Raw genomic sequence first — 144,179 nt, forward strand, 5'->3', positions numbered from 1 at the left:
GTAACATGAATTGACTGGCGGAGACCTATTAAGCTGTTTATTTGAAAATTAATACTTTCCATGAACTTTATTTCACCTTTGTTAACACAAACAGTGTCATACAGCTGGCAACTGAAGAGATAATTCACAGCGAACTGAGTAGTTACAAAGGGCCAAGAACTTTGAAGCAAGTCTGAATGTAAATAATTCATTTAGTTAAAACTGAAAGTGATATGTTTTGTGCATACAATTTCACATTAGATTCAGAAGGCATTAAATGTGATACTCTTGGACAGATAAAAGGCTATTTATTAAAACAGCATTTTACATTGAAATAGAAACACTAAATAAAATTAGTCAGACAAAAGGGAATTTTTTCATCATATGTTATTCATCCCAGTTGTACTATTCCAGGAACTGATGCTCGTTGTAATAAATCAGATTGTAACTTTACTCCATCTCCACCCTCACTGAAGTTGAGGTAGTATTAATATAAGACTTTTAACAATGACATTTGAAGCATGTTCCATTAGCAAATTTGTAGCCTACTTGATAAAGATGTGCAGTATCTAGTGTATAACCAAGTTATTGTGTGGAGTCGCAATTAAACTATTTTCGGGATGAGTATGACATATATTGAATCTCACATATTTTACATCAAGCTTGGCTTTTCCTGTTGAGAAATCTATGCCCAATCATAAATGGACTGAAAGAGTTGATATTAAGTAGTCACTATGTAAGTGAGCTGTAGCTCACGAAAGCTTATGCTCAAATAAATTGGTTAGTCTCTAAGGTGCCACAAGTACTCCTGTTCTTTTTGCGAATACAGACTAACACGGCTGCTACTCTGAAACCTATGTTGAATCAGAAAATCAAACAAGATTCCCCATCTGTTTGGATGAGAAGTTATCTTAAATAAAAAGTACAACATTAAATTTGCCATAGCGTGTTTTTAAATAAGCCACCATCACAACATGAATTAAACATACTTTATGTCTGCAAACCCTTTTTCAGAGGCAAGTGATTGAATAGTGACAGCTCACTTCAATAAAAACAAATAGGCTTGGCTTTTACATTGTGCGGCTCACCTAAGGGTGTTGCAGCTATGACAAACAGACTTCTCAAAACTTCTGCAGCCCATCATGATACAGAGGAATCTTCATCCAATGGTCCATTTTTCCTTACAGTTGCAGAATTGCTAGCATTTCCATAGACTGTATGGGAAACCCCAACATGTTTAGTTTTACATAATCATTCATAAAGTGACAGCTGAAGAAGTGTATTGCGTGGGCAACTGAAGCAATGAAGTTGACCAAACCTCTGTGGTCTCTCAAGTGCGTTTCTGAGGGGCAGAGGGCATAATGTCACCTTTGCCCTTTCGCCTCAGACTCTACGCTGAGCACAGTGTGGCTGAACACAAGGATTAACTTTTATCACAGAAGGGAAGTTCGATTAACTGAAAAGAGGAATTTCCAGTGAGAATTTAGAATGCCTTCTGAACTTTAGCTGCATACATTGGGCCAAATTCTGTTCTCGGTTATGGGTACAACTGCCCTTTAAGTCAAAGGTAGTTGTAACCACGTAACCTACCACAGAATTAGTCCCACTAACTCCTGCTGCAAACCCCCACATGCACATCCATTTGCTGGGAATGCTGCACTGGATTGTATTTTCTTTTCAGATGTATTCTGAGGGCTAGACTGAGGCTATGTCTACACTTCAAATGCTACAGTGGGACAGCTACAGTGCTGCAGCACTTCAGTGTAGGTAATCACTATAGCAACAGGAGGGGTTCTCCAGCTGCTGTAGTTAATCCACCTCCCCGAGAGGCAGTATCTAAGTCGATGGATGAATTCTTTCGAAGACCTAGCACTGTCTACACTGGGGGTTAGATCAACATAGCTATGTCTCCCGGGAGTTTGGATTTTTTGCACCCGGAGAGACATAGCTATGCCGGTGTAAGTTTCCAGTGTAGACAGCCCTGACTGGTAAAGTCCATGACTCTTTATGAGCCACTAACGGTCCACTTCACCATTGTTCTACTCCTTACACAGTTATTTACAATAGTACAAAAAGTGGCAGGAGTAGAACACTTCCATTACACTTTGGTAGCATTTTACACCCCTTTGTACTATTGTAAATAACTACACAAGGGGCAGGACAATGGCAAATCATGCTGTAGGAGTGTATTTTCTTGTTAGTTTGCAAACTGAACTTGTAGCTCCCGGGCCTCTACTAACAGCTGAAGTCTACAAGCGATGTGGCTGGTGGCAGCTACCAGCAGCCTCTTCAATCAGGTTTGAGGAGAAAGAAAGATCAGGTAGGTGACAGTTTTTATAAAGTAGGTATTTAAAATCAGCTGCCCCTCCCCCAATTACACTCCATTTCCACAGAAATAGAAGTGGAAGTCTGCCACTAGCCTCTGTGAATCAATTTCAGCTACTATAGGTTGTTTCCACAACTGAAAAAGGACCTTGGATCAGTGAAAATAGAAATATCTTTCCAAGTATTTTTACTGACCCAAGCTCAGTCTCCTGGAACCAGAGTCAGGGAGGCCAGCAGGGAGCCAGCAGCTGAGAATGAGAACTTTCACTTATAGATTTCAATGGAAAGATGTAAGTGCTGGTTTATGAAAAGCAGCTAAAGCTTTGGGCTCCTGAAGTCTGTAATATTTTTAAGCATTAATAAAAATGTTAATTAAAATGTTTTAAAAATTCTTTAAGACAATGACCTTTTTATATCTGTTTTAAAAACATGTTCTGGAAGCCATTTCATAAAGGTAACAATGTGCTTCAAGAAATGCATTTACTTTAGATTGCTGCACTTCGTGGGTGATGGAAAGAACCCAAGGCATTTGGTGTATAACCATACATTTTGTGGTACATTATTTTCTCACTGCAGTCCATCCATTATGTCCAATAGATGCAAGTCTAAAGTGGCTCTTGCCATATCATTCTAAAGCAGAGGTGGGCAAACTTTTTGGCCCGAGGGCTGCATCTGGGAATAGAAATTGTATGGCAGGCCATGAATGCTCACAAAACTGGGGTTGGTGTGCAGGAGGGGGTGAGGGCACTGGCTGGGGGTGTGGGCTCCGGGGTGGGGCCAGAAATGAGGAGTTCAGGATTCAGGCTGGGGCAGGAGGGTGGGGTGCTGGGGGTCCAGGCTGGGGGTGCAGGCTTTGGGGTGGGGCTGGATATGAGGAGTTTGGGGTGTAGGAAGGTGCTCCGGGCTGGGACCGAGGGGTTCGGAGGGTGGGAGGGGGAATCAGGGCTGGGGCAGGGGGTTGGGGTGTGGGGGGTGATGGCTCTAGCTGGGGGTGCAGGCTCTGGGGTGGGGCTGGGAATGAGAAGTTTGGGGTGCAGGAGGGTGCTCCGGGCTGGGATTGAGGGGTTTGGAGGGCAGGAAGGGGATCAGGGTTGGGGCAGAGGGTTGGGGCACAGGGAGAGGCTCAGGGGTACAGGCTCCAGGCAGCGCTTACCTCAAGTGGCTTCCAGAAGCAGCGGCATGTCCCTTCTCCAGCTCCTACGTGGAGGCGCAGCCAGGTGGTTCTGCACTCTGCCCTGTCCGCAGGCATTGCCCCTGCAGCTCCCATTGGCTAGGGTTCCTGGCCAATGGGAGCTGCAGGGGTGGCACTTGGGGTGGGGGCAGAGCGCAGAGCGGAGCCCCCTGGCTGTCCCTACACATAGGAACTAGAGGGGGGCCATGCCGCTGCTTCTGGGAGATGTGTGGAGCAGCCCTCGATCCTGCTCCCCAGCTGGAGTGCCAGAGCGGGCCAAGTCCCAGACCGCACTCCCCAGCAGGAGCTCGAGGGCCGGATTAAAACAGCTGGCAGGCTGGATCCGGCCCGCAGGCCATAGTTTGCCCACCCCTGTTCTAGAGTATTGAGTTAAGAGAACTCAAGGGCATTGGCTCTGCATTTTTGGCTAAGATATGTTGCAGAGACAGAGCCTCCTTCTCCACGCCTGTTACTTGTACATTGGTGTAGCGCCATTGATTTTAATGGTGTTACTCCTGATTTTTATAACTGAGAGGAGTTTCCTTTGTAAGAAACCATCGAAATGAAAGCCCAGTTTTGAGATATTTTTCAAAATACTGTCAATGGGCAGTGAATCCCTTTGACACTACTCTACTGATCATGCAGTTTCTCTTCCTTTATGGCTGTTTGAAACACACACCCTGAAGAGAAGAAAAAAGCACAGGCCATATTCTTCTCAACATACTTGCAATAATGGGGGAGCAGAGCTAGGGTATGTCTACATTAGAGCTGGAAGTTGTAATTATCATCTCGAGGAGACATTCACGCGCTAGTTCTGACTGAGCTACTGCACTAAAAATAAAAGAGTAGCCGCAGTGGTGGAAACAGCAGAAGGGGCGAGCCACCCTAAGCGTGATCCCATTCGAGACTCTAGGTATGCACGCGGGGCAGCTATCCTGTCCTGCCACTCTTGTCACAGTGGCTGCACTTCCAGTTTTAGTATGCTAATATGATCAGAGCTAATGCATTATGTCTTCTGGAACTGGAATTTACACCTTTCAGCTCTAGTGTAAACATACCCCTAGACTTGTCTAGATAAGTTACTGTGCAAAATCAAAAGTACCAAGTTTTCAAAACTCAGTGAAACTTGTGAGCCACTAAAAAGACAGTGGGTCAGATCCCCAGCTGGTGTCCTCAGCTAAAGAGCATAGCACTATTGAAATAAATGGAGCCATGACAATTGACCCCAGCTGTGGACCTGCCCCATTGTGTGCGTGTGTTGTTTTCTATGTTTGCACGCAACACCCATCTGAATAGGTTACTCTCGTTTTTGCAAATGTGTGTTATTGATGCAGATGCTAAGACTGGACCTACAGGTTTGTTGACGCATCCATTACAGCAGGCTTTATACATTTGGGTAGAGGTAAATTCACAGCACAGACTTCTAGCTGAGTTGCCCCACTGGGAGTCATGTAACAAAAATTCCGTGTAGCACTTTGAATAGGCAGGGGTTAGTAGGTTCTCCCTTTTTCAGATTAGTTTTACCCAGTGGTTCTCAAACTTTTTTATTGGTGACCCCTTTCACATAGCAAGCCTCTGAGTGTGACCTCCCCCTTATAAATTAAAAACACTTTTTAATATATTTAACACCATTATAAATGCTAGAGGCAAAGCGGGGTTGGACTGGAGGTTGACAGCTCGCAACCCCCCATGTAATAACCTTGCAACCCCCAGAGCGGTCCTGACCCCCAGTTTGAGAACCCCTGTTTTACACCCTTGACATGATTACAGCATAAAAATTAAATACTTCACAGTATTTTTTTCAGGAATTTTGCATCAATTCTGCACTGCATTGATATAAAGGTCAAGTTCCATAAGCTTCTGCCAGAGAATTCTCTGAATTTTGCTGGGTTTTGTTCCAAGACACACAATAAACCAGAACATTGGTTCTAAAAATGTTTCACTTTTTAGATTGTGGTGTTTTTCTTACTTTTTTTTCTTCCAAGCTGAGCTTCACTTTTGAATAGTATTTGTTTATTTCTTTGTTTTTTATTTAGCTCCTTTATTTCAGCGCTGAGCCGTCTCTGTCTTGGGTTAAGCCCTTAGTTCAGTCATCACAGCTCTCAGAAGTGAAAAAGAACATCGTGTTCCTGAGGACTGCCCAGGACACATTCTTCACAGCTGTGCCAAGTTTGCAGCTGACCAATTGGCCTACTTTGCGAGAGGACTCATTTTCAAAATTTACAATAGTTTTTTTCAAAGTGTGCCAAATGGGCTGATGCACTGAGAGATGCCTTTGATTTTATTGAAAGCTAGAGCCCAATCCAGTTCCCAGTTAAGTCAACGGAGGTCTTTCCATTTACTTCAGTAGGAGTTGGATCGGTCCCTAACAGGGCAGAACCGTTTCACTATGTCACCTGTTGCTTCCATTGACACACATCGATAGGTGGCTGATCCCCACTGTAGTGTAATTGTGAACAGTGGCACTTACTTATTTTGGGATTTATAAAGTCCTCCATCACATGACATCTCAAGGGATTTACAAAAATTTAGATGGCAATTGAATTAACAAGTAACTAACAATTCCCCCAATTCAAGCCTATCAGGGAAATGGCAATGGCCAATAGTGTAATTTTGTTTCTCTTTTTCCAGAAAAAAATAGCATGTGTATCTTCACTATTCTTATTCTCTGGTCCCTGAATGTGGTTGGCTACTCTGGGTCCAGGAAGAAAGTAAACTTCAGATGTATATTAAATCAAAAGTTAATATTCCTGGCCTAAATAGGAATTGTTCATAACTGTAGAAATCCTGCATAATTCAACCATACGATGTTTTGATTATAATTTAGCATCTGAAAATATTTTAGATTGAGCATTTCAGTTTACAGAGAGTATAAACAGACTTCTGAAATCCAGTGTTTGCAGAGATGACATCATAAACTGGAAGACTCCAAACCCAGATGGCATTTGAATACGTAGCCAACAATAGCACACATTCAAGAAATGCAAAACGAGCAAGGTAAGTGACAATATTAACATAGACGCTTCAAGCCCAAGAAAATTGAATACTGTACATGTGCACAGCTGCTTCTCAGGTACCAAAAGAAACAAGGTGACAAGGGAAATTGAACACTTTGGAGATTTCCAATGGAATGGCCACCACAGTACAATAAGAAAAAAATAAAGTGTAAGGCCCTTCTCCATGCCTCAGGGAAGAGCCCTTAAATACCCTGAAACATCCTCATATGAGGATGGAATTAAGGAGCGGGGGAGGAAGGGAGAGAAGAGGAGGAAACAATTATAATTCACCACATGAAAAAGTTTCCCCGCCATTATATTTTTCTTAACAGGCCTTCTCTTCCCTTTGATCTTTTCTCCCCTCCACTTGTGTCTGATCGTCCCCCTAATTTATTTTTCTTTCTTGTTCTGGAAGAGATGATGAGGTGAAAGAAATTACAAAGATCAGGTCTTACAAAACCGCTTCAGTGACCTCTGAAGTCAGTAGGCAGACTTCATGTTGCTGAATGAATATTCAGAAATAGCTGGTTATTCGCCACAGCTGATATAACCACTTCTTCTGGTTTTCTAGCAATTTTTTAATGTCTGAATTCAGGTTTGCTTCAGATCACAGATGCCGAATTGACAGCTACCTTACGCATTAGTTTGGCACAATATTATGCACCAGCTAAGCTAATCACAGGAATATTTTCTTTTAACCCCAAGGAAGGAGAGAAAAATTTTACTATGATCAAAAAGGGACGTGACTAGTTCTGACTAAAGCCGGACAAGGGAAAATTAAAGCTGAATATCAGGAAAAGTTTTCTAATAGCAAAGACTATCAGAATGTGAAATAATATCCCAAGAGAAATGGTGAAAGATCAAAAGTGTCAGTCACTTATACAGAAATTGGTCAAAGCATTTGAGAATAGCTTGTGTGGAACAAATCTGCATTGGAGATGTGTATGCATGAACAAGAAAACTTAATAAACTCTTTTCATCTCGGATTTTTATTATTTTAAACTCATTGAAGCAGAATTATTATGAAAACTGCAAAAAGAAGTTAAACAACCAGTCAATTATCCAACAGTTTCCTGGTTTTACAGCAATTGCATTGACATATAGATTAAATACATGTATGCTGGAATTTTCAAAGGATTCTATGGGAGTTAGACACCCAAACCCCATTGAATTTCAATACCAATAGAGCATCTAACTCTGTAATCAGTTATTATTTGTCTTATTGTAGGAAAAGGACAGTTTTAAGGAGGGATCTGAAGGAGGATAATGAGGCAGTTTTGTGGATGTTTACAGAGCGCCTCCCAAGTGTGTGGGCAGCAAGGAAGAAAGTGTGAAGGTGCCTGTTTGCAAATGTAACAAGTGGGCAATAGGGACTGGCATCATGGTTTCTTGAAGGCAACAGTCCACATTTTGATAGCGAATGAAAGCTGATAGGTAGAGTGAGGCTTAACCATTAAGAGGAGGCAGGGGGCTGAAAATGAAGACAAGCAGCTTGTGTTTGAAGTTAAAGAGAAGGGGGCGCCAGAAGAGGGATGCAAAGAGAGGGGCAATGTGGACAAAATGACAGGCTAGGAAAATGATCTTTGCAGCAGCATTGAGAATGAATATGCATTGGGCAAGATTGCATTTGTCAAAGCCAAAGAAGGATGTTCTAGTAAAGGCCATAAACCTTCCCACAGGAGAAGAGAGGGAAAAAAACAGAAGTTAAGTACAATGAGACCTTTATGATTAGCCAGCCTGGCAGCCTCGAGGTGCTCGTAATGTTTCTTGTTACCAAGCGGGAAACCAAGGTTGAAGCCTTTGGTAATGGCTGAGAAGGCTACAGGTGTGGTGCTCTCAGCTTTCAGAAGGGAAGGGAAGTGCTGTAAAATCCTTGCTGGCCAGTTAAGGAGCAGCACTAACTAAGTACCAAAAGAAACCAGGTTCTTGGTGTGACGTTACACTCCATACTCTTTATGGAAATATGCTTCTAATATGGATATGACATAACTGAGATGTACTTTATGCAAGATGGGTTTTGTAAGGTATCCTTGGAAAGGTTATAATTTACTGAATGTGGTTTTCCAGTTTGTATGCACATACCGTTTCTGTATCTAAAGTTAGAGATATGGACTATGGAACAATTACAACTGGGTGTGTATTGGGAAGATACCCACCAGACAAAAGGCCATCAAATTTGATGAGCCATCAGGAAGGAACAACAAAACCATGAAGATATTAATCTCTCTCCATCCTCGGAGACATCCCGGGACATAACTGTGACACTGCTAGGTCAGGTGGTCTTGTCACCTGATACTAAACATTACCTGGGACTTCTTATAACTTTCCACTGGAAGGAAAGGAGGGGCTCAAATTTTGGAAACAAAAGATTCCCACCTTATCTAAATCCTATTTAAGGGTGGGGAGGAAGGCAAACATGGTTCCTCCTTTCCATGGCCTGTCTGCCCAAGAAGAAAGACTGCTAAAGTCACCTGAAGGGAAGGCAAGGGGGTGGGGGGTGTCCAGACTGAGACAGGGGTTCAGTCTGAAAAGGAATATAAGTGGAACTCTGAACCACAGAAACTTTGCAACCTGCCTAAAATAACATTTAGGGTGAGAATTTATATTTTGTAACCTGTTTCTCAAGTATATTGAGCTTAGCTTGCATATTTTGCTTTATTTGGTCAGTAATCTGCTTTGTTCTGTCTGTTATCTCTTATATTCACTTAAAATTCACCTTTTGTAGTTAATAAACTTATTGCTTTTTTATAATATAACCCAGTTTATGTAATTTCTAACTGGGGGGCAAGAAGTTGTGCATATCTCCCTCCACATTGAGGGAGGGGGCGAACTTCATAAAACCTTTGGGTTTGTACCCCTTAAAGGGAGTGGGCACGTGTGTGCTGAGGGAGCCCTCTCGCACAGAGCTGACTTCAGTCTGTGTCTGCAGCGGGGTGTGGCCCTACCTGTGTGTGTGTGCTGCAAGAGGCTGGAGAGCCTAATCCAGCAAAGCAGTAAGAGGGAACCCAGGCTGATTGAGCAGGGGAGGCTTAGTTAAACCCCAGCACATCAGGTGGCATCCCAGAAAGGGGGGGTCCAACCCATCTGTGACGCATTCTATATGATTTTATAAAAATATGCTAATGAGTGTGAATATAATGTAACTGGAATATGCTTCATGCAAAAGGTCCTTGTAAGGTATCATTACAAAGCTTATAATCTACTGAGTGTGGTCATCCTATTTGTATAAATGTATCACTCTTGTATCTGAAACTAGACATATAAAATATAACTCTGAGGGCCTATTGTAATTATGCAAAGTGTGGGCCATTAATTGTGGTTTGGAATCTTGATGGCTCCCATTAACCAGGACAATTGTCTGTAGATGGCTCTGTTTCACTTGTAAGGTCTTCCTGTATACGTCTGCTGGCAAGTGAGTAATGAAGTCTTACAGTGGCATGTGATTATGTCACCTGAACTGAAATCCATCTTTAACCTGGTGCTTTTCCACTGAGAAGGAGGGGTGGGAACCCAGAGGGACAAAGGATTCCCGCCTTATGTAAAAGATATATAAGTGGGTGAACAAAGGGAGAGCCATCATGAGAAATCCCTTATCTACCACCTGAGCTGGAACAAGGGCTGTACCAAGGGAAAGGATTTTGCCCAGACTAGAAAGGTGTCCGGTCTCTGAAAGAAACTTACTGAAACATCTCTAAGGGTGAGATTTTACCTGTATTCAGTTTTTATTACTGTACTAGACTTAGACTTGCGTGTTTTATTTTGTTTTGCTTGGTAATTCACTTTGTTCTGTCTGGTACTACTTAGAACCACTTAAATCCTACTTTCCGTATTTAATAAAATCACTTTTTACTTATTAATTAACCCAGAGTATGTATTAATACCTGGGGTGGGGGGGGGGAACCAGCTGTGCATATCTCTCTATCAGTGTTATAGAGGGTGAAAAACTTACGAGTTTACCCTGTATAAGCTTTATACAAGGTAAAACAGATTTATTTAGGGTTTGGACCCCACTGGGAGTTGAGCATCTGAGTGTCAAGGACAGGAACAGTTCTGTAAGCTGCTTTCAGTTAAGCCTACAGCTGTCAGGGGACGCGTTTCAGACCTGGGTCTGGGTTTGCAGCAGGATAGCGGGTCTGGCTCAAACCAGGCAGGGCACTGAAGTCCTAAGCTGACAGGGCAGGAAAGCGGGGGCAGAAGTAGTTTGGGCACATCAGGTGGCAGCTCCCAGGGGGTTTCTGTGATCCAACCTGTCACACCGTCACACTTGGATCTCCTGGCTGTGAACAGTTATGGCAATGCTCGCAAATATAGAAAGAAGGATGTTACGTTACTGGAAGAGGGGAAACATGGGCCACCTTTGAAGGGTTACAAGGGCACGGAAACCACCCTTTCCCTTGCTGATCCTTAAGCCCCCGATTTTCTGTCTCTATAATGGTTCTTATCTCCAGGTATCAGGGTTGTTTCATAGCAGTCATGTAAGAATGACAAGAGCTCATGGACTAAGATGAAAGGGGACTAGCTACAAATAGGAAGAGGACCACACCTGGATCTGAGAAGAAGCTTTCTATGAGAGGGCCAAGCAATCCAGGAAGACTCTCAGACACCTCTCACCTTCCGAGAGAAAGGATAAGACTATGAAGACCAGAGCCAAGAAATGACTTTTCATAGTTACTATAGGCAGAGAGATCCAATGTTAGGATCACATAAGAAAGCCAGGGATTAATAACCTAGGCTTGGTTTTGTCACTGTAGCAGAAATGCAGAACTGCAGACAAAGAAGAAGCCTGTCTCAACTATTGGAGTAAGTCCAACAATTAAACAAGATAGCAGTAATTGATTATTTGTATCACAATAGCACTGAGAGGCCCCGATCTGGACTGAAGCCCGATTGTCCTGGGTTCTGGAAAAACCCATAGTAACATGCAATCCATGTTCTAAAGTAGGGGTTGGCAACCTTCGGCATGCAGCCCATGAAGGTAATCTGCTGGCGGGCCAAGAGACGTTTTGTTTACATTGACCATCCGCTGGCACGGCCCCCTGCAGCTCCCAGTGGCTGCGGTTTGCTGTTCCCAGCCAATGGGAGCTGTGGGAAGTGGTGGCCAGCACGTCCCTGAGGCCCACGCTGCTTCCCGCAGCTCTCATTGGCCAGGAACGGCGAACAGCAGCCACTGGGAGCTGCGGGGGGGGGGGGGGGGGCCGTGGCTGCAGACAGTCAATGTAAACAAAATGTCTCGCGGCCCACCAGAGGATTACCCTGATGGGCCACGTGCCAAAGGTTGCCGATCCCTGTTCTAAAGAGTTTACAGTCCAAGGGTATGTCTCCACTGCAATCAGAGGTGTGACTGCAGCATGTCTAGACATGCCCAAACTAGCTTTGATGTATCTAACTCAAATAACAATACCAGCAGCACGGGCTGTACAAGTTCGCTTGGAACCATGTGTATGTACTTCAGCGCCTACCGTGTGCTGCCAAGGCTTCACTGCTTTTATTCGAGCTAGCTAGATCAAAGCTAGCGCAGGTCTGACTACCCATGCTGCTGTCACATCTCTGATTGCAGTGGAGATGTAACACTGACAGATGTAACCCGGGTGCCAGCAGGCAGGATCGAACTGGGGACCTCTGGAGCTTAGTGCATGAGCCTCTACCACATGAGCTAAAAGCCAACTGGCTCTTAGCTAAGGCTGTAGAACAGACTCATTTTCTCTAAGTGGTCTCGGTGCCACTAGATGGGACAGAACACCACACCCAGGAGGTGTGTGGGTTACAGAGACATAACCCTAAGACGAGAGGAGGGTGCTGAGGATCTAGTAACTGACAACTGGGAGGGCTCAGGGAAGGAGGATGAGCAATCAAAATACATGTTACATAGACTAATAACAACTACAGAATTGCAGGTTTCAAGTCCTTTTTTGTTTAAGATTTAAATGAATACGGAATATTTCATAACAGTTATCGATATTGGCTACCTGCTTAGTTAGATAATAGCTTTAGTCAACTCACCCCCTTGCTTGGCCAAAAAAGTGACATATGAGTAGGAGATCATCTGGATTGCGAAACTCCAGAATCAAAGGGGAAGCTGACTAAACTTCTCACATGTCAGAAGAGCTAACATCGGAACAGAGGCTTGGGATATCTCTAAGAAGCTACATTTCACACTTTGTGGGAAGTTTGTTTTATATTTTTATGGTAGTGTTGATCTTGTTTTTATTATGAAGAATTAAAATCTTATGTCAGTGCTGCACCTGACAAATTAAGATGTAATGCATTAATGAATACGTAACTCAGACATTAAAACAATCTGCATGGGCACAGCCAAAGGGCCCATCCACCTGCCAAGAAAAAAGAACTGGGGAGTTGGGAGAGGGCCCTTGCTAACCATTAAACATCTGTGCTGATCAGCAGTTTATCAGTGATACTATCTCAAGGCTTTGTGGATAACATGTAAGTGCAGACTCAGCAGGTTCAACACAGAGTCTTAGTTTACAGCTTCAGGATGAGATTTTGCTGACAAGTTTGTCTGTAGATCCCATATCAAGATGGCTTATTCTTGGTTGTTTGTAAAACTGATCAAGGCATGTGATAGGATGTGCTCTGGGATGCACTGCTGACTAATGAAGACCCAAGTCACCTGAAACATTACACTTTCAGTGTTACATGTATGAATGGCACATGCCAAAAAGGGAAGATGGATAAATAAATAAATCTATCTCCTTGGAACTGGCATATTAGCTCTTGCAAAAGGAACTATAAGTGTAAATTAGAGTACCCATACCATCACCTACCACATTTGCACCTCTAATCATCCTGCTGACCTTTAAATGGGAGGATAAAGTCAAAAGCAGGTGCAAATTGAGGTTTCTGTTTAGAAAGTTTATCCCCTAGAATGGGAAAGCATGTTTGGCCCATTTTAAACCCTAGCTTGGAAGCTGTGTCCTTTAAAATTCTTATACAAGGTCTTAATACTGGTGAGACAGTGGGACTGTTTGTTGATTACGAAAGCTTTTCCCTAGTCCTTTTAGAAACTAAATTCACTAAGTAGTTAAAAAGGGATGAGCCAAATTCCCATTTTTCCTTTCTTCATATCAATGCCATTTTGAATCTTATAATAGTGACAGATTATGAAATGAACAGCCAAGCATCTGACGTGATACCTCTGTCCCTTACGGGGAAACTATTCTCTCTGAAAGCTAATGGTCAAAATCCTTGATCCAGGAGAGAAGTTTGTAACTGGCTCCTTGCTTAATTATTTTCACCTTCTCACATTGCATTAGATAACATTCATCCATTGCCCAGTGCAGAATTACAGCTCCTTTCTTCAGAGATAAACATACACACAGCCAAGATGTTCTCATAAAAGATTAAAATTCCATTCCATACCAACAAATTACTCATTGAAACAAAAAGTGGATTCCAGCAAGCATAATATTAGCACTTAGTATGGAGAATTAGAGTGTGCAATTCTTAATACAAAGAGTGGTCAAATAAGGAATTTCACCAAATATTGTGATAAAGAGAGAGATAGAGATATTTAATAATGTTTCTGGACTGTACATGGCTCATCAGTTAAAAGTATATTTTCATTTTTCCTATATTTGGAGGCTTGACAGCTGACATGAGGGAGTATAATTATATAATTTTGCAAGTGTTTAACAATCCTGCTCGGTACCCTGATGGCAGAATTCAATGAAATCTTATCTATTACATGAATGATTAATACTTATACAGGACAGGACAAAGTTAAGGCCTAGTTCTACAAAAGAGATTGGCCAGGGCAGTCCTTTGTACCTGCACTGAACCCAGATCTTCAGCTGGTATAAATAGACATATGTCAATTTACATCCGCTGAGGACTCAAATAGTGTAGGTCCTGATGCCATAAGGAAAGTTTAGCAGAATATCATATCTAATGTTATGAACAAAACTAGTCTAAGGATTTCAGTGAAATATTACTAGGCAACTCTGCAGCAAGACCTTAAAAAGAAACAAACTGTACAGCTTCCTCCCTCCCCACCCCCATATTTTTTCCTTCTACATGAAAATAACATCAACTGATGGAGTAATAGCGCCATCACAACATTGCATCAGACTCTTTGTAGGTATAAAACCCTGATGGGCAGCAGAACCCGTGGACTTCCAGTACGTGGGGAGGTGAGATGGGCAAGAATGCAGGGAGCATATGCATGGAATCTGCCCTACAAAGACTCCAAGCACACAGAACAATGGGTGAAACAGAGTCTGGGGTGAAGGCAGGGCTGTTGGAGTTGCAACTATTGTGAATTCAACAGCCAAGCTCCATCCCCCATGGGCATGTATGGTAGGGGGCAGAACTTCAACAAAGTAACCCTGCACTGATGTTATCATAGGTCTGACTGTCAGCAGGTGGAGGATGGGGACAGCATGCAAAGAGTGAACATATGTACAACCATGTTTGTGTAATATTTCGGTCTACTTGGTGGCCTGCAGCCTCCACTGGAGTAGGTTCAGTGACGCCAGTAACCTTGAAGCTGCTTTTTCACAGTAAAACTTCTGAAGGACAGCCAGGGTGCACATGTAACCCACACTGACTAATGGGTTACTTGTCTCCCTCCGTGTCACATGCAGAGGTTGCATCTGTTACGGTCCCTTCCTAAAGCCTGACTCTTTAACTCAAGCTGTTGAGACTCACTTTTAGCTTTGGAGGTCCCCACTCAGTAGGACCACGATCTTGGCTACCCTCTCTTCGAGTACCTCTACAGTGCAGCTGGGCATGCGAATAGCAGATCTTGTAGAGGTACTCTAGCTAGCTCATTAAAAATAGAAGTGAGGACACAGTGGCTGTACGAGCCCATCTAGCCCCCTGGGTACATACTCACTTGTAAAGCCCAAACCCAGGGGTTTTCAACCTGTGGGTCCACTGACCCCTGGGGGTCTGCAAACTATGTCTGAGATTTCCAAAGGGGTCTGCACCTCCATTCGACAGATGTTTAGCGGTCCGCAAATGAAAAAAAGGTTGAAAACCGCTAGCCCAAACCAAAGCTATTTTTAGTGAGCTAGCTAGACTACACACGCTGCTATTTGCACCTCTGGCAGCAGTCCAGTCCTCCGAGGGCTCCTGCGCCCCTCTACAGTCACAAACTGCAACTGTCTGCATCAGTGAGGATACATCAAGTTCATTGTTGCAAATCCCATTGACACTTACATGGGAGCATAAGGTCCCAGATGCAACAGCAAAGCCATATTTCCAGTAGGCCAGAGAGTGAGTAGTGTGAAGGCACACAAAAGGAACCTGATTTTCCTCTTATTTAAGACAGGGTAACCAAGAGCATCTGTGGAAATCAATGGAGTTACACACAAGCATACACAAGAGAAGTATCAGGCCCACATAATGTCTATACTTCGCAGCAAACAGATCTCCATAGAGGCCCTGTGCTACCATGCCTATGTTGAGAGGAAACAAGACTGTGGCATACGGGGCCATGCACAACACAGATCCTCTGGGCATAAGCCCATGAAGGGTCAGAGCAGTGGGCCACATCTGCAACTACATTTTTGAAGGCAACCCATTCTGCACAGCACCTGAGGGGATGCTTCTCTTTCAGATGCAACTAGATAACAGAAGTGAGCCTGCCCCTTCCTTGAAATCACCCTGGCCTGCCAAATGCCATACACATGCATCCCTCGTAAGGTCTTAACATGGGGGTGGCTTCTTCTTTGGGTGGCTGAAAGAATCAGACAGGAAATAGATTTTAAAAGGGCAATATGAAAAAAGTGATGTAACTTAAAAAGGTTTCCATCTGGGGAAATGAAGGCCCTATCTGGCTAAGAATTCTACCCTGCCCCCTCCTTTCCCCTTCAAAACAGGTGCTCATGATTGGGGTGGTGAGGAAGAGAGAAATCCACCTAGCATTTAGCTGTTATATAGCACTTTCTATCAGTAGATCTCAAAGGGCTTTATGAAGGGAGGTAAATATTATCCCTATTTTACAGCTGGGAAAACAGGCACAGTGAGAGGATGTGATTTGCCCAAGGCCCACCAGTAGCAGTGCCAGGACTAGAACCAAGGTCTCCTGAGTTCTACTCCCGTGATCTACACACTAGGCTTTGCCTAAGCCTTGTAATTCTGATGTCTTCATTGGGAGGGGAAGGGATCTTCAGTACATATTAAAGTCTCATGAAAGAGATTTGGGTGCAAAATAAAGTATTTGTTTATACATCCCAAAATAAAAACCAGCTGTTTGTTTTCAAAGCTTACATGACACCCTAAAGATACAAGGTAAAATTTACCCCTGTGCAGGGAACCAGCAGCAAGCCAATGCCTCACTAAAATCCCACCTGAGCCCTGCCTAGCTACATAGAGTGGGCATCCATCCAACCTGAGAATAAATGGTGCCCTTCTGATCCTGTTCCCACAATAAATCATTGAAAACAGTCACTTTTCAATGGACTGCAGTACAAGTCTACTTCTTTTAAGGGTTAAGGTGAGACATCATCCTTTATTAAAAGGTGCCACATAGATGGTCCTCTCCAGATGACAATTGTGTAGGAGTTTTAGTCTATAGTGCAGAATCTTCACAAAGTACAGGCCCTTTTTTAAAATAGTCTGTTCCCTAAAAACCATGTTTTTCAAGCCAGAGCTCAACAGCCCAGTGTCTGAAATGCCATTCCTAAGTGTTCTCTCGTTTGGGGAACCAATGGCAGCCAGTGAACTAGTTATAAACACAGCTGGATTAAGGAGTCTAGAGCCCTCGGCACAACTCACAGTAAAATTAATGTACAACCGTGGCTCTTGTATTAGCACAAATCCACCCATCTCACATTCATTACAATGTGAAAATCCTTTGTGAATCCCATCATATTAGAGAGAATAAGGGTCTTCCAATATGTGAAGACCTAAATAACATCGAGATTCTGAAACAAATCCAGAAAACCTTTAGCTTGGAGTTCAAGAGCTTGAACACTCAGGGTTTTCCCCTGAAGATTAATGGTGAGCAAGATGGAAGGATGGCACCATCCCAAACAAACACCTGATCAAAGACCCAACCAAAGAACCCATTGACTTTTCACTCCCGTAGAAAATATGGTCCACATCACAAGGCAGATGCACCTACCTCCCTCATAAATAGGAACTGAGACACAATCCTATTTGTTTCAGAGTAGCAGCCGTGTTAGTCTGTATTTGCAAAAAGAAAAGGAGTACTTGTGGCACCTTAGAGACTAACAAATTTATTTGAGCATAAGCTTTCATGAGCTACAGCTCACTTCATCGGATGCATCCGACGAAGTGAGCTGTAGCTCACGAAAGCTTATGCTCAAATAAATTTATTAGTCTCTAAGGTGCCACAAGTACTCCTTTTCTTTTTGCGAATTCTATTTGTGACTTCAAACCTTGGAACACCTCATCAACCAATGTCTCTCACAATCATATCCCGGTGGTATCTCTTCCATCCAATGTACATCACCTGAGGCAATCAATTGCGTCACCAGTCTAGACCTGAACATCTAACATTGATGTTTTTATGCCATGCAAAAGAAGACCAGGCTCCATCAGCTGCTGCTCTTTCTAGAGAATCACAACCCCCTCCCCTGCCATCCAGGTCTCTCATGCCAGGCTTTCCACAGTGCCAGTGTGGAACAGCCCCAATACGGTCCCTTCCCAATCCTCATCTCTCTGTATTGAACACAGGCTACTTCTTATATGGCTCCCTCACAGGCAGTCAGGTGATCCCGGAGACACATGACTCTTGCTGAGAAACTACAATTCCCAGAATTCCTTTTCCTTAGTGAGTGACGCCTCAGTATCAGGCCGTCTTGGGACATCTTCTCTTACAGGGGTTGCTTCCCTAGAAGAACTATGATGAGATGGAACTAAGCCACAATAGTACCCCCACTCCCATAGAGTTCTTTGCTGGGATGATCATGGTGAAGGCTTTCCCCGAGCCATAGATTGCGGAATGAAATTGGATGGGACAATTCACAACTTTTGGCGCTTTTGTTTCAGGCTCTCTGCACACTAATGTAGAGGGCTGCTGAAAAGCTAATGCAGCTTTTGTATTTTCCACATGGCTTTGAGGGGCTGATGCTGTAGGTATCTATTAGCCAACCCTCCTCCCTCCTTTGCTATCCAAAAAATAACTAAATTTGTAACAAATATTACTTGAATTTAATAGATTAACTAACTCTATTCCAGGCATTCTTTCCCTACCTGAAACATTACAGGGAAATAGCCTATATTCCAAACAACATTTAAAATAAAGCTCTAGAATTGAGGGAGTTGTACAAAAGCCCAGGATCATCATCTCACATGAGACGTGCAATAACAAGGAACAATTCCAACAGTAAGGGGCTGCAGATCAGCAGCCTTATCTTTGAATTTACATGCTTTCCTCAGAACTCTCAACTTCATTTTAGTATAGCTGTTTTTTTTTTTTTAGGGTTGGGTTTTTTTTTTTTTTGTGGTTTAACAGTTAAAAAGAGAATTGGGAGGGAGTTGCACCACTTCAGCTGCAAGTAAAAACATTAAATTATTCTGTTATTCTGAGGCTCACTGATAATAGGGAGATGACAACTGAAGCATGTGGATAGCATTGCTCTCATTCTATTAGTAACTGATGGATTTTATTTCCAATTTAGCAAAGTCCTGGGCATACTTGTTTTGATATATTGTTCTTAAACGGCTACCCATAACTGTTTTTTCAAAACAACACTTCTCTGCAGTATTCCTTTAGGTTGGACAGCTGACACCTTGTCTTTTTCTGCTTTTGTAAGAAAATAACTTGTAAACAACTATTCTGTTTATATTTAAAAATACTAACTAAAATTTATTTGATCACTTTTTTGGTGATTAAAACATTAGTAGTACAAAAAATCTTTCTGTAACAATTTATTATATCTGGCAAACATTTCTTTTAAATTTGCCAATGCCAACTGAAATTAATTTTTCCCCCCAAAAGGTTGTATATCATTTTATTATGTTTGTTTTACACTGATATTAAATTTTTTCTTAAAAACATTTTATTGTAATGCATATTATTTCATAATATAGAATTTTTATAGCAGCTACAAACAGCAGAAATACACTGCAAAAAAGGACAACTGCAGTGAGAACAGTGGTATATAAATTTATATTATGGCCCCAATTTTCAAAAGTATCCTCTATTGGTGTCTCAAAAGTAGGTGAGTAACTTTAGACATGAAAATGCTTATGTCAGAGGACATGCTTGGCTATTTTCATTTGTGCCCCCCCAAAAAAACCTACCCGTGAGGATTCTCCTGATGAGGGCACTTGTCCAATGGCTCTGGCTGCAACAGTGGGGTGGAACTAATACAACCATTGTAAGTTTCACTCTGCTACTCCTGTCGGAAAAATGTTATGTGGAGGAACAATAGAGGCACTGCTTTTGTAGTTTAGTATCATATGCGAAGGTGAGAGACACTCTTCCACTCCCTTGTGTCCATTACTATCTCAGTTTTATGAAACAACCCTGATTTTCTCAGTGCTACCATTTGGGACCTGATGGAACAATATCTGCTACGTTGTGTTGAGATTATATTCCAGCATGAGATTATGAAGTTTTGTCACTATGTAGCTTGATTTCAACATGGTGTCAAGTTGGCACAAATTCATCATTTGACAACTTTATCCCAAAGGACTAAGATTTAAAACTAACAACTCTAGTCCAGGGTAGCAGCAAAGAATCATTCTTGTCTGGTGCTTCAGCACAGGGTATTGCCCAAGCAGCGATTGAAAGTGATTAGATCCTGCATTTCTCATGAACCTTAAACTCCCATTGATTTCACAGGATAGGGCCCTAATTTCATGTTAGTTTCAAGCTACTGCTATCTCTCAAGGAATTTTATGCATGAACATTTTATGTACATACTACTGCCATGCAGAATTTGGATCATTCATATTTATATTGAAATATCTTTCCCCCCATCCAAAAATAATTCTGTTTAAGTTGGAAGATCAACCTGCTCCTAAACTTTCACCATCAACTTGAAAATATTGCATGGCAGGGCCTTGTGCTTTGCATGCTTTGAAGACATGAAGGTGCTGCCTATCTACGAGGTATATCACTATTTAAAGTGATCACTGACTGCTACGAATAATTGTTTTACGGGGAACTGGATGCCTCAGATGACTGGAGTCCATGGACTAAACCGGAGAGCCTTTACCATATGAGAGTTTACACAAAATGAGTTGCAGTTCATTTAAATCTAACTGGCAGGGTGGCATCCCAGAGCACAACCTCTCATGGACCAATGTGGTCCTGCAGGCACCTGTCCTCTTTTCCCTCCTGGTTCTCCGAGTAACTTATTCATAGCCCTGAGTACTTCAAGCAACCCCTTTTGGGGGGATCTAATTTATTATGTCTTTACAAAAGTCAGTCTCCTTTGGCCCTTTCAGGCCCACCCTTCCCTCTTGGTGCTTCCATATAACCCTTATTCCAGGGCTTCAAGTTCCCCAATTTGATGCAGTTCCTCCTGAGTCAGGGAGCTCTGCCAGTCTCACGGCAGCCCCTGGCCTCTCTAGAGAGTCTTTTCCACGAATCTCCTCCTGCCTTGGTCCCTGTTGGTTCTTCCCATTGGTTCAGGGGCCCCACAGCTCTTCTTCTTGGGGCTGTACTGTGATTCAAGATGGCTTCCCCAGGTCACCAGTCTCTTCTGGTTCTGGTTCCCATCCCAGGGACTTTCTCTCCTCACTCGATATGCCCCTGCAATTCTCTTCTCCAGGCTGTCTGCCCTCTCTCCCCTTCTGAGAATCACTGGGCAGCTGTGTTTATCATGATTATCTACCTGATTAAGACTTGGTCCCCATCCCCCATCTTGTCTGCTGCTCCCTTGAACACCTATTTCCTTAAAGAGCCCATGTCATGGAACCGGGGTTGGCTGGCCTTCCCCCCCCCACTACTCCTTAAAGAGGACACACCACCCTGTTATGTAAATCTATCTGTTTCTTGCATAGTGCCCCTCATCATAGAATCGGAATCCCCCAAGCTCAGATGTCCATATTAAAGCCCATCTCACAACTGTCACCTTTATTAATAGTCTCAAAAGACATAAATTTGATGGCTATAGACATTTAATTACATTCTCTAATTTCTAGGGGGTCCCTGTAAGACAGTTTTAACTTACACTGGGTGCATCAGTGATACAGTAGTTGTAAAAGCTTATAAGACTATTACTCATGATGTATTTGTTGTCTACACAGAACACTTTAGTCTGCAGAGCTATCTGACCTATACCTTTCGTGAACATGAAATAATCTGTACAGGATGGTGGGAAGTGTTGTAATGGAACTTCACCAACAGCAGAAGAATTACTCATATTTAATAAGAGGCAGAATCTATGTTTATATCATTTTACTTGGCTGAAAAATAAACACAGATGTCACATTTGCAGATATGTTGTTTGTAACACATTATTTTACCACTTTCTGCAATGTTGCAGCTAAGAAAACCATTAAATATTTCTCTCTGTGCGTTGTAGTGCTGGTCAAAAACATTCCACTGGCATTTTGTTTTGAACAGAAAATAGCTTTTTGACAAAATGAAATTTTTGTGAAAAATGCTTTTGTTGAAAATTTCTGGGGTTTCTAGAAAAAAATAAAAAATTCAGTGTTCGGTGGCTGAGAAATGAACCCCCCCCCCAATGTTTGGGTTTTGACATTAAACCTAAAAAATGTCAAAGAATTTTGTTGACAAAAACAAAAGAATTCATTTCAATTGACATTTTTTGCAGGAACAAAATAGTTTCCAAGCCCACTCTAGTGTTTTGTAAGTTTGCTCATCACCATAATATTGGAGCACCTTCTAGTTAATAGATTAGCACATCAAGGTCCCTAGTGAATGTAAAAAATTCTTTGGCTTTTCTCCTTTTACTGATTGTAAAAAACTGCTCATGGGGTAAGGTTTTTTTTGGGTGTATTGAGGTTGGGTAATTGCTCTAAGAGTCATTCTGAATGATTCTAAGTATTGTGGAAAAGTTTAACCAAAGAGGAAGGTGGAGCAGTATGACTGGTCAGGATTTTTGGCTCCGTCAGATGAGTGATATTCACGTGCTTTTTCTATGTGCCTGGTCAGGCCAGGGTGATCTTGGTGGATTGAGGAAAAATCTTGGGAGTTTCGGAGATATCGTCATCACAGCCATATTCTGTCGACTGCAGAACAAAAGTCTCATTATTACCTCTGTAAACATTCTTGCTTTGAATCAAACAAAGCAAGTAGGTTCTCCAAAAGCTCTCCATTTGTGATATGTAGGGACTATAAGTACATATGACTGTTATCTTACATGGAATTGTAAAGATATACAACTAGCAGCTAGCCTTTGCTCTCTTTAATATCCGTATGAGTCATAAAACTAGTCCATTCTTCACCTCTTTTACTTGCAGCATGGCTGTTACTCATGTGCCCATTCAGCTTCTTTACAGTCTATTAAGTATGGGTTTGCTTCCATGCATCTCAGTATGATAGCAAGCTTGGGCTTTTTCTTTTTATACATTCCTGTGTGATTTTTAGCATCTCCTCCATCTCTGTAGGTCATGGGTGGCAATGTACTGATGTTAAAAACACTTTTAAGCAAAGAAGCAGCTTGCTTTTCATGTTACTGTTTTGCCTTCCAAAGGCTATCCATTAAGCTTGATTCTTTGGAATACTATATGCCCTTTATCCTAGCTATGACAGGAATACATCACAGTTCACAGCCTTTAATTCTTTCTCTTCATTGAGATTTTTTTCTCCCTTCTTTCATGTTTGCAATGAACTTGGCTTGGTTTTCTGTGTTTATCCTGACTCCACATACTTCTGCTTAATCCTTTGGGGTTTTACATAAGTAACTTGGCAAAGACAATGTGAACTGTGCTGGTGTAGCCACAGGCTTACTATAGATACACACACACATGCACGGAACATGGAATAAAGAGTCTATCTTACAGTTCATACACGGACTCATCTTCAACCAGCACTTCTCAACTGCATTTAAATCTGCTGGTTGAAATCTGTCTATTCCAGAATAGTATGATATCATCTCAAGTGTCCACAGGACTCATTTAGTTGATGACAAGTGATGCAGACACTTCACCCCTCCCAAAGCACCTTCCAACAGAACTTCCCTACACACAGACACCCCTTACAATCTGCCCCAATGGGCCAAATTCATCCCCACTGCAAATCCACTGAAGTCAATGGAATTACCCGGACATGAATTGGACTTAAAATATAAAAGATTTTAAAAGCAGCAGAAGAATTTTGAAACTTCCCTGCCCCCCAAAAGTAATCTGACAGTGAATGCACAAAAGGGGTTTGTCAGGTGAAATTGAAGTGAGGGACTTGATGCTGTGGGAGATCTGGCTTCCCCATGGATTCTGTTTGGTGGATGCTACTGCCCTCATCTCAGATCTTTTAAACAAATACAACCCTGGTTTCCTTTCTCTCACCTCAGTTTTTGTTTTTTTGAATTTCCAACTTGAGATCAGGCTGAACCTCTTTCCTACAAGGAAATATGCTCCCTGGGCTAATTTCACTCAAGTACAGCACAGTAACTGCCTCTGAATATAGGGGAGAGAAATGTGCTAATCCAGTTACACTGCTGCATCGCCCTAGATAGGGCTCTTACATGCATCAGGGACTGAGGATGTCTTAGAGTCAAAGGACAAAACTCCAGGGAGCCTCTTTAAACTCCAACTCTACTTTGCTGTGACACTTTGTATAGTTCCACACTACTTGCTGATTTGATCAGTTGGGGCTCCTTTGAGGGCAGGGGGGATGGCACACCTTTTTAATTATTTATTTTTTATTTTTAAAGATGCTGGTATTCTGGCTCAACTCACCTAGTTGCTAACAGACAGCAATCACAAACCTCAAAGTGATCAGCACCAGCTCCAGAGAATGGTATGCTTAGGGTAGATGGGAGTTCCGCTGATTTATTGCACCCCCTTAGGCAGCCTTTGCCAGCCGTCCTTCTGTGGAGTCCCGATGAATGCAAGATTAAAGATGTCCTTTACAGCACACACCTCCTGTGAATGTGGCTTGCACCTTGCTAATCCAGTTTTTGTGAATTGAGTCCTCTTTTATTTCACCCTTCCCCCACTTCTGTCTTTAATTCTTTTCCCCAATTGCTTGGTTTGACAATTTTCCTTGCTTGTTATGTTACATTGTGGCTTTGCCTTTCAGTTGGTTAATGACATTTTTCAGAAGAAACTTTGGGCCTGATCAAGCAAGTCCTCCACAAATGTAACTTCCATTGAAATACATGCCCTCTTTACTTGCAGAGGGCTTGCAGGACTGGGTCATGTATTTCTTTCCAAGCAGCTGTTCAGAGGAGAAGCACCCACAAATAGAATTTTCCCCACCTGTACACCCACAGTTCAAGGCCCCAAACTGCAGAGGTTCTTGACGTCTCTTTAAATCCTTAACTGACTGACCAATGCCTGGAACTGGCTTTCCAACCAGGCCAGCCTTCTAACCCCCTTCAAAATTCATGTGGTTTCTGCCCTCAGCTACAGAAAATCCCAGAAGTAGCAGTCTGGAAAGAAGAGGGGTACCTTTCTTTTTTTTCTTTCCTCTACTTTTGCCTTTAGTCCTGCATTTTTTAACCCTTAACAAATGTGTGATGGATAGGCCTGGCAGTTCCCTCAACATCCCTCAATTTATTATATTTAATATATAAATTACAGTAATGTTTAGGCAGGTCCCTATCACGATTGGAGCCCTGTTGTGCTTGTTGATGTACACAGAAGCAGAAAACACCTGTGCTGAGATAAGTCAACCTAAAGAACTGATGAAGGAGTGGTGCTAATGGTTCAAAGGGAGTCCATTCAGTTCTCCTTGGATGCAAAGGCAGAGGTTGCAATGAGACTGGGGATTCAGAGAGGAGGAAAAAATATTAAATAGTCCACAGAACCCTAGAAGGAAATCATGGGAAAACTTGCCTCAGGAGAACATCTTTGAAAAAAAAAAAGTTTGATTTTATGTTCTAATTAAAAACTTGTGGAGTCAGATCAGTGAAAAAATGTTCCTGCTGCAAAGTACACCCTACCCTAAAACTCATTTGTTTAATATTGGGCCTATATAACAGTAGTAACTAATTTAATATTCCAAAGAGAAATGTAAAGTTTAATAATAGAGTTCAGGATTTTCCAGAGTTTTGTGATTAAAAATCCCTTGATTAAAAAGAAAAATATAGGGTCAAAAGTAAGCCAGAACTCAAAAAATATTTAGTTTCCTCCATGCCCACTATCCACTAACCTTTTAGAGAGAGTGAAAACTAATTAGACTGTACTGAAGTGAATCTGTTTTGCTCCCTACCAAAAGTGGTTACAATCAGTCGATGAACAGATTTTTTTTTCCACGAATGAACCACTGAAAACAGGGCAGTTCCATACAAAAAAATGTACTTTTGTCTTAATCATCAGGCTTCACACCATATATGTTTTTGGGCATCTGCATCATCTTATCAGCCTAAGTCTTACTGTTTCTTCTACCACATTTCAAAGATCTGACCTTTTCCCGCTTTCCAGATAGGCAAAACTCTTGTCAATGCCCTTATGTCCTGTCTTGATTACTGCAACTGCTTTTTGTCTGACCTCCTCGACACTCACATCACCTTTCTCCAATCCATACAAAGCACAGCTGCTAAAATCATCTTCTTGGCTCGTCAATCTTACAATATCCCACCCTTCTGAATCCCTCCACTGGCTCTCCCTGTTCCACCACACCAAGCTTACATTTCTTGTCCTTGCTTTCAAGATTCCACCTGTGCCTACACATCCAGCCTAGTCCCTTATCTTGTGACTCTGTCCACTCATACCCAACCCCCAATGATACGGCCTGGATTACCTGTTTGCTTCTTGCATGGCTGTCTCTGCATGATTTTCCATGCTGCTGGCCTCTATGCATTACATGTCCTTCCAGAACTGACCTGCCAAGCCACTCTCTCACTGAAATCCCTCAAGACCCACTTGCACACTGACACCCACAAGTAAATCATAACATTTGTATACATATTTATTATTTAATTTACAGACAATCAAATACCTGTTCTAGCATGATGTGTATATGCCTTAACTGCACGATCCTGTTGCTGCAACCCATGTGCTTTTGTTACACCCACTGTTGTCACATATACAATTTAGAGTGTAAATTCTTTTGGAGCAAGGACTATATCTTTTTAATCTGTACTGTGTGGAGCCTAGCATACTTTGGCACTGTAAAATGATAATTAATTATACCTGCCTAATATCTTGGCTCCCACTGCCTCCCATTTCACTGTGCTTCTTGCTTTATCCTCCCCCCCCCCCCCCCACCGCCAAACCAGGGCTGTTCACAGTAGTGACACTTAGGTCCTTCGCAGCTCTGGGTTCGCGACAGCTTAGAGCATGTACCACTGGATGGAGGTGAGCAGTGCACAAGGGTTCGTTATCATCTGTACCAGATTTTGCAGGCTAGCCTCGTTTTTTAAATAGGACTGTCCCATGGTCAAGTTTGAGGACTTGGGAAATGTCATCACATTGTGACAGGATGATGTTTTGACACAACACCATCCTGTTGCATCATGCTGTTGGGGCAGCCACCAATGAAGAGGACACTGCGTTGCAGTGGGTACCTATAATACACCCATACGGGTACAGCCAGGCCTGTCTTCTGGACACTCTCAACCCGACCCTCATGTATTACATTATTATTAAAAAACAAAACAAAACACCCAAAGAGGATCAAGATGCCGAGAAGAGGGTGATCTCTCACTGGCCCAACTCTCCTCCCCCGTTACCCTTCCTTCCCCTTTGTGCCTTGATGTCCTTTGCTGCGCTGAGTCGGATTCACAAGGCCAGTGGCCTGCCTTGGGGGCCGGGGCTGTGCGTACAGCGCCACGCACACTGCGGGGCGGCAGGTACAACAGTCACAACTCGGCTGCCCCCCCAGCCCCCTCACCTGCCACGGCCAGGAAAAGCCAGCGGGCCCCGGGGTCCCTGCGGGGTAACCGAGGGGCAGCTGCGGGCCTTGATTTCCTTCTGCTCACCCGCGGGGCGGTGGGGCAACGGAGGGCCCCAATTTCCGCCCTCTCGGGGCTGCTGGGGGTCTCCGGGCAGGCCCGGAGAGCGGCTCCAGGGGGCGGCCTCCCGCTGAAGGCGGCGCCCGGCCGGCCGGGAGAAGCCCCCGGGTGGAAGCGCGGCGGCCGCAGGACCCAGGCCGGACCCAGCAGGCGCCCGGGGCCGCGGCCAGCGCAGAGGCTGCCCGCCGCCTGACAGCGCGGCCGGGTGGGCGGCGCCCGGCCCTCGCAGCCGGAGCGGGTTGGTCGGGCGTGGGGAGGCGGGGCGCACGCCGGGTCGGGAGGGGGCACCGAGCGGAGGGGCGCTGGGGCGGCGAGCGGAGCTGCGGGAGGCGAGCGGGACGCGACGGCGGTGCCGGGTGCAGGGGCTGGAGCGGGCTCCCGGCCGCAGGGAGCGAGGGACGGCGCGGAGCCGCTGCGGACGGTAAGGGCTGTACGCGCCCGGCCCCGCCTGCCCCGGGGAAGAGCTGCCCGAGCGAGCCGGGGGCTTCGGCGCTGGGCTCGTTCCTGCACGGCCGGGGCCTCTCGGAGCGGGGGCAGGATCTGAGCCCCGCGCGCCGGGGGTGGTGGCAGGCAGGCAGGCAGGCAGGGCAGGAAGCGCTGCCCCGTGCTGCAGGCAGCCTGCGTCCCCGCGGCGGGGGGCGTTGGGCTGTTAAAAACCTAGCTTAGCCCGTAGTTAGTCCTGCCCGTGGCCGAGATGGCGAGAGACAGCGCTCCGGGTTTGCCCTGTGCAGCCAGCCAGGCTCTTTGCAGGAGCCGCTTTCCCCTTTGTGTGCAGCGTCTTGTGCAGTTGCTGCGGGAGCCAGCTCCCCTGTTAGACCGCGCCGCGACCCGCACCGGGGCTTGGGGAAGGGAGAGAGGCTCGCAGGACGCTCCCAACTTTTAAACTTCAGCGTTTATTAACTTCTTGTCAGGAACCAAAGCAGGCATGGTGTCCCCAAGCTGTAGTAACGATTCTTTTTTAATAAAGGAATTGGCTGACTTAGCAAACCAAAGAGTGGACGGCATTTCCTACTTCAATTATATGTGTGGTGTATGAGCGTAGCAAGATGTTAGATCTTTATATTGTTGAAAAGCTTTCATAGCATTGCAACTTTAGATTTAAATGTCAGCATTCAATCTCTTGTTCATAGTCACTATGAGCAATCCTTACAACTTCACATGAAAAACTGCCCCGTTGGTTTATTTTCATTAGAACTTAGAGATATATGTACATAATGCATTTATTCCTGCTTTTTTTTTTAATGGACTGTGTTTAGAAACTTTTTAAAAATAAATTAATATTTACTTGCATTTATGTTGGGAGATTTATGGAAAGAACTATGCTTTGCCTTTCTTTCCCTGTGATCTCTGAAAACTTTCCCCATATATTTAAAAAACAAAACAAAAAAACCCTTTCAGAGTTACTTAGTAATATAACTAATGTCTTCCAATTTGGCAAGTTTATGTACAGATTTCTACAACAAACTTTTTTCATTGGAGATATTTAGCAGCTTGGTATGGGAATGTTTTATACTACTTTTGAGAAACTGCATTGCTTTCTGAATCTTAATGATGGTATTTGAAGGAAGAATAGCTTTTGTTAAGTGTATTGCAACTTTCCTGTCTGGGTTTGTAGAAACAATCTAATGGTTCAAGGATTCTGGTCCATAAGTGAGAGGAAGAAGTACACTTGGTTGCCAAATCCCTGCCTCCAAGCAATGGATTGGCTGTACTTGCAGTATGTTGTGTTGACAATTGTTAGTTTGTCCCCCAATCCTACACCTGTGGGGACAGAATTCTGTCCCTCTGACTGATGGAAAGCTGATTTCCTTGCAGAAGTGATTTCAGTCTATGGGTGACCTCTTAACTGCCTGTCAGAGGAGGATTCCAGAGGGGATTACTTATCCTTCCTCTTAATAGGATGGAAAGACACTTAGGTCTGGCTGCAATATGAATTTTTTTTTTTTGTATTTTTACCAATTTAAGATGCTGTCATTTATCTCCAGCATGGCCTTGCAGTCAGTGTATATATAATATTTTATGGAATGTCTGCTTAAGTTTCAGAATGGCATTTTTTGCAGGAATCTGGGATTGATCAGTGTAGTTTGTCTGTGTAAAAATATTTGAATTAATTCAGTGCAGGAAACCACAGATGCTTAAACTGCTTCATCTAAGGATAAGGCATTATAAATGGTGTGATAAATCATATACAATACATTTTATGATATTTCATTGGTTTATTATATTAATTTTCTTTTCTTTAGCAAAATAACATCCAAACAAGCTACTTATCTATCTTATTTTTATTTAGAGAATGGTAGCATCACACTTTCATTGTAGCGATAACTGAAATTTGAATTGCACCTTGTAGACACCTAGTGGGGAGAAGTTAGTCAAGCAAATATCCATTGTTGAACTTCTATTTCAGTTCTTTCAGTGCATTGCACTGCATCTCTAAATTTGTTGATCTGGTCTGCTGACAAAGCTCATGTGATAATTAAAGAAGGAAAGTTTCTATGCTAGGCAGATTTTTCTAGGAATTTTCTTTTTCCCCCACAGTGGATTAGGGAATCTCTGGAAAGAAAGGTCAGATGAATGCATGTATGATAGGAACAATTGTATCTTGTGTGTAGTCTATTGGGGGCGGGGAGGGGGTGGATTTTTGTTACTCTGATGATATAGAAGTATTTTGTGGATACATGTGAACATGAGCAAATTGAAGCAAGTCTCCCTCCAGCCTGGCAACGACTGAAAGCAGCATTTATTCATGGGGGTGGAAGGCAGATACATTTTCCTTTTTAGTTAGTCAACAGAGGAATGCTGCTGTGGGAGGAAATGCTTTGGTACCACAGGTGTGGGTGCCAGAACATTATTTTTTGGATACGGGGGAAAATACTTAAAAATCTCAGTGGGGGATGATGTGTAGGAACCTCTAGCAATCTAGTGTTTAATTTTAAGTAAGTGGTGTTAGCACAAGGCATATCGTAGTGGAATTCTGCCCAGAATTAAGGATTGATAAGGTTACAAGTACTCCTATCTCCTCAGGATCAAGCCCTTAGGCTGCAAATAGAACAAATTAGCATTTGGTATGTTTACAATCCTCCTTCTACCCCATTGTGCACTACTCCACTCCGTCTGCCACCTGGCTATTCATTCATATTTCCTCCCTAAATATAGCAATGTTTCTTGCCAATGGTATGCCTCCTCTCCCCCCCCCCACCCCCCGCATTTTAAACTCCCCTAGCTGAATAATAATTAAGGCAGTCTCTTAGCTATTTATTTTTAACTCAAATATCTGAAGATAGAGACAATATAACTCCATTTGGAATAACATCTTAACAGGACAAAATAAAGAACTGGTGACACGGTTGATTTTTCTAAAGAGAGCGTTGCCATACAGCTAAACTAATATCTAAGACTGTCATTTATTGCTGTTTTTTAAACTCTTTAACCACATTTGCCCATCAGTGTATAAAGACTGACTGGGCTTTGTGAGGAACTTTGGTAGCAGGACAAAATGGCTGCTGTCCCCTCACCCAAAATTGACAGGCAGGCCTGATGTTGTGGTCTAACCTTGCAGAAACCGTTATTCCTGGTAGACACCACCTCTACTCCAGCATACTATCTGCAACTTCTATGTCATTGTTTGGGCCACTAGTTGTGTGCAAGCGTGGCTTCAATAATTCCTTCCTGGTCCAACTGCAATGGTGTGCCAGGTGCCATTATAGCAGCCAGAAATTAGCCAGGAGCAAGGATTTTATGCCCCCCCCCCTTGGTAGCTGTGATGGAGGGTGATGCAGCAGCCCCTATGGCAGTGCTGTGTCTCTTGAGGATTCTACTATTCAGGATGAATCCAGCAGTGCCCAGTTAAACTGGGCTTAGGGCAGCTTCATGCTACCTGAGCAGTGCAAAATTTTTCTAACATACCAGTGAATCGGGCCCTTTGTTCTCACATTGTTCTTTTTGATATGGGACTATTCAGTCTGGATTTTTTCTACTACATTAAACTAGTTTATGAACATTTCTTACACTTGCACAGCACTTCAATATACAGTAAAATTATTGCCTACTCATATTACATAACTCTTAAGACTTTTATTCTGATGCATTTTAAAAGTTTTTCAGTGTGACACTAAATAGTTCGCACTCTTTGGTATCCCAGCACAGCAGTTTGGTATCCCAACACAGGTATCCTGATGGTTGGACGTAAGTAGATGCAAAGGAATAACAATTCAAATAATACAGTTTAAAAGGATTCTGTTGTTCTGTATATCTTTGTTACTATATATTAAAAGGTTATTTTCAACAGTGTTTTTACTCACTGCTTTCTAGTTAGACTTGATTGAACTTTCAGACCTATAGTTTCTTGTGTTAAGTAACTTAAGCACCCACTCTCTCAACCCTGCTCAACTGCTCCTTCTTAGGTGGTCTGGGTGTGTCATTTTCAGTTGCTGAGTAACATACTTTACCACTAGAAAAACAAATTAGAAATTGAGGGGGAAGACCCTCACCTAACCAAAAATATAACATAGCATAATTTAAGAAAATTTTGAGAGAGGGCAGGATGACTTCTGACTTCTGTTGCACAGAGCATGAAAATTAAAGGAAACCGTGCTAAAAGGGCCCAAACAATCTGTTGGAGGGGGAGGGAGGCTTAGTAAAAGTAGCATCATTCGCCCCTCCCCCCCCTTTCTCAAACAGCAAGTAAGCTCCTCTATGCAAGCATGTATGGAGGTCCCTGGGCTTACAGGAAAACAATTGTGCACATCCTCATTCTCTGGTAAAACTTCAGGGGAATACCCTTGATGTGAATTCTGACCATGTCATCACTAATTCTAGTGGGTTCCCATTCTGTCCTGACATATCTCCTGTGAAGAAAGGTTAGGGCCATGTGCTAGCAGAAAGGCATTAGATGGAGTCCTGCTGTGAGGTTAGACAGCTGAGTGTGCTGAGGGAAGAAGTATGGAGCAGCTAGCCCTCTGCAGGTGCCCCGATATCCATAGTGTATGCCATGTGTCTTGAGACATGGTGGTTCAGAGGGAAATACCTCCTATTTGACTGAAGGATTTAAATTGGTCTCTTCTGACCAGATAAGACTTTGGAAAATTAGCATGTGTAAATGGCCATAGTTTTGGTGTGACTTTGACCCTCTTTTCAGCCTTTCCATGGGAATGTATGACCTCTCCCATGCTTTCAGAAGTATGTCTTGCATATAACTTAAATGTAACATAGCTGAAGTCTTGCAAACTTAATGAAGTCTGAAACAATGTCATGAATCTTTTTTTCTTTTTCTAGATACAGCATGTGCACGGAGCTCAATAATGGATGTTCTATGGCAAGTACATCAGAAGAAGGTGTAACAGGCTGTAAAATTCAGCTAAACTTGAATTCTTGGTCCCAGGAGTGCCAGGAAACTCAGAAAAGGAATTAATTGGAAGAATATTGATCTAGACTTGAAGTGGAACACATCAGCAACATAATACCAGATCCTGGTGCTTTTTGAATCTTTGGAGGATTGTATTCTTTAGGAATTGCTATTGACATTTTAACTATCCCATTTAGTACATTTTTAATCTGTTTGTACATAAAGATTAATCTGGACAACTTGAGTTTTGTTATTGTTTAATTACATTATTGAATGTTAAAATATTTGCCAAGATGAGTGCAGAAGGATACCAGTACAGAGCTTTATATGACTACAAAAAAGAGCGAGACGAAGACATTGACTTGCACTTAGGGGATATATTAACTGTGAATAAAGGTACCTTAGTAGCACTTGGATTTAGTGAAGGGGAAGAAGCGAAGCCTGAGGAAATTGGTTGGTTGAACGGCTGTAATGAAACCACAGGGGAGAGGGGGGATTTTCCAGGAACTTACGTAGAATATATTGGAAGAAAAAAAATATCTCCCCCGACTCCGAAGCCTCGTCCTCCTCGACCCCTTCCTGTAGCACCAAGTTCTGCAAAAGTTGAAGCAGACAGTGAGCAGCAAGGTTAGTGCTGTTAGTTCAATAATTGTTTTTCTTGTGACATTTTTTCTCTTACTAGATTTCTCTCTGTTTCACAGTTTTTCATTTAAATATGTTTGTGTATAGGACAAAACTGTAGTCAGCAATTTATAGAAATCCTATAAAGATTTCATATGGAGAATGAGCAGAAAAAGCTGATGGCAGTTTTCCCATTTTTGGTGCATCCAATTCACTAGCAGGAGTTCTCTGCAAATATTGCATTCCCACTGTAAAATTCTTTTGTTTAGTGGCTTAAAAAGATAGATATAACCCCAGGTGAAAATATTTCTAACGTTAAACATTTTCTCTTACAGTAAGATCAAGTATTTATAAAATAAGTAATAGAATTATCATAGAAGAAACTCCAGTTCTTTTACCATGTTCCCTGTCCAGAAAGTGTCTAGTTTTTTTTCCTGTATAAAGGAGAAAGAACTTCCTACATTTAAGTACATTCTGGCCTAACTTCTGCAACATGGTGGTCAGAATGAAGGTAGGATTTGGTCTATGGTCCGTAGCTGACATTGGAGGGAGTTTTAATTGAAAATTGTAAGTAAATATCTGTCTTAAGATGACTTGTGTAATCTGCCTACTAAAATTCAAACTTTTAGGGTATGTTTACACTAACACTTTTGTCGGCAAAACCTTTTTGTTGGTCAGGGGTGTGGGGGGGAAAAAAACCACACAGCGGACTGACAAAAGTTTCACCCACAAAAGTGCCAGTGCCGACAGTACTATGTTGGCGGGAGCGTGTCTCCAGCCTACATAGCAACCACCACTCATTGGGGGTGGCTTAATTATGCAAGCGGGAGAGCTCTCTCTTGCCGGCATCAAGCGGCTACATGGGAGACCTTACAGTGGTGCAGCTGCAGCGGTACAGCTGTGCCACTGTAAGGTCAGTGTAGACATAGTCTACCAAAAGAAACCAGGCAAGCCCAGCAGACAGTATTTTGATATTTAAATTAAAGGACACTTTTTGCATTAGTCCTTATTTCAGGTGCAGAAACGCTTAAAAAAAATAATTGTTCTGTAACAGTTTCCTTTTTTTCTGTTTTGTTTGTTTTTACCAATAATTAACTACATATAGTAGCATTTTTGTTTAAATCACCCTGATTTCTGTGGTGGCACAATCATCATATACAGTGACATCACATCGTGCTACCAAGGATGTGGAGGTGGTTGTGTTACTCAGAATCAAGACCTCAGTTAATCAGATGGAGTGGGATGGAAGCTGGTTATGAGAGATTCTGTTTAAACATAGCTGCTTTGATAATCTACAATGACCGGAAAGGGAATACAGAAAATCATACATAACTAAATGGAAATTTCTAAAACACACCTTTAAAATGTGGTGGAGGCTTAATAAAGAACTCACATGACTTATTCTTCACAGTAACTCAACCTTGAATATTTATGAATTACTTGTAACTCGTAGTGTTTTGATCATAGGGACTTAGACCCTGGGTAAAATTTTTAAAAGTATCTATATCCCATTTTTAAACTCTGGCCCTAAGTGCTTAAATTACTCGAAGTATTTAGTCAGCTAGTGGGATTTTCAAATCACCCAGGCCCAAGTCTTTAAAAGTACTTATGCTTTGCTCTGCTCATTGTTGTAATGCCTAATCCCTAGGTGGTCTGCCCCAGACTAGGCACCCAGCTTCCCATACAATACATGAAGAGAGCTTAGGCACTTAGAAAGGGATTTTCAGAAGCTGGTCAACTGGGCAGGAACTTTCCTAAGCTATTCAGAAGTGAAGTGGTGGGAAGAAGGGCTTAGGCATCTAATTGGCTGACCTGGGGCATGTGGCTGATGGGCCAGAGATAGCCACCTCTCCACTCAAGATCATCAGCTGTGAATCTTCTCCTGGAGTTAAGCACCTAAGCTGGGTCAGCCTCTTAGTTAGCCCATGCCCTAGCATCCAGAACTGTATCTCCTGCTTGTGCTTGAAACCTGTCTTATACTTGCCGTGTGCCCTCGTTGCCTTTTCTGCATGTGCTTTGCTGCTCCTGCACCTATTGGTAGCCTGCCTCTGACCCTCCTGATGCAGGGGTTGGCAGCTAACAGGTATTAGGCTCTGAGCATGCCTACAGGATTGGGCCCCACTGGTGAGATAAGTGTTCCCCTGCCTACTGTACTTAAGAATCCTATTTTGGTGTCTCCGGGGCTTAGACTTGAAGAGGTGCTTGGAGCCCTAGCTTAGCTGTGGAACAGCATCAGCGCTCAGGTGGCTTTACGGAGGTTGACTTAGGTGCTATGGGTACTTAGATGCTGGTGCCTATGAAAATGTCAGTGGTGCCTAAATGATGAATGTGGGCACCTAAAGAGGCAGATAAATGCCAATATATCTTTAAGGATTTGGGCCCTAACTCCAATTGATTTCAATGGGAGTTGGGTGTCTAAACACTTTTGGAAATCCCATTAGGCACCCTATCTGTATCTTTAGGCATCTAAATATTTAATCTGCCCCAGCCTCCTAAACCCCATTGAAAGCCAATGGGATTTAAGTGTGGAAGAGCCTGCCTAACTTTTGCAAATGGGCTTTACATTCCTGACTCAACTAGGTACTTTTCAAAGTCCCAACCTTTCATTGTCTTTTTGGCAACTGGAACACCCTGATTCTGATGCGACTACAAGTCTGGTAAAGATTGGTTGTTTCTGCTCTAAACTTGTTACTTGCAGAATAACTTATTTGGGTGGGCAGTAAAAACAAGAAGTGAGCACTCTACTAGGCAGTGCTTGTTTGAAAATACAGCAGGTTAGGAGTGGAATATATTTATTGCCTTATGTGCTGAGGCAGTCACCATTAACAGGTAGTGATTGCTGAGTCAGAAATTTAGGTGGTGCATAGTAAGTTGCCTGAGCTCCACATGTCTCCCCATGTTTACTTGAGGGCAATTTAGAAAGTTACCCTCAGAGCTGTATAGTGACTGTCAAACTTTTCAGAGAAGTCACACAGCTAATGTTGATGCTTTTGAGCCCCTTATGGAATGTGCTCATTATGGACACCTCTGCAAGCTCTGGCTCTGGCTGTTGAGTGAAATTCTGATATTGCCTTAGAGCCCATTGTTGGCTTGTGTATGAATGAGTGCAATGTGCTGGTAAAAATCCCAGACGAAAATAGGTATCTCCCTTTTTGAGTGGGACAGTGCCCAGAGCTCCAGTGGCAGAATCTCCCCTAGCTCTTGCTTCAATACAGAGTATTAATTAAATGTGAGATTAGCATTCTTTGATTACCTTGAAGGTCTGGTGACCTAAACTGCAAAATGTGCCAAATTTAACAGAGAATTTAATAATTTGAAAGGAGATTGGCCAACAGCCAGAGTGAGTTTTTGCAGAAACTTTTAAAAAATCATTTTGCAGTCCTAGACCTGTAACTTCCTGGTAAAAATCCTTTACTTCCCCAAGACTTGTTTGAATTCAGGGGTTTCTGTGCATCTTGTAACTGTTGACTATACAGTTAGAACGTAAAGATCATTGAATGGCGTTCTCTGCACAGTTGTGAGGGAAACACAAAACTTTGAAGTCCAAGTGGCATTGTGAAGAATTAAAAGCTTGTATGTTTACTTGAGACAAATTAGAAAAAAGTAAAGATTGAAAAGGGATCTGTTTGTTGTTGTTAAATAACACACCATACAAACTTCTTAAATTAAGGTACAGAGTATGTGCACCAAATACTGGAGACAAAAGAGGATGGGTTGAGGGGAAGGGGGAAATAAACTAATGTTTATATTTAAACACAAGAAAAAAGTAATTTGGACCAAAAAAAAAAGGTGCAAAGTGTCACTGGGATGAGACCTGTAGGTGAAATGGGAAATACAGTACCAGACGAAAATAAGAGTAGTTAAAAATACATTTGATTTTCAGATGGCTAGTTCTGGTTTAAAAATTGCTGCAGGGAATGGAATAGTTAGTATTGTCTACAAGCCAAACTAACATGGCAGCAAGCCAACAAGATTCTTCCCAGGATGATAACGTATTGCTCTGCACACCCCTAGAATGCATTTTGAGTATATTAATGCTTGCTGAGAAACTTGCTTGACTGTATTTGGTCAAGTTTATATTTTCATTGCTTAACAATTTGAAACTGCTGTAAATCAAAGTGACAGACTGGTGGAGGAATTGGAAATAATGATATCTTTCTTTACTGTAACTGTAGTTTGTGTGCTTTTTATTTGTTCTGTAATTTGAGCCAACTGTGTGTGTGTATAATATAGACACAATGATAATAGTTTTAGTGAGCTTATCAGAAAGACAGTTCTTTATACTGTATATACCATACCAGGTCCTTAAAATGAATTTTAGTCTGTCAGTGTCTAAAGTTGAGAGAATTTTTAATAATCTAATGTTTGACTATTTATGTTTTATGTTTTTGTATTTTTCTCATGCTAGTCAATTTCTAGTTAACTTCACTTTCAGGTTTCCATGCACTAGATCATAGCTACAGTTTTTGGCCCAGATGAATAACTGCACATGTTAGTAGTCCTATTAAATTTAACGGCACGAGTAAAATTAAAATTACTCCTAACATTTGCAGTATCAAAGCCTTTGTTTATAAACTGCATAGAACTCTTTATTATTATTCAAAATTTATAAGCTATTAGAATATTTGTCGATCTTAAATGATATAAAAGCAGTTTTTACTAACTGTAAACTATAATTTTTGGGCACCATTTGAACTGACTGTCCCATTTAAGTTATTTATAGGAGAATGCAGAGGGCCAGAATTCTGGTTAGTTACATGACATTTTAGGACTTTTCATTCTGAGTATCTTCCCTCCTCCTTCTAATTTCTCTGAATTCAGAACAAGTCTGGTTTGCATGGGGTTGATTTTTCTACTGCATCTGGGTGGGATCATGATTGTGGGAAGGGTGGGAGGAGGAGCTACAGGGCACTGATTCAGTGCTGGTCAGGGCTATGCTGCAAATAGCCAGCCTTACCTTGTGCCACTGGTACAGAGTTCCTGTCCCGACATGCACCTCGTGTATGGAGGAAAAAGGGAGGCATGGGGATGCTGGCACTATAGATAGCAGAGCCACTTCCACCAGGGGAGCGTTCCCCAGCACAGCAGGGATTTTGTCTTAGCTTTCTGTAGCCTCTTGAAGTTTACACAATGCAAAATAGCCTTAGCAGGCTGGAGAATCCATCCCTGTGACTTTAATGGACATAAGCTGTAAAACATGAACTTATTAGGTGAGCAATTCCCTTCCTCTGCCCTACAAATCCTTATCTTAATCCAAAATTAACAGGTTACTTGTAGCCCTATTAGGTTCCCTGGTTTTTTGACTCGGCGCTCATCTGACCAAATGTCTTCATAGAATATAATTTATGCATATCTGTATCAGTTTGCTGAAAGTGGATCTTAGACTCTGGGGTCTGAAGTTTCATTAATTTACAGAAATGTTTTCAGATTGAATATTATATGCTAAGTTGTTCTCAGTTTTTAAAACTGAGTTTGCAGAATGAGGTGGGCAGTCAGACCAGAATTTCACATTAGCCATTTGTTTCACTTTTACTGTTCTAAAAAGCTTGGTTACTTCCTGTACAATTTAAAACTGTCACATCTGTTAACAATGAACTCGCTCAAAGGGTATGCAAAGCATTAATAATCATGAGTAGAGCGTCATCACAGAAATTCAGCCTAGATTTTTAAACCCTCCTTTCTCTATTCTGCTGTATAGATACAAATCAGCAAGTCAAACATGATGGCTGTGATGGGGTATACTCATTATAGGGGGCACCTCCTTGTGCCTTCCTCTGGGGACCAGCTCCTGTGTGGTGTGGTGCCCTCTTCCATTGGTTACTCACGCTGTGACCCTTCTCTCTCTCCCTCTCCTCGACTCGGGGTGCTCCCTCTTTGTGACTCAGTCATCCGGCCAGGCCGTTATATAGTCCTCCCAGGGTAACAAAGTGCCTCCAGACTAGCTGTAGGGGAACCCAGGCCTGTTCTCTACACAGAGTCCCTGGGCTGGAACCCAATAATGAGCAGCCAAGATCTGCTCAGTTGTGCTCCTTGCTGCTGTTTACCTGGGCTCCTCCTACTCAGCCCTCTCAGGCATTCTTTCCCCACAATTCCTTCTTCCAGGGCTAGGATCCCAGGCTTTATTCTCCCTCTAGGTTTTCTCCTCCCCCATCTATGGTCCCGGAGAGTGACGGCACACTCCCTCTTTACAGCCTTCTTTGGCTCTTGACTTCCTGGCTTTATGCTAACCAGCCTGCTCCTGTCCACCTGGGCTTCATGTTCAGTTAAGCTTGGTATTCCTTCCAGGTGCAGTCAGATACTATAATTGGCCTCTAAGGCCCACATTAACCCCTTCAGGGCCTCTGTGGGGTGCATACCCCGCCACAATGGCGCATGTGCCAAAGTGTTGGGACTCCCTTTCCCCATACTGCTCAACCCGTCGATGACCAATTGTGGGATGCAGTGTGTGGCAAAGGCCGAAACGGGGGGGGGGGGGGGACTAAAAACTTTATGCGTGAAAATTAAAATGCTGTAGGATTCGTTCCTTTATTGTAATTAACCTCAATGCAATTATTTCTTTCCAATATAAATAATGTTCAACAGTAGCAATAAGGGAGATGCTTTGTGTGAAATATAGGTAACTTGGGAAATAAAATGAGTGATGTCCTTCAAAATAAGGGGCATTTGAGAAGTATGCTTGGAGCATCACTTCCTGGAGAAGTGATGGCTATTTGATGACATGCAAGCTCAGCTATACTTGATGCTGTATGAGCTGTGAGACTGCATAGTTCTAAGATTCCTCTACTCAGAAATAATGTTGATTTGGTGCTTCACTTGCTTTGCTGCACTGAGGGGAACACTACATCAGCACTTTCCGCTGGCAGTGGAGGGAAGAGTGAGCAGATGAACCCTAGTGGTGTGGGGAGAAGAGATGCCAAGGGCTCATTATTTCTTTCCTTCCTTTTTTCCCTACACAAACACACTCTGAGGAGGAGAGTCCATCCTTCTCTCCAAGGTGTGGAGGAAATACATCATGTTCCCTCCCAACCTATTATGGGTTGCCAACTTTCTGACCGAACAAAACTGAACACCCTTGCTCCGCCCCTTCTCTGAGACCCTGACCCACTCCCTCCATCCCCACTCCCTCTGTCGCTTGCTCTCCCCCACCCTCACTCACTTGCTCATTTTCACCAGGCTGGGGAGGGACCCTTTTTGACTGGGTATTTGGTTGAAAACTGGACCCCTAGCAACCCTACCATGTGGGTGGAAAAAGAAAGAAATTGCCAGGAGAAGGGAAGAGTCTTTATCTTATTCAGTAAATGTATTTGCCAGTTAGATGAAGGCTTCTAGGAAGTTCTCAGGATTGCTGCTGGTGCCTTAATACTGGTCATTAACAACCTTAGAGTTGTGAACTTCATTTCTGAAATGTTCACTGCATTACAATGCAGTATTTGTGCAGAAATCAATGTTATGTACAAAATTTCCTTTTCCTCCCACAAAAATGGGCTGCAGAGCTGTTGGCCACCACTACGGGGCTTTGGACCTGGCAGAGCCCAGCTCACAAATAGAAGATGCTGCCTGGGGGATGGGGAAGGAGCTGGAGGGTTCCCAGCAGCTGCAGTACCCAGCCCGCCCTGAGGGAAAGAGGCGACATGCTGGAAACACCGTACAAGACTAGGACCCAGCATCAGGCTGTTTCTCCTTCTGGATCCTGGGCTCTGGTGGGGAGCAGGGGTGTGAGTGTCTGGGCTGGGGGGGGGTGGCCCACAGCTAGGTTCTGGGTGTCTAGCTTAGCTGCTGGACGAGGGGGAGCAGAGAAGCAGACACTGGGTTGTCATAGCAGTTTACTTAACACTCTACTGCCGAGGGAATTTTTTCGTCTGTATTGTTAGACACAGTTGCTGATAAGTGTTTTGAAATAAATTACAAAATAATTGAAACTGGCATGATTATATAGTGTTGTTTTGACAAAGTTTGCAGAACTTTAAAATATTGTGTCTAGAATTTTTAATTTTTTAGTGCAGAATTCCCCCAGGAGTAAATGTTTGACTTAACAGTGCTGCTGTAACCAGAAACATGACAGTAAAACAATAGTGTGGTAGTGCATCGGTGACTTCATTAGTTTACAAATCTAAACATTTTCTAACTGCCTGGTCAGCCAGTGTATCTGAAAATCAAGTTTACTACCTGTTACATCATGAACGGGAATGAAGATTCTGGAACCTACACCTAGCTGAAGTAGAATGGAACACGGCTTACTTTCCCAGCTATAGTGACTCTACAGTACTAACAACGGGAAATGGCTTGCCCTGAGTACAAAGGTGTCACTTTATTGACCACGGCTTTTGGCTATTAACCCACATTTAAATTTGGTTAGTTGTAGTTTAATGTTTTCTAAAGCTGCATTTAATAGTAGAAGAAAGTTGCCTTGCCAAGTGCCTAGTTTCTGAACTATTAAATTATGTGGACCCTTGAAACTTCATAACAATGAATCTTTTATATCTTCTTGCTTTTCTTTTTTTGTTTTTATTGGAGGAAGAAGCAATGTGAAAATATCCCCTCCGTTATCTTATAAAATCATTGAGGAGAACTCCATCTGCAGATGGTACCTGTTGTGAGATACACTTGCTGGGCTGTTGATTTTAGATGGAGTTGCTAAAAACAAAATGTACAAAATATGCAAACTGAGTATACAAAATAGCTATATATTTTGCAGTACAGTTCTACTCTGAAAATTGTGGGAGGCTTCTCTTAGGTGCTTTTATTTATATATATTATATAAAAAATATAATTTTTTATTTATTTATTTTTTTTGGTCATGATCATCTGCAAATTAGAAAGGCTAGTGTAGTTGTCAGGTCCTTGCAACATAGCAACAAGGCCAAGCAGTTGGCTGTTATGGTAAAGATTAAAAAAGATAAGCACCAAAATTCAAGTTCTGAAAAGCCACTTTTCATATTGTATTGCTGGCTTCTGGTCTTAAAAAAAGGCTTTTCAGAGAGTATGGGGTGTGTGTGTGTTCCCCACTTCCAAGTCTGAAGTGCTCTTTTGAATCTTGTTTGTTCCTCAAATATGTGTTGCCTTACTATGCAAAATGTTTTAAAACAAATACTGGGGAAAATGTCATTTTTTCCATAGTTATAGGCATTTTTGTTAGCCTTTTTTCCATAGGATCAAGGCATTTGGCCTACATGATGATTTAAATGACTTCTTGTGCCAGATTCTGACTTGGCTTACACTCTGTGTGCAATCAGTTGCATTGGGTGTAAGTCACTAAAGTCAGGGCAGATTTTTCTTCTTAATGACTTTCTTTGTGGACGCTGTTAAATAATTGCCCTCTATTTCACATGCCATGAGCTCTGTAATGTAATAAACACCATAAAGACAAATGTCTAGCACGAAGGAAGCTCTAGTCTGTCTGTGACCCATTCTTGCAGTTAATGTGAAATGCTGAACAGATAGTTGTCAAAGAACATTGTCTTCAAGTGCCCTTTTTAGTTAGCTCAAAGAGTAATCATGCTTCACTTTTCACAAACAGCCTAGATATTATTTTTAAAAGAATATAGAAATTGTGTCCTTAGTAGACTTGTAAGGACACAAAATCCTAACAATGTTCTTGTTTTATTCAAAACAAGAAAAATGACTCCTTAAATCCAGGTTTCAGAGTAGCAGCCGTGTTAGTATGTATCCGCAAAAAGAAAAGGAGTACTTGTGGCACCTTAGAGACTAACAAATTTATTTGAGCATAAGCTTTCTTGAGCTACAGCTCGCTTCATCGGATGCTGTAGCTCACGAAAGCTTATGCTCAAATAAATTTTAGTCTCTAAGGTGCCATAAGTACTCCTTTCCTTAAATCCAGAAATCTATAAATTTTTATGTTTGTGCATGCTAATGCAGCTGGTAATTGTTAATGATCAGAGATTTTATCTGAACTGGTTAGTGTTCGAGTTGTATTTGCATTGCACAAAATATAGTGGTATATTTGTAAAATTTAGCTTAAATTGTATGTTAAACACTAAGACATGGGGAGGTGCATGATTGTTGCCTGACCCCACTGACTGGTAGAGGGAAGTAAACATGCTAGTACTGCAAAAACCCAGACTGACAAAGAAACTACCTGTTTTTTGCTGTAAGGAATACTCACCTGTTAGTTTGGCTCTGCAGTTATTTTAATGATGCTATTTTAGTCAAATCTGTACCATTATTTAGCTCATTATAGTTGTGTTTTAAAAGTACAAAACAACCATTTTGACTAATCTTTAAGTGACCTTCAGCTTTTGTACTACCCACTCGCCACTTTTAATAGCTCCATATGTCTCACACACAGAGCAGATTTAAACTTTGGCAAATATCAAGTGGCCTCCTCATCTTAATCAGGATCATCGTAATCTGTTCTACCATCTATAACTCATGGCTGTCTGAAATAGACGCTAGACTAGTAAATGCTTTTCATTTAGGTTGTACATGAGAAAATTAAAACTTTGAGATTCAGCAACACATGTTGTCTTACAGCTGTTGAGTACTTGCCAAGAAAAAATAATTCTGTACCACCAGCAAATGACCATACCCTCTTAAATAGTTGTATGGTGCCAATTACACATCCACATTTTCTTGTGTGAAAGAACACAGATGTTAGCAATACAGCTGGCCATCAAATCTTTCACATGTATATCTTTCTCCCAAGCTGGTTTCCATGATAAACTACCATGAAATCAGCCTGAAGGCTGAAATCTGACGAATTACATTATTTTAATAGCTAGGAATGAGAAGGACAATTGCATGATAAGTACTTAAGAATAGTGAGAGGCCTTATGTATTCAGAGCACTTACAGTACTTTGGTCATTATATTGAAATCACCCTAAACTTGAGAACTTAGTTACATTATTTTGACACCGAAGGGAAGAAAAAATGTAATCTTAGGTTTTATTTAGTAATGTAAATTGAAATTAATATCCCACTGTTTGGTTATTAAGACTGATTTCTGTTTGTACATTTTACTTTAAAAAGAACTATTAAAACTCTGTCATAACTTACAAAATGCCTTTTTAACTGTAACTTTGTATGGATGTATTAAATTTGCCTTCCTGTATCATTGCTGTTTGTTTTCAAAGTTAAAATACTTTTTTCACCTTTTAATTGGCATAGTCAAGGAAAGGTTGCTATGGCTATAACTTGTCACCTGAAGTCTTGTGATGAATTGCAGGGAAGTACAAATGCTTGTACCAACTCAACTTCCCTTTGTCACAACTGATATTTGGATTCCATAGTGCAGTCTGGAGTAATAGCACCTATATGTTAGTCTGCAGTTTCATAGTTTGACCGTTATTACAAAATCATTTACAAGTGGATGGTATCAGAAGTTATTAATTATGATGGTAATAAGTGTTTATAAGTAGGAGCACAGGCTTGATATAAGTAGTTAAACTCTTGAATAGTTAAACTGAAATGCAATCTTCACTGGAGATTTAAACCTTTATTTTGTTTTTTTTAAACATAGAAATGTAAACTTTGAGTGAAATTTGAATAAACAGAAGCTTGATTGAAAAATGAACTGATTGAGGGAGAATGAGTTTAAAAATCACCCCCTTTGGCAGCCTTTTATTAGATTGTTCTTTATCTCTTTTACAAGAAATCTAAAACACTCTGGGGTCTGTCATTTGTCTCCATTTTTGCTCCTTCTGTTTTCAATTATGCCAATATCAGTTACACCATATGGACAAGTGCTATATTTATTATCTCTTTTGGGGGGGGGGAGGGTTAATAATTACAAATGGGAGCATTAAGCCAAACCCAATGTATCTGATGTGGGTACCATCACTGGCTCACTTTAGCTGGAGGGGAAAAGACCAAACTTCTACCTCTGTAGCCTAGGAGAAAGTTCCTGCGCTAGGAATGGTGAGTCCTAGAGTTCAAATCTCATCTCTTCTGGCTACTGGCTATATTTCCATGCACTTTACTTCCCTTACTATTGACTAAGGCCATGAATTCCAACCCTGGAAAGTGCTGGCCAAGAGCTGCTGAATCTCAACCTCCATTTTTTAAATGTTAGCAAAGCGCGTATGCTAACTCCCTTCCTGCAGTCAGGAATAGAACCCAGGCAGGTGTCTAATGTGACAAACCTCAATCTTATTCCCTGCACCATATTAGCTGTCATTATACTAATTTTGGGCATCCTGTCTCTGAGCACAGTCCTCTCCCAGAAACAAGGGTGGAATCCAGGATTCTTGATCACCGGTATTCTACTGCTGACTAGTAAACAGTTGTGTAACCCCCTGGAAAGTGTGTGTGAAGTCTAGTTCCAAGGGCTGGTAATGAATACTGTAGCTCAAGTAGCAAGGGTCTAAACTAGAGAGCTAGAGGTGAGGGTGTTCAAAACCTATTGCTGACCTATGGTGGGGGATGATATGACTGCATGTGATTCACACAGTGGGGGAACCTCTCTAAAACACATTTGGTACATTCAAAACTAATCTGTAAACTATGGTGTGAATGTGTTTCACATTTCAGTAATTTGTCAAGCATTCTACTTGTGTAATTGATGTGATTGTGTGTTATGCCTCCTTTTTTGTGCCCATTCAATCCACAGAGAATTTGAGTTTGTGGCAGCTCCTTAATGTGAGAGCAGAGCTCTTCAACAGAAGTGGTAAAAACATATTCTTTTAGCTCTGGGGCTCCCTAGTTCAGTCGCTGACGGATGACTTGGGATGATTGAAAAATTTCTGTCAAAAATGTGTTTTGACATCAAATTGGGCTTTTGACCAAAAAAAAAAAAAAAAAGGCATGGAAAGTTTTTGCTGTCTGAGGAAAATTCTGATACTTTGTCATAAAACTCTGTGGCTGACAACCAAAACATTTCAGTTGTAAACGGCATGCAGTGCCTCATAGGACTAGTAATTTTGATGCCTTATGTGCCCTTTCTCCTCTATTGGCCAGCTTTTCTGGCCAGACTACATCTGCCATGATGCAGCACAACCAGCTACTCCTATGAGGACACACCTCACCACGAAGGTAGTAAATCACAGGATTTATAGTTCAGCTGGAGAGCATGGCCCATAGAGGAGAATGGAAGCAAAATGCCCCCAAACTATACCATCCATGCTATGAGACACCCTTGCACCACTTTCAGTGGAAATACTTAGGTTTTTTTTTTTATATTTTTGGTAAAAACTCAATTTTCAGGGGGAAATGGACTTTTTTTTTTTACTAGTTCTAGTGATATGAACTCCTTCAGAGGTTCCCCTCAGCTAACAGGTTATATCATTGGTAAATAGGGAGGGATGCTCTTGGTGCACTTACTTCCAGTAACTTTTAAACAGGGATAAAATGTTATAGACACCCAGACTTTACTGCAGCATGTCACAGCCTTTCTGATATCTTCTGTCACTGGGTTTTTGGTTAGGCCAGTGAACACAGAGCTCTCTCCCTCACACCAGAGAACTGTCCCCTGGAGGTCCACCAAACCTGTATAAAAATACTAGTAAATTAACAAAGAGAAACTACATATCATGACAATTAAGGTTGAATCACATGACAATACCCCCAAAACTTTAAAAACTCTGAAATAAGAAGCTAAGGTGAAAGATTCTTGCAGACTTTTCCACCTTCATATTGCCTACAGCACTATCAATAGGGCATCCCAATGCTCCATTGCTAGGTTTTGGTTTCTGTTGCTACCTGATGGTGTTAGATGGAGGAGTAGAAATGTCTACATTATTTAAAGAGTTAGGCCCAGATTGCCTCCAGCTTGGGAAGGGCTATTGGGGAGAGCATTATGGCTCCCTGATTCTCTGAGCTGGTTGGTGCTGGCCCTACAGGCTTCAGTGCCAGCTGATGTGGGTTGGAGGTCTCCCAGGGACTGTAAACTGGCTGGGGAGGGGCAGAGTGTACTGTGCTGCAGCCATGTCCTCTCCCTGCCCCAACCAGCCCCTTATGCGAGCCAGATATAGGGGGTGATGCAAGGGTCAGCTATGTTGACTTTGTAGCATTTGAGAGCTCCACCGCACTGGGGGAATTCTTAGCTAGCCAGATGTGGTTACTTTCCAGCCCCGTTGTGTCTCTCACAGCAGTACAGGCAAGATCTGGCCATTCCTTTTTCATTTCATGTTTATTTTACTTGTTTGCAATGTACTTTTTCCCTGGAGAGAAACTTCAGAAAATGTCATCTCTTGACATTTTTGAGGCAAGTTATTTTGAGTAGTTTGGAGTGGATTCTGTACAATGGTTTGAATTCAATTTAAACTATGTTCCTGCCAATCCAAATCTAGTCAATTGTTCTAAAGCCAGAATAACATAGTTACTCATTAGCCTACATAAGCAATTTTCTTATGAAAAGCAAGGCTTAGCGAGGGTTTTTTCCAATATAAGCCTGTTCTGAAACTTAAATTCTCTTTGTGGTCTTCACTTTTTGGCCTGTTAGCAAGAGAAAGCGTTTAGGAATACATATTCAGTTACACAATGGTAAGTAGCAAAAGCTTGCTTTGTATCAAATATCTGGAAATAAAGGATCTCTGTTCATTTAGTAAGGGGTCCTCGAGGGCACTGGGAGTTGTGTTGAATTCTTTTTGCTCTGCTGTATTTGTAATTTATTACCATTAGTTGAAGGATTAGCCTGCATTCCCTACTGCTTTTATGTGTTTCTAACTTCCTCTTGGGTTCAAATTTAGGGCTGACATCTACTAACCCCGTCCTTGTTTAATCTGTGTAATTTGCAGTCCAAAATTTAAACTGCTAAATATTCCTAATCTTATTCTTAGCAGGATACTTTCTTTTTGGTATAGTAAATCACTGGCTTAATAGCATTTACCACAGAACATTTTAAGATCCTCGGCTTCTTTTGAGCTGGTTATTGGCTGACTATAGAATTCTGTTGCTCTGCAGAGCTAAAGGAACATTTTGCACCCATCTGTTGTATAGAATATTAATTATTGTCCTGGACTATGCTAGTTTAACCATCAGATCTGCAGATACCAAATGTTTTTCAAACTTATGTTAAATCTCACAGCGAAAAACAAATTGGTATCTCGATGATGATTAAAGATAAGAAACTTTGACTAGCTTTTATAGCTTAGTGAAAAAGGGAAGACAGTTATAGGCTGGTATGGTTTTTCTCCAGATGTTTCCTCCAAGGCAAATATCTAGGGTTTTATTATGACACGGTAAGGGCACACCAACCAAATAATGGAAAGCAAAGAAGATTCTTATCTTACTGTTCTAAATATCCAGTCAGTCAAACACAGTGGTAAACAATGTATGTCAAAACGTTCAGCTGGAACATGCATGTGCTTGTTAAAAAGATGTGAGCAGTTCTCTTCTAAATTAAGACATAGGATTTTGAATAAAATATTTTATCAGATGCAATGAAAAGTTCATTGTAGTACTAGAGTGCTTGTAAATGTTGCACATGAGTTGGGAGTGGGTGGGGTTAGAATCATAGAATATCCGGTTTGGAAGGGACCTCAGAAGGTCATCTAGTCCAACCCACTGCTCAAAGCAGGACCAATCCCTAACTAAATCATCCCAGCCAGGGCTTTGTCAAGCCTGACCTTAAAAATATCTAAGGAAGGAGATTCCACCACCGTCCTAGGTAACGCATTCCAGTGTTTCACCACCCTCCTAGTGAAAAAGTTTGTCCTAATATCCAACCTAAACCTCCCCCACTGCAACTTGAGACCATTACTCTTCATTCTATCATCTGCTACCACTGAGAACAGTCTAGATCCATCCTCTTTGGAACCCCCTTTCAGGTAGTTGAAAGCAGCTATCAAATCCCCCCTCATTCTTCTCTTCCGCAGACTAAACAATCCCAGTTCCCTCAGCCTCTCCTCATAAGTCATGTGTTCCAGTCCCCTAATCATTTTTGTTGCCCTCCGCTAGACTCTTTCCAGTTTTTCCACATCCTTCTTGTAGTGTGGGGCCCAAAACTGGACATAGTACTCCAGCTGAGGCCTCACCAATGTCGAATAGAGGGGAACGATCACGTCCCTCAATCTGCTGGCAGTGTCCTTATTTATACATCCCACAATGCCATTGGCTTTCTTGGCAACAAGGGCACACTGTTGACTCGTATCGAGCTTCTCGTCCACTGTCACCCCTAGGTCCTTTTCTGCAGAACTGCTGCTGAGCCATTCGGTCCCTAGTCTGTAGCAGTGCATGGGATTCTTCCATCCTAAGTGCAGGACTCTGCACTTGTCCTTGTTGAACCTCATCAGATTTCTTTTGGCCCAGTCCTCTAATTTGTCTAGGTCCCTCTGTATCCTATCTACCTCTCCTCCCAGTTTAGTGTCATCTACAAACTTGCTGACGGTGCAATCCACACCATCCTCCAGATTATTTATGAAAATATTGAACAAAACTGGCCCGAGGACTGACCCTTGGGGCACTCCACTTGATACCGGCTGCCAGCTAGACATGGAGCCATTGATCACTACCTGTTGAGCCTGACAATCTAGCCAACTTTCTGTCCACCTTATAGTCCATTCATCCACCCCATACGTCTTTAACTTGCTGGCAAGAATACTGTGGGAGACAGTGTCAAAAGCTTTGCTAAAGTCCAGGAACAACACGTCCACTGCTTTTCCTTCATCCACAGAACCAGTTATCTCGTCATAGAAGGCAATTAGATTAGTCAGGCATGACTTGCCCTTGGTGAATCCATGCTGACAGTTCCTGATCACTTTCCTCTAAGTGCTTCAGAATTGATTCCTTGAGGACCTGCTCCATGATTTTTCCAGGGACTGAGGTGAGGCTGACTGGCCTGTAGTCCCATGGATCCTCCTCCTTCCATTTTTTAAAGATGGGTACTACATTAGCATTTTTCCATTCATCTGGGACTTCCCCCGATTGCCATGAGTTTTCAAAGATAAAGGCCAATGGCTCTGCAATCACATCCGCCAACTCCTTTAGCACTCTCGGATGCAGCGCATCCAGCCCCATGGACTTGTGCTCATCCAGCTTTTCTAAATAGTCCCGAACCACTTTTTTCTCCACAGAGGGCTGGTCACCTCCTCCCCATGCTGTGCTGCCCTGTGCGGTAGTCTGGGAGCTGACCTTGTTTGTGAAGACAGAGGCAAAAAAAGCATTGAGTACATTAGCTTTTTCCACATCCTCTGTCACTAGATTGCCTCCCTCATTCAGTAAGGGGCCCACACTTTCCTTGACTTTCTTCTTGTTGCTAACATACCTGAAGAAACCCTTCTTGTTACTCTTAATATCTCTTGCTAGCTGCACATCCAGGTGTGGTTTGGCCTTCCTGATTTCACTCCTGCATCCCCGAGCAATATTTTTATACTCTTCCCTGGTCATTTGTCCAATCTTCCACTGCTTGTAAGCTTCTTTTTAGTGTTTAAGATCAGCAAGAATTTCACTGTTAAGCCAAGCTGGTCGCCTGCCATATTTACTATTCTTTCTACACATCAGGATGGTTTGTCCCTGTAACTTCAATAAGGATTCTTTAAAATACAGCCAACTCTCCTGGACTCCTTTCCCCCTCATGTTATTCTCCCAGGGGATCCTGCCCATCAGTTCCCTGAGGGAGTCAAAGTCTACTTTTCTGAAGTCCAGGGTCCGTATTCTGCTTCTCTCCTTTCTTCCCTTTGTCAGGATCCTGAACTCGACCATCTCATGGTCACTGCCTCCCAGGTTCCCATCCACTTCTACTTCCCCTACTAATTCTTCCCTGTTTGTGAGCAGCAGGTCAAGAAGAGCTCTGCCCCTAGTTGAGTCCTCCAGCACTTGCACCAGGAAATTGTCCCCTGCACTTTCCAAAAACTTCCTGGATTGTCTGTGCACTGCTGTATTGCTCTCCCAGCAGATATCATGGTGATTGAAGTCTCCCATGAGAACCAGGGTCTGGGTTTTTTGCTTGTTTAAAGGAATAGTAATATAAAATAGAGCAGGCCCTGATCCTACTCCCGCCTAGGTCAGTGGCAAAACCCCCTTTCATTTCACTGGGACTAGGACCTGATTTATAGTCAAGGATTAGCAGCAATGGGACACATCCTGCAGTCCCTTAATTTGATCAATGGACATTTTGCCTTAGAAGTACTATGGGATTTGGACCACCAAAGACATAATTATGCCAGCTCTGTGGTGTAGAGCCACCATATTTACAGTATACCAAATTAGTGTATTATACACAATAATTTAAAGGAAAACAATTATTCTTTGTCCTTTCTGAGACTTTAAAACCAGAAGGGACCGTTATGATCATCTAGTCTGGGCTGCATAGCGGAGGGCACAGAATTTCACCCAATAATTCCTGTATCAAGCCCATAACTTCTGGTTGAGGGTAGTCTCTCTGTCTCTCAGGGTATGTGTACACTGCAATTAGGCACCCGTGCCTGGCCTGTGCCAGCTGATTTGGGCTCAGGCTAAGAGGCTGTTTAATTGTGGTGTAGATGTCTGGACTCGGACCTCAGCCTGAGGTCTGGTCCCTCCCACCTTGCAGGGTTCTGGAGCCCGGACTCCAGGCTGAGCCTGAATGTCTACACTGCAATGAAACAGCCCTGAGCCCACGCCCTGTGAGCCCAAGTCAGCTGGCATAGGTTTTTATTTGCAGTGTACACATACCCTTAGTCACCTTTGTCTCCTCTTGGTGGTACACATTTTAATGAAGTTGATTTAGCTTTTTCACCATGCATATCTCCTGTACAAATAAAGATTTGCTGGAGTCATGGTACAATTGCCACCAATTATGGTCCGCAAACTTAACTTAATTACAGCTGGTGCTTAAAACATAGCACTTTATAAGTAGATTCTGTTTAGCCATCTTGCTATCTTTGTATTCCGATATCTTCACTAACTAATGTAAATAAGAGAGATCCATAAAACTAGATAATCTGGCAAGCACACTTTGTTTCTTAGGTGACAATTGAGTAACTAGTATGGCAGTAACTATGGTTTCTTATAAGTGAGAAAATGAAATGGCCACGGTTTAAATTTAGTACTCTGTAGCAATAGTACTGTACAGGAGTAAACATGCAGTTTTACAATTTTAGTGCAGGTGCGTACTGCACACAGAATGTATTCCACACAGATGACAATGTTCTTTTAAACATAAAGGTTGCAAAGTCAAGTGCTCAGAAGTTAAGAAATGCCAGAACTTAGGTTGCCGGTGCAATCGTAATTTAGCCCTGCTGTGTGTATACATTGCGATTGGGCTCGGCAGGATTCGATATTAGTCGACAGCTGTTGGTAAACCTCGATTTCAGCTGACAATGAAATCAGTGGGGAAAAAATATTAGTTAGTAACAGCTGACGTGCCTGCAGAGACTGGGTGTCACCACCCCTGTGGTAGCGCAGGGAGCCTTTTGCAGCCCTGCTGTCACAGGAGCAAGGGAGCAGGTCCGTCAGGGTGGAGCTGCAGAGGGCTCCCTGCACTGCTTCAGGGCCAGAGACACCCGATCCCTGTGGACACAAGGTGCGGGGTGGCGGGGGAGAAGCTGTGGCTCTCGCAGGGCAGAGCGAAGACCCCTGGCCATGGGGGAGGCCACCCCACTGCCCAGTGGCTGTGGTGTCAGTGAAGTGAGCTCTTTGCAGCCCTGCTGTCACAGACCCTCTCTCACTCGCCACACGGGAGTGCTAGGGGTCTCTGCTCTGCCCTGCTAGGAGTACAACTGTCCCTGCACGTTGTGCCAGCAATGTGGCTGTGCACCAAGCCCTGTTCTGCAGCCCCAGTGTAGCTGGAGTGTGGGAGCAGGGCTGTGACAGCGGAGCTGCAGAGGGCTCCCTCAGAGCCACAGGACTAGTGACACCCACTCAGGTATGGGGAGGCTTCAGTCGGCCTGGGGCAGAGACGCTCCCCTCCCCCAGCTCCCTGCCAGGACTGCAAAGGGGGAGGACAAGTCTCTGGCTTGTGGGGGAGGTCACCCTGCTGCTGAACAGTTCCTGCCTGGGGATGGCTCCCACACTCCTGGCTGTTGAGTGAGTGGGGCTGGTGACACCTGATCCCTGCAGGCACAAGGTGCAGGGAAGTACTGACTGCGTGTTCTCTTTCTGAGATTGTTTGCACAATCCTCCTAGTTGTCATTCCTTTGACGTCTCATGTCTTGCTGGATCTTTGGCATATAAAGAAAGAGTGCGTGCAAATGAAAATGTCTGTGGGGAGGTGTGGCGCGGGCACAGGACTCACGAAGAACCACAATATTTCCACTTTTGAAAACCAAGGGTGTATGAATATACGTTCTTATGAAAAACCCAAATTACAGGAATTGTTGTGTTAGGCTGTAAAGGCATCTGACAGATTACGTGCAAGTACATACATGTGTGTTTCATTATTTGATTGCCGTAGGAGACTGGTGTTTAAATTGGCAGATTACTTATTAAAAGCAAAGCTTGTCTGCTGGCAAGATTACAGAATGCCAAAAGAAAAATAAATGGACCAAATGCCAAGGAAGGAGCGAGTGTATGTAGTGTATTTAAAGCGTGGGGAAGCTATAAAGTGAACAGGAAAAAGTATAATTAAATGTGGTTCCAGTCTGTTTTACTGTGTTTAAGATGATAGCAGTTCAGCAGTAAACGATGAAACTTTCTTATTTCAAGATCAAGTTAATATACTGGAAAACCTAGAACTCTCTATTCTACTAACTGTTAGTGTGATTTGACTTCTCATTTGAGGCTGCAAAGAAGCCTGCGTTTTCGCCCCTCAAATAAGAATAGGAAACTCACTTTGGGCCTGATCCAGATTCACTGCAGTCAGTGGAAAGGCTGTCATTGACTTAAATTGACTTTGGAACAGGCCCTTAAGTTTTTGTTCTGATTCTATTTTACTGGTTGTAAGAGGTGATGACAGCTCCCAATATGTCTTAAATTTATACAGGTAAATTGATACCCTATTCAGTCACACCAGTTTAGAACTGGATTGGTCCCCTTTAAAGCTGACATGGAGACAGAAGCCAAACAGGTTGAATTTTTACATCTCCACCTTTTACCAACATTTTCTCATTCTGGTCTATTCCTGGAAAACTTTGCACAGCAACTTCAGGCAGCATAGGTAAGAAGCATTATATTCCCTTTCACTATTTTCTCTTAACTGGATGTCATCGATACAGCCATCATTTACCCACTTCTGTGCATTAGACCAAGTACAAACCCTTGGGTGTGATGTAGTATAAACCTGCAACCTTAACGAACAGTCCTTAGGCTTTGTCTCCCAAGTGTCCTCTGATTTAAGCATTGGTGGAGATGAAGTGCAAAGCTGACTAAAGTGCGAGGAAAAGAAGCAAAAGAACTGAATGACTCCTCTGAGAAAATCTAATTTCTTGGTGTAAGAAATCCAGTGTTTCTGTTTAAAACAAGGCTGCACTCTTAAGCGAGTTCCTTTTAGTGGCCTCATTGAGACAGTCGATAGTTTAGTATGAAATACTACAACAAAAAAACCCCATTTTTGTAATATATTATAAAAAGTGACTGAATCCTGAAAGAACCACAATTCTGGTGGTGGTAATATGTGGATAAGGTAGTTTATATAAGTATCTGCCGTATCAACAGTTTTTAAAGTAGCTCAACTTCATACAACTTTATAGAAACTTCTAAAAATTAAAGGGTACAAGTTAGTTCCAGCTTCACATTCAAGTTCAATAAGGTAAAACTAAATGGATATGGATAGAAAGATTACAGAATGTTCTGGAGCTGCATGGGGACATCTGCAATATATTCAAGAATAAGGGATCATTAGCCCATTAAAGAAAAACGAAGTCTACTTAAAAGACGGGTTCTTCCTCTTCTTTGGGCAGAGAACAGTTTTGCAATGAATTAATTTTGGTAAGCAGGAAGGAAGTTCTGTTCCTTCCTCAACAGGGTCCAAATAAGCAGCTCCCTTTATTCCTCCTTGTATGTAGGGAAAATAAAATGGGGGAGATCTCCTTTTAGTAGGGTCAAAGAAAGTCAACTTTGGTTCTGTCCTTTGGCAAGAAGGAAGCCAAGGGATTTCCTCTTGGGCACAATAGCAAAAACAAAGATCCATTTTTCACAGGGTAGCAAAAAACAAGTAGAAAGTGTCTGGCCTCTTAATATAAGGGCAGCCAGAGCCAAGTCCTCACTAGCCAGCATGGAAGAAGGCAAGCTCTCTCCAGCCAGAAGCCTCTCAACTCAGCAAACCTCCACCCGTTTTATGGCTGCGTCTTGATGAGTCATAGCTGGAAGACCTTTTCATGTACATTTTTATCATAGCTTGTGCAACTGTGGTTATTTTACTAGTCATTAATCATATATTCGAAGAAGCAGCTAGAATATTTTGCCCTTCCTCTATTTATTAGTTATAGAGTTTTTGTTAATTATGTTTGAAGAGGCCAGTGGGCTGGTCAAGATAGTGGATAACATACGGGTGGAGGCAGCTGTCAGATTTTCCAGATCTGTGGAGATGGGGAAGGAATCTGCCTTATGCTTGCAACACTTCAAACAAATGTATGGCAGATGTGTATTTTTTGGCATACTGAGTGGTACATTTAGTGCTCCCGTAGGCTCAGATGGAGCCAGTTGACTCAAGCTCCTATCCTGTTCCTCTAAGGTTCTCACAGTCTGATAGGGAAGCACCAGAGCCACCACAGCTACTCCCTCTGCCCTCCCCTGCAATATGGCAGTTGGCTTGCAGGGGAGCTGCTGATCAGCTGCAGCAGGGAAAGGACAGCAGATGCTCAGAGTGCTCCCCTATCTCAGTAACACCTATCCTGGCAATGCAGGAGTAGCAGTAAGAAGCAGTGCCCCCTACCTCCTCTCTGTAGCAACGAGGCTGATTCAAACACTTGAAATCAGCTTAGCAGGGAACACCTCTTCAGTTCCTAATCAAATACATGTGGTGGCTTTTTTTTTGTTTTTTGTTTTAAGCACAGCCATCCTCAAGCACTCCAGTTCAGCACCACCAGGGTCCTTCACGTTCATAAGTGGTTGAAAGGAGAATTAAATAGTCTGTCCCCCCAATTGAACATGCTGCTTTTGTTTAACATGTTATGTTTGAGCTGTAATCTGACCTTTAAAATTTTACATTACTTATCAAGGGCTAAATTCTATCTTAATTTACATCCCAGGCAAGCCCATTGAGACCATCAGGGTTGCATGGAGTGGAAGTCAAGCGTGGTCCCAGAAGCTCAATTGTTTAAAATTTGGATTTCCTTAGAGAGAAAGCATCTTCATGTTATTCCCATTGTCTCTTCAATTTAACAGCACCAAAACATTCAGGGTGAAATCCTGGTCCCATTAAAATCAACGGGAAAATTCATTAGGGTCAGGATTTCACCCATGGGTACAGACATTCATACTATAGGAGTGACTAGTGTAACTTCCAGTTTTCCAGTAGCTCCAACCTAGCTGTTCTTTCCAGTCCGCCATCTTTTCCCTCTTACCAAAAATATACTTTGTGTTGTTTGTGTCTGAACTGAGCACTGCTCTGCAATATATAGAGAAAGACAAGTTGCTGTCCTGTTTAGATTAAATGGACAGTACAATTCAGACACTTACTGCTTTGAGTTCAATTGCTAACTTAGCAAATAAGCCTGAATAAAATAAGTCGAGCTCCTAGCAGTCATTCAGACAGTAAAGTTTGAACAAATTTACAATGGATTATGTAGGTGCTAGAGTAGATTACTTTGAACGCCTGTGCAATATGTGCCAGTTCTTCATATTCTTCAGAATGACATTTGGACAGCACCCTGTATGATATGTGAGGAACGTGAAGCACATTAAAATGAGAAAACACACACATGTCTACACTGCAGTTAAAAACCCACAGCTGGCCTGTGCCAGCTGACTCTGGCTCAGGATAAGGGGCTGTTTAATTGTAGTGTAGACATTCTAGCTCTGAACTCTGAGGCCCTAACAACTTGCAGGGTCTTAGAGCCTGAGCCTGAGTGTCAATTAAACAGCCCCTTAGCCCAAGCCTGTAAGCCTGAGTCAGCTGGAACACGCCAGCCACAGGTTCTTAATTGCAGTGTAGACATACCCTGATACTGGTGCATAAAGGAATCTAGGTGGCTGGGTGGCAGGGTTCAAGGATCTTCTTATATTCTGAGTAAGAATCATCATCTTCAGTATCTTAAATAAAATATTGTGATGATCATCATTAGATTTGCCATTGCTGGTCTACAGGGACCAGTTTGTGAATTTAAGAGGCAATCTGATTTTTTGGAAGTCTCCTGATACTGACCTTTATTGTTCCTTACCAGTAATATATTCATGTGAGGTCAGGCTGTAGTTTAATGGCTCTAAAGTATAATTAGCCCATATTTAGTTTATGGTGAATTCACCACAGCATGAATTAATAAAAAAAAATTTTCACATTTAACTGATTTGCCATGATACTTCTAGCATTGCTCTGTTCTTTCAAATTCCTAGCATAAGAGCTGCAATTTCCCTTTTCTTCCAGGGTAGGGAAAAGAAAGAGACCTAAGTTGAAACATGTTGACTTGCAGAATAAAAAACCCATCCTAATGCTGGGATTTTGTTGATGGGTGACTGCTGCTGTGCACTCATTATTTTTAACTTTCTCATTTCTCTGGAAGGCTACGTATAAATGCTTTCCATAATTCCCAAGATGAAGTCGTTTTGGCTTTTGTCTGTCATCAGCTTCTGCCAGGGTTTTTATGTAAATCTTCCAAATCTAAACAATTTAACTTCTCAAACACAATCGCACACAGTATTCTTCTATTGAAAAAGCAAAGATATTGTTTTACTTCTCTAAATCGCCTGGCTGGATACTGTGAGAATGACTTGATTTTTCCTTCACTTCCACATTCGTGCAGTCACTTGATAAAACAGAATTTCATTCTTTCTGAACAAAACATCTTATTACCTCAAAGTTGCATATTTTCACTCAAATTATTGAATAAACAGAATCATTTAAAAGATGTCTCTAGAGCCGAGCACTAGCACAAGCTGGTGGTCCTTCCTGGCCTTAAACTCAGTGATTCTGATGAGGACCTACTGCTGTATAATAGACAAAGCAAAGTAATTTGTGACAAAATATTGAAGCAGTGCAGGAGTGTTTAATCTTTAAAGTTGAAGATATTTTCACAGGATCAAGGTTCTGTTGCAGTTGTTTTATTTTTATATCAAATCACTGCATGCTACTTTGTCCAGATAGCAATGTTACACAGTACATCTGTTCTGAAACCTGCTCGGTAACATCTGTTCTGAAACCTGCTCAGTGACAAGCTTACCTTAAGACAAGTATGGTTTTTGAAAGTCTACTGGATTTCTACTTTGCTGTAGTTTCTGAAGTAGTTGAAGGTTTTTTTCCCTACTCGTGACTAATGATTAGCTCACCAGCAATATTAGTTGGTACATATTCAATTTGATACAATACGGAAGCAAGCCAAAATAGCATATGCCTTAGTACAGGTGTTGTGCAAATCCTGGGGTGAGTGTGATACAAATTGGGGTTTGTGTTGTTAAAGTAGTATTCCATTTTAAAAAAATTTCCCCAGCAAAAATAATTGTGGAGGAATTTTTATGTGATCAGTATTTCTACTATGAAAAATAGTACATAGTAGCAAATGAGGAAACTGTAGGAAAGAAGCGGTGGATGCTTTTTCTCTACTATATAAAATTATTTGTTTTCTCTAGTTTCATTTTGTTAAGGTTCTCTGAGATTTGGACCCTCTCTCTCCAGCCCTTGTGAGCCTGTTTGCCCTTCAGCAGCACATCATGGCCTAAGAGACACTCTGATTCAGCAAAGCACTTCAGCATGAACTTAAGTCCCACTTTAGTGACTAGGAATTCGGATGTGTTTAAGTTAAGCATGTGATTAAACGCTTTGCATATGATAGGTGCTTTGCTGAACTGGAGCATTAAATTGTTAATCAAAAACTATGGCTAGGCTATGAACTAGGCCTGTGATTCCCAGCTTGTGTAAACACACTCATGGTAGCTCTCCTCTGAGCTAGCATGCTAAAAATAGGTAGTCTAGCCACAGGCAGTAGCAGGGATGGCCCAGGCCAGCTGCCCAAATATGTATCCTAAGGGGTCCGGGGGGGTTTGTACTGTGGTCTGCTAGCCCCTCATGCCTCTGCCTGTGCTACTGTGGCTGCAGTACTGTTTTTAGTGCGCAGACTCAGATGAGAGCTAGCACAAGCATGTCTACGTGAGCTGGGACTCACACCCCTAAATTGTAGGGTTAGCCTAGCCTAAGAAGTTAAATAGGCTTAGATGAGCAGCAATACCAACTCCAAACATTGAAAAATCATGAATCAGACCCTCTCCCCCCCAAAAATAGCTTAAAAATCAGTTGGTTTTTGTCTGCTTTTGGATTTTTCTTCACATTTTGAGAATGATGGTACCCCAAACTTGTCTGTGTGACTATCTCAGGGACAAAATGCACACACACACGAATTTAAAACCCCTTGTTCACTGATTACAGGGAACTTGGCTTAGCTTCTCCTATCCCCCATGTTACGGGGACTTACCATTCTGTTGGTCTCCCTAGTAAAATAGGACAGGCAGCTACCCAACTCACATTGTCCCTTCTTTCTTCTCCACAGTCACCTGCCTTTACATTTACTTCCCTATGTGATACATTCCCACCCTCCTTTTCCCCTCACACTTTCCTACCTGTCACATTCTCCCTTTATACCATGCTACATTTCCCTGTCACCCCCTCCCCATCTGCCTCCTGTTTTTCCCACCTTCTCACACTTTCTTGTTCCGTTTCCTAACATGTTCCCTTTCCTGCTACTTGCACAGACTCGTACTCTCTATTCTCTTGTCCCCTGCTGGGCTCTCACGTGGTGACTTAGGGACCACCATTGTCCCTAAGGGCAGCCTGACTTCAGCCCCGCTGGAAACACTAGGAGATGGTGGTTGTCCTCCTTGCTGGGGCATTGTCATTTTCAGAGGGTAAAGATAAGGTGGTTATCTTGCTGAGAACAGCCTGCAGAGCAGCCCCATTCACTCCTGTGAGGGTCCGGCGATGAGTCAGCAATGTCTTTTGATCAGTGGTATGGAAGGTTGCTGATAGATCTTATACTACCAGCCTGGACACCTGGTCTTCATCCATTGCCAGGAGGAGATTGTCAACCTATGTGGTTTCTATGCCATAGCCAGGTCTATGCCCAGACTGAGAAGGGTCAAGGAGACTGAAGGCCTCTAGTTATGTGAAAGTTGACCCATCACCTTCTCCACAGTCTTACCCAAACAGGGAAGTTGTGATGCTGGTCAGTAATTACCAAGTTTCTCAACTCCAAGAAATGACTTCTTGAACAAAGGTTCCACTATTGCTTCCTTGTGAACAGTAGGCAGCCTGCCGTCTCTTAGAAAGGCATTCGCAGTCTCTGCAAACAAGTGATCCAGTGCTTCCCCACTTGCCATCATAAGGCTAAGAATATGGATCCAGAACACAAGTTGTACGACAAAGTTTTCCAGCACCTCTAGGGTGAATTAGTGGGTGGAGGAAAGTCAGGCTTGAAGGGGAACAGGGGCAAAAGGGTCTGTGCCCACTAGAGGATACTCCCCTTCCAGAACCTGAATGGAACGCAAGAAAACAGTCTCTTCTGCTTCTTAACCCCAATTAATCCCAAGAGCGCTGTCCTTTCTGTACACAGAAGGAGGCAGGGATCCTGTGGGGGGAAAAATAGTCCATGTAATTAAAGACTTACCATAATACATATGCACGGCGGGGGGGGGGGCACAAATTAAGATTTCACAGGCAACCTTAATTCTGGCATTTCCTCACGTCTGAGTGCTTGGCTTGGCAACCTTAATGTTCTTTTATGGTAGGGTATTTTTGTGTGTGAGAGTAATTTGTATTTATTATATCCCTTGTAGTGTACCATATGTCCGCCAGAGGGAGCCCTGCTGCTCCTAATACTCTCTTCAATATGTTCACAATAAGTGAAATCCTATGTAAATGGCTAAAACGTTAAATGTTGAAAATAAAGTGTGTTCTTATTGAAGTTGGACAGTGTAGTTTTTAAATGGGACTATGGAATGTAGAAGTAGTGTTAGAAATAATTGCATGGTTTTAAATGGAAGGATTAACATTTTGACAAGTCACATGCTTAACTGTAAGGTCATTGGGGCAGGGACTGTGTTTGGACTGTTCCTTAGAATCATACACTCGGAGAAGATTAGGGTTGGAAGAGACCTCAGGAGGTCATCTAGTCCAGCCCCCCTGCTCAAAGCAGGACCAACACCAACTAAATCATCCCAGCCAGGGCTTTGCCTTCCACAATGGTGCTTTGACTAGGGATTGCTGCATTATAAAGTTATACAAGGATCTGGTAAGTAGGTTACAAGACGTTGCCCTCAGTACAACACACTGGTAGTGGTCACAGCCTATCCAGGGTACACTCTAATATTCAGTGGAGCACCTTCTCTCCCACCCCCGCTTTTAGCTATAAAACTATTGCCACAAGCTGGAGCATTAAGTCATAGCCACTCTGCTGCAGCAAAGTTCTTAACCACAGTGCGTGCTGTGAAGGAAGTTGGATAGGATTCATACTTAGGAGCACAGCTCTGCTGTAATTCTGGAGCTGCCATCCTGAACAAGAAAGAGAAGGGAAGAGTGTGCCTCAGAACATGCACATGACAACAGGAAATGAAGAGTGCAGCTTCTGTGTAAAAAATAAAACAACAAAACCAAAGGAGCGGGGTGGTCAACAAATATTCCTCCACTAAATATGTCCTAAATTTTCACCCTGATGATTATGTAGGCTGCTTCAGCTTAGGGAGCAGTTTTCCCGATTAGTCATTTAAATAAATGATTGACTTGGGGAAGCCTTGGTATATACTATGCTCCTGTAGAATCACTCAGGTAGGGTGAGGGGCATGGTATACAAATCTAGCTAGAAATATGTGTTGGCTCATACTTGACAACTGCTTTTTTTCTTTCTACCTCCTGCACTCATATTTATGCTTTTTACATCATAGAATAAAATTCATACAAACAAGGCATGTAGCTTTGTGATGGAATATATTTTGTATAGATCTGGTATCTTTCTTGTTCGCCTTCCAGATGTTTTTTTTTTTTCCCAGAGTGCGACTTCTTGTTTCTTTTCATGTGCATATATTTCTGTAGAAAGTGCTGATTAGTAATCTAATGCAATGATTTCAATAACTAAATGCAATTAGAGAGACAAGGTGGATGAGGCAGTACTTTTTACTGGACCGACTTCTGTTGGCGAAAGAGATCTACATGGCTACAACACTGTTTACGTAAATGCAATTAGACCTTTAAGGGGTACTGCAAAAACTGACTCATAGGGGGAAGCAGAATACAATCTTTACAACAGGCTCTTAACTTCAGGCTGCTGCTTTTTTAAAATTATCTGTGCTCCAATAGAAGCCAACAAAAAACATCTGTTGGATTATTTATAGCTCCTATTTCTAAGAAGTATATTCTATAGCAGATGAAAAAAGTGGATGACGGCTCATAATTCATAAAGTTACTGAGGCCTAATCTGATAGAACATTATGTACACGACTCCTCCCCACCATAGACAATATCACTTCCTTTTCAACAGAAGATAGAAACAAGGCTTTATGAAACATTAAATTAATAGGTGCAGGACCTAACTTGCAGCAGTTAAGTATTACTTCTTAATGAAGAAAAATAGTATCCCAAAATATCACCTGTTGGCTTTAAGCCAATGGCACAGTGTCACTGAGATTTATTTTGTTTGGACATTCACACCAAGCTTTTCCAGTCAGATGCTTTTTTTCTAAAGTTTGTTGTGGAGGGATTTTTCCATTATTAATGCTGGAACTCTAGCATGTTCTTTTGTTGGGGGGGCAGAAGGTCAATATATAGTAACGTATGACTTGCCATATCAGATCAGAGCATTGTTCTGTCTAGTTCTGAAGCCTGTCTATCATCTAGGAGTGACTACTACATTAGTTTTTATAGCAAGCTAATTTTCCCACATGCATGCTCCCCTGACTTCTGCAATCACCTCCTGCTTCCTCCCCCCACACCCCAAAAAAAAATTGCCCCAAGTCTTGTTCAGTGTTGTACATGCTGACTGGGGCAGGAATTGTTTTCTGCTTTTTTCTCCTCGTCTCACCCCATTCCCTCCACCCCATCACATGAAGCTTGACATTTGCTTGTATAGCTATACTGGTATGTCCTGAAAATATCCAGGCAAAGTATTTGACTCGGCTCACTTATAGCATTAATTTCGAGAAGTGACTGTTAGACTTGTAGTACACTTATTTCCCTTTATAATGAGTAGGCAGGGTAAAAAAGAGGGTACATTCAGCTTTCACTATGTCCTTTATATATTTGTTGATCAGATGGATGGTCCAATTGGATTGTATTTTTATTTGCCCACTTGAATATCAGCTGTATTCCTATTCATAGAATCTCAGGGTTGGAAGGGACCTCAGGAGGTCATCTAGTCAACCCCCCTGGTTTATTCTATGAAATATTGTGTGCATTTTAAAGGTATGTGTGTTATTTTCTCTCAACAACTATACAAAAATATTTTTGCAGCTTCCCTTGAACATTTTTGTCATAAGTACCTACCTCATTTACGGGATTCTACAGATGTTCACTAAGCATTCTGAGCAATATTATGGGTTGGTTGAAGTTCAAGTTACTAAGGGTGCCCCTCCCCTTGACTTCACAGTCCCTCTTAGGAAAGAGCATTATTTTTTCCTTGAAAGCATTCTTACCATTATTCTGTGCATTGGTGTAGGACCAAAAGAGGTTCTTTGTTTTACTTTTTTCTTGAAAAACAAAAAGGCACTTAACAGAGTGCTCTGTATCCATGAGAGGTCATTGGCATCATTGAGAGAGATGTTGTAGGAAAGGTACTGCTGGGCCATTCAGCTCTCTCCAAAAGGAACATATAAATGGAGTTGTCATTCCCATCCTCCATATCATAATCACAGTCTACTGTTATGGTTGCAGTAGCGAGACAACTTGGAAGAAAATCTTTGATTTGCAGCATATTGTGAAGAAACTTCTGAAGGGTCTCTAGGCTCAAATCCAGTGCTCCCAAGTTTCCCAGTTGGACTTTGCTTCACACCAGGTGAATGGCAGTGGTTCTTTCTTCTACTCCTTTTCCTGTCAGAATTGTTCGGGACTTTGGAATCGTTCACAGCCCAATAAATCTTGACTTGCAAATCTCTCTCTGTTCAGACAAAAAGGGGTCATTCGTCTAAAAGGCTTTTAGCCCAGGTAGGCCAAATTGCTTCTGTATCTAGCTCAGCGACATTCTGCATTTCTCCCTTACTGCCAAGGCTTTCCTGGTGACCTGAATCTGCACCGTCTGCCAGGTTGACAACATCAGATAAAAATAAAAAGCCAAATTTAGTAAACAGGCCTATTAAGCCACCTGTAATCACACATGTCAAGATTAGAGATGTTTGAGCCCCCTCTTTTTTCCAGGAACCATGTTGGCTTTTAAAATATCTTCTTAATGAGGTGTTGGATAGCTCTGTCCTAATAGTCTCCAGAGCCCGGAACAGATCTCTCTCCCATGCTGAGTGGCACTTTCATTCTTCATATAGCCAACCCAGCCTCCTTGGATAATGAGGGCCTTAAGAAAGAGCCTGCTTCTTCCCTCCCAGCAGCTTGACTTTCTACTCTCAGTTACAGTACTTGACTAATTAATGACAGACTGTGCATTGTTACTTAACATCTCTCTCTTTCTCTACGCACAACTTCCTTCTTTATATACATAATCCAGTTAAAGCCTTGGTTAACAGAACCTGGCTTGCTTGCCCCTTTGGCTAATACCATTAAACTCTTTATCATTACTAATCCCAAAACGAAGTTGTGGTCATAGGTTCCAAGGCCGGAAGGGACCCTTATGATCATGTAGTCTGACCTCACATATAACAAAGGGCATAGAACTTCCCTAAAATAATTACTAGAACATAACTTTTATAAAACCATTCTTGATTTAAAAATTGTCAGTGATGGGGAATCTACCACAACCCTTGGTAAATTGTTCCAATGATTAATTATTCTCTCAGTTAAACATTTACCCCTTATTTCCAGTCTGTGTTAGTCTAGCTTCAACTTCTAGCTATTGGATCATATTATACCTTTCTCTGCTAGATTGAAGAGCCCATTATTAAATATTTGTTCCCCGCATAGACACTTACAGTCAGTTATTAAGTCACCCCTTAACCTTCTCTTTGTTAAACTAAATAGATCGAGCTCCTGAGTCTATCACTATAAGGCATGTTTTCTAATCCTTTAGTCATTCTCATTGCTCTTCTCTGAACCATCTCCAGTTTATCAGCATCCTTGAATTGTGGGCACCAGAACTGGATACAGTGTTCCAGCAGCAGTCTCACCAGTGCAAAATACAGAGGTAAAATAACCTTCCTACTTATAAGCAATCCTAGGATTGCATTAGCTGTTTTGGCCATAGCGTCACAGTAGGAACTTGTGTTCAGCTGATTATCCACCACAACCCCCAAATCTCTGAGAGTCACTGCTTCCCAGGAGAGAGTCCCCCAACCTGTAAGTATGGCCTACAGTCCTTGATCCTAGTCGTATACATTTTCATTTATCCATATTAAAATGCATCTTGTTTTCTTGCACCCAGTTTACCAAGCGATCCGGATCACTCTGAATCAATGACCTTTTTTCATTATTTACCATTCTCCCAATTTTTGTAACATCTACAAACATTATCACTGATGATTTTATGTTTTCTTTCATGTCATTGATAAAAATGTTAAATAGTATACGGCCAAGAACCGATTCCTGTAGGACCCCACTGGAAACAGACCCACTCGTTGATGATTCCCCATTTACAGATGCATTTTGAGATCTGTCAGTTAGACAGTTTTTAATCCATGTAATGTGTGCCATGTTAATTTTATATCATTCTAGTTTTAATCAAAATGTGATGTGATAACTAAGTCAAATGCCATAGAGAAGTCTATAATACATCAACACTATTACCTATATCAACCAAAAATGTAATCTCATCAAAAAAAGAAAGTTCATTCGACAGAATCTAGTTTCCATAAACCCAAGTTGATTACCCTCCTTTTAGTTCTTTATTAATCAAATCCTGTATCAGCTGCTCCATTATCTTCCCTGGGATCAATGTCAGGCTGAAAGGACTCTAGTTACGTAGGTCATCCCATTTAAACATTTTTAAAATTGCCACATTAGCTGTCTTCATGTCTTCTCAAAATTCCCCAGTGCTCCAAGGCTTATTGAAAATCAACATGAACGGTCCAGGAAGCTCCTCAGCCAGTTCTTTTAAAACACTTGGATGAAAGTTATCTAGACCTATTGATCTAAAAAATCTAACTTTTTAGTAGTGGTATGGAACTACTGTTATCATCATCATATGAGGAGAACCCTTCCCCTGTGAGTAGAAGTAGTCAACTTCTGGAATTAGTGGATCAGAAACCACATAACCCTCTTAGCAGTTTAATCACCAGGAGTGCAGAATTCCCTAGCAGACAGTCTCAGCAGATATTTGTCCACCGAGCATGAATGGGAGATTTATGATTCTGTTCTGAACCAAATCTTCAACCAGTGGGAAACACCATCTTGGGATCTCTTTGCCTCAAAAGGAAACAAGAAACTATCCCAATACTGCTCCAGGGAAGCTCTGGGCCATGGCTCAAAGGACAATACCTTGCTGCTACCCTGGACGGACCACCTCAGGTATGCCTTCCCTCCAATCTCACTAATACTACAAATCTTGCAAAAAATCTGCCATGACAGGGCTTGGGTCATCCTCATGCCCAACACACTGACATAGTTCTGAATCTCAGAACTCCTGAGGATTTGAACCCATCTGACCACCAAAATCTGACTATTTCTGGATCTTCTGGCACAACACAATGGTACAATGAGGCATGCCAACCAAGGACAGCTACAACTCAAGGACTGGATAAGAATCAGATGTAGAGCCCTCATGTTCAGTGGCTGTTCAATCCATTCTCAACCAAAGCAGGAGGGATTCAACCAGGAGATGCTGTTTGGGCCCATGGAAGTGCTTCTCCTCTTGGTCACAAGAATGCCAGCTATCTCCAGAATCCACTAGGATCCCTATTGTTCTAGAATACCTACTTACCCCCAAGACATCGGGCCTCTCGTCAGTTCCCTGCAGGTCCATCTTGCAACAGTTTCCCCCAATTAGTGACCATACCATCCTTACTAACCCCACAATGACTAGATTCCTGATGGGTCTTCTTCGAAGTTTTCCACCAATGGCGAAGCCAGCACCTCAGTGGGACATCAGCCTTGTACTTTCAGTTCTCACCAAACCTCCTTTTGAACCATTAGCCCATCTCTCCATAAAAGTTGCCTTGCTAGTTGCCATCACATCAGCTAGGATCGTGAGCAAGTTGGGAGCACTCATGGCAGATCCATCATATACCATCTTTTATAAAAAGAAAGTCTCTCTTTGCCCCCACCTGAAATTCATCTCTAAAGTAATTTTGGAATTTCACACGAATTAAACCGTTCACTCACTGGTGTTTTTTCCAAAATTGCTTGCCTCTGATGAGGAGATAAGGCTTCATTTTCTAGACATCTGTTGGGCACTGGCCTTTTATCAACAGAGAACAAAAGCAATTAGAAAAACACCCAAACTTTTTATCATCATAATGTAGCAATCAAATGGTCAAGCTCTATCTGTGCAGAGACTCTCAAAGTGGATTTCAAGCTGCCTCATTCTTTGTTACCAAGAGAGCCCATTCCACCAGAGCTCAAACAGCCTCTGAGACATGCCTTCACTAGATTATATAGATAAATAGATAGATAGGGCGGTGACCTGGAACTCCACACACATGTTTATGAGACATTACTCATTGGTCCAGACTTCTACCACAGGTACAGCTATGGACACAGCAGTAATATGGATAGCTGTACTATCTGCCTCCTTGCACCTGCCTCATGTTTGACTACTGCTTACTCAACTCCCACATGTTGAATGCACATAAGGGACCATGTTTCATTTTTTTTCTTTGAGTGTACTTATCTGTAACTGGAGGGTCTTCTAAATGTATGGTCACTATATGTATTGCACTACCCAACCTCTGTCCCCTCTACTGTGGATCATGACCATATTCACGGTAAGATTAGGAACTGGAGAGGTGTCTGTCCGCACTGCGCTTTATAAGGTTGATTCAGAGCACAATGAGATCTATTGTGCATGTGCACACCACTGGACACTGCTTAGTAAAAATTTATAGACTCTGGCACACGGTGTGCATATATACCCACATATGGACTACAGATAGGGACGACACATCTTGAAGATGTGTCAGTAGATCTTTGTATCAGTAGAGGGAGTATAGTGCTTCTGCCTTTTTGAATCCCACCTTCTCTGTATTTTGGAGTCCTGATTTGTGTACACATATGGGGATAAACAAGTTCACGCAATCAAAGTAATGTGGTGGTGGGTTAGTTTATTTGTTTTGTTTGTCTGTGGTTGGGTGATGGTGTATGTTTTGTAAACTGTCAAGCAGTCTATTTTGCTGCCTTTGACAGTCAGGTGTGCCTCATCTCTAATTTGTACCTTCATTTAACTTTTACTGCACAAGCGTTTGCACTCGGTCATTACGAATTCTGAATTTAAATTTAGAGGCTCCTTTGGGAATATGGATGGTAAAACGAAACTTTTTTTTTTCATTTTTCCCCCCTACCAGGTATTGTACATATCTGCTTATTTTCTGGATTTAAATACATGTGAAGCAGCTAAGAAATATAATTTATTTCCCATCAATTTTCAATACTTAGTATGGGTGCTAAATTATCTGGAGGTTCTTCTAATGTCATAAATTATTCTGAGGGCATCAATTTAATTTGAGGATATTGTTTGAAAATAATGCATTGAGTGGCTCCTGACGACATCCACTGTTTCCCAATCATTTTCCTAGATACTCATGTTGAAAGCATTACTCAATTTGCTTGGTAACTCCATTTACTGTTATATATTTAAGTTTAGTGTTCGTCAGGATCTCCTGCTAACGAGGCAAACTTTTTCTTACTCAAACGTGAAGTGTGAGATTTTCAAAGCTTGTGTGTGTGATGGACATAAGGCGAATGATACCCATTTTGTCCACTCAACTGTATCTTTGCACACATAACCTGCTATGCAGATAATAGGACCTATACACTTTCATATACCAGACTTGCATGCACCGCTCTGATATTTACATGTGCAGTTTAAGTGTTCACAATTGCACATATCCATGTCTAAAAATCTCAAAAATTGCGTGGAATCATTTTGGTTCAGACCCAAATTCAGTTGTTTATTTATGGTCTCCTCTGTAAAAGACTTCTAAATGAACCTTTTTTCCATAGTGTATCTTACTACATATTAAAGGGCAGGCTTTATTTTTTTCTATCCACTTTCATGCTTCTTCCAGCAATAATGAAAGATTTGGCTCAGAGACTTGTGGATCCAATATTCCACCTTTAAATTTCCATTTGGCTTTGCCAGGTACTAACTCTAAAATATCTCTTTTTACTGAGAACTCCTCCAAAAGGTGCAGCTGTGTGCTGGTTTCATCTTGCACTTTGTAGCTATGTTGGCAGCGCTTAAACGTAAGGTATGCTATCGTCTCCCACCCATTGCTGTTGCCTTAGAGCTGTTCAGGCCTGCCTGTATTAGTGAGAGAGAGAAGAGCTCTCAGATTGGAGGGAATCCTGACTTCTGTTTCATCTGATTGGTTATCACTGTGGCAAGGTAAAAATAGATCTAGTGGAAAATTCAGCATTTATGATGTGTCATCAGAAGGCTTACTACTATCTGAGATACATACTACTCCTGAGATTTAATGGCTGGCAAAGAAGGCAGTAGTAGTGTATAACAACTTGTGAGAGTCCTGATATTTTGGATACAGTGGGATTTTTAAAACAAGTTACGGAATTTGTTTTGTGAAAAGCAAAATGATTACTTTAAGTGAAAAACTGATATTGGATTGTAGCAAAGGAATCTACAAAGTTGCTCAGATTCTTAAGAGTGGATTTGGTTCTCCAAACCTCTGTGCTGTGCTACAGCATGCTTCAAAACAAAATATAATTTTAAAATCAGGTACTAAATGAAGGTTGCATGATTCTTTGTGCTTTCACTGAAAATGGCATGCTTAAAAGGGTTTTTCCCTGCCACAGTAAATCTCCTGATGTGTGCTGTGTTTTGCTCTAGAACATCTAATCCGTGTTCAGGACATTCTTTAATGATAACTTTGTTTTACGGCTTCAGAAGTTGAAACAGAGACTTTTTCCAGAGTTGGTCATATTTTTTCCAATTCAAATGCTGCCATTTCCTTTCAGTATTTTAAATGTGAAGGGCACTGTGCATAAATCTGGCTTTCTTCTGTGTAAATGTTATGAACTGGCATTTAGTTCTGAGAGTGGTGTAAAGTCTCTATTCTGGCAGACATATGTTTTCTAAGGTCTTTCATCTTGAAATGACTATAATTTTCTGTCTTATGCCAAAGTGGAAAGACTAAATTACCAGTGACAATATAATGCTATGGGAATTTTATAAAGGAAATACATTGAATAGCATAAGTAGCAGCAGAGAATAGAAAACTGTAGAATTGTTTAAAAAAAAATTATTTTTTTTAAATGGTATCTCTTAAACTTTTATATTTTGACATTTTGTCAATTTTGATGACTTGTGTATCTATGTTGTTCAGTTGCATTGTCCTTTTATCAGTGTATTAAGACAACTTTACGTTTTAAAAAACTTCCTTTATATTTATAGCCTTTTGTTATAAACTCCTTATTTCTGTTGTGTATCATTACTGAAATGGGGATTTGTAGCCCAAATAGTCATGAATTCAAAAATATTTTATCACTTACACAGTTATGAAACAGTATTAGTGGTTTCAAAAGTATTCTAAGTACTTGCAAAATTATCAGTTTCCGTGATGTAATAGTTATCTATAGCAGTGGGAAAAAATAAAACCAAAATCCTCCAAGCTCTCTCTATTTTATTATATTATGGTATTTCCCCTTTAAAACACACATTTTCTTTTGAGGAAAAAGTACGGGGAGAGGGGCGTTAATTTTAAAAAAGATTAAAGTTTGCTCTAAATGTATATATTATATATGTAAATATATACTCCAGAGAGTGTTTCCTTTTCATTGAAATCTTTATAATCCAATACTAATATACCAAAAGAGGATTTGTGCAAAGGTTAAATAGCTTGTAAATTAGGCATGTGCTTCAGATACTGCATGTGTGTTGAAAGGCTGTCATCAGCACTTTTACATGTGCACTGGAAAATCCATGGCCTGATTTTCAGAGGTGCTAAGCACCAGCACCTCCCATTGATTGAGAACACCACCAATAGCTAGGATCTGTGGGGAAAAATGAGGCTACTTAAGTGCCCAAAGATGTATTTAGGTGACCAACTTTACAGATTTCAAGGTCAAAAGACTGGGGAGAGGAGTGAGTGTTTCTTTTGTTTTGGAAGAGAATGGTTTTATGTCTTAGACAGGGTTTTATATCATTATAGGTTTCAGAGTAACAGCCGTGTTAGTCTGTATTCGCAAAAAGAAAAGGAGTACTTGTGGCACCTTAGAGACTAACCAATTTATTTGAGCATAAGCTTTCATGAGCTACAGCTGTAGCTCACGAAAGCTTATGCTCAAATAAATTGGTTAGTCTCTAAGGTGCCACAAGTACTCCTTTTCTTTTTATAGAGAGTCAGGGCAACAAAAATGATTAGGGGTCTAGAGCACATGACTTATGAGGAGAGGCTGAGGGAGCTGGGATTGTTTAGTCTGCAGAAGAGAAGAATGAGGGGGGATTTGATAGCTGCTTTCAACTACCTGAAAGGGGGTTCCAAAGAGGATGGCTCTAGACTGTTCTCAATGGTAGCAGATGACAGAACGAGGAGTAATGGTCTCAAGTTGCAATGGGGGAGGTTTAGGTTGGATATTAGGAAAAACTTTTTCACTAAGAGGGTGGTGAAACACTGGAATGCGTTACCTAGGGAGGTGGTAGAATCTCCTTCCTTAGAGGTTTTTAAGGTCAGGCTTGACAAAGCCCTGGCTGGGATGATTTAACTGGGAATTGGTCCTGCTTCGAGCAGGGGGTTGGACTAGATGACCTTCTGGGGTCCCTTCCAACCCTGATATTCTATGATTCTATGATTTTAGCATTTCAGGGTATTTTTGAAAATGAGTAGTAGACCTAACATCTGCTTCTGTTTCCAGAAGCATGATATGACCGAGGACTCTGTTTGCATTTTGCTCTCACTTCATGGATGCTTACGTATGTTGCCATAAGTCACCTGCTTACAATGTAAATCAAAAGCAAAGGAAGTGAGATAGGGTATGGAGAAGCTTTCCATTTTGGAGTAAGTTGAAGGCTGTTAGTGTCCCTCCATCTTTGCCCTTTTGAAAAGAAAACATGTTTTCTGAGATTCTTCTCTATCCTTCCCAGTGGCTTTCTCCCATGACATAAAGCCTTCAGGGGACACCAGATGCACAGGTTTTCATTTTTGGTCTGCCTGGACTACACCTTTAACTTTCAGAAATAAACATCAAGTTAGAAATTAGTTGAAAGGTATTCCTTTTCCTAAAGACAACTTAATTTTTCTAAGTAGGCATTTGTAATGTGCCTATTATCATAGTCTCTAGGCACCACTCGCTTAATTTGACATAGTGTGTAGCTCTCTAGTTCCTTCTGTTGTATGAACCAAAGAGTATATAGTGGGTTAAGATCTGTAACTGGGCCCTCCCTGTCCTGCTCTCTCCCCAAGCCTTTCATCCTGGATGTCATTTAACCTTACCATCCTCTTTTTCCTCTCCCCTTCCTTTCAATTTTGTGTCATAGCTCTGCATCTTGTCTTCGGTTAGAAGAATGAGGTGAGCATCTCTGCTCAGAGCTCATGGCATTTCATGACTTGGCAGAAGGGAGGTGGGAGAGTAGAAATTAATGCAATAACTGCCTAACGGAGCAAAAAGTTATTTTCATCATGGAAAAAATTTACTCTCTCTATTTTTAAAACATATTCTCACCTTGATATTGGGAGGGATTTTATGCCTTTGACTTTCCAAACATCAGAATGAGACTTATTAATAGTAGTAGTAGGAGTAGTGTTAGATTATATCTTGCAATTGGTATTTTGTAATTTGAGGATTTTCTTGGCAGAGCCTTTGATTTGACACTGTCATATTCTTTGAATAAATGTACATTTATTATAGCAGATTCATACATTCTAAGGCCAGAAGTGACCATTAGATCATCTAGTCTGATCTCTGCTATATACAGACCATGATATTTCACCCACTTACCCCTGCACTGAGCCCAGTTAGTTGTCTGGCTAAATCGTATCTTCTCAAAAGACGTACAGCCTTGATTTGAAGATGTCAAGAAAAGGAGAATCCACCACTTCCTTTGGTAGTTTGTTCCAGTGATTAACCACCCTCACTGATAAAACTTGTGTCTAGTTTCTAATTTGGTTCTTCATATGCCTTTTTAGTACGTGGTATTTTCTCCCCGTGAAGGTATTTACACACTGCAATCAAGCCACCTCTCAGACTTCTTTTTTGATAAGCTAAACAGAGGAAGCTCTTCAAGTCTCACTGTAAGTCATTTTCCCCAGCCTTCAAATAATTTTGGGGGCTCTTTTTTTCACTCTTTCCAATTTTTCAACATCCTTTTTAAACAGTGGACACTAGAACTGTATGCAGTATTCCAGTATTGGTCTAAGCAATGCTGTATACACCTCCCTTCTACTCACTACTCCCCTGTTTATATAACCAAAGAATGTGTTGACCCTTTATGACACAGCATCACGAGGGGAGCTCATGTTCAGTTGCTTGTCCACTATGAGCCCTAAATATTTTTCTGAGTCACTGCTTTCAAGGATCCAGTCCCCCATTCTGTAAATATGATCTGCATTCTTTGTTGCTAGGTATAAAACTTTGCATTTGGCTACATTAAAATGCATTTTGCTTCAATGGGCCCAGCTTATCAAGTGAACCAGATCACTCTGTTTCGCTGCTTTACCCTTGTTATTATTTACCCCTCTGCCAGTCTATTGTCTCAGGTGCAAATTTTTATCATCAGTGATTTTATATTTACTTCCAGCTCACTGATGAAAGTGTTGAATAGTATCAGGCCTGGTGCTGTTCCCTGTGGAACTCCACTAGAAACACCCCCGTTAGATAATGATTTCTGACAACGACTTTTCATAGAACGAGGAGTGCGGGGGGTGCTGCAGCACCCCGTGGCTTGAAGTGGCTTCCATTATATACAGGGTTTAGTTTTGGTTCAGTGACTCTCAGCACCCCCACTATACAAATTGGTCCACCACCCGTTCTATTTTTTGAGCTCTGTCAGCCAGTTCTTAATCCATTTAATGTGTGCTTCTCTTATCAGTTTTCTACACTTCATAACATCTAAATTCTATCAATTGGTATCTGTTTTCCCTTTTTTCCATTTGTTATATATTACTCATTTATTTCTAATTTCTGTCTTCACTTCACCACTGAACCAGGATGGGCTTTTAGTCCAAATAGTCCTTTTTGTAGATTGTGGAATCATGGCTTTTTAGCCATCTAATAAACTCTTCTGAAAGAATTCTCAATTTTCATTTGCATTTTTCCTTCTAAATTTTTCTTCCCATTAAATTTTGTTCATAATATTTTTCAGCATTGTGAAATTAGCCCTTTTAAAGCATAGGGTATGTATATTACTGCTTGGGACTGTCCTCTGTTTGCCCATACTGAATGCAATCAGGTCATGATCACTGGTCCTTAGGCAACCACCAATTTCCAATCCAGTGATTAATTCATCTTTATCCATCATAATCTGTCAATCATGCCAGATGTTGCTGGTGGCTGTTCAGTAAGAATATCTTTCTGTAAACATCCTAGCTTTCCAAAAATCAAACACGACTGCTTTTAAATTTTGAAATTACTCTTTTTGGCAAAAATAATGCATTTATCAGAGCGAGAACGTTCTTGTATTAGTTTGTTCTTTCAATAAAGAACTGACTTTGGATAAAATCAGTACGCAGCTTTGTTTCAGTTTGCAAAAGATTCATTTTAGAATATCTTATTTTTATTCTTTATTTATTGATCATTGTACAAAACAGGAGGCTCTCTTTGCACCATCGGGCATATATTGTCAATATTGTGACCCTATAAAAATTAAAACAAACTGCAACTGTTATTAAGCTTTCTCATTAATATGGTTGTTCTTGCAGAGAGTTCATACCAATAGAAGTGTGTTTCATTCAGTAGATTAGCAGTTCCAAGGAGATATGTATATAGCTCCCTCATCTGGTTCACCATAGGAGAAAATGTTTCAGGTCCAAAAAACTGTTCTTTTTTTATCCACCCCTAAGAATTTTATATGGCTTCTGTGTGGATTCTACACTTTTTACTTTATCTTACTTACCTTCCTCACAGGAGTAGTGAAAATTTATTAATGATTTATAAAGCATTTTTGGTATTCTCTGAATGAAGGTGCCATAAAAATGCATTTTCGTTATTGTTATTGTTTATCATCACTATTCAGTCCTGGAGAATGGATTTGTGTAAATACAAAAGGTGAAGGGATAGAATACTTGGAGGAACAAAATGTCATGAAGTGGACAGCTTTGCTTAATTAAAAAAGAAAAAAAATAAGATAAACAAATGAGGGGAATAGTTACTAGGATTTTGCTAATTATGTACTGGATGTTTGTCTTTAGTTTAAATATAGTAGTGATATTTAGCATGTGAGAGTTGTTTTTTCTAAAATAACCAGTAAAAGTAATTGCGTAGTATTCTACTTTGCATGCAGAACAGACAAGCAAAATGTCTACATGGACTTTCACAGCTGATAAAATGAATTTGTTCAGTGTTTAAAAATTAACCAGTTGCATTATATCTCATGACATTCATAAACTGAAATTGCATCTAACTGTAGCTTAACTGTTTTTTTTAACAGCTTTTACACTTCCAGATCTTACAGAGCAATTTTTGCCTCCTGACGTCGCTCCACCAATTCTTATCAAGATAGTGGAGGCTATTGAAAAGAAAGGTATGATGATGAACAGTCTGCCAGTGTTTTGGTTATGTTTGTGAATGGGGACTGCAGGATCAGGCCCAGAGTTTGTACATTTCCCTACCAAGGGTTTGTAATGTATCCCATTGCTCAATTGGTATTCAAGCAAATTTAGTCAGAGCCTTATCTTGTTGGTATGTGCTCAACAGAGGTTACTTGGGTTATAGAGGTAATAACATAGCTTATACCACCTGACACCTGGTAACCTGCTACAGAGCAAAAACAGAGATTTTAATTTGAGGTTTTGAATAATGTAATACTCTTGCACCCAGTTGATATTTGTAATCACAGAAACGCATTGCCATGAGATAGCAGGGGAAAATATCTCAGAATGCTAAGTTTTGGGAGGTATTTTTTGCCCTCCAAAGAGGCAGTCCTTTATTGCTACTGTCTGTTCAATCAGCCTATATTTGTTGTATGCCCTTTGACTTTTCTCCCTTCCCACACTCCCAGCTATCCCCCTCTGTCCTGGTCCCCTCCTCCCCATACCATTCCCCCTTACCCCTACTGGCCTTCTCAGTCTTTTGTTTCTCTTCCCTCTCCTGTTTAAATAACCTATTCTCTGTCCATCTCTTGCCTCCTAACCCCCTTGTCTCTTTCCCCAGCTTCTCTGCTGATGTCACCGTCATCAACCTTATGTGGCCAGGAGATGCCCACTGTACCCTGCTCTCCTAATGGTCATGTAGTTGGGAGTCGGAGGGCAAGACAGGATTTGTGGCCTGGTTACTATCAGTGTCAACACTTTGAAGGCTGGGATCAGGGGCTGCTGATGCCAGTACTGAGAGCCAGAGTTTAATGGCAACCAGCATAGTCAGCTACTGTTTCTAGGAGGCCACACTGGACGTTATTAAATCATATGTGGCCTGTATCCCTGGGCATGCTCTTTAATGTAAAATATGGAGCAAAAAATCTTACATTTATTATGGTGTCTTTTATTTGGAAGGAAGTCTGCACTTTACAGAGTATACACAGGGATCACTAACTCCACCACTGAAATGGGGCTAATACAGGACAACTGTTTAACATGTCTGCAGCAACACCGCCAGCACTGACAGCTTATGTACTGTGTGTGCTCTCTATGTCTGAAGTCAATAAAATAAATATGCAGAAAACCAGATAGTGATTGGCTTTAGGATAAGAACAGTAAAGTATCCCCCCAAAAGGAAAAATAGCTCCTTCGGCTTTGGGTACCATACACTATCACAGTCTAAGGAATTATTTATTCTCAAGCAGCTTTTCAACTGTTTGTTTCCTCTTGAGGCAGACCATGTTTGCTGTCTCTGCTCAAGTTGTATTTCTGGGGTGGCAGGCCCTGAGCTTCTCCTCTCTTTTGGTGGGACACCTCCACTTCATTTTCTCTGTCTCCTCCCTGTATCCCATCTCTTCTTGCCTTATGAAGGCACTTGGGAGAGATGGGGCAATAGGACATGAACAAGGGAGCAGTAGTTCCTAGAGGGTTTAAGGCCAGCTGTTCCTTAGCTGGAAAGGTGCATAGAGTGGCAGGGAAGGGCTGGGTGTTTCCTACTGAACTTCACTTTGCTCCACTGCAGGCAAATCTTTACCTTGGCAAGTACACACTTCTCCTTCTGCTGGTGTTGGCCTCCTAAAGCCAGTGCTTGGCGATTTGGTTGAGTGTGGGAGCGGGGAATGAGGGTTGGCTGGATTTCTGCTGTTTCTTGGCTGGCAGCTTCTGCTGGCCCAGCAGTTTGCAGGCATGCATGTCAGGCATGGTATATTTTCCTGTGGGGTATGTTGTTGCCCTATAAAAGCAATAGCATACAGTATTTTGTCATGGTGTGTAAGAAGTATACTAACTTATACTGTATACTAAGTTATACTGTAACTGTAAATGGTTATTTGAGGACAATAGAAATATGTTGTTTCCTATATAAAGCCACAAAGGATATTAAGTTCATGTATTCAATCTATTGTGTTTTTAAGGTCTGGAATGTTCAACTTTGTACAGAACACAAGGGTCAAGCAGTATTGCAGAATTAAGACAAATTCTTGAGTGTGGTAGGTATAACTGTTCTTCTTAAAGTACCAAATAGGTTTTGTATTAAGATTTTAACATTTTTTTTCTATGCCCCCTATTCAAACTATATAATTTGATGTTTAGTTGATATAGTTTTTATTCCATTGCATTTGCCATAATATTAACCTTTCCACTTTCACGGAATAAATATTTTTCTCCAAGTCCCCACTATACTGGTATTTTGTCCAAGAATAATTAGTTTAATGTTTATTAGTACCTTAACTGTTTGAGGAGGGCTCTGGAAGAGGAAAGGAGTCTCGTTCAGAAGCAAGATAAAGATGCGCTGTCCCAATAATGCCGTGGGATAAATTTTATTTATGCATGTACAGCTGCACATAATTTTGTGCACACATTAATACATTCAGCCCTCTGCTTCCTTTGGCCCAGTGTAGGGAGTTGGAGGGGAGCCTCCTGGCTCTGCTGCATATTCCATCTGGTTCTGGTTCTTTTGGTTCTGAGAGTGAAGGAAGAGAACCTAGCTGATGATGCTACTCTGTGCAGGGATCTAGGTATCAGGACAGTGGAATTCCTCCACCCCCCGTGTACAACATGCTTCCCCAATTCCTATCTCTCTCTGCTCCTCCCCTGTGCCAGAGTCCTAGGGTTTCGGACACTCATCTGGCTTCTCCCTTCTCTGGCCCCTGCAGTAGGCCTAGTGGGGTGGGGAGATACCCCCCAGCTACTTGTCCTCTTGCCTCAAGTCATAGGTGCTGGAACTAGGGGTGTAGCAGCACCCCCTGGCTTAAAGTGGTTTCCATTATATACGTGGTTTACAGATTTGGTTCAATGGCTCTCAGCACCCCACTATATTAATTGTCCCAGCACCCCTGCCTCCAGTTTCTTTTAGCAGATTCTTAAAAATTTAATAAAACCTAACCATCTAAATGAGAAATAATTCCAGAGAAACAGTCAGTCAAACTGTGGAAGAGCAGAGCTCTTCTGTTGTGGTGGTAGCATTACCCAAGCTTCTGCAAGCTGTGGAGGAGAGTATGTGTATGGACTTCCCCTTTCAGAGAATTGCGTGAGGGTACCAGGGCATTATACCACTGCATGAGGCTAGGAATTGAAACTGATTACACACCGTGTTGTCAAAGGCACAAAATATGCAAACTCTAAAAAGAGAAGTAATTTCTCTACTCTTTCAATTTTAGTACTTAAAAGTAATTAAAGATTAAAATTGAGGAGGAAATTATTTTTGAGTTCACTATGTTTTAAATCTAGCCGGCATCATGATCTTGAATGATGGTAGAGAAAGGTATGGAACTGTGGGTTAGCAACAGAAGCTTTATTCTTAATATTTTTGTTTTCAGCACTGACTTTCCAAACCACAAATACCTGAATCTCTTAATTTATTCAAAATCAATATAGAATCTCACATCTGAAATGTAGTTTTATGCACGATCCACCTGTATCCTGAGACCATTGTAAAACTGGGGTTTACCTGTATTCTTGTTCAAAATTTAATTAGGTTGGAAAACAGGAAAATAAGTCTTTAGCCTTTGAGGAACTGACTGTCCTTTGTTCCTATTGAGCAGCGCTCACAATCTTCCAGGAGCAAGCCAGTAAAGGTGATCAAAAATAGAAAGGTCACAACAACAGCAGCAACAAATAGCTTGCTATACATCAAATAGGTCCAGCTCTCACTATAGCTCTCGTTCCAGTCATTTGGGATGTTTCTTACAGACACTGAACCAATGGAACCCGGACTTGATCCAGCATAGAGAATAAAAGCCACAGTGACTAATGGAGTTTGAGTTCTTGCACCGATAGACTGGGTTTTTAAAGAATTATTTCCCTTCCTTCCCCTATTTCCCACCCTAAATTACTGGGCCCTTTGAAACTTTCTGGATTTGGGAGCATTCTGGAACTTTTGTGAGAGCTTCATGTCTGACAGGAAACCTGTCTGGCTTGTAATAAACACTTCTAAAATTTTATGTTTTTTATTTTGACTTCTTTTATTCACTACACCAATGTTAACAGACAGTCCTATAAGTGATAGAATATTCTATTGAACTTTATCCCAAGTTGTAATTACACTAGCAGGCCATGGGCCATTACAAATGTGCAAATTCTAACTGCTATTTAAGAAACCAAGGATCCGATTCTGCAGATATATCTACACATGCTTCAGTTTATTCACATAAATGTTTCCAGGTTCAGGGCCTGAGTTGCTAATCAGCTACCAATAGAAATACTGCATTTGCACCCAGCACTAACTATGGATTGCTCCTTACTATAGTAGTGGTTACACAAAATATTTACATGTAAAACATAAACTTGTTAAAAATATCCAGGTGTCTCGTAACCTTGCAGCCCTATAACAATATTACAAATATTGCCACAAGCATCATTTGTAACTGTATAGTAACATTTGAAAAGTATGCAGAATCCAGGGTCTTCTTTATATAATTTACAAGGTATATATATAAAAAAAGCAAGGTGTTTTTAAACGCTCTGGTCACTTCAGAAATAATCCCAGTGAAAGTATAATAACCTTCACTAGGGGCCGTCTACAGAGTTTGAACCCAGGACCTTCATCACCAATATACAAACCACCACCACTTTAGCTATAGTAGTAATTCTATCATGTGGCCGCTATAGTATGCTGTTAGTCTCTATGTAGATTAGCCACTAGAGGGGACATGAGACAATTTTCAAGCATGCTATAAAGCCATTTCTTGAGTAATAGAATTTGTGTTACTTATAACATTTCCACATAAATATTTTCCTGCACTGCATATTGACTCCCGTGCATAATTTACATCTGATCATTTATTAGTCAGAATCTCTTCATGATTGAAGTTTCTGACCCCTTAACTTTACAGTGTATTGCTGAACAATTTTAGTATCTACTGTGGGAATTCACTGCACCTTGTAAATAACACATTTCAGCAAAGACTCATTTAGATGTCTTCAGAGATTTCTTACAAATTGTTCTTCATAAATCAGATTTAGGTTGTCTGTTCTGGTGTGGTATGAAATGACAATTTTAAGGTCCTCAGAAATTTTTAAATTGCGTATGTCTGGGTTTTTTCTTCAGATGCCTCTTCAATGGATTTTGAGCCAATTGATGTGCAGATCTTAGCAGATGCTCTCAAGAGGTATCTCCTGGACCTGCCAAATTCTGTCATTCCAGCATCTGTTTACAGTGAAATGATTTCAGGAGCTCAAGGTATGAATGTGAAAGTACTTCCACTCACAGCGGGGAAAAAAAAGATTTATTAGGATCGGCAGTACCCAGCATGAAGGGGCTGTGATACTGTCTCAGCCTACATAAAATGTGGAAGGTTTTTGTACACCGCAACAGGTGGTGCTCATAAAACAAAAATAATTCTTTTCCTCACTTATTATATATTAGCTGGTTTTGATAAAAGCTGCTGAAATTACCTAACAATATAAATATAATGAAAATTGTAAGATATTACACAGCTTGGTGCATTTAGTAAGTAAGAATAACTGTGCATGTACCGGTTAAAAAAAATCAAGGACTTATCTGTGTGCAGAAAGAGCTAATTGTTAACCTTTTATCAGTGCTGACAAAGTAAATGTATTCGAGAACACAGTGTTCTGAGGTCCATTGGCAGTTATGGAATACAAAGCAATAAATATGTTAATATAAGGTTCATCTTTGGCAGTGGTCATTTCAGACAGTACAGTTGACAACTTTCAGTATGTGGGCCTCGTACTGTTGCATGTTCCATGGGCAGGACATTGTGGCTGGTAACCTTCAAAGTTAGAAAAGCACCTGTGATTCTTATCTACTGCATCTCAGAATTACCCAATCATGTGTGACGCTAAACACAAGACAGACTTCTACCAGTACGCACTGCACATATTGTGGTTTTTACCAAACGAATGTTCTGTTTCCATTTTACTTTTATACAGTTGTTTTCTTCTGTCACTTGAGTTTTTCACTTTTGCAAAAGAAGAAAGAAGAGGCTGGGTTCTATTGAAGGACAGAATATTTTTTCTGTAAAATTGATACTTACCAGGGAACCATGTAATGGTTTCATTTTATTTGTTGAATGTTTCTGCTCTGATATCAAGAGACTTTCTATTTGCTTGCAGAAGTGCAGAGCTCAGATGAATATGCTCAGTTGCTGAAGAAACTCATCAGGTCTCCAAATATACCTCACCAGTATTGGCTCACTCTCCAATATTTGCTCAAACATTTCTTCAGACTTTGTCAAACCTCCAGCAAAAATCTGTTGAATGCAAGATCCTTAGCTGAAATTTTCAGCCCTCTGCTTTTCAAATTCCAGTTAGGAAGGTATGTGAGACATCTTAATTATCTAGTGTATTGTAACCATGATATGTGGCTCTGTTATTCAAAATAATTAATAAGTTAATGTAGAGGACTTGTGCTCATGCTGTTATCTTTGCATTACTTTTCTAAAGGCATTAATGTAAACCTTAAAATTTTTTCCATTCTATTTTACAGCTCTGATAATGCTGAACACCTCATAAAAATCCTAGAAGTTTTAATCACAAGTGAATGGAATGAGAGACAGCCTGTACCAGGTAAAAAAAAGTTTGGATTTTAAAAAGTAATTGGTTATTGATGATTTTTATATAGTTCAAAAATCAGTTTGGTGGCCATTAAAGGTCCATTATTTTTTTCTTCAGATTAAGTAAGCTCATTGAACAAATGTATTAAAGTAATAAAATTATGGAAGTAAGTAGATATGCAGCAGAAGTTAATTTTTGTTTTCAAGGAACTGTTCTTTACTCTGAAATAATTTTGCATTGAATAATGTGTGCAGATTTTTCCATAGCCTTAGAATTTGTATTGCTTCTTATTGAACACTGTATGAAAAATCAAGAATGTGAGATACTTGTGAAGCAGTATATGTGTACTTTTGCATTCCTTACTATTAAAAGCGGACAAATTATGAAGTCCTTTCTTAGCTCTCACTCAAGCCTTTCTAGGCATATTTTCTCAAAAGAACTGTGCCCAGTGGGGACTGATTAAAGACCTCAAATTTAGTCCTCTGTTTAGCTTTGTGCATTTTTCAGCCAGGTATGTGGAAAGATTTGTCTGTCAAAATCTACATTCTTATTAGTGCAGGCAGAATCAAAACTGCTTCAGGATAGCTAGTTGACACGTTTTCACTGTCTGTGCTAGCATTTAGTTCATACAACCAAGAGCAAAGGTTAGCACTACTTTATGTAACAGAGTGTATTTGAAATCAAGCGTTCCTCCTTTTCTTAGTATGGGTGAGGCAGTGTTGCCAGACTTGTGCAAAGGAACTTGTGCTGCTGTGCAACGTGATTTCTCAGTTCAGCAAAGCAAGCGCATGTCGATATAGAGAAGCTGAAAGCCTTGACTTACAGAAATATTAGCAAAGGGTACTTTAACAAAGAAACAGAACATTGTTTTAGTGTTCTTCCCTCTCTGCTTCTAACGTATAGTAAGAGACCACAGCAGTAAGGTTTTGCAGGATTGGGTAAGAACTGGAAGAGCTGGTACAGACTTCTCAGAGTGTTGGAACAAGGTATCTTCCAAACCCACCATACATTGATTTGAGTGAGTAATCTTGCAACCTGATATGCAGGATTGCAGCACCTTTATGCTGGAGGGGCAGCTAGGCCAAACCAGACCGGCGCTGTGACAGGTGCGGGGAGCCAGGCCTAGCCCCAAGCTGCAGGGTGAATGCATAGTGGGTTTGCTTTCCAACTTCCTCTCTGTGCCTCCCCGCAACACTGGGCCAGGATTAGGGTTCCAGTGCCAGGGCAAAGGGTGCTCTGAAGGTGGTCTGTGTCCCCTCGTTAGGGCAAAGAGAAGCCAGTGAAGGATTGTGGCCTATGATTTTTGGTCTCTCCATGAATATGGGCCCTAGGAACATGCCGAATTGGCCTCTTCATTAATCCTGCCTTACCTACTAGGTTTTAACTCTGCATTTTGATAGGATCTGTTATAACAACTTCCATTCTTATCTGTATATTTCAAAGTCCATACTTGGCAAAAGGACAATCTGTGTAGTAATTGCCATACTGTACATTATTCTTCAGTTAAATATAATATCTGCCCATCCATTAATATGTAGCCAAAAGGTTTAGGCCAAAATTTTCAAACTTGGCAGCCTCCTGAAAAGACTTTCGCTTGTGCTTAACTTTTGCATGCCTGAATATTTTTCAGAAGCATATGAGTAAATCTTTGCAGGTTTAGGATCCAAATCTCTGCTTGAGCTCCTGAAAAATTGAGACATCTGTTTAGAAGTGCAGAGTCCCCACAGCTCACATCGAAGATTTAGGGACAGATTTTCAAAAGTGCTCAGCCCCCAGCAGCTCCGTATTGTTTCAGGGGAAACAGCATTTAGGTTCCTACATTAGAGCTGAGCTCTTATGAAAATTTGGCCCTTCATATCATTTAGGCAGCTAAACTAGAGAATTCTGACTTGAATTGTTTTACAAACATCTTGACACTAACTGAATTGTAATGGTTATAAGTGGGGAAGGGGAATTTGCAATTTACCGAGGCAGGGGTTTACTGTTGACATCTTTATTTTGACAAGGCTGGCTCCCAGTGCCCAATCAACCCTAAACAATGTAAATGTTCTACCAGACAAAAGTACAATAAACTGGGGTTTATATGTGTTATATTTTGAGATGACACTTTCAAAAATGCATCCATGTGCTTCTGACTGTCTCTAAGAAAGTATCTCCTTCTCTTGTATATCTTTAATTTGCTGGACATTTTTCTTTCTGGATGGAAAAGCTGTCATTTCTAGATAGTTATGGTGCATTGCATCATAACTGAAGTCTAAAAATTGAACACCTTAAGCGTATGTAAAAGATGCAAAACCCACTGTCAAAGTTCATTTCTAATATCTGGTATGTTGCAGAATATTCATGTGCAGTATAGTTATGAATCAGGCCTTTTAACATCTCTGGCTTGAGCTTCAACCAGGGATATTGCAAGATGTTAAAATAAAGGAAGATTCCTAAAAAAGTGAAAGGCAACTTTCAGCGATCTTTTCCTGGTGTTGAGCAGTTTTCGACAACGCCCTAGTGAAAAGAATTTCAAAGATGAGAAATGGAAGGACTTTTTTTAAAAAAATCTTACTTTTTAAAAAAAGATTGACTTCTTCATAAAGTGATTTGGTTTTGCCTGTTTGTCTTTCTTTCCTGTTACCCTTTAACCTGGAAAGAAATAAGTCTGTCTAAAATGAGTTGTGTGAATTTTAGAGGTGTCATATACAGGAGGCAGATGTTTTAATTGCTTGTTTTCTTTTAAATGCAAACTTTGTTTCTCTCCATGCAGCCATGGAAAGTGAGAAAAGTAGGACTTGTATGTTAAATTGAGCCATGTGCAGCTTTTCATCTATAGTTATTATGATGAGCATCCTAAGCCCATTTTTGAAATGTTTTTAACACAAGCATGTATTGACCTTACCCTGCCAATATGTCCAACCCAAAACCTACAACGTTTTGTTCATGAACTGAGGACACAGTTTAATATCATACAAAAATATGCCACAGTGAAATACGTTTTGTCAATATCTGTGTAATCCTATGGAGAAAAAGTAATGTTACAGGAGCAAAGAGATTAGAAAAAAAGTCTAGTCGCAGAAATTATTATTAACCAGTTCCATTTTCTGTATTACCTTGTCCCTCTCTCGTTCTGTGTAGCTGTTCAGTCTTTTGACTAGAATTACCAGATTTTCTCAATTTTTTTTTTTTTTAACATCCAAACTTGATCAGCTAAACCAAAATATCAAGCTGGTGGAGAGAGAGGGGAGAGATTGCTTCTACTGTTTAAGTCACTGGGAATTTTGACATTGAATTGACGGGTATAGCATCCGGAAAAAGGTGTGTGTTCCTTATATGTGCCATATGAAACAACAATGCTAGGAGAAAAGTATTTTAACTATAGTGCAGTTTAAAAAATATCAAGGAACATGTCCTTTTACATGTTTTAAGAAGAGTATTTGGGAGTTGGGGCTATAAGTTCCTACAGGTCTAAAAAGCCAGCTGATTTTTCAGGTCATGAATGATGTTAGCAGTGTAGTTGTGGCTGTGTTGGTCCCAGGATATTAGAAAGACAAGGTGGGTGAGGTAATATCTATTATGGACTAACTTCTGTTGGAGAGAGAGACAAGCTTTCAAGCTACACAGCAGAAGAGCTCTGGGTAAGCTGGAAATTTTGCCTCAGAAGTTGGTCCAATAAAACATATTACCTCACCCACCCTGTCCCCCATCAGTGACCTTGGCTTTTCTATCTAGGCTATTATCCTAATTTATACCAGGTTTGCAAATAACATTTGTGAAAGATGTCTCCTGTGACAAATGTTACAAACTTTGGTGTGAGATGTCAGATTTTACTGTTTTTATAGGGTCAAAGGTAAAAGAACATATGAGGTAATGAGACTATCTTATGCTTCTGGTTTATACACAAACTGTCACTTGCTGAAATGTTGGTTGGTGGCGTGGTCATAAATGCCAATGGCAAAGCTGAAAGACAAATTCTCTGTTTTTATAGCTGTAAATGCATTAGAGAGATTTCCAGCGTAAATGTTATGACATATACGGAAGCTGTAACTGATGCTAGTTGTTTCGGGTGAGTTTAGTGGAGTAATAAACAGAGCAGGAAAATAATGGCTCACTCCTGTTCCCATTGAAATCAGTACCAAAGCTCCCACTGATTTCACTGGTGCAGAATCTGCCCCCTAGTTCATAACTGTATTTTTGTTTTGTATCACAACACACTACAAAAGTAAGACTATTATCAGTTGTCAGTACTTTACATGCAATGTGATAGATTTAGTCTAAATGTTTATCATAATTCAACATTATTTTTTAAATGTTAATAGTCCTGTGAATATTGTGGCCTATGCTAAGACTGTTTTGACTTTTCACAATTATAGCTGTTGTACATTCTCTTTTTCATCCAGCAGAGGGCTCCCCTTCGAAGCTAATAAAAATCATGCGGTTTACACCTATCTAACGAAATCAAAATACATTGTTAACTAATCTCCAGCCTGGGCAACACGAGGTTGTCCTGTTTAAATTTTGACACTATGTAGAGCTTAGGTTTCTCAACACCTTGTAATTATTGGTAAAACCACATGTATTGTAACAAGTATGTACCAATTAACTGTACACCACTCAGCCCCATGCCGAGCTCTCAGTCCTGCTTCTTATATTGTATGTCTTGCATGTAAAGCACTTCAAGTAGCAGCAATCATGTAATAAGAATTAGTATGAAATCTGATCTTTCAGCAATTGTAAAAGCTATCGGTTTGATGACAAAAAGTGCATACCAGTTGAGGTGATGTAACTTGTAAAGATAAGTAAAGTCTCAGATGCAGCTATAGTGCACAAATGCATGTGTGTTCATTTATTCATGTGGACACACACATCTGAATCGCATGTGTGGGGATGAGTGGGAATTCATTTTTGCATGGGTCATTAGAGCCTAAACAAACATTGGACTTGGTACTGCTTTTCCACAGTGAAATTTCAACAGTTGTGTCTTGTTTGTGTGCTAATTACAGTGCTGGTTTGGCTGTTGTTCCTCCCCCTCAGATCTCCTGTGGGAATACCATAGTGTACTGTGGATGGTTGATGGAGGTTGTTTGATGCATGCTGTACTCCCCCCCTACCCCCACTCCCTTGAAAAGGGAAAGTGGCATCTCCAGCAGGTGAACAGTCTGTGCCAGCTCTAAGATCAGGACTTCTCTGATGACTCCAAAACTATGAGCCTTCTACAGCACTGTTTAGTAAATCATACTGGCTAGATATTTTTTTTTAAATCCTGTAGTAGAGTGCATATCAATTACTACCAAAAGCTAGGTTTTTCTGTTCTCTCATGGTTTGATAATTAGTACGGAAAGACAGATTACCATCCAAGCGTGAAATATGCCATGTTATTTTCCAGACAAGACTGCTTCAAAGGGCAAGTAAAAATGGCAATCCTTTAGTAGGCAAAGGGAAAAAAACAACAACAGCAAGAAACTGTTGTAGGTGAAACCACTTAATTGGAAAATTAACTAAAAGTCACGTATAGGGGTTTTTTTCTGTGTAGTTTGTGTGTATGTGTGTAGTTTTGTTTTGGGGGACAGGAGTTGGCCTTGCAGTAGCATTTTTGACAAACACAGAGGATCCCAAGGAATACAGCTAATTAGGAGAAATACTAGTTATGGCTTGGTAAAGGAAACAGGAAGTCTTAAGCCCCATCCCTTTAGGAGGCCTGTTTCTCCTTTCACTTACTCCTGATTTCCTTCTATGTAACAATTGAAGTGATTACTTAACTGTCTTCACTCTTGAAGGTAAAGGAGTGAAGCCATGTAAGTGAAGGGGGAAACTGACCCTTTAATTCCCGCTTCCTTCCCTCATCAAGCATGCATACTCTACCTGACACTAAAACGAGGAAGATTGATTTGTCCCAGTGACCTTCCTGCACCACATGCCCATGAAGCTACCTTTGGCTCACCAAGTAATGAAGAGAAACCACCATGGACATAGACATGTGTCTGTCTAGTGATTAAAATGATATTAATCTGACTATGCAGTGTTGTTGTAGCCATCTTGGTCCCAGGATATTAGAGAGGCAAGGTGGCTGAGGTAATGTCTTTTATTGGATCAACTTCTGTTGGTGAGAGAGACAAGCTTTCAAGCTTACACAGCTTTCAAGCGTCTTCTTCGGGTCTGTGTAAGCTCGAAAGCTTCTCTCTCTCACCAACAGAATTTGGTCCAATAAAAGATATTACCTCATCCACCTTGTCTCTCTGTTATTCTGACTAACAGTTTAGAACTTCATTCTAAGGGTCTTCAATCAACACCTGTAGTTGTGGTCCTGTAAGTATGTGGGAGGTGGTGCAGGGCATGCAAACAAGCTACTTTTGCACTGGGCTGTTCTGAGAGGTACAGAACTTTACAAGGAAGCCTTTGATTCTATTTTTTTCTGAACTAACTCAGCCACTTCCTGTATTTGGCTGCTCATAGTGCTTTTCTTGACACTCAGTTACTTTAATACTGCATTGAGCAGCCTGTTATGGAGACTATTTTAAATCCACTTACAATGGTCTTCTCATTTACTTGGCGAAATGAGAAAGTTACTCCTGCATTGGCCATTTGTTAGCTGATGACAACTTTTACTTTGACTCTGGCTCCCCCCCTCCCCCATCTGAAATCCCTGGCTCAGCAAATATTTGAACCTGCCCAAGTTAATCATGAAACTGAGATCTTTATCTGAGAGAGCTGTGCAAGCTACTGAGGTTTTTTTTTAGAGTACTACAATCCTGTTCACTTTTTAATTATGAACCAGAAATGTGTGGATACCCGATGCACAGTACAGAAGTTTAATTTGTTTAGAATAGAAGAGGGGACTTGGATTTTCTGACTTTATGTTACAGGTCTTTTGAGTGGATTTTATGGAGTGTTAATTGGAAAGCACAGAGTCTCTTTTCAGAACTGTTCACCTAATTCATTCAGAGAAGTGTCCTAACAAAGGAATTTTTTGAAAAGACTTTTCTATGTGAAAGAATTGCTATCTGAACTTTTCAGGTTGTTGGATACAAGTATTACTGGGGTGAGCATTTGCGATGCATAATTTACAAAGTAAGTGGTTTTGAATGTGTATGCAGTTTTACCCCCCAAGTCCTTACAGAAATAGGGTGTATAAATTTTCAGTACTTTATTATAATTGATCACCAGTCATAACATGCCTGAGTGAAAGTCAGTACCTATCCAGGTTAAACTGGGGCAATGGAAAATCACCTGTGTCCTGTCTGTTCTGGTTTGCCGTATGGTGTCACAGCAAGCTAGACTAGTTTGGGCTGAGCAGTAACCTGATTTTACAAGTGTGGCTGTCTAGAATTTGGTCAATGGTAAGAAAAGGTGGGAAGCATTTGTTTTCCTGATAGCAGTTTTTGATGGAAGTTTAAATAAAAATCATACTAACTTCCTGTTAGACTAAATGTAGCAATATATTATTTTTATTATTTAATTATTATTATTTTATGATATTAATATTGAGGAAATCTCTCATAACCTACTTTAAGTAATGTACTGTTGCAACTCAACTGTTTGAGGAGTAGGTGGGCTAACCCCTCAAGTTCAATGTTTGGACTTGTCTGGGAGCATCTTATGTATCCTGTTAACCCTCTGCAAATGGAACAAATCTTTGGTGCTTGTCTACCTAAATGGGGAAGTGAGGGAGGCTACTTCAAAAGGAGCTTAAGCATGATCATGTGCAGGCAAACCAGCATGTACAAGTATTGATGATGTTGGTACTATAGCCATCTTCTTGCATGCTAGTACTTGTCTAAAAGGATAAAACTACAACAAGATACTTGGGTCGGGATGTGGATGCAATATTGAGGAGATGCAAATAATTTTGTTCATTTTTAAGTATATAACAAGTATTCGCGTAGTATGTGCAGATTTTAGCTATCCAGTGGTCAAAAAGATTTCTTAAGATGACTGTATTGCTAATTGCTTCAGTTACTTATATTTTTGGTATCTAGTTTTCTGCCTAGATAGAGGATAGTGAATATTAAAGTATTCATAAGTGCTATGCATAGTAGCCTACTGCTGCGTTAATTGTATTCTTTAGAGGAGGCTCAAAGAGTAATATTCAAAAAATCTTTTTTCATATTCAGTATGGTTGAGAAGAAATATTTTTCAATAGCAGGAGGCTTTTGTTGATATAAAGTCAGATATATAAAGAAGAAAATGACAATGGCTCCTGCTTTCAGAAAATAACTAGCATGGTAAATGATGAGAGCAGGGCAGAGAAACAATGGGAAAAGGCAAACTATATCATTATTCTGACAGGCTCTGTATGTTCAGAAGAGTCATTTTTTGAGATTTTGCTTATTTTGGTTCACTGCCCTGGTTTAAAAAAAACCTCATTAACATCTTTAGTATAAGATTGCAATATTTTATTTCTAGCTTTCAAAATTAAAGTGAAAATGTTTAACAATTGTATTGCACTACAAAATGATAAGGAAATAAGGCACTTGGTATGATACAAAACGTATCAGGGCATTGTGACCATTTAAAAGTTTAAACTCGGCACTGTATAGAAATGCAATTTCTGTTCATTACATATTTGGAGTGCATATTCCCCCACCCCACCCCCTTTTTTTTTTTAATATGTAAAGTAGGTACAAAAGGCCTAAAAGGATCTTGAATGGTCATCTTTAGGTAACTGAATGGGCTACTGAAACTGAGAAGTTACCTGCCTATCTGTAAACACAGATCCACTATATGTATTTAAAAAAAAAAAAAAAAAGCTACATGCTGCAGCATATCAGCCTTTGTCAACCTGCCAGCAGTGGAATGTACCATGCTGCAAAGAGTCAGAAAAATAAAATGGAGAAGTCAGCATAAGGAGAACATAGTCAGTCTGTTTGTGTATAACATCATTCATATATTGCAATTCTGTTTAAATGTAGAGTCTTTCTGAAACTGAAATTGTTTTAAGATTAGTGTAGAACAAAATGATGAAACAGGAGTGGTCTGGTGACATTATTTTGACACGATTGGCTGAGGATGATGATGTAATAGGTTACAGTGCAGCCCCTTATAGGTTTTAAAATGAATTCCAAGACACCATGACAAAGAGAGCCTGATTCTTTTTTCTTATAACTGAGCTTTACTCAGTGAAACTCATACAAATGTACAACACTGTGTGGAATATGGAAGAACTGGATATAGAATATCCCAGGACAGATATAAATTGTGGCACAGACTTGATGTTTTACATAGAAATGGATCCACCAGGTAATAATACTGCAGTCTTATTGTAAAAGACTAGTTCATTTTGGTCTTTATGATAGCTGCTGCAAAATTTCATTAGATGTTTAGGATTTACTGCCTTTGTCATTGATGCAAATGATTTTTTTCATAACTTGGAATTAAATTGTGGTTTTAATGCATAGAAGTAGCAGTTAGAATCATAGCCTGTAGTAAATACCTTTTTTCTTCTTTAATGGGAATTGAATTGAATTCAGGTGTTTCAGTTTTGATTTTATTCTCTCATATGTAGTCTTAGTTCTGTTTAGTATATACTAAAAATGTTGCATCATTTTTATTTTTATTTTTGCTATTTCTGCTCTACATTATGACTGACGAGATCCTATAAAAACACTTGTATTTCCTGGTACAGTGATTACACATGCAGGATTGTCTTGGGGAAAACATTTTAAAATCTAACAATAAATTAATTCCTCACTTTGTATCTATTAGTCATTTGATAGTGGAATTGTTATACTATCCTGACGCTCTCTTTATTATTATAAAAACATTGTCTTTTGCAGTCAAGCATATTATACAATCATATACATAAACTATGTAAAATTTACTATAGAACTTAAAACCTTGTTTCCTTTTTAATCCTGATTCCAATGTTGTCCTCCTAGCTAGTAAGACAGAAATGCTGCAGTATCTTTTTTGGCACCCAGTGGTGTACGTATGCAGCTTTGACATTGAGAAAAGGGGATGTGGTTTTTAATCAGACTTGGCATTTGGAACACAGTTTATCCTGTCAAATACTAAGATTAACACTACGGATATTTGGGTCACAGATGGGTTCCTTAAAGGGGTTTTTAGCAGATCATTGTACAAAATGCTGAGGATCAATTCCTCCTCCTAAAACATACAGTATTGCTGTGGTTTTGCTGCTTTTATTACCCACAGCGGCGCTTGTACTAGAAAGTTGCAAAATTCCTCTTGGATAATTAAATGGGAGGAAAAATAAAAATGAAACTTGACATGTGGTGTTGTTTGTAATGATCGCAGGATGGATATTTGTTGTAGGAGGTGGACAAAGGTGAAAAACTTTAGTTTAAACATTTTTGCCACAAAATGCCTTTTTTGGTTGTGTTTTGCTTGAAATGTATTCTTCAGTAACTAACATACATCTTTTGGTGTAGTACATCCTTATGGTGTAATTAAGTTTGTTGTCAGTAAAATATCTTGATTTACTTGGTATCTTTCAAAGATTGCCAATAACAGAAACCTGTGTTTTGCAATCATTTTAGCTTTCTTTTGACATAATGATTGTTGTAAATCATAGCACAAATTAGAATTTTGCGGCATGTACTATTTAATTTGCAGTCGGGCTACAAATAACTTTTTTCCCCCTCCTCTGCAGCACTGCCTCCTAAGCCACCAAAACCTAATACTGTAATTAACAACGGTATGAATAACAACATGTCTTTACAAGATGCTGAATGGTATTGGGGAGATATCTCAAGGTAAGTCAGCAAAAGGCATGTATGTATTTGCTATATTCTCTTTTGTTTTCTACTTAACTACAGAAGAATGATTGTTGTATTAAGAACCATTTTCAGAACATTTTCCAACACAAACATACCATAGATGGTTTTGTTGCAAAGATGACTAAAAAGTGACTGACAGTCAGTTAGAATGCAGTATGTCCAAAAATATAATTCTTTGTAAGTTGTTCTATTATTTTAAGACCTCTATATGAAACACTAGCATGAAAGGACAACACTGAGAACCATCATTTTTCCTCCTTCTAGCATCCAAGACCATAACTCTGAGGCACAATACTGTTGTGTTAATAAACCAGACTAAAAAATGCTGTGTATAAGCAACATTTTTGACCTTACTATATATAGGTACAGTAGTAGAGTGTCACTGGATGCTCCAATTGTGCAGGCTTGTATGAACAAGTAGGAAGAACTTTGCAGAAATAAAAATCTGTTCCAGCAGTGGGAGGGTATTGGATACAGCATTTTTATATTCCATTTGTTCACCAGTAGAACTATGAAATGAATGTAATGTTCTTAAGGAGATAGAGAAGGCTGATGAAAAAAGCAAAGATGTATTTCTGTTTTAAGAAAGATAGAGGGAGAAATGATAGATTACAGTGAGGAAATTAGTAAGAGGTAGTCATTGTTTACTTTTGCTTTCATTTTAGGGAAGAAGTAAATGAGAAGCTTCGTGACACTGCTGATGGTACCTTTTTGGTACGAGATGCTTCTACCAAAATGCATGGAGACTACACGCTTACACTAAGGTAAAATACTCAGCTAGATTCTGATATTGGAATATATTCTTACAGAGCTGCATTTAAAAATGCTACTTTCTTTTGGCAAGAGCATCCGAAGTATGGCTGACTGTTTTCCAAACTATATTTACAGGAAAGGAGGAAATAACAAATTAATCAAAATATTTCACCGAGATGGGAAGTACGGCTTTTCAGACCCATTAACTTTCAACTCTGTGGTTGAGCTAATAAACCACTACCGGAATGAGTCTCTAGCCCAGTATAATCCGAAACTGGATGTAAAATTACTTTATCCAGTATCCAAGTACCAGCAGGTAACATTTTTTATTCTGTTTATATACAGAAAAGTTATTAGCGTGTAGAGCCATTCAATATGGAGAAACTCTCTTCAGTTAATATTTGAGATACGAATAAACTGGATCTAAGACTTAAAAAAAAAAAAAAAAGCAACTCTACAAATTGTACATCAAACAATACAAACTTTAAATACTCTACATAGTTCATTAAGAAATAAACTTACCAGGTTAAATATGACAATTTTAATGATGAAATAAATAATTTTCAGCATAATGCTGCATGCTGGCAGTGCAAAATTGTCTTTTGTGCTTAATTTCATTTCAAATGTGCATATTATATGCATTCAGTACCTCTCTTCTCCATATTGTGAGAGAAATGTCAACTTATATTGTATTTCTTTCTAATGGTCACTTTTTTCTTAACCAATTTTATTATGAAATGTGTACTGTGTAACTGCTCCTTTACTGGATATATTTCCTTCTGCTTATCCTCCCAGGATCAAGTTGTGAAAGAGGACAGTATTGAAGCAGTGGGAAAGAAATTACATGAATATAACACTCAGTTCCAAGAAAAGAGTCGAGAATATGACAGACTCTATGAAGATTACACCAGAACATCTCAGGTGAGTTATCTTTGAAGCAGGACTTGTAGAGTGCAGGACTTCTTATTTGGTTTTAGAAGGACATTGACATAAATTGCTAATGTTAACTTTTCTTCTTTTAAAAGACAAAAGTTGCTTGATGTGATAGTTCAGTAAGTTGGAATCATTTACTCATGTCTGCGCACTGTTACCCACTGCGCACTATAACCATAGGTTGGTACCCTCCTCTTGGCTTGGCAGTAGCTCTGCATATTGACCATTTGTAGGGTCTGGATCCCCATGCCTTGAAGGCACAAATTCAAACTACAATGCCTTAGAATTTCTTTCGAGAGAAAGGTATCATGTACAAAATGTATGGCGCGTGGGTGTGACAACTAGACACAGTGCAGGAATGAATAGCAACCCACCTCTCTCATGTTTACCAGTAATTAGCAGAGCCTGGGAATGCCAGGGAAGTGGCACTGTCTTATAGTTGCAGAATGAATACTGTGCCTTCTGGAACCTGCAAAAAACATACCTAAAAGATAGGAATTTTGAAACATACTGGAGATGTGGGTGAAACCCCAAGTAATCACTCAGATCAGCTTAGTATTTCAAGAGTCCCAACTATACCTCTAGGGGTACAAAGGGTAAAGTGAGGGCAGTTTCGAAAGGCTCCCATTGTAAATATAAAACTAATATATAAAACAAATGTAGTAGATAATTCTACCTGTGGTCATTGCCTTTCTTGGAAAGCAGCATCACTGTAGCAAGTTGTACAATGCTCGCTTTTCATATATCGTAAGGGTCTACAGATGACTCACATGTTGCTTCAGGGATATTAAAGTACAATCATTTTGCTACAAAATAACTTAAACCTTTCCAGAGATATAGGCCAGTAAATCATCCCTTCAGTTTTATAGGGTCTATAATGATGATTATTTTATTTTCAGGAAATTCAAATGAAAAGAACGGCTATTGAAGCATTTAATGAAACAATAAAAATATTTGAAGAGCAGTGCCAGACACAAGAAAGATACAGCAAAGAGTATATTGAAAAGTTTAAACGGGAAGGAAATGAAAAAGAAATACAAAGGTTGGTTGGTACCAGTGCTTATCTGTTTAAAATGTGTGTGATTTAGACAAAGTAAAAAAATACAAAGTCCATACATGAGAAGGAACGTCAACGGAATAAATCTGAAATGCAGTGGGTGACAGCTTACAAATTTTGCAACTGAATCTTGAAAAATAAATCTTCTCTTAGATGTTTACAAGTGAAAATAGGAAACCTGGATTATGTACCAGGATCTAACAAAGTATAACAAACCTAATTCTTCTTTTCAGAATAATGCACAACTATGAGAAGTTGAAGTCTCGAATAAGTGAAATTGTGGACAGCAGACGTAGACTAGAAGAGGATTTAAAGAAGCAAGCAGCTGAATATAGAGAGATTGACAAACGTATGAACAGCATTAAACCAGACCTTATACAGTTGAGAAAGACAAGAGACCAGTACTTGATGTAAGTACATATATGAATTACAGAGAATTTAGTTTTCCCATAATGTCCAACTTTTGCCGATTAAAAATATATATAAACCTGTTTTTAATTATTTTCCAGGTGGTTGACTCAAAAAGGTGTTCGGCAAAAGAAGTTGAATGAATGGCTGGGCAATGAAAATACAGAAGAGTAAGTATTTAAGGAATTGAATACTCCTGAAATCAAATAATGCTACACAGTAATGAGTTTAAGCATGTTTAGTTCAGTGACTGTAGGAAGACTCTCAGGCACAGCACATCTGAGCATAGCTGATACTGGTTTGGACCTGACAACCTGTTTTACTGAGAATATTAGCAAGGGCACCAGTCTTATCCTTTGCTCTTCTATAAATACCTAAGAGAGGTATATGGTCAGGTGACTATAATGAGGAATTGGAATCTAGGATTCTGGGTTCGGCTCTTGACTCCATCACTGACCTCTTGAAAGACTTGAACTTAAAACTCTAACCTTGCTGCTCCTGTCTGTAAAATGGGGATCATATGATATACATTCCTCAGAGGGGTATTATGTAGCTGAATTAATATTTATAAAACACTCTGAGAAATTCTGATGACAGGCTCTCTACAAGCGCAAAGTATTGGTGGTGGTATAGTATCAACCATCACCAGAGATGGACATGATCCAGAGCGTGGATCTGCTCTGCCTTTATATTCCAGTTTATGACTTGTCTGAGTAGAGGCAGATATTGTTCTGTCATTAAAGCAAATGAGTTGGATACAGGTTTTTAACTTGCTTTGGCCACTGGACCATCACCACACACAGATCATGGGTGAAAAGTGTTGATCATGTAACTGTCAAGTATTCCAGGCTAGGTGAGGTGGCTATAGTGATGGATTCTAGTTTCCCTTTAAAACCAAATCTAACCAACAGAAACTTCATGAATCAAAGAGTAACTTCATGAATCAATAGTTTTAAAAAAAAATAAAACCTGAATTTCAGAAGGGGTGTCAGTGGAATTCATATTCTGTTTAACATTATCACCCTGTGTTGCTTCCTGTCCTTGCCTTCTACACTTCCTTTCTTGGTCAGAGGTAGCTGCAGCATGGTCAGTGATGTGTTTTTCTATGGTTCCACTCTAGCTTTGTCTAAAATAGTGGTTTGGCTTTTCTTAGTTGTCTTCTATTGCTATAGAACTGGTGCAGCTCCACTGGGATTGGCAATCGTGGAAGTATTGGATAGACAGGGCACAGGCATTTTTACAACCATGTTGTTTAACCTTTCAGAGCACAGGTAGAAGATAAGGTGGTAAAAATGTAGGCAGCCAGTCTCCATTAGCCCTCCCATCATTGTTATGACAAGAATTCTGCACCAAAGTGCAGATACATAATTAGTTAAATAACCACAAAGAGTAACTATGAATGGAGTGATGTCAGATTGAAAGGAGATCTCAAGTGGGTTTCCACAGGAATCTGTTCTGGGTGTTATTTAACATCTTTATTAATGACCTGGATGTAGGACTAGAGAGCATACTGATCAGATTTGCAGATGACACTAACGTGGGGGAGCGGGGCCTGCAAACACTTTGGAGAACAGAACTAAAATTCAGAGGGATCTTGATAAATTGGAGAACTGGACTATAGACAACAAAATGAAATTCAACAAAGACAATAAGGTGCTACAAATCACTAGAGGTGATAGTGCCACTCTACTTAGCGCTGGTTAGGCCTCAGTTGGAGTATTGTGTTCAATTTTGGTCACTGCTATAAAGAAGGGATGTAGAGAAACTGGAAAGGATCAAGAGGCAAGCGACAAAGATGATCAAAGGGATGGAATGCAAGCCATATGGGCAAAGGCTGAAGGAACTGGGTATGTTTAGTTTGGAAAAGATTAAGGGGGGATATGATAGAGGTCTTCAAATACTTGAAAGGCTACCATAAAAAAGGATGGAGAAAAAATTTGCCCTCTTGTCACAGAGGGCAGGACAAGAGGCAATGGGCTCAAACTACAGCATAGCAGATTTAGATTAAATCTCAGGAAATACTTCCTAACTGTAAGAACAGTAGTACAATGGAACAAGCTGCTTAGGGAAGTCGTGGAAGCTACGTCACTGGAGGTTTTCAAGAAGAGGCTGGATAGCCACCTGTCTTAGATGATTTAGACACAACTAGTCCTGCATCTTGGCAGGGGGATTAGACTAGATGACCCGTGCAGTCCCTTCTATGGCTCTGTGATTTTCTTCTTAACGCTAGAGCCAATTGGAGATTGCTCCAAAATAAGGCTAGTGCAGACAAGGCCACAGTTTGGGAACATAGGATCCAAATATGAAATGAAACATTGAAAAAATAGCTTTTATTTATTTTGTCTTTCCTTGCTAATGAGCCATCTGATTTCTGCTCAAATTTATGCTGACACCATTCAGATTGTTTTCTGAAGTAATAATATAGCCAAAATAAACATTGAAAATGAGAATAAACAGACAACTGGGATCCCTGTCTAGGAGATGGCTGGAGTTAAAGTGGTAGAAATACAAATAAGGGCAATGGGGTGTGGCAGGCTAAGGAAGGTAGATGGTGTTCATTAGTGAGAGAAACCAGAATCTTCCAAAGAAACTGAATTCCAACAGTGGACACTGATGTTTGTAGCACAGATTGAGGCTAACTAGAATCAAGGAATTGGGGATGAATGAGAAGCCGTATTTACTCAGTGCTTGAAAAACTGACCAGATACCTACTAGCCAGAGGTCTAAATCTACTAGCCAAAAGTATACTGATGGACAAATTTGGAGGGTCCCACCAGTGCAGGCTGGCAGCCATACCTTGGTGTGCGGAGGTAGCGTTATTCCACTTCTCCACAGTCTCCAGCTGCTTGTTTATTGTCGAGGTGCTGTCCTTTGACCCTGGTTGGAGGCTTTATCTAGCTACAGTGGCCTGAATAACTATGAAATTCCATCCCATGTGGCTGATGGAAGAGAGAAAAGCTTTCTGTATCCTAATTGCAGAAAGGCACGGGGAGGGAAGAGCCTCTATTCTGTACCTTTCTTAGAACCCCCCATTTGCAGCAGAGAGGAGAGAGAAGTCTATTATGCTGCCCTTTCCAGACCTTTTATTTTTTTGGGTCTCTTTCCCAAAATGAATAATTCACTTGCCCCTCTCTGCTGTTGCACATAACTTTCCCAAACAGCAGCATGAAATTGACCTGAGTTCTGACCATCAGCAGTGAAACTGACCTAGGGTGCTGTTTGGTTTGCTGGGCCTGCTGCTTGCCAAAATTAGGAGCAGCAGCAGAAGCACTGAAGCACTTTCTGAAGACTCAGGAAGATAACACTGCCTCCATTTATATTTCTTTCATACTTATAAGGGTATCTGCACAGTAATGCTAGAAATGACATTTTTATTTTTACATGAAAACTTGAAGTCAGAAGAATTATATGGCTTGGGCCCCTGTACTCACCTTCCTACTAGTGGTAGGAAGGTGCCTTCTTGCTGCCTGTGCCTAGTTTCTTCTCTGTAACATTACTGAATGTGGCTTGCTGGTGTAGGCATATGATTCTTGCTTGGGGTGAGAGAGAGAGCCCGGGTTCAAAAAGTCTTGGACAAGCCCTTGCAAACGCTGTGTTTGAGGGCTGGACTTGATGACTTCTCGAGGTCCTGACAAGCTCTACATTTCTGTGATTATCCTTTTCATATTTGTACAGCCAATACTCTATGGTTGAAGATGATGAGGATTTGCCCCATCATGATGAGCGAACGTGGAATGTGGGAAATATCAACAGAAGCCAAGCTGAAAATCTGCTGCGGGGAAAACGGGATGGAACATTCCTTGTTCGGGAGAGCAGCAAACAGGGTTGCTATGCCTGCTCTGTTGTGTATGTATCCTGATTTTTTGCTTTGGTTGTAAAGCATAGAGGTGACAATGAGGTCAAAAAAAATTGGTGCTAGTAAGTTTACCTGGGTGATGAGCAAGAAATCCTGTTAGGGCCTGATCTCAGTGACTTCAGCAGGCTTGGGACTGGGCTGTCAGGCATAGGATCATCTACCCTCATTACTGCTCCTCTGCCTCCTGCAAAGTTCAACCCTGGGAAGTTCCCACAGACGGACCTTAGAGTGAAGGGGGAGAATGACAGCATAGAACTACTGGCTGCCGATCCACTAAGTTCTTTGTACCTTCTGCCTACCCAAACAGTGTGTAAAGCATGACACCCTGAGAATTCTAGTTAGATGCAAGATGTATGGAATTATTCCAATGTAGAATACTGTAATTTTGTATATTTACCAACATTTATATATTTACTGTCAATTCGCTATTCCCTAGCCTGTTTTTTAACACGTAACTTTGCTTTCTTGACAAATTAAAAACCTTTCTATTTTTTTCCCTTTAGGGTGGATGGAGAAGTAAAGCACTGTGTCATAAACAAAACCCCTACTGGGTATGGATTTGCAGAGCCATATAACTTGTACAGCTCTCTTAAAGAACTGGTGCTACATTACCAACACACATCACTCGTGCAGCACAATGACTCTCTCAATGTCACACTAGCCTATCCAGTATATACACAGCAGAGGCGATGAAGACCTTAATGCTCAGTTTTAAAACAAAAAAATCAACAACACTGAGGCCTCTGGAGAGAGAAGGTTCCTTTCAGCCTGATTTGTGAATTTCAGCTGCAGTATCAAAGCTGTCTGTCTTCAGATGGGACTAGAGCTTTCTTGACAACTGCAGTGGGAGAGATCACAGTATTAAGCTGTGAATGTATGTTTCTAATCTAAAGTGCTTTTTTATTGAGAAAAGAAAAACACAAGAGAGGGAAATGCTATACCTATCTCCCTGCAGGAACATAGAGGCCTTTAACCATGGTGCTTGTTTACGATCTCTTTGAAGCTTTACCAGCTAGAATGTGGGATTCTGCAGACCCCAGGGGCAACAGGTCTGTGTAATTCTGTTTATGGAATTTCTCGGTCATGGCGAGGTTCAGATTTGGTGTTGCTGTACTCAGTGGATCCAGGCACAGAGCATTGTGGATTTTCGTTTCCTGATGAATGATATGTAGCAGAATGGCACTTTCACTTATAAGGGACACTTTAAAAAGACTTCGGTTACAGTATGTTGTTCAGAGGAAATGATGTAGTAGCAAAGTGCCAGGAAGTGTTTTGTTTAGACGTTTAAAATCTCGTGTTGAGAACATATTTAAGACTGAAGAGAATGGGACTTTCAATGGCATATGGTATATAAAAATGTACATAGTGGATGACTAACTATCATCAGTGGAAACTATCAATACCAAACTGCTTCTAGTTTCTCTTTTCTGTTTGCTGAAAGCTGAATCCTTAGACAGTGCTATGCAATACTGAATTTTCTTTTGGTTGTATTTCTTTTTCAAATATACCTACAGGATAAGCTTTTTTTCCTGTTTTTTTTTTGTTGCCTGAAAAATGTTTTTCCTGAGTATTATTTTTTGTTAATATTCATTTTGTTGTTCGGGTTTTGTTTTGTTTTGTTTTTTTAAGAAATGTACAGGACGCCAGTAAAAATTGGCTTCAGAATTAAAACTATGAATAGTTTACAGGTTTCCTTGTATAGAAGGTTAAAAAGTTCCTTTTTTTTTTTTTTCCCCTCTGGACTAAATATTTTGTTGGGCCGTGCCTGATAAGCTTCAAAGCTGCTTTATTCAATAAAAATATATGAGCATTACAAAGTATCACTGAGTCTAAAAATATTGTTTCAAGGATATCTTTAGAATACGGTACCATGCTGTATTTGCTTCTTGGCGCATTTTGAACGTCTGTCCCGATTGTCTTTGTATTTGGAAGGGGAAAAAATGTACACCCCCTCCTGAGCATTACTGCGGAAGAACAAATGAAACCCTGGATATTAGAGCAGTCCGTTTGGATTTCAAGCTCCATCCACATAGTAAATCCATCGTAAAAAGCAAATCCAGCATCTTGACCTACCATTTTTGTCAGCATGCCAAGCTACCTTTCATTTCATATGAAGGAGGAAGTTTCTCTAAAATGTGTTTGTTTTTTGTATTACTAGAAAAAGACTCCCAAGTTTGTTCTGAACAATAGGGTACAAGACAGGGTTAATTCAGATGAGAAACCCTTGCTTTTTTAACATTAGGATTTCCATAACAAACTTTTGTTGTTTTTCACAAACTTATTTGCTGAAAGGTAATGTCATCTAAAAGAATAAATTTTAGGTACCAGAGAGTTACAGGATTTCTGTTAGTTAAAGAAACAAAGGATGTCAGCGTCCCGCTTACCAAAATTGTAAAGGGTTATTCACTGTGGGTTTCTGACATAGTTATCCACTCACAACATTGGAAAAATTCATGCTGCTGCTTCACGTTTTACAGATTAATAGGGCAGTGATGTCTGAGAGGACTCTTGAAGATTTTTAGTCCAGGTGAAGATATGAATTTGTTTTTCCTTTGAACTACAAGTGGAACACCTTTTATTGTTAAAGGGAGTTAGCTGCATGCACAATGGAAGGAATAAATCCCATTGAGTTCTCGGATTGTTGCCACCTTTCAAAAATGTACATCTCTTAAAAGGAAGTATTAAGTACTTATTTAGAAATCTGTACCTTTTAGAAATACTGTTAGGCAATTAGTTTGTCACCTGTGTTTTATTTCTACATTACCTCTTCATTTCTGATGCTGTGAGGTTTTTGTTTTTATTTTGGTTTTGGTTTTTTTAGCCTGTTGACTTTGCTTTTCTGTGGAATGTATTTTATCGTACCAGAACCTAATCTTTCACATATCAGGGAGCAAAGCTCAACCATCATTAATGTCTCAGGACAATTACAATTTCAAAATCAAACTGAACTTTTTTCCAGTTATACAAGCCTACAGTTCATCTCTCCTTCCCAGGCAGACTTCTCAGAGACAATCTGAATTTGTTTTTTCTAATGCCTTTCCTTGACTGTACCATTTATTCTGCTTTTAATGTCATTCAACAGAGCTCGAAATTCAAATCCATCCAGTTTCCAGCAATTAAGCAACCTTCATAGTATGTCAAAATATCCTTCTAAGGATAAAACAAAAATTAAAAATAAAGATGTTGGAGGAAAAGTATTACATTTATTTTCTTTAGGCAAAATGTATATAGCCTGGATTGATGTGTCACTTAAAACTTTTCAGGAAAGGATGTAGTAGTTAGACATTTGGGACCTGACTTTCCTCTCACGTCCACAGAAGTCAGTGGGCCCAGTTCTCAGCTGGGATACGTTGGGTTGCTCCATTGCTTTAAGTGGTGCTAGGCCGATTTACACCACCTGAGGATCTGTGCTTACAGTGGAGAAAAACTAGTATATGTGAGAATCAGGCCCCTGACTTCTCTTGCACAAACAAGGACAAACAAGCACAAAGCTGAGAAGATTTTTTCATTAAGGCATCTTAAGTTGAAATTTAGCATGGACAAGGTCTATGCACTACTTAAGGGTCATTTAAACCCTCAAAATAGGGCTTTAGTTGGTTTGATGTGGTGCCTAGGCCATGTGCGGGCTCTCTGCAAAGTGAGTTGTACAGTCCTGCAGCTTTGCCAAACACCTTTTTTGATTGCTGAGTTTTATGCCCTTTATATATTGTATGATCCACTCACTTTGGTTGAACTAAACCAGCTTTACTATACGTGGAAACTCAAACTTCATATGAAACAAAGGTATGTTGATATAACTGAAGAAACATGGTCCTTTTAATGTCATTTCAGCGGTAATTTTTCCATCTAATATGATTAAAGTTTTTGAATACTTAAGTCTCTGAGCTGCTGCAGTACTTTTTACAAGGCTGCTGAAAGGTAGGTGTACATGTGACCACAAGAAAAGTGAGAGAAAGCAAATTATTGTTTATTTAAACTGAAGCTTGGATTTGGGGACAGGAGGGGGTGGGTGTGTGTGTGTGAATGGATCATAATCTAGGTGCATCTTGCACCAAACACAATCCTTTTGCTCAATCAAAACACATGCTGTCACTCATTTCTTTGTTTAAAAACAAACATACACACACACCCCTTTTTTGGTGAAAGTTGTTTCCAAATAAAGTGAGAAGATTGTGTAGTTCTGTTTTTAAAAACAACTCATCTGGATGGTTCACTTATCTATCAAAAAATCTGTAAAGCCAAACCTTCTGTTTAATGCCAGCTGTTCTGTAGAAAAGGAGTGGCTTTGTCTTGTAATTGGCAATGAACTATAATGCTTGGGAAATCCTTCTGATGCTTCTAATTGGGAAAACTTCTGCCGGTTATAACACAGTGCTTTTGCTATGCATGGTATTCAGTTGGGAAAGTGAGTCCTGATATTATTTTTTCTTCAGGGTCACTTTAGAAATGGGCAGCTCAACGCACAATGCCTCCCATGGGACAAGGTTCCAAAATGCAACATTCTGTACAAAAAAGAAAATGAAATATTACTATCATAGAAGGCTAAACTGGACTGGTGTGTGAGTTAATAGTTACATTGCACTTGTCCCTATGAGACTGCATTAGCTGCCCAAGATGCTGCTATTTTTTGTATTCTTGTTTTAAAAAAATAAAACTCTGTTCTGTTAAATGTCTTTAAAACATTAAAATTACTTTGTTTAAAAAAATGGTCTTGGAGGAGATGGAAGGTAGGATGGGTTGTAAATTGCCTTTACAAGGCAATAATAAAAATGTGCCTCCTTGAAATTTTGTTCAAGCTATAGATTTGATGGAGCTGTGTCTTGTTTTTAAGTTGCTTTAAAAATTGTACTAGGTCTTCAAACAGAATAAAGATTGTTTTGAAACTGCATTTTACTTGTTGAGGCCTCACTAAGGACTTTCTGAGAAGTTACTTCAACAGGTTACATCACTGACTCCTACAGTGTGCTTGTTCCCCACTTCGTAGAGGAGAATTGAAGGTGCATATTGGTGAAGGGAGCTAGTTAGCTTATGATTTATACTCATTCTTAGTTATTCGTTTAACTTAGTGAAGTGACAGTAGCCGTTGAAGAGCTCTGAAGTAGTTTCGTGCATATAATGACACCAAGAATGGTAGTTATCTTAGATCAGTGACACTGCAAAATCAATGTAATGTTAATGAGTTATAAGCCTGTTCCCTATACCTTCAGACTCTAGGTGTAATCCTGGCTCCACGGACGTCAATGAGGGTTTTTCCATTGACTTCCGTGGGGCCAGTATTTCATCCCCTGTATCCAAATTTAACCTAGCAGCATGAACACAATCATCTACAAAAAACAATGAGAAAAAAAGAAAAAAAAGTCACTCTCAATGTTATTTTCTTCCAGACTTTGCTAGTGGGAAATGTCTAATTGTCCCCACTTTGTAAAAGAGGGTGGACTTGGGAAAAACAATCAAGATTTCCCTTTCCATCTCCCCTAACAAAAAAACAAATCCAGACGTCTGAAGGCTTATAACCTTATCTGGGCAGGGCAGGCACCAGTTCTATACATAGCAAATGCTCCATTCTAGAATTTGCACAAATAGTGCAAATTATAATTGCATACTGGGGCCTCCAGAAATCACAGCATGCAAATAATAATAGTTCTTAATGTTTTCACAGCCCTAGTAGAGCTCCCATTGCTGGACACTCACCAGGATCCCATGGTTTGGGTCCCATGATCTCATAACCTTCCCTGAGTCCTGGAGCCTACCCAAACCATCTCTTTGGCCTCTCTGGAATACTGCCTGGGCATAGACACTGACTGTTATTCCTCCGCAGAAGTCCTACCTCGCAATCCAATTGCCCATGGCATCTAGGTGACCTGTGGTGATCCCCCAAAACACTCCAATAGCTTAAGCAGAGCTCCAACCTTGTGGGCACTCTGGTTTACAGCTTCTCTCACCAGAGACACGGGATAGTTGAAGCACATAACACACAGGCTATGTAAAGGGTTTCTAACACACTCTACGTTAGCACAAGCGATATATAGATCTAGACAAAACAATAAAACATCTGTATGTCATTCCCTGCACCAATTCCCTCTCCACTTTTGAAGGTTGTTTGGGATTTGGTCAGAGTCCTATAGAGTATTCAGGATCCCACATCCTGCACGTTGTTTCTCCACTGAATCCGGGAGTTTCTGTCTCACTGTCCTAATTCCTCAGCTGATCTTACCATCAAAAAGGAGAAAAGGGTTCTCCTCTATTCTTCTCCCTTGCCCCAAGCCTCCTTATTCTTTTTAAATCTCTGCTTTATCATCTCTTTCCCTTTATTCTCCTGTTGGGGGCGGGGGTTTCTTTGAAGTAGTCAGTGATGCAGCAATATCATCAAATCAACCAGAATTCAGAAGCTGTATCTAGATAGATTCCCCAAATCATCGCAAACATCTTATTTAAAATATTTACTATGGGCTACTATTAAATTTTTATTCCTCTCAATATCAAGTCTGGTTGGGTTTTTAAACTGGATTACACACACTGCAGTTCCCTTCCGCTAAAGCTGAAAACATAGCACACTTGTCTCTTCTACCAGAACACGTTAACACAAGCGTCTCTTCTAAACAATGAACTTCCACAAGATCCAACTTCAAGATGTAAACTTATATGGTGTTACGTTGAGCCACGGAATATTTTATTGTCCGCTATTGGAATGATTTTGGTTAAGCGTATTTCTGGACTGTGTAGATGCAGTCCTTTGCGGACAATGGAAATTTGCAAAAATGTTGCCATTCCATTTTGAATGGAATGCCAACCATACCTCCTCCACAAAATACTTCTAATGTGTGCAAAATAAGGTTCTTGAACAAGTCCTCCACGCTAGTCCCTTTGCCTGAGTTTATGAACCCAGAAAAGGGAGAAACGGTAAACCCTTCATTTGTTGCCACCTTCAGATTAAAAGATACACACAGTGTGATTTCGGGAAGTTGCACGTGCTCAATAAAGCATCCTGAAGGATGATACTGTGGGACTAGTCCCTCCTCCTTAACGCTTCTTCCTGTCCATTTTTCCTTCCCTAAAACTAACCTGCGTATGCCCATGGGTCAAACACTGATGCAATAAAGTGAATTTTCTTTCCTATACAGTAGAACCCCTACATAAGAACTAATTGGGAATTGAGGACTTCATAAAATCAAAAAGTTCATAAAATTGAACAGCTCAGAATTACAGTAGATAGATGCATCAATTAATTGTTCAGTGGAGATGTACAAAATGAATGGTAACAAAGGTCTACAATCTGCCTGATTTTTCTTTGCGAGAACTGCATCTTCTCTTTGCTATCACGTCTCTCTTTTCAAACCTGTACAACTGCCTGAACAGTGGTTGAAGGATTGAAGTCACGTGCAGTGGAAGAAAGATGACTTTGGTGGCAGGAAAATGGCTCATGTAACTAGTCTTCATAAGATCGATGTTCATAAATCCAGGGGACTACAGTACGTTGCTCTAAGTCCATAAATCAGAGACCTAGTAACTCAAGTGCCAACATTAATCAACTGGGCATTAAGCAGCAATGCCACTGGTAGGCATAGTGCAATTTATGCCAACTGAGCAAGGTGCAGATAAACGGCAACACTCCACACGAAACAATTGGAGCCAAAGGACCAAAGAACAGGTTGAGACTACATGAGAAAGCATGGGGGGAGGGGTGTACTGCATGTGCACAACAGCAAAGTTAGACCTCAACCACCCTTCCTTTTCCTGAAACACATTTAAAGTACAGTAATCACTAGTCAGTCTGACCTGAGACTTGCAGTCAGCCAGCCAGCCACTGGACTGAAGGTAAGTATGACTCATCGTCATGCTGCTGCCAATTGGGGTTGTGAAATCAATGGCTAGGAAGCAATAAAGGATAGCAGCAGTGGCAGCTTGTGTTTTATGCTATTACTCTACTTTTTGAGTGGTTTTAAACACTTGTCAAGACCCAGTTTGGTGAAATGAGCCCCCCCGCCCCAGCATCCTCCTTGCCAATTAGAAGAGTCCTCTCCTCCGAGTCCAGCAGCAGCTTCATTCTCTTTGTGGCCAGTCTGCACCCTTCCTTCTAGCTCCCTGATTGTTTGGTTCTTCGAATCACAGCGGGTAAATTAAACCTGTTTTGGGCCCCACAACCCAAGCTGCCTGATTCTAAACTGACCAACCCTGAGGAAACTCTATGACAGCCCCTACTTATGGGCCCTGCCATACAACTGCAGCTGCCTGATAAGTGCCTCAGCTGGAGACACTGCTTTACTTTGGCTCTTCTGCCCTGGATCCTCTACTTTGTGAGGATGAGGAATGCTTTTGGTATTTCACGGCTTCCCTTTAAAGGATTCATAGATGTTCAGGCTAGAAGAAACCATTATGATAGTATAGTACAGCACGCTAGTACATCCTCAGGATGATGTACTACTCCAAAACTGTACATTTAGAGCACTCCAAGTGCTTTACCGAACAGAGGGAATTAAAGTCTCTGAGGCTGGACGCCTTGCCGAAGGCCAGAGGGGATGTCAGTGCCACAGCCAGGACTAGAACCCACTGGCCTGACTCTCAGTACTCTGCTGTAGCCACCAGCCCATCCAAATATGAGGCTTATTTAGAATCTAAGCTACTAGAAAAGGAAATCAGTAAATACAGGAAGGTGCTGTCAGATTCTCTGGCTAAAAGTAGGACAATAAATATTCGTCCATTCCCTCTGGTCAAGGAGAGTGGGCTTAAACGTGGCCCCAATCAGCCTTTAACCACACCAGAGACACAAGGCCTGTATTAATGATATTGACACAACAAAAAAAGTTCATTAATTGAGGGGGATAAAATTCTTGTACAGAACAGTCCTGAGTCTTGATCTTTCAAAGGACCTGTGCCCTCAGATACGTGGAGTGCCAAAAATAGAAGCTGTGCAGGGGCACTTCTGACCGTAGGTAAACAGCTGTACTGATTGATCAGCCACTATTCAAACTCTGGATGATCTTTATGGAGACTAGCACTTTACTCTCCGACTGGGTACTGATGTCATCAACCCGCTGATCAGAAAGGCACTGAGGTTTCCTCGAAAAATTAGGAATATTAATCATGCACATGCCCAGCCATGGCTATTGCCAGAACAATATTATGAGAACCTTCCACTTCTTACCACTCATTCCTTATATTTTGGCAAGATGACATTTGTCCTATTATTAGAGGAAATTTAGGCCACTAATTTAAGCACATGCAAATAGTTACAGAAGGAAGACCTGATGGCTAACGCACAGCAGAACACTAAAACCTCCCACGTTTAGTCATTTGAACACATAGTAACTGGCTAGTGACAATAACACTGGACATAAATTCAGCTAATTAAAATGATAAGTTTAATTAGAATATGTATCTTTTCCGAGTCATTAATTTTAGTCTGAAGCTGCAGGATCATGGAAAAAAACAGGTAATGTGTTCAGAACTGGCAAAATGCTTATTGTTTTATCCTTTGAAATGTAAAAAAAACTGGCATCCCCATCCCCCCCAAGGCAAACCCGTCAAAACCCCAACCCCCAACCACAAGGCAACTCTGCCACTCCCCTACTTCAACAGCCACTTATCATATCTAGAGAGATAACGCATACAGATAAGATTGCTAACATCAAAGGTCTCCTCACTCTCACATGACTCAAACCGTCTCTCACACACATACACTGTGCACTTGGGTGTTGGTGGGCAGACAGCTGCTGTATTTTCAGTGATTTTCATCTCTTATCACTTAAACTGTGGACATGGGAACTCTGCAGCATCTTTCGCTGGACCCAGAAACTTTTCACATTAGATATCCCAGTGTATTGTGACAATAATGAAAATCTTTAGACTCCCTGGAACTTGACCATGAACTCTGCTACTCTCAGCTGCTGTTTGACTCTGCTCTTTGACAGCCCTTGTCAGGATCCTGACAGTTTGCCTAGCCTACGGTGAAGGCCTACCTTGGGGGACCAGGCAGGCAGTGGGCCACTCCCTGCCCAGCATGCCCCAGAGGGTACTGGAGATAAGTGAATGAACTGCCTGCTCCCAGGAAGAGTTTCCCACTCTTCGAGCCCAACTATTGCAACTCACAACAAAGAACTAGGCTCTTCACTGGCAATCCATGATGAAAATATGGGACTGCAGGCCTGACTGGCACAGCATGTGGCAGATAACCTGATGCTGTGAGAGCAGGTAGCCCAGCTGCAGGATGAGAACACTGCATATGGGCACACACTGCAGCTGCCTATCTGGATCAAGGCCCCCAGACCACCTCCAAGAAGATTTTAACAGGGACCGCCAAAAATTCAGGGGTAGTTATTAACCAATGCCCACTACTGTTTCTGCTTCACCCCCTGGTCCTACCCCACTGACCAAGCAAAAGTAGTACTCTGTATTAGCCTCACCTGGCTCTGTCTGACTGGGATGGCTTTCTCTAGGCATTTTTGAGCCATATTTGATGATTCCTCCCCCACCCCATGCCCATTCAGCAGAGACATCCCTGAGCAAACTCTAGCCAGGCAGGGACCATCCTCCTCCTAAGCTGCCCACTTTCAGCAACTAGTCTCTGACACTGATTGGAATGAAGCAGCCCTACTCAACAAGTTCTGGTGGGTACTACACAAGGAGATTAAGGATGAGCTAACTCATGTGGAGGCTCCAACCAACCTAGATGCCTTGGTTGACCTTGTCCTATACATTGACAATAAGCTCCACGAGTGATGTGAGGAGAGGAGTGGGTCCAGGGCACCCCCAATTGGTGCCCCTTGGTTCTCATCTCTGACCTGGACCTGAACCAGTGCATCTGAATACTACCAGCCGCCTGGGGAAAAGGAGCAATGTTGTTGCCACAGACTGTGTTTCTATTGTGGAGGATCTGGCCACACTCTCACCAACTGCCCATCATGAGCTCCAGCATGACTCAGTTCAGGAAAAACGAAACTCGGGCCTGGTAGAGTGGGTTGGCGTGATAGGGTTGCCAACCCTCCAGGATTGTCCTGGAGTCTCCATGAATTAAAGATTCATTTTTAATTAAAGATTATGTCATGTGATGAAACCTCTAGGAATATGTCCAACCAAAATTGGCAACCCGATGGCCTGAAGATAACACCCCTTCGACGCCTCACCTTCTAGCTATCAAAGTAGCCTTCAAAGAGTGGCACCACTGGTACCACTATTTACAGGGTGCTTGATACCCAATACGGGTTTACATAGATCCTAAAAATGTAATGCCTCCACTGAGCCAAGGCACTGAACCAGAGGCAACTGTGCTCGGCCCTGTTCTTCACAGGCTTCAATTTCACCGTCACATACCCCACAGGGGCCCAGAACAAGACTACCAGTGCCTTGTCCTGAAAAGGGGAATACCTCACCAGCCAATACGTGCTGAGTCCCCAGGCATTCTTACGCCCTGGAACTTCCTGGATGCTACGATTACCCAAGACCCCGTGTCACTGATCTGCTCAGCTGCAGGGAAGGAACCGCTTCCCAAGGAACTTGAAGCAGCAAGCCAGAGGCAACACCAGATTCAGGATGGCTTTCTTCATGTCAAGGGTTGCTTGTATGTTCTGCCAGGACTCCTTCAATTAAAGGTACTATGGCGCTGTTGTGACTCACCATTCGTAGGACATCTGGGTCACCTCAAGACCCTCTGTGTGACCATCTGCTCCTGCTGGTGGCCCTGAATGAGCACAATAATCCAATTGTATGTTGATTCCTGTGGGACATGTGCCTGCACCAAGATGCTGGAATAAAAAACCCTTAGTACCCTAACGCCTTCTGAGAGCCCATTTGGACCCCTGGTCAGCCATTACCCAGCACTTCATAGTCAAGCTCCTTGTGTCTAACAGGTACACTGTAGTCCTCGCTGTGGTCAACCAATTGACAAAAATGGTCCACTTTGTCCACAGTGTGCACCTACCCTCCTCGAAAGAAATGGCTCAGCCTCTGGTGACTCATGTAATTTGTTTCCATGGACTCCGGAAGCGAGTACAACTGATTGGGGTCTGCAGTTTGTGTTGCAGTCTTGGTGTGAAACCCAATGATTGCTCAGGGTCCATACTTACCCACAAACTGATTGTCAATCCAAATGAGTGAATTGAGTGTTAGAAAATATAGAAAATATTCACATTGCTTCATGAATCTCCATCAGGACACCTGGTAGAGCCTCCTACCCCATGAAGAGTTTGCTTATTACAATGCCAATCATGTCTCCACCAGGCAGAGTCTATTCTATGCAAACTGTGACTTCCACCTCCGTCTCCACCTGGCTGTACCTATGAACTCCACCAATCCTGCAGCCACCGACCGGGTGCACCAGATCCATGAGATCCAATAAGAACTCAAGGCACACCTGGACACGGCCAAGGAAGATTACAAGATTACAGACTGCCGGCACTGGGAAGGCCTGGGATTCACCATTGGGCAAAGTGGGGCTCTCAGTCAAACACCTCTGCATCGACTGGCTGTGTTGTAAACTGGATTACGGATACCTCGGGCCGTATTCCATCTGTCAGGTAATCAACACACTGACCTTGAGACTTCAGTGACCCAGATCCCTCAAAATCCACCTACTGTTCCACATATCCTTGCTAAAATCCTACATTGAGAAACCCTTCACTGCCCCCTCCAATGTGGGTCCAAGGGCATGACAATTATGAAGTCCACAAGATGCTGGACTCAAAAATCAAATGCAGGTCCCTCTGGTACCTTGTAGGCGAGGAGGGCTGTGGGCCAGGAGAGTGGTCCTGGGAGCCAGTGTTCCAAGTCTATGGTCTTGACCATGGCAAACACAAATCACAGAATGTCCCTCCTCAAGAGGTTTGTCAGGCAGCAGCCTCATGGCTTCTGATTGGCTCCCTGCCCTTTATAAATCCAAGGGATGATCCAGGAAGCGTCTAGTCAGCAGTAGGGATCTTCTGTAGCTGCCACATTCATTTCTGCTCTTGAATGCCTGGCTTTGACCTTGCCTTAATTTGGACCTCATCTCTTGTTCTGGCCCCTGAAGCCTGACTCAGACTTGGATCCTTGGTATCAACCCTAGCCTGGAGCTTGACTATGAAATCCTCTACTACTCTTAGCCTCAGGTTTGACCCTGCTCTGATCCTTAGTCCTGACAGCCCTTATCATGATCCTGACAGCAGTAAACTTTTTGTTCATCACATCTATCAAGATAGTTTTGCATTACAAGTCCCCCAATATCTTTTGCAGATGTGGTCACACGGAAATAGTGCAGCTCAATCATCTAAGTGTCATATGTTTCAGTGACAAGCCTGAAGGGAGTGTTGTTTAGCACTCAAAGTAGGGGATGAGAAATCAGGCCTTCTAAGAGTCTGTGCCTGACTAATACTGAGTTGCTGTGTGATCCTGGACATATCACTTATCAGAGATGGATAAGGCCTACCTATTACCCAGCTAGAGAATGCATAGAGGAACACCCACATACTTCACTAGCATGTTGTGAGGCTTAATGGTTGTAAAGAACTTATAGATCCTCAGAGGAAAGATATTCTGGAAATGCAAAGAAAGATAGTTATTATACTGTTTAGTAATGGTTTCTTCTTAATGCCAAATGGAGTTGCACCTGCTTACATAGGGTCTGAATTGAATCCAATCCTGTTCATTTGACTTCTACAGATTTCTCCCCCTCTCTTGTTTCGATAAGACAGTAAATTTGGATAACTTCAGGGACATGTGGCAATGGATAGGAAACTAACTTCTCTTTAACCCTGTCAAATGTTGTGTGATATCGTTATAATGAAGAATATAGCGTAAGACATGATTAGTTTGTGACATGAAGGTCAGCCCGTTTCATATCAGTGTTTCTTGTAGTTCATTTTTCACTGCTGAAAGAGGTTATGTTTGAAACTTTTAGGACCATATTTTCCTCATTGTTATATCACTGTGACTCCATTAAAGTTAATGGAGATAAATATTGTAAGGGGAGAATTTGCTGCTCTGTTTCTATTCTTGATTCCAAAACAAGCCATGGAATTATCGTGGGCATGTCTGATCAGGGCTTTGGACTGTACATTTTTAGGGGCAGGGATTCTATCATTGTCTGTTGTGTAATGTACATGCACATCTGTGGTGCTCTGTAAGTAGGCTTGGCAGCATTCAATTGTATTTTTATAACTGGCAGATAACATCTGTTTCTTTTTAAGCATTTTTATATACATTTTCATAGTTGTGGGATATTATGGTGGGAGGAGATAATGTGGGGAGTTCAACAATTATTTATAACAGTAGACCCTGAGATTTAAAAAGTCACAGCTTTATAACTGCTAAAACACAAATTGTCAACATCACATGTCAAAATAGCCAAAGGAAATAGCCTTAAATCAAACTCTAAGTTCTCAAGCGACATTTTTCTTGCTTTGCGTATCTGTAAATTTCAATTATTATCAATGGAAATATTTTTTGTCTGTTTGTGTATGTGTGCGCAATGAAATCAACTTTTACCAACATTTACTGATTAAAAAGCTAACCCTTCCAAGCCTATCTGTAAGTAATAATACAGCCTCTTGCTAAATCATGTGATCCCGGTTAGCTGAGGAAAGATGACTGAACGAGAAGACAGGCTGCCGAATTTCTCTAGTGACGTCAGTTTGCTACTCACCACATCGATGTTTCCCTCCTTAGCCAAAGGGAACGTAAGCTGCTTGCTTTTCCAGCTTTTCTTTGTTGTCAAGAGGGTCCATTGCCAGGCATACAGGGTTGGGGGGATAATGAAGATAAAACTATGTTGAAAATCTCTGCAGTCAAACCCCCAATCAGCCTGACTGTTCTCTACCTTAGGCATCCTGACATGTCCCATGCACCCATTACCCAGATAATGCAAGAAGACAGCAGGTCCTGTAGCACTACACACATCCTACAATTACACTGCACTTTGTAGAGCCCTGCGCGGAACTGTTTTTTTTAATCCCGCTCCTGCTATTCTGGCAGTGGGTCCTGCAGTACCCCTGGGATCCCAGTCCTGCTGCAGGTCTCTACTTTGTAGTAGAGAAAACTCTTTAAATTGCATTAGGCAAGGGTGTCACTTTGCAAGAAACCGCTAGTAAAATGAAAGCTAAGTCCCCAGTCCTGAAATTAACTGTTGTGCCCATGTAGAGCCCCATTGACTTCAACAGGGTGCTGTGCAGGTAGAGTGAATTGCAGGGTTGGGGTGGTAACTGAAAAAATATATGAAGTTCCTTAGGAAGGCTTGAGACAAACAGGCCAAAGCTATTTTGCAAGCAGCTGTTGCTTATACTGATAAGGGATAGTGTACACAGGAAAAATTTGAACTTTCTGAAGCTCCTTGAAATCTAATAACTTTTGAGTCCCAGGATTCCTTTAATTATTGGTGGAAGATCCTTGGAATGTGTTGTTTGCCATTGTTTTGTGCTAGGCAACATGTAAATTTTGAAATAAAAACAATCCCTAAAGCCTAAAAGAGCGAGTGGGCTTCTCATACTTGAACTTTGATAAAAGAATTTACGATGTTTTTTAAAAAAAATTAAGAGGAATGGCTTTTTTTTAAAATGGATGTTAAAAGTCAAGTTTTATTATTTGTATTAGAGTAGTGCCTAGAGCTACCAGTCTGTTGTGCTAGAAGTTTATATATTACAAGACAAGAACAGGTGGATAAACGCAAAAAACTCTTTGCGGGGGCAGGTCATGGAGGGGGAAGTGTTAGAGGAAGGCAGGGTAAACAGAAAAAGAATCCAGATTGGCTTAATAAGTGGAATGCTATATTGTGTTGGTGTTTTAAATGTCCAGAGCTATGTTATTAATAACACCTTAAGTTATTAAAACTGAAAATACTTTAACAATCTAGTTTACTTTCCACTGCTTGCCTGGTACTTTCTATTTTCATAGAAATGTAGGACTGGAAGGGACCGCAGTAGGTCATCTAGTCTAGTCTACTGAACTGAGGCAGGACTAAGTATTGTCCAGACCATCACTGACAAGTTTTTTGTCCAACCTATTATTAAAACTTCCAGTGACAGAGCTTTCACAACCTCCCTAGATAATTTGTTCAGTGCTTAACTAACCCTTTCTGCAATTTAAGACCATTACTTCTTGTCTTGTCCTGTGGGGAAAATCCATAAGAGCATTGTACAAAATCAAACAACATTAAAATACTTATGATCTAAAATCTATATCTATAGAGGACAATTTTCCAGGTGAAGTTTGCAAATAACCAATTTTCCTATAATTTATTTTTCACTCCTTCGGACCTCCCACAACTTCATGAATTCAAAAACAATATCCCTTTATAAGCCAGGCATCAATATCAGATGTTATATACAGGAAGAAAGAAGACCCATCTTGTCAAAACTAATAGAGTCAAGAGATAGTACAAGTGTATTTCAGATGCCCCTTGCCCTTTTCAGGTTGCCTTGAGAGTTTACTCTTCTCCAGCATGATCACATTCACACTGTATACCCCAGAGTAAAGAACAAATGTAGGTCCTCCTGTAATTCTGAAGAATCACATTGGCATTGATGCTCATGCTGAGCTCATTTCAGGATTGCAACTTTAGGAATGATCCAGCACTTTCTAAGCTGGAAACACTGCATTTGAAGTAAGGGGGAGTGTTGCCTGAGTCAGGAGCATGGGTCTGGGCACACAAAGTTAGACCTGGCGTTAAGTTCCCCAGATGAATATGCCCCATAAAAAGTTTTAAATTTCTTCCACCATTTCTTTTTAAATTACTTTGTCTCTTAAAGTGGCTGAACATTAATGAAGAAAACTGATGACCCCAGAGCCTTCTAATCCTAAGAAATGCAGGGCACTTAAACAAAGGAGTGATTAAGCTACATGTGCAAAATAGGCAATCGTGGGCCTGTTCAGCAGCACAGTGCATCTATGCACTCGTGGCCATTTTAGCTGGAGGGACTTTAAAGTACAGTTCCAGTCTGAAACAGCATGTCTGGATTCCATGGGTATGGTATGCCTATGACTTCCACTTCAGATCCTTCTCAGTTTATTGCCAGCCACACAAATTCAGTCTGGGATCTAAAAGTCAAACTATTCTCTTTGACTCATGCCTCATCATCAGTAACGTTCTGCAGGCCACACTGTGCCTTCTGTTTCCCCTATCCACTAGTGATGGGCAGATTCAGACTGGGTTTTCAAAGAATGCTAAGTGGGCTAGGCACCAACTCCCATTGAATTTCATTGGGAGTTGAGCACCTAGCTTCCTCAGGCTCCTTTGAAAATTCCAGCCCTAATCTCTGGTTACTAGAAATTGCTGAATCAGCATATCCCTTGGCCATCTACTTTTGGGACTGAACTGGCCATTTGTGGGCTCTCCAGCAGAGAAAAGATTGTAAGTACCTTACAGATTTTTCAACCCTACCAACTCTCCACCAACTCCCATCTTTCTAGGTTCTAGAGGCTTGAGAAGGTTCTCCTCCACTGAAGGCGATATGAGTTGTTGGAATGCATTCCACTTTCCATTTTTGTTCAAGTCTCCCATTTCTACACCTCAATGTACTGTGAGAGCTGCTTGAATGGGGTGCAAAGAATCGAGACTCCACAGGAGAGGCTGCTACTTTTCTGCTCACATCGTCTTACAAAGACTGAGTGGATTTTTTTTTTAGTTATCTCAGTCATTACACACACTCTGTTAAGGATCTGTTTTACAAACTACCATCTTTAATCAGTTTACAGTTATAGGTGACTCTGTACATTAGACATTTCTGTAGTCATATATTTGGCATAATATTTGGCATAATCAGTGACTTGTGGTTGCTGACTTCCTATCTTTTTGTAGTAATACACTTCAGCTCTGATCAAGGACACCGGACAATAGAGATGAGATAAACAGAACTGATGTAAAGTTACATATCCTATAACTAAGGCTGTGAGTTGGTCACGGAGGTTGTGATAAATATAAAGGGAAGGCTAACCACCTTTAAATCCCTCCTGGCCAGAGGAAAAAACCGTTTTACCTGTAAAGGGTTAAGAAGCTAAAGATAACCTCGCTGGCATCTGACCAAAATGACCAATGAGGAGACAAGATACTTTCAAAGCTGGAGGGGGGGAAAACAAAGGGTTCTCTCGGTCTGTGTGTTTTTCTTTGCCAGGACCAGAGCAGGAATGCAGGTTAGAACTCCTGTAAAGGGCTAACCAGCAATCTAGTTAGATATGCGTTAGATTCTGTTTTGTTTAAATGGCTGATAAAATAAGTTGTGCTGAATGGAATGTATATTCCTGTTTTTGTGTCTTTTTGTAACTTAAGGTTTTGCCTAGAGGGATTTTCTATGTTTTGAATCTAATTACCCTGTAAGGTATTTACCATCCTGATGTTACAGAGGTGATTCTTTTACTTTTTCTTCAATTAAAATTCTTCTTTTAAGAACCTGATTACTTTTTTCATTGTTCTTAAGATCCAAGGGTTTGGGTCTGTGTTCACCTATACAAATTGGTGAGGATTTTTATCAAACCTTCCCCAGGAAAGGGGGTGTAGGGTTTGGGAGGGAAAGAGTTTCCAAGCGGGCTCTTTCCCCGTTATATATTTGTTAGACGCTTGGTGGTGTCAGCAATAAAGTCCAGGGGCAAAAGGTAAAATAGTTTGTACCTTGGGGAAGTTTTAACCTGAGCTGGTAAAAATAAGCTTAGGGGGTTTTTCATGCAGGTCCCCACATCTGTACCCTAGAGTTCAGAGTGGGGAAGAAACCTTGACAGAGGTCGTGGAGCCCATGATTTTACGTGACCTCTGCGACATCAGCCCCAGGCAGCCAAGTTCAGGCTGTCAGCCTCAGGCCACGCGGTTCAGGCACCCATGATTTATTGTTTATTGCCCATGACCTGTCTGTGACTTTTACTAAAAATACCCGTGACAAAATTTTAGCCTTACCTATTACTATCTGGGGGTGACAATGCTAGTACCTCTGTTACCCATTGAATGTGCCTCGGGTGGGCCTAGTGATTGCAAAACCTAAGCAGGCTCAGTCTGAGATGTATGCTTATGCTGTTAATAAAAGTGCTGTGATTCTCTTCTCCAGCCAACTTGACTCCTTGGCTTTTGACATAACGTTATGGCTGAAGATGTCGTACCTGCATCGGGATTCGTTTTAGGTTAATGTTGAGGTTCAAGGCCTTTGGAAACATTGACTGTCAAAAAGATTTGGGTGCCATGGTGGATAATCAGCTGAATATGAGTTTGTAATGCAACAATGGAGCCAAAAGGGCTAATGTGATCCTTGGAAATCTTGAGTAGGAATAGTGAGGTTATTTTAGCTATGTATTTGGCACTGGTGTGACTGCGGCAGGAATACTGCGTCCAGTTCTGATGTCCACAATTCAACAAGGACGTTTTTGTTAAATTAGAGAGGGCTCAGGGAAGAGCCACAAGAATGATTAAAGGATTAGAAAACATGCCTTATAGTGATAGATTGAGCTCCTGGAGTCTATCTAGTTCAACACAAAGAAGGTTAAGGGGTGACTTGTTCAGTCTATAAGCACCTACATGGTGAACAAATATTTGATAAGGGGCGCTTCAGTCTAGTAGGCAAAGATATAATGTGATCCAATGGCTAGAAGTTGAAGCTGAACAAACAGACTGGAAATAAGGTGTAATTTTTTTAACAGTGAGTGTAATTAATCACGGGAACAATTTCTCAAGGGCTGTGTGGGATTCTCCGTCATTGGAAATGTTTAAATCAAAATTGGATGTCTTTCTAAAAGATCTGCTCTGGTTCAAAGGAATTATTTTGGGGAACGTCTGTGGCCTGTCCTATACAGGAGATCAGACTAGATTATTTCAATGGTCTCTTCTGGCCCTGGCATCTCTGAATTTAATCTAATTTAATTAGGGCTCAGTTTTGAGTTCAGGTTTGAAGTCTAAGGTATCATAACCTTGTCAGTTTCTCTCATGAGATTTTGAGATAAGATGGCAGAAATCATGAGATTTCACGGGAGAATTCAGCTGCATCCAACCCAGAACAGGAAAATAAGCCCTTCCGGACTGGAATCTAACTCAGAACCCAAACTAGAAGGGACTACTCATACTTGGAGCTTTGAATCTTGACCCAACCAAAATTCAAGATTCTGGTTTTGGCTTATATTTACCAAAAAGTAGCAGCTGAATATCTAGAGCTCTTGGATCAGAAATAAAAAGCAGGTGTATTCAGCGGTAACAAACAGGCCACTGAATGCATGGTACTCTTATATGGCCCTTCCCTCTACTACCTGAGCATCTCACAACCCTTAATGGATGATTTAGTTGGGGTTGGTCCTGCTTTGAGCAGGGGGTTGGACTAGATGACCTCCTGAGGTCCCTTCCAACCCTGATATTCTATGGATTCTATGATTTATCCTCCAAACAACCCTGTGAGATAGGGCAGTGCTATTACTCATTGTACAAATGGGGAACTGAGGCACAGAGAGCTTAAGTGACTTGCCCAAGGTCACATGGAAAGTTTGTACGAGAGCAGGCATTTGAACCTAGATTTCACAAGTCCCAGGCTCTGGACCATTCTGCCTTTCTCAGTGGCTCCAGGAATCGTGGATTTTGTGGTGTGGAACACTGCTTGTGGTAAACTGATTTAAAGATGCCAGATCTGAAAACAAAGGTCGTTAATGATGTTAGCTGGAGAACAGTACTCAAAATGCCAGACTCCTGTGGTCCCATCATATATGCTTTGGTATGAACACATGCTCTGGAAATGGATTAATATGCATTATAAGTGGGGTGGAGGGCTGAGAGAGAGACAGGAATTTCTCTGGGATTACTGCATCCACCTAAATCCCTGTACTACAATCTAATAAAAATTATTTTCAGTCCCTATAGTCAGGGCTGGATGTCAGCCAGGTTTCGAAAGGTTTTTATTATTGTTAAATTAAAGTGATTTATCTACCTGTCTACTTTCTGGGTAAATATATTTACAGTTGGTTTCTGGTTTTTTGCTTGGCATTTGCAATTTTAAATTCGTAAGTAATAGAAACCACCGATTTTCCTTCTAGGCTTAAAGAAATATGCAATATGTGAAAGGCTCAATCTGACTCCCATTTGTTTGAATGGGAGCTCTAAATGGAGAAACCTACTTTGACGGTAGAATTGTTTTGAAGAGTATTCGTTGGATAAAGTGCTTGATGGATGAATTTTTAGATTAATACTTTATTCAATTAATACTCTTTTTGGTGTATTTGAACAACAGCTGTTCAAACACTATTCAACCAACAGAGTATTTGCCAAGTAACAATAATATTAATTCTACTGACATTTTTCAGTATTATAGATCCAAGGTGGGTGAGGTAATATTTTTTATTGGACCAACTTCTGTTGGTGAGAGAGACAAGCTTTCAAGTGTTTCTGTATTTCAGCTAGCTCTGGTTAATGTATTGATATTATATGTTTGAAGTTTTATATGAATGAAAGTAAGGAAACCTAAGTTATTGGTCTCATTCAAATGTTACTTGTGCTTCTTGCTCACATGCACAATTCTGTATTAGTGTAATGTATGTTTTTATAATACCATGTGACCAAATTACATTTTCCCCAACCAAGTCAAGGTTGGCTAACATTTCTTACAGCTGAAGGTTATCTCTTTCTCAAGAGTCTGCTTGCGGGGCTAGGTGGGTGGAGGAAGTGGTTTGTTGATGGTCGGGGCAGAGGGAGGTCTCCATTTCCTCTAGCAAAAAGGAACAAATTGTAGATTCTTACATGTTGATAGCGTGTATTTTATAATTCAATACATAATTGAAATTCATGCAGCTGCACACCTATTTTGTACATGGAAATATCTAAAAATTGCTCACTCACTGCTTCACAGCCTCCAAGGATCTGAACAGCAGGCCCACTGGTTCTGGAGCTTCACACGACTGTGTTGTCTTATCAAACATAAAACCTGTGGGAAGCCCTGGATTGTGTACATATAGGTACTACCCACATTGGTTCAGAAATTCCTAAGATTTTTCAGGTGTTTCAAACATCTTCAAATATAGCTAAGGCACTTGTGCTCGTTGAGAACTAATTTAAAAATTTTAAAATAAAACTGGTGACAACTAAGAGCATAAGAATGGCCATACTGGGTCGGACCATTGGTCCATCAACTCCAGTATCCTGTCTTCCATCAGTGGCCAATGCCAGGTGCTTCAGAGGGAATGAACAGAACAGGCAATCATCGAGTGATCCATCCCCTGCTGTCTACTTCCAGCTTCTGGCAAGCTAGAGATGGGTCTAAGCTGCTAAATTCACACCTGGATTCTGAACTCCTCCTGAGTCCAGGGGATTTTGGTTCAGTCCATTGTGTGTCTAGGGTCAGCTGCAAAATTCAGATCCATGTCCTTGTTTAGACTTTGAATCCTCTAAAGTTTGGGGTTCTGTTTTCTTTAGGATTTTGGTTCAAACCCATCGCTAAACAAATAAGTAAATAAATAAAATTACACACTTTTTTTTATTTGGCAAAATTCCATCTGTGGCTCATGAGGAATTTCAATTTCATACATCATTTTTTCCAGAAAGATACAAGTTTTTGACTGCAAGGGCAGACAATAAAAGTACCAGCTCAACCATAGCTACAAGTGCTAGGAATGCACTATTTGTCAGCACAAACAGATAAGGGTGTGTTTTTACTGAGTTGCAGTGACCTTTTGCTTCAAAGGTAAATGCAAGCTTAATTTCTAGTATTTCTCAGCTTTTGCAGCTACATTCTAAGAGGCTCGGTTTTAAACAAGATTAAACATGTTCACAGCTGAAATCTAAATGGGTTCTGCATAAATGTTGAAATGGTGTGCTTAAATGCCTGATCCCTAATGCAGCCTACACACTACCCACAGCAAATGTTCCTCCCAGCTGCTGTTCTTCCCATTAACAGAATGGGGGAGAAGAATTAAGGTATTGCTTTATCTAAACAATCTGAAGCCAAGAGTTCAGTAGCTGTCATCCAGTCTGTGGAAGCCTGTAATAGATGAATAATTGCCTACCCATGTATGCAAGGCTCAAACTGAAAGGAAATAACATTCTCTATTAAAATTATTATGGTCCTGAGCCTGCAGTCCTTAAAACTCCAGGAGGATTTTCCCATTCATTTCAGAAAGAGAGCCCAAATTACTATCTGGAGGGGACAGAAAAGAAGGTGGTGTTCCTCTTGCACAATGACTGGCAATGAAGGAAGTTTAATCTTGTGGCTAGAACACTCGATGCAGACAGAGCTCAATTCTGTCACAAATTTCCTGTCTGAGTTTAGGGGACAAATCACTTAATCTCCCTGTACCTCATTTCCTCATCTGCAAACTATAGGTGCTTATTTTCTCCCATCCTTCTTCTGTCTCGTCTGTTTAGATTTTAAGCTCTTTGGGGCATGGCCTGTGTCTTACTAGGCATACAGCACCTAGCATAGTGGGGCCCAAGCTCTGCTGGAGCCTCTAGGCATTGCCTAATCATTTATTTCAGACTCGAGTTGGGCATGAACTGAATATCCTCCAGACTTTGAGAGAAAGATCGGATCTGGACCCAACCAAAACTGTTCTGGGTCGTTTCTAAGGGCTTGTCTACAAGCTGAGATGTGACGCTACCCTGCACTAGCCTGCTATGGAGCCAACTGTCCATGTGCACCCTGTTGACATGCATTAACAGTTAATTAGTTTGCTTCGATCTAGTCCCATTTCAAAGTAGGGTGGCTGCCAATTAAATGTTTGCGTGGCCAAGGCCTGAATGGGGAGAGCGGTGGCAACTAATTCAGGCTATTAATTGAGGATCTATCACAAAAGGGAGTGTTTCAGCTTAATTTCATTTGATAAACTCCAGGTTCCACTCTGTTACCTGAATTTCATTTGACAGCCTCAAACCATTTTGTGTGTGTGTGTGTGTGTGTGTGTGTGTGTGAGAGAGAGAGAGAGAGAGAGAGAGAGAGAAAATAGTAGATGTAGTGGTGGGTAATGACTCAAGGGCGATGATTAATGAGAAGGTGCAGCCATTTTGTTAACCATGTGAGAACTGAGATCAGAACCCTCTTCATGTATTTCTAGAAAACACCGTTTACTGGGCATGCTTAACATAATCGTTAGAATAGTCACTCCCAGATTGGTAAAAAGGGACCTTATACCTACAACTAACATCGGCACAAATCTTGGAACAAATTCACTACTGGCATAATTGGACGCAATTCAGTTGACGAATACAGTTATCTCTGCTTACAGGAGTGGTGGGTTTGGCCTATTTTTGTTTGTTGTGTAGAACTTGGAGATATTAAAGGGTTTTTCTGTCCCCGGAATTTTTCTGTGGGTTCAAGTACGGCGTCTTGCTGCAACAGCTGACTAGTGCTGTGGGCAGGGAATTCATCTGACTACTTGATAAGTTACCCAATGCAAACTTGTCATTGCAATTAGTCACATGCCTTCTTTTTTTGCTGTCTCAGCAAAGTCTTATCTCCTCAGCTCACTGCCACCGGCTGATTTGAGGAGGGAAATGCTCAGTCCATACGTAATGGGAAGTTACAAATGAGAAAGTTAATGGGAGAAGCTCCCACACACTCTGGTGCTTCTAAAATATCAGCTACAGCTAGAGGGGTCCCCAGTGTCAGGAGGGACATGCCAAGCACTACAGCACTTGTAGAAGAACAGCGTAGCGTCAGCCCTGACTGCAAAGCTCAGCAAACCCATGATACTACCAAACCCCACAGCAACCAGGGATGATGATCCCTTCCTTTGCCTTGCTGAAGGAACCATTAAAAGACAGAGTAAAGGCAATCCCCATGGCCTAATGATAGTGTACTGTAGTACCATGTGGAGACCTGGGTTTGAATCCTAGTCCCGGTCTCTCATTCCCTGAGCTAATGTGAACTGAGAATATGTGGCAGCAACACATTCAGTCCCAGTCAGGGGATGCCCTCGGTAGTTACCTTACTGGTGAGCTCTGGAATCAAATGAAAACCAAGTACTGTTGTAAAGCTGACAACAAAACCATGTGAAGCAGGTTTCACATATGGAATCACTTAGCAATGTGGCACAACTTATGCCTGTCTAATTTGAGTCAAAGCAATCCCCTGCCCCATTAAGAGGAACGATTGAGACCCTCAAAAGTTCAGAATTGGAAGGGAGGGACTAAGAGCTCTGGCCCCAGAACTGATCCCATGGAGGAGAATTTGTTACAAATCAGCTTAGCTAAGAAACAATTTTGTAAGGATTACTGAAAGAAATCCAGCAGAAGCATAATTTGATTAGAAACATGGAATTATGAGATGGACTGGCTTGAAATAAATTGTTTGGCTTTTTTTAAAAATTAGTGCTATGGGAGAAATGTGGAATGTAGAGAATGTTCAGTAGTTAGATTTTCATACAGCATTTGATAAGATTCCTCATTGCCAGGGGTAGCAACTCATGGTACAGGGGTATAATAGATAGGGACAGACAGGCTCAAAAGTAGGAAGCAGTGAGTGTCAACAAATGGTAACATCTCTAGCTGGAAAGGGGACATCACTGGGTGGAATTGAGATCTCTCCTGTTTCCATAAGACATTATTTGAATGAATGTAAAAGCCCCATTGTCACTGATGTACACTGCAGTTTGCTGCAGATGGAAACTGAACCACAAGATGCGGGAGTGGAGGGGGGGGGAACAACACGGAACCCTCTACCCTACCTGAGAGATTGAGGAAGCAAAAAACCTCATCCTGCTTTGGCCTTGGGAATAGAGATGGACCGGCATCACAATCAATATCTAAATACAGTACACTTGTACTTCAAGGAAGCCTGGATCTGAATTAGAAAGTTGCTATATGTGAAATCTGTCCTCTGAAAATCTGAAGTAGATCTGGACCAGTACTTAGCACCTTGCATCTTGTGATAGAATACCTGGGAGCTGAGACCTCTAGTAGGCTTCCTAGTCTTCTACTGCAGAAGGCACCAGAACTCTGCTAGAGCAGCCATGTCTATATGGAGCTAGGCCTTGTATATTTATATATAGCTTGTGAACATGAAGAAAAGGAGTACTTGTGGCACCGTAGAGACTAGCCAATTTATTTGAGCATAAGCTTTCGTGAGCTACAGCCCACTTCATCGGATGCATTCAGTGGAAAATACAGAAGATATTTTTATACACACAGATCATGAAAAAATGGGTGTTTATCACTACAAAAGGTTTTCTCTCCCCCCACCCCACTCTCCGGCTGGTAATAGCTTGTCTAAAGTGATCACTCTCCTTACAATGTGTATGATAATCAAGGTGGGCCATTTCCAGCACAAATCCAGGGTCTAACAAGAACGTCTAAGGAACAGTGGGGGGGGAGGGGGGGAAGGAATAAGCAAGGGGAAATAGGTTACTTTTTATAATGAATCAATGGGTTTTGGGGGTGGGGTGGGGAGAAAACCTGGATTTGTGCTGGAAATGGCCCACCTTGATTATCATACACATTGTAAGGAGAGTGATCACTTTAGATAAGCTACTACCAGCAGGAGAGTGGGGTGGGGGGAGAGAAAACCTTTTGTAGTGATAAACACCCATTTTTTCATGGTCTGTGTGTATAAAAACATCTTCTGTGTTTCCACAGTATGCATCCGATGAAGTGAGCTGTAGCTCACAAAAGCTTATGCTCAAATAAATTGGTTAGTCTCTAAGGTGCCACAAGTACTCCTTTTCTTTTTGTGAATACAGACTAACACGGCTGTTACTCTGAAACTTGTGAACATGGTTATTTGGACCCCAACTATGTCTGTGTGGTTTCCTCATATATTAATGTGTAGTGAGCAAAAGACACATTTCAAGGGGTGTTAGCTGGTGGTGTTAAAGCCTAGACTCCCCACTAGGTGAAAACACAGCCTGCCAGCTAACACCCCTTTGAACATGTTAGCCTGCCTGCATCTTGATTGGGGGCTTTTCAGTCACTCTAAGCTAATTCACTTGAGCTAACATGACTGAAACACACACCCTTTATCTGTTAAGAGAGGGCCTCTGAGGCACAGGGAACGAGGGTCAGGGGCAGAAGGGTGCTGCAGGCAAAAACTCTACACACAGCCAGGAGCAAGCTGGGGATTGTTTTGTGTTGTTTAAGAAAACCATACTGGCAAATCTCTGGATTTAATCATACAAAGGCTGTATTTACTGTATTAGGAGCCAGCTGTGAATGCTACCCACTTACACTCTCCTCTCTAGTTCTGGGGGTGTCTATCCTAACCCTCTGCCTCATACTCGCAAAAATAACAAAGTGAAACACTTTTTAAAAAAACTATAGCTTTATAATCATTCAGGTAGATAAACAAAATGAAAAGCCACTCTATTTTGCAAGTGGTATTGTAGACTTCAGTTTCAAGGTTTCCACTGCAGTCAGTGGGAGTCATATGGACGGTTCCCAGTGCAGTTCTTTGGTAAGTTATGCCAAACAGCTTGAGGACTTGGTCTTACAAGGTGCCAGACAACTTCTGAGGAATGCAGAGCAGCTTTCAGACCCCATTGGCTTCAGTGGGAATCGAGTGCTCATCACCTTTCAGGAGGTGCTCAGCATCTGGCAGGATCAGTCCCTATGAGAGGAAATTCTGAATATGGTATATTTCTTCAGTTATATCTCTGCTAGTAGCTAACTCAAGTGTCAGTCCAAGCACAGGCATGCTATACAGTCAGTGTCTCACAACTGCGGGTAGTTTTCAGTAAGCCTTCAGTATGCAGTTCACAGTACTCTGCGTCTTCACTGAGCTCAGAATGCATCATCTGCAGAAAAGATGGCACTTCCACTTTACATTTCATCTAGAAGAAGGAAAAACTTCACATTCTAAATTATCTGACTCAAAAATTTTGAGACACTTCAGTACAGTAACTTCTTGAGGTTGCTCCCTGTTACATCTGCAATAAATTTAACTTGGAAAAAAAAAAAAGAAAATGAAACTTGCTTCTGTGCAGTACCCATTTCACCTCACCTATTTCTCTTGTTGCCTTCTTATATATTAAATTACTGGGACCAGGGACCATATTCACCTATATATCTTCACAGCACCAAATCCAATGGTTCTCAAACATCTTAATGCCTCGTAAGATACCTCCTCTCCCACACACAACCATGGAGGCAACAGCTCCTTTTGTGCTCAACTTCAAGGGCCACCTCCACTTCGATACATGATCCCATAAGGTCCCAGTGGCAATGACTACACTTGCTCATGCATTAAGCTCCAGAGGTTCCAGGTTTGATCCCGACACTGATGAGCCATATTTTATAAAGTTGTCCCCAATCATGCAGCCATTTGTGCACATGCCTAACTACCTCTGAGGAGTCCCATGGAACTCCTTATTGACCATGTTTAAGTGTTTGCAGGATTGGGGCCTAACATATGTACTGTGATACATTTGTCATTCATACAACAAAAACACTACTGATCATTTCAGTTGAATGCAGCCTCAGTCTATTCAAAGTGGTACAATCTCACAGGAACCACAAGAGATTTCCATCATGTCTGAAGTTATGTGCCAGCACCACACCATCCGGTTGTGGTGCCCTTCCTACGTAGACACCCTGTATGCAGCTGCTTCTTTTGGGCTTCACTCAGGAAAAGCCTCTTTCATCTACTGTGTCCATGTCTGTGTATCAGACTACAGCTTATGTGAAAGATGAGAGTTCACAGATCAAATGGAAAAAACCCTCAAGTACCAACAGGGCACTCAGAAGTCAAGGGAAAGACTTAAATGAACAGAGCTACAAATTGTCCACACACCACATAGGCCACACATCGATATGTCCCAACAGTGAAATACACTCTGCCTGTTTAGACTGTATAGCAATACCACTCAAAGCAAATGACCACTTATCTCTTTGGGCAGATAAGATAATGCTCCTGTGGGACCAACTGTCAGAGCAGGGATTCTGGGCACACACAGCTATTCCAAGTACAGGTATTCCTCTTCCCAGAAACTCTCGGGGATTCAATTTCCACTAACCTTGTCGGGAGAACTCAGGGATTCATTGACCTTTGCTTGTTCTGTAAAAAGGAACCTGGAAAGAAGTTGGTTTTACCCATATTTGGGGATTAGGTTTTTATCTGGCAGATCTCTGACACTGCCCATATTTTAGGGGTTTCGTGATTGCACATAGATCAGCAGGGCACCAAAACTATGCGGTGGTGACCTGCAGATAAGGATCTCGCTCCCACTAGAATTCTACTTCAGCCCATCTTGTAAGAGAGGATTGAACATTGATTTTTTTCAAAGGTATTTTCTATTTTAGTTGATTTTTTTGGTGCCTGTGTAGAATCAAACTTCCCTCCTGGCCCATTTTCCTATGATAGTGGGAGGTGTTCTGTTTTATGTTGCAGGTTAACTATCTGTAACATCTCAAGCACCTTCATAGGCACTAGAGTGCTTTCAATATTCTTTGTATTTCAATAATGCCAAAAGCCCCCAACTGAGATCAGGGTCTCCTTACACTAGACACCACACAAGTGCACAGTGTGAGATAGCGCTTCAGGGGAAAGACTTACAGTCTAAATAGACAAGACAGACTACCGATGGGAGGGGGATAAATAAGCAGAGAGGCTGGGTGACTTGCTCAAGGTCACATAGCACATCAGCAGCAGAGGCCGGAACAGAATCCAGGTCTCCTGGTCCAGGGCCCTACCCACTGGACCATGTTACCTCCCCAAACAAAAATACTGTTATCATAATTATTATTTGAGAATGAAACCAGGCCAGATGTGGATGGGAAGAGAGTCCTTTGCTTGTGTGTGCACTCTCTCTTCAATTCAATTCAGCTTCAGCAAGTCTGGAAGACTTTCCACAAAGACAGCTTAATAGGAACGTTGCTGCTAGTCCTTGCCGTTCCGCTCCATACGGTACATGAGCTAGTTATCAATTCCAAACTCCTCAGGCCTGGGTCTGCTCCCCTGCCCCCCCAGTTAACCGAGCAATTCTTTAAATGTCATTTTGACAGCAAGATTGCGGCCACAATAAGGCCCACATCATTCACAGATGGTTTTGTCACCCATTTTCTCAAACAGCTTTAAGCTTTTACAGTAACTGGTTTTACTTACGTAGTAAAAACTAAAATAAAAGAGTACATTTACAGCTTATTGCACTGCCGATCACAGCGGTAGACCCCATTAACAGTCACATTGTTCAGCTAGACCAGTAGTAGGACAGTGCATCTCATGGTATATAAAAGGATTTGACATTGCCGAGGTCACAACTCTGTGTCTCTTTTTGAAAGATATCAGTCTAGCTGTCAAATATAAAAGGCAAGAAGGGTCAGGTGTGCCAGTTTAGAAAATGGCCAGACAGGAGGGGGAGGAGAAGACGTAATAATTTAGATGCATGGTTTTTTATTATGATTTTACATATATTATCCTGGTATTAATTCACATTACTAATGAGAAAAGGGGCACCTGCTCATTTCTCGCCCGTAAATGGTATTGCTTTTTCCTTTAATCAAAGAATGGTGAGCTGTCTTGGGTCTTCCTTGTCCAAGAGGTGAGCTACTGCATGCTGTATCAGCTGCAGTTTCTGTATGGTCTTGACAGTCAGCCCCATGCTAAGTGAGTTTCAATAAACTGATCTTCAGGTGGTGAACATATGGATCAATGTGGACAGAACCCAGGAAGAAACTTCTGGAATCAGTGAGAAAGCCCTAAACCCTGTGGGGGTTCTCAGCTGTGGAAATTCTTCACATTAGCAGCTCTAGTTAAAACCTATATGGGAGCCTGGGTTTGAACTTGAGCAGCGTACCTTTGGTAAAGGCCAAGTTGCTGTCTCTTCACTGCTATTTTAATTAACCCAAGTAATAAAGCACCTTTTTGCAGTGTAGACCTACCCTGAACCTGGTCATCTTCACAGCACAATGCAAGAGACAATTTGTATACAAGCCTTACTGAAAAAATGCTCACAGAACACCAGCCAGACTCTTTATGGAATGGTAGTAACTTCAGAAATATAGTAACACCAGGTAAGACAAGAATGTTACTATGGAATCATACGGTTCTTTTCCTATGTAGTCCACGCTCATTTGTAAAATAGCCTGTCTGCCAATGAGTTAGTTCAAGACAGCTGCTGCTATGCGGGGAGTGTCACACACGGTACTCTCTCATGCAAGCTTTGCATGTATTCTTTTCTTTGATTCCTTTCATCTGACACCTTATCCAGACAGTAAGTACATGTTTGCTCTGTCTATGAAAACACATGACTAGAAATAGCAGACTGTAACTGCATCTGTGGATAAGCGATGCAATTTTTCATGTTGAACTTCATTGCTAACTTCCATGCAATGGTGAATGCATTAGAAGTGCATAGATCAATTAAATGGTTTACATTTCCTGCTGGACATCAGGATCATGGTGGCATCAGTATCTAAAATGGCCTTATGTCACCTCCAGCTTGTTAGCATGCACTGGTCACCTCCAGGCTGGATTACTGTAATTCACTGTACCTGACAGTGATGTAGAGACTCCAGCTAGTATAGAACGCAGCTGCCTGTCTTCTCCATGGTTTAGGCTGTCTCCAGCACCTCAGGCCCTTGCTCAAGTACTTCCACCTGCTCCCAGTCAGCTTCCAAAGCCATTTAAGTCTTTGGTTCTAATCTTCAAAGCAATTACTGGATCAAGCCCTTGTTACATTAAAGATAGAACTTTGAACTATGAACCACCATGACAGATGCGCTCCTCTGAGACAATGCATGTGAGAGCTAGGTTCAAAGCATTCTCCGTCAAGGAGCCATGCAACAATCTTCCAAAGGAGATAAGGTGAATGCAGTCTGACCATCTTTAGGAAACACTCCAAAACCTCTCTCTTTGAAAAAGGACTTTCCACCATACAAATGATGCTTACAACACTTATACCTCTTCTGTGCAAAAAGACCCAATTGACCAGAAACCCCTGAAACAAATCAACTGAAAACCAAAGTAAATTAATAAAACCTAAAAAAGTCAAATCAACAAATTCTCCCTTTTCAGGGTTAAGCTTTGCTTGGGGGAGAAGGACCAGAGACTTTAAATCTATGGGGGTCTGTGCTATTTTTATTGACTTTTTTTTTTAATGCGGAGGGCACTCAGATACACTGGTGATGGGTGGCAGTATAAACCTCTAAAATAGATAGAGACCTATATGGATTAGAGAAATGTTGGATAAGGTCCCCTATAAACTTGCCACTCAGCAAAAAGTTGTGAAAGTTTTATTTGCACTGGGCCCTGTATGATGATTATCCAAATCCACAACTCCTAACCTGTTCTAAACTGTAAACATCAGTAGCACAGCATCTCCTTGGAGCATGGCCTTGAACTCAAAATGTTCTTGTATACCAGAGCTGGAGTTGGGGGACTTGGATTCATGGCCCTTACCCCTTTCCTTCAACAGATTTACAGACTATTCTAGATACAAAATACTTAATCTCATTTTAGTACAAGTATTCCAAGCATCAACATACAGTCAAAGTATTTTTCTATTACAATATTAATAGCAGCATGTAGCAAGACAAGGTATTGTTTCAGCAACATCTTGTTCTAAACAGATACAAAAAGTAACTGTGAAAATCATCCCTTAATGGCTGATAAATACAGAACTGCAATTTATGCTCCCAAATACTATCTTTATCTTAAGCAGCGTTTTCAGTAATAATGGCTGATTTAGATGGATTCCCAGGGTGCTGGATCATTGCCGATGACATTAATAGTTTAAGGCTCCCTGAATTTTGATTGATTGCTGTAATCTGCAGAAACTATTTCAGGACATAGATTTATTATTATTAAGCCTATAAAATGGTGTCAGGGTCAAAGCAAGCTGATGATTTGTGTTGTGATGCAAACATTACACAGGAGAAGATGAAATCTTTTAATAAATGTGAAATGCAGGCGAGAACAGTGTTCCATCTTCTTTCACTGAAGAATCTGTGGCCAACAAATACAGATTACAACAGCAAGGAGAGTGTATTTAGGTTAAGATTGCACTGAAAAAATAACCTTCAAAACCACACTGAGCACACTGATGATATTCCCCCAGTGATTGAAATCTTTCAAGGTGCCTCCCTCTGTTAACATGGTTACCAGCCCTTCTTCGTACTATATCTAGCAGTCTAATCTAATCTCTTGATTTTATAAAAACCTACATTTTGGACCTAAATCTACTTGATAGCAACTTGACTTTCAAAGATAATTTTCCTGTTGGTCCCCTGCACCTTCACCTTCACCTCTTAGTCTTCCTATCTATTGGCAGGAAGGCCATATTTCCTACCTCATTGTTACAGTGTAAAAGCTAATGATTCCTACGAGAACAGAGAGGTTAGATAGGCCAGAACCAAATCTCAAGAGCTTTTTTTTCTAATTTTTATTTTTATTACTGATCATAAGCACAAACTGAATAGCTGGCATCCTTAATGCTGTACAGGGGACATTGGATTTTAAAGAAAGCACATCACAGTATTTCGTAAAGGGGATACAAAAATATCCTTGTTCTCTTATGAACATGTGTTGTCAGGGCTTGTATTAGTGGCAGTGGGCGATATGCATGTTCTCAAACAGTCAGTGGACATTTGTGTGCCAACCAAGCCTGCCAGGTCATTTATGTAATTATACTACTTCTGGCAAAAATTAATTTGGTCCATTTGAAAGGACCACTGCTGAGGCACTGAAAAGCATACAGACTGTGATAATTCAGTCATTGTAGTTGTTGTAATCAACTAACGATTTGGATACAAAACTAACAGAGAGTTCCAAAATCATGACAGTTTGTTTTGTTCATGGCAGCCTGATTTGATTTTCTTGTGACATGTTAGATCCAAAACCACTGTCATCATCATTACTGTTCATTACTACTATTCTTATGGTCGTGCCAGTCTATTAGATACTGTGCAAACCTAAAAGGACATACAGTTCTGGCTAAAAAGACAAGAGTTGGCGGGTGGGGGAGGGCAGAGGAAAGGTGTATGTGTGTGTCAGTCATTCATATATATATATAAAGCGGTTAGGGTTTCAAGTGGCCACATCATGTTAGTTCTATGATAGGTTGTGCTCTTTGTGTATCTATACACTGGGTATATTTATATTCTAATAATGTTTCAAGGAGCATTCATTGGAATAGAAATGGGATAGCGGAAGGGAGAGGAAGGTAGAAAGGAGAGCAGTCAGGAAGAAAATAAGTAGGGCATGGAGCACATTTTGGCGGGGATACTAAGGTGGGCAGCTGAAGTAAAAGGTGGGCAGAACCAACAGCTAATGGCTGCAGAGCAACTGAAAAAAGAACATCCAGAGTCCAAGGTGCAGAGTTTAATGAATCATGATGTCAGAAGGTTGTGAAGACTCCTGTCAGCTGCTCCTGCTGGTGAGATCAGATGTTGCTGGGCAGGTGCCCTGGACAAATTCCACTGCATATGGTGGGGGAGGCTGGAAGTACCTTATCCTTGCATCCATAGTACTTTTGTGGGGAGCCCCCAGGGTCAGGGAATTCCCACCATGTGACTAAGATAACCAATTGAAAATGGCAATGAATACCACCAAATCCCAATCAACAACTAACGTTGTCCAAAACTGGTGAATTTTGAGAAAATTACAATGTTTTCATGACCATTTTCATCTTTATAGTAGGCCACTTTTTCAATGAAATATCTTTACTTCACAACATTTTGACAAGCTATGTTGGCTAGGTTTATCACTCTTTGCTCCACTCAATGCATTATCTTTAGCATGACATTTAGAGGACAGCCTTTAATCTCACAGATACAATCCAAATGAACTTGTTTTGCCAATAGGTTGTAGATATCATTAGTAATGAGGGCTTTCTTAAGGCCATTTCCTATTATATGAAAATTGCCTTTGGCTCTCAGCCATTTCACTAGAAGCCAGGGCACCGAGAAACATACAGGATGTGAACAGTCCATCGAAGGATTGTGCTCAGGGTTATCTTGACACCTGAAATAGTTTAGGATTCTAGGAGTGTGACACTGGGTTACTGACCACATTTCAAAGCCCTGACCATATGATCTTCTTTACCTGTGGATGGAGAATCAGTGCTGCTGGAATTATTGCTAATAACAGTGCTGCTTGGATGTCCTTTCAACTCAATTGCCACTGCTGAGGATGCCTGGACAAGAGATTCTTCTGGTGTGTGATTGGAAACATTTGGGAAAACTTTTTTCACTTATTTTCCAGGGATTGTGAAGCAGGACTTCTGAGAGGGAAATAATTAAGGCAACTGCTGTACTTTTTGTGCACCTATTCAAACCTATTTTCAAAGACACTACAATATACTTTAAAATCATCCCTTGTAGGCCAATACCCTCTACATCTACCTTCAATATATTTTAACACTTTATATTCTGTGATGCCTCGCAATATGCTCCATAATTCTTTTTTAGGAATGGGCACCCTTAGCCCCTACTCCCTCCATTTACATGTAGATGATAATTCAAAGAATAGTCCAGCCACTGCATTTATTGAGAAGAGAGGTACATAATGTGACAAAGCCTCTGCAGCATGAGTAGAAGTAAAAGCAGCTTGATGGGTTTCTCTCTCTCTCTCTCTCTGTGTTTCTAGTCTCTCTACATTACCCTTAATGTTTCTAACCTCTCTAAGTTACCTTGATCAAGCTGTGAACTCTCAGTTCAATAGCGAGCATCTGGGGAAAGCTAAGGCAGTATTTATTTGAAGTTTGCAGCATAATAAACTTTCCCCACAACACCTGTGGGTCTGGGAAGATGGATGGTAGGGAAGGTTTGTTAAAGAAAAGTTCAAGTACGGGGCTGTCTCTGCATACAGGCTGAGAAAATGTTTATTTGGAGTTAGTAACAAACAACCTCTTCCCCTCCCCCGCCCCCCACTCGTTACTCAACTATCAGTTTGCTCTCCCCATTCCAGGTCACCTGATCTTAGCCTTATGCAGCAAGTGCAGCAACACTTAAAGCATTCGCTGAGCACCAAGAGGAAAGTAAGGAAAAATTGACCAAAGCCATCAGTACCCTGGCTTTGGGACTGGGTGATCTCCTGCACAGCTCTTGTACAAAATGTTGCCAACAGGTATTGAAACCAATGGTGCAGCAAATGGGATGTGAGTCTTAAAAACCCAGTAAATAATCTGGGGAAATCAGTACATATTAGCTGGTAGAACAGCAAATAAACTGATCAGTAATGGCCTGGTGAGGGTGGCTGAAAAAAATGAATATTTATTAAAGTGGCATAAATAAAAGGTGAGTAAAGGCAATTTCTTACAGAACTCCAGGTTTGACTTATATTTTACTATTACCTTGAATGGTGTTGCCTGCAAGAAAAGACTCATTTAACAATCCATTGCACTGCAGTCCATTGCAATAAATAGTGCAATGTATCAGTGGTTATTTGGGAATGTCCTTATAACATTTCTGAAAGAAAGCGTAGAGGCAAATGAAGTAAAAATCTTAAATGAACCGAACTGTACAATAGACTCTCAATGGATATTCATGCTTGAATAATAAGAATATAGCAGTAGGGATATACTACTGACCACCTGACCAGGATGGTGATAGTGACTGCGAAGGGATATTAGGGAGGTTATAAAAATAGAAAACTAAGTAATAATGGGGGATTTCAGCTATCCCCATATTGACTGAGTACATGTCACCTCAGGACAGGGTGCAGAGATAAAGTTTTCTTGACACCTTAAATGACTGCTTCTTGGAGCAGTTAGGCCTGGAACTCATAAGAGGAGAGACAATTCTTGATTTAGTCCTAAGCGGAGCACAGGATCTGGTCCAAGAGGTGAATATAGCTGAACCGCTTGGTTATACTGACCATAACATAAAAAAATTTAACATCCCTGTGGTGGGGAAAAACATCAAAACAGCCCACTATGGTAGCATTTAATTTCAGAAAAGGGAACTATACAAAAATGAGGAAGTTAAACAGAAATTAAAAGGTACAGGGCCAAAAGTGAAATCCCTGCACACTGCATGGAAACTTTTTAAAGACACCATAATAGAGACTCAATTTAAATGTATACCCCAAATTAAAAAACATAGTAAGAGGACCAAAAAAAGTGTCACTCTGGATAAACAACAAAGTAAAAGAAGCAGTTAGTTGCAAAAAGGCCTCCTTTAAAAAGTGGAAGTTAAATCCTGGTGAGGAGAATAGAAAGGAACAAACTCTGGCAAGTAGGATGACCAGATGAAATGGACAAAATATCGGGACACATGGGGGAAGCAAAAACAACAACAAAAAGCAACCACCGGAGCGGCCAAAGCCGCAATATTGGGACAAATGGCATCCCGACCGTGCATCGGTCGGGACGCGGGACAAAAGAACTAAAAATCGTGACAGTCTGGTCACCCTACTGGCAAGTGAAGTGTAAAAATATAATTAGGAAGGCCAAAAAAGAATTTGAAGAACAACTAACCAAAGACAACAAGTAACAGCAAAACAATTAAGTACATCAGAAGCAGGAAGCCTGCTAAGCAACCAGTAGGGCCACTAGACAATGGAGATGCTAAAGGAGCACTCAGGGAAGATAAGGCCATTGAGGGGAAACAAAATGAATACTTTGCGTCGGTCTTCACATCTGAGAATGTGAGGGAGATTCCCAAACCTGAGCCATCCTTTTTAGGTGACAAATCTGAAGAATTGTCCCAGATTGAGGTGTCAAAAGAAAAGGTTTTGGAACAAATTGATAAATTAAACAGCAATACGTCACCAGAACCAGATGGTATTCACCAAGAGTTCTGAAGGAACTCAAATGTGAAATTGCAAAACTACTAATTGTGGTATATAACCTATCATTTAGATCAGCTTCTGTACCAGATGACGTGAGGATAATGTGCTGCCAATTTTTAAAAAATGCTCCAGAGGCAATCCTGTCAATTACAGGCCAGTAAGCCTAACTTCAGTATCAGGCAAATTGGTTGAAACTATAGTAAAGAACAAAATTATCAGACACAGAGATGAACACAATTTGTTGGGGAAGCATCAACGTGGTTTTTGTAAAAGGAAATCATGCCTCACCAATCTACTAGAATTATTTGAGGAGGTCAGCAAACATGTGGACAAGGGTAATCCAGTGGAGATAGTATACCGAGATTTTTAGAAAGCTTTTGACAAAGTCCCTCACCAAAGGCTTTCATGGGAGAAGAGGGAAGATCCTCTCATGGATCAGTAACTGGTTAAAAGATCGGAAACAAAGGATAGGAATAAGTGGTCAGTTTTCAGAATTAAAAGAAGTAAATGGGAGGGTCCCCCAGGGATCTGTACTGAGACCACTACTGTTCAACATGTTCATAAATGATCTGGAAAAAGGGATAAACAGTGAGGTGGCAAAATTTGCAGATGATACAAAACTACTCAAGATAGTTAAGTCCCAGGCAGACTGCAAAGAGTTATAAAGGGATCTCACAAAACTGAGTGACTGGGCAACAAAATGGCAGATGAAATTTAATGTTGATTAATGCAAAGTAATGCACATTGGAAAACAATCTGAACTATACATATAAAATGATGGGGTCTAAATTAGCTGTTACCACTCAAGAAAGAGATCTTGGAGTCATTGTGGTTGTGCAGCAGCAGTCAAAAAAGTGAACAGACTGTTGGGAATCATTAAGAAAGGGATAGATAATAAGACCGAAAATATCTACCTCTATATAAATCCATGGTATGCCCACATCTTGAATACTGCATGCAGATTTGGTCTCCCCATCTCAAGAAAGATATACTGGAAGTGGAAAAGGTACAGAAAAGGGCATTAAAAATGATTAGGGGTATGGAACAACTTCCATATGAGGAGAAATTAATAAGACTGGACTTTTCAGCTTGGAAAAGAGAAGACTAAGGGGGGACATGATAGAGGTCTATAAAATCATGACTGGTGTGGAGAAAGTAAATAAGAAAGTGTTATTCACTCCTTCTCATAACACAAGAAATGGGGGCCACCAAATGAAATGAATAGGCAGCAGGTTTAAAAACAAACAAAAGGAAGTATTTCCTCACACAATGCACAGTCAACCTGTGGAACTCTTTGCCAGAGGATGTAGTGAAGGCCAAGACTATAACAGGGTTCAAAAAAGAACTAGATAAGTTTATGGAGGATAGGTCCATCAATGGCTATTAACCAGGATGGGCAGGGATGCAAAACCATGCTCTGAAGTGTCTCTAGCTTCTGTTTGCCAGAAGCTGGGAATGGGCAACAGGGGATGGATCACATGGTGATTACCTTTTCTGTTCATTCCCTCTGAAGCACCTGGCACTGGCCACTCTTGGAAGACAGGATACTGGACGAGATGGACCTTTTGTCTGACCCAGTATGGACGTTTTTATGTTTATTTTCGTATTATTATGGAATTGGCTGTTGCCTGAAGGACAGCAGGCATTAGGACTATAGATTTCATTTAAATGTCATTAGATACCAAGGTGATGGGTCCAACAAACATTCCTAAAGAATGAAATAACTATATGAGTGCAGAGCTTGAGGGCGGGGGAGCCTCTTATAATTTTCCCACTTGGCATTGCTTGTCTAAAAGGATACATTAACACAATTGACTGAGCTTGTTATATTTTGGAATTAGGCCTATAGTCAGAAGGTCCAGAGTAGGAGGAGCTCTCTGCTCACGCTGTTGGTGGAAATGTAAAAGAACAGCTGTCGTGAGCTTCATTTACATATGTTACATACCCACAATTCCAGTTGCACTTGGAATCCCCGTAACTGACTCATACTTAGAATGTGGTAGGGAGATGAAGTTTGAGCTCTGTGAAAAAAGAGCAAAGGACTCTCTTCTTATGGTGAGAAGCTCATCTCTAAGTAGCAAGGACTCTGCTCCAGAGTCCTAAATGCATTTTGCTTCCCTCTCTTGAGAATAGACCAGCAGGGCAGTAACAAATCTGAGATTTCAGTGAGATCCCTATTACCCCGCATTGAAACTGAGCTGAATCACAAAGCTGGATCAAGGTGAGCACCCAGCTTCAACAAACGCAGGTCTGCAGAGAGCATTGCTTTTAGGTGCCCAGAACATACAGACCTGCACTGTGAGTGGGCTTTGTAGTGGATGGTGTGACGTATCTGAGGAATCATCCCTGTTAGGGATTCAGAGACTGGTGGGAAGGAAGGTGCATGGACTGCTGCAGACTTACTGATTGTTCTAATCTTTCTTTGAATCTGATATTTCGGAGTGTCACAAGTTACAGGGCTACCTGTACCATTGTCTCCCTTCCGGTCTCTCTGAGCACACCTTCTTAGGTCTCATGCTTTACCTTTCATGGGGCAGCATATCACAGTTTTCCCACTCTTAGTCCCTGGGCTACAATACCCCATGTAACACTCATTCTTATCCTGCCAATCCGACTGAGTTCATGCACCTGTGGCTCTTCCCTTCAGGAGTCTGTCACACAGCCTTCTTAAAACCAAAGTTTGTTTGTTTAACAGTAGAACAAAGCATTTAGGGGGAAAGGATTTTACAATAAACAGTTTACACTCATGCCTGTCTCACCTAAAGCCCCGTTATGGTAACATACACAGGCCTAGCTCCGCTAACTACTGCAACAGGTCCCTGTGTCTCAGTGTGGTTCCCCTGAAGAACTACAGCCTGTCTCTTGAGAGAAGGTTCCTTCAGAATCGTACCAGAATTATTTTATTCTGCTGTGTTCTTTGCCTGGTTGAAACCAGTTTTGAAGGCTAACTGAAGGTAGAGGCAAAACCATCAAAGCTAATCATTCTGCCATTGTCCGTTAACAACTCTCAAGTGTTTGCTGAGAGATGGCTATCTTGAGCCATTCTTTTCCTTCCTGCCTGTTTTTTCAGACAGCTCCCACTGAACTAAAGCAATATATTCATACAATAAACAATCCCAACATCCAGATCAACATACAGTATTAATCAATTATGACAAGGCAGCTGCAAATCTGTCACACTGAGTTTTCCCAGATTCTATGACTCTGTTTCCCGAAAAACAGATTCCCTCTATTTGGGTGTGTTTTGGGGAGATGGGGGTGTGACAATGGGCAGCCTGCCTGCTAAGGGCAAACAGAGAAGGATTGATTTATGCTTCCCAGAATTCTGGGTGGGCTTTGAGCCAGTTTTGTTAGTTTTCAGGAAGGACTTTAGACATATTGAGCCCTTATTAGTTCTTATTGCTGCTTTTTAACCACTTGACAAAAGTTTACATATATGTGGTAGGTAGATAGATAGATATAGATATTGCATAAATTAATAACAAAATGAGTGTTAAAAGGGCTCTGGACTGATAAATGCCAAAATGTTTCCAGAGACACTAACCCTGTCCTCTCCCACCCATTTGTTGAGGAAATATCAACATGTTTCTAATTAGTAGGGCTGTCAAGCGATTAAAAATATTAATTGCAATTAATCACACTGTTAAACAATAATAGAATACAATTTAAATATTTTGTGGATATTTCCTACATTTTCAAATATATTAATTCCAATTACAACACAGAATACATCTAGTGCTCACTTTTTATTATTATTTTTTATTACAAATATTTGCACTATAAAAAAAATACTATTTTTCAATTCACCTAATACAAGTACTGTAGTGCAATCTCTTTATCATGAAAGTTGAACTGACAAATGTAGAATTATGTACCAAAAAAACCTGCACTCAAAAATAAAACCTAAAACTGTAGAGCCTACAAGTCCAGTCAGTCCTACTTCTTGGTCAGCCAATTACTCAGACAAACAAGTTTGTTTACATTTGCAGGAGCTAATGCTGCCCACTTCTTGTTTAAAATGTCACCTGAAAGTAAGAACAGGCATTCACATGGCACTGCTGGTGTCACAAGATATTTACGTGCCAGATGCACTAAAGATTCCTATGTCCCTTCAGGCTTCAATCATCATTCCAGAGGACATGTATCCATGCTGATGATGGGTTCTGTTTGGTAACTATCCAAAGCAGTGCAGACTGAAGTAAATTCATTTTCATTATCTGAATCAGATGCCACCAGCAGAAGGTTTATTGTCTTTTTTGGTGGTTCGGGTTCTGTAGTTTCCGCATCGGAGTGTTGCTCTTTTAACTCTTCTGAAAGCATTCTCCACACCTTGTCCCCCTCAGATTTTAGAATGCACTTCAGATTCTTAAACCTTGGGTTGAGTTCTGTAGCTATCTTTAGAAATCTCACATTGGTACCTTCTTTGTGTTTTGTCAAATCTGCAGTGGAAGTGTTCTTAAAATAAACAACAACATGTGCTGGATTATCATCCGAGACTGCAGTAACATGAAATATATGGCAGAATGCAGGTAAAACAGAGCAGGAGACATGCAATTCTCCCCCAAGGAGTTCAGTCACAAATTTAATTATCACGTTTGTTTTTTTTAAACAAGCATCATCAGCATGAAAACATAGCCTCTGGAATTGTGGCTGTAGGGGCATACAAATGTTTAGCATACTTGGCATGTAAATACCTTGCAATGCCAATTACAAAAGTGCCATGCGAACGACTGTTCTCACTTTCAGGTAACACTGTAAATAATAAGTATGAAGCATTACCTCCCATAAATGTAAACAAACTTGTTTTTCTGAGTGCTTGGCTGAACAAGAAGTAGGACTGAATGGACATGTAGGCTCTACAGTTTTACAGTGTTTTGTTTTTGAGTGCAGTTATGTAACAAAAAAAATCTACATTTGTAAGTTGCACTTTCATGATAAAGAGATTGCACTACAATACTTGTATGAAGTGAATTGAAAAATACTATTTCTTTTGTTTATCATTTTGACAGTGCAAATATTTGTAATAAATAATATAAATTGAGCACGGTACACTTTGTATTCCGTTGTAATTGAAATCAATATATTTGAAAATGTAGAAAAACATCAAAAATATTTAACAAATTTCAATTGGTATTCTACTGTTTAACAGTGCGAGTAATCGAGATTACTTTTTTAAATTGGGATTAATTTTTTGAGTTAATCGTATGAGTTAAACTGCGATTAATTGACAACCCTACTAATTTGTCTATAGTTGTGTGGACCTGGTCAGAGTTTTCCACAGGCTCCCATCCAACTCCAGATACATATGACTCCCATCACCATTGTATCTGACCAACTTAAATACGAATTAATTTATCCTCACAACAATCTTGTTTAATATTTTACAGATGGGGAAATGGGACACAAAGAGACTGGAGTATGTCTGTACTGCAAAGAAAAACCCTTGCCGATAAGTCTCAGAGCTCAAGTCAATTAATTTGGACTTGCAGGGCTAAAAATAGAAGTGTAGATGTTCCTACTTGAGTTGGAGCCCAGGCTCCAAAACTCGGTGAGGCTCCGAGACTTGGTGCTGCGGATTTTTCTAAGGGACTTGCTCACAGTCATCCAAGAAGTCTGTAACAGATCTGGAAACTGACCCCAGATCTTCCGAGTCTCAGGCATCTTACCAACCATAACCATCTAAACACCCTTTTCAGATATACTTCTGTGTCTTATTTCAATGCAAAAATAATTCAGTGTTGCTGAGAAGATGGTTAAAGAATGTCTGGAAGCAAAAAGTGACATTTAAAGAAAGTTAATTTGTTTTCAAGGTTAATTTGTTCTCAACAAACAACAGTAGGAAAGGCAGTGCAATAAGTTGGCAGTAATATTTTTTTTAAGATGACAGACAGCTCCACACCCATAAACTCTCAAATCTCTAATAGCAACAATTTGATTTAGAACTTGATAGCATGCCCCAAACCCAGTTTTT

The 144,179-nt window shown here is 41.0% G+C and overlaps 1 protein-coding gene and 1 long non-coding RNA gene across 4 annotated transcripts; one reads left to right on the forward strand and one right to left on the reverse strand.

Moving 5' to 3' along the window:
* Positions 1-22,094: 22,094 nt before the first annotated feature.
* On the reverse strand, positions 22,095-27,505 carry LOC141988131 (uncharacterized). Its single transcript, XR_012639667.1, has 3 exons — positions 27,465-27,505; positions 24,277-24,408; positions 22,095-22,608 (listed from the first exon to the last, which is right to left on the reverse strand). It is a non-coding gene; the product is annotated as an uncharacterized LOC141988131 (long non-coding RNA).
* A 293-nt stretch (positions 27,506-27,798) lies between these two features.
* On the forward strand, positions 27,799-105,526 carry PIK3R1 (phosphoinositide-3-kinase regulatory subunit 1). 3 transcript variants are annotated; one of them, XM_074952657.1, is made up of 16 exons: positions 27,799-27,918; positions 32,772-33,468; positions 76,258-76,350; positions 78,316-78,390; positions 81,450-81,581; positions 82,478-82,679; positions 82,851-82,930; positions 93,513-93,615; positions 94,305-94,403; positions 94,528-94,708; positions 95,188-95,313; positions 96,225-96,367; positions 96,616-96,792; positions 96,892-96,960; positions 100,466-100,636; positions 101,150-105,526. In XM_074952657.1, the coding sequence occupies exons 2-16, from the start codon at positions 33,135-33,137 to the stop codon at positions 101,337-101,339; spliced, it is 2,175 nt and encodes a 724-aa protein (XP_074808758.1). In that variant the 5' UTR covers positions 27,799-27,918; positions 32,772-33,134; the 3' UTR covers positions 101,340-105,526. The 3 variants fall into 3 exon arrangements, with proteins under 3 accessions (XP_074808758.1, XP_074808760.1, XP_074808759.1); XM_074952659.1 differs by lacking the exons at positions 27,799-27,918; positions 32,772-33,468; positions 76,258-76,350; ... (2 more) ...; positions 82,478-82,679; positions 82,851-82,930 and adding an exon at positions 89,834-89,971 and having other exon boundaries at positions 101,150-105,524; XM_074952658.1 differs by lacking the exons at positions 27,799-27,918; positions 32,772-33,468; positions 76,258-76,350; ... (2 more) ...; positions 82,478-82,679; positions 82,851-82,930 and adding an exon at positions 91,909-92,140 and having other exon boundaries at positions 101,150-105,524.
* The last annotated feature ends 38,653 nt before the right edge of the window (positions 105,527-144,179 follow it).

This window comes from Natator depressus, chromosome 5, assembly GCF_965152275.1.
Source record: "Natator depressus isolate rNatDep1 chromosome 5, rNatDep2.hap1, whole genome shotgun sequence".
Taxonomy (NCBI): domain Eukaryota; kingdom Metazoa; phylum Chordata; order Testudines; family Cheloniidae; genus Natator; species Natator depressus.

What these genes read in the sequence shown, in the direction of transcription:
- PIK3R1 (XM_074952657.1), top strand. Translation starts at nt 33,135, where the DNA reads ATGAGTGCAGAAGGATACCAGTACAGAGCTTTATATGACTACAAAAAA. An exon ending in AGCAGACAGTGAGCAGCAAG is followed by an intron (nt 33,469 to 76,257) that starts GTTAGTGCTGTT and finishes TTTTTTTAACAG; the next exon opens with CTTTTACACTTCCAGATCTT. An exon ending in TTCAAATTCCAGTTAGGAAG is followed by an intron (nt 82,680 to 82,850) that starts GTATGTGAGACA and finishes TCTATTTTACAG; the next exon opens with CTCTGATAATGCTGAACACC.